Genomic DNA, 144,179 nt, shown 5'->3' on the forward strand with positions numbered 1-144,179 from the left:
CGTGATGCAAGGCGAAATCATCGTAAACTTGTCAAATCTTCATCAAGTTATGAGAATTTATATGATGGAGCAGACCTCAAAGCTGCAGAAAGTGAGGATGCTCCACCTACATTACAACTAGCCAATTCTCTTGGAGATCCCTTTACTACTAAGACACAACTCCCTCCTGACATGTGCTCCAGTTTTGAAAACCTGTACATGAAGGCCCAAAAGGCTGATGATAGAATTGTTCATGAGGCTGACCTCTTGTCAGCAGCAATCCTAGAAGAGGCAGTGCATGAAGCTGTGCAGGAGGGACAGTTGCAATCCACCACCCTCAATATAATGGCTTCTCCTGCCTCTTCAGGCACTGAGTCCCCTGTACAAGGTTTGTCCTCTGATTATGAGGGCATTTTGCATTCCAGCTCAGAAGAGTTTGGCACAGCAGGTATTTTGGTGATGTAGCTGCAGCCTTTGTATTGTGTTGAACAACTAACCATCAGCAATAATTAGATTGCTTGAGTTACGACACTAACAGTTTTCAGTGTGTCTTGATTTGTCATAGTAATTTAAAAAGTTCATGGCTTTGTTATGTTTTGCCACTTCAGGTTGTATGAAAATTAACATACATTGATTTCTTTCAGATAACAGTGACGGCATGTATTTTGTTGTGTAGTAGCTTGTGTTGGGTCCAGGGACGTCATTTGCTCACGTCACCGTTTGTGTGTCACAATATGTAATGAAATCATGAGATGGGGGCATTAATAAGTCCTCCTGCTGATTTTGTAAAAAAAAAAAAAATAATAAATTTCTTCTTGTCTTTTGGATTAACGTGGCATTTGTTAGTGACCTGGCATTGGTCAGACGGCCTGTTATTCAGTGATGAACTTTATCATCAGAGTATGCCAGGCAGAGTTTTGGGGTACAGTCAACACCATTTCCTCATCTATGAACATTTTTCATGTTCAGTGTAGGTCACAGTAGCCAGGCACAAACAAATGTAGGACAGTTGGTAAGTAGTAGGTATTTTGGTTGTGTAGACCTTGTATAATATGCACGCTGAGTGTACGGAGAGTGAGTGTGGTAAGACTGGTGGGTTCCCTTGAAGATCATAAGTTCCCATCACACTTGAAATGTGTGGAGTCAGGTTCACCTGACAGCATGTGGCATGAGTGAGACCTGTGCCATAACAAGTGTGTGTGTGACGTTTACTAATAGTGTGCTACTAACTCTTGTTCTAGATGTGGGAGTGGTGTTTACAGAACATAAAGAGTATGGGGGCAGGGTGAAGCCATCTGCAGAGACGACAGGCGGACATTCGCACATTTCACCCTCACCCAGTCCTCATCCTTCCCAGAGCATCCAGTCCTCATCCTCCACCTCTTCCCAGCAAAAAGTCCCGAGCACAGCACCAATGACATTAGAGAAAGGTCAGCGCTCCCTTGATGAAAGTCCTGCTCCAAGCAGACCGACTAGAAGACATGAACGCACTTTCTCACAAGCCAGTAATATATTTACCGGGGCTATTCCCACAGAACCTAAACCTGAACCAAGAAAAGAGGAAAAGCCACCAATAAGTGAGGAAAGTGCTGGCATAACTGAAAATATTAAACCCTATTCTGAAAGAAAACAGTTTTGGGAGAGTGTTACAGCTCATTCATCTGAATCTAAAACTAGTCAGTTAATTAAGAGTGAAGCTGAAAGTGACACAGACACAACAGGAACTGATGGTACTATTGTAGAGCAAAAAATTATACAGACAAAAAAGGTGAGTGCAACAGAGAGCTCTGACTCGGAGGCAGAATATATTCGTCAGAGAGATGACCCGGCTTTTTACGAAAATGCAGGATTTGCGGGGACAGAGAAAATTGACGTGCCCAAAGAGGTGGGTAAAGAAAGAGCCATCAGCCCATTTGAGGTTCTTCGCCCTGAGGACTCGGTGGAAGACCTGCCATCCCCAGAAGATATTGCACTTAAAGATGTGTCGTCCAAAAGGGCACTTTTTGAAAAAGAGATTAAAAGACAGTCAATGGAATTTGAAGAAAGTCAATCATGGAAACGATCATCAAAGGAATACGACGAAACGGTCGTGATAACTGAAGAATCTGCGTCCAGTGTGCTAAAGAAACGAGAAGAAAGTGAACATCAAGTGAAAGAGACTATGGAAAAAGATAAAGAAACAATAAAGGAAAAATTGGAAACTAAAAAAGATGACATGTCTCAAACTGACAGAAAGAAGACAGAAACCAAGTCTAAGACAGATAAAACTAGCAGCAGGGAAGATCATTCTGAAATTGTAGAGTCATCCAAACTGCATCACGAGAAAATGGAAACTAAAGAGAAAACAGTGATGTCAGAAGTAAGCGCTTCAGGTAAGAAATCTATTACACAAACAGATGCTTCTACAGAAAAAAAGGAAAAGGAAAGCACAGAGAAAGCAGAAAAGGTAATTCATGAAAGGAAAGACAGTCAAAGTGGAACTTTTTCAAAAACTATATCGAAGTCCGAGGAAAAGACGGAAAGCTCATCGGAGGCGAAGGAAATAGTTCAGACAATATCTACCGAGGACCAAGACATCTCCCGCGATGAAATAACAGAGGAGGACATGACCAGGACTGAAGAGACCTCGGAGGAAGAAGAGCCAGACGACATAATCACCCGCGATAAGACGACCATCAATATAACTGAGGAATCTCGACAGGTCGGGGACACTCACGAGACAGTCGTAAGAGAAACAACCACCACAAGAGATGGGGGCCAAGAGCAGCGAGTCATCAAGGAAACAAAGACCCAAGAAACTGCAATGTCTGATGGCTCTACCGTCAAGACCACTTCTATCACAACCTTTACCACACAACTGGACTCAAAGGAACATGATGACTTAGGTGATCTCTCTAAAACTAAAACCAAAATATTTGCAGAACAAGTAGCAGAAGAACCAACAGAAAGTTTGCCAGAGGAGAAGCATATTTATAGTACCAAAACTGCAAAAGAGAAATCAGAAGCTTTTTTTGAACAGCGTATGAAGTCTGACATTTTCTCTCAAGAGTTGTCTTCTTCTGCTGAAGACCAAAGTCCAGAGCGCAAAGTACTGACACCCAAGGATACTAAAGCTCCTGTTTCTTTGCAAGCACAGGTTGTTGCTCAACCTTTGACGAGCCCTATTTTGGTGCCAAAAGAAACTGTGGAAGATATTGTTTGGGAAGTTTCACAGGAAAGGTCAGAGACAATAATGTCGGAGACGGTGCAAGATATTCCCCTTCAACAGCCTGTTGAATCTCATCATGTAAAAGACATTTCGGTAGATGGTCATAAAAAAATGGAGAAGACTCCTGCCAAGCCATCCACTGCATCAACAAAAGCAAAATTAAGTGAAGAGGAAGCTAGAAAACTTGCTATTGAAATTGTAGAAGAAGTGAAAGCAGAAGCTGTGAAACGCTCACCTCTTGTCACTCCTTCACAGACTGTGAAAGATTTTTCAGCTGCGTTACAAGATGAAGGTGCACAAGCCCCATTGCCTAAGCCAGTACCTGAATCTGCATTTACAGAAGAAACTACCACAAAGATTGGAAAATACATTCAAGAGCAATTAGGAGATGACTTGGATGAAAAACAACTTAAGCTTATTGAGTCTGTAACTGCCAGAAAAACAGAGATATTACAAAAAAAAATGGTGGGTCGCGAGTACCAACAAAGCATGGAAATAACAGACGAAGATCTCCGCTCAAGTGGTGCAGAACTGTCACCAATTGAACACCAGATGGAACGCTTACGCCAGATGACTGAAGAAGAAGACATTCAGCGGTTTCCTCGAGAACCCTCAGAAGCAGATGAGAGCGAGAGTTCCATTATCATCCACGAGACCGTAGATGATATTATATCCAGTGAATATGATCAAGCAAATCAAATGATATCAAAAACATTAGACGCTCTCAAAACTGCAGATATCAATAAAACAGAAAGATCAATAGAAACCATCAGAGAGGTACCTGAGACAGTTGTTAGTACTGCAAAAGTAGAAGTTAAAAGAGACATTGATTTTTCTGATACAAAAGAGTTGATAAAGTTGAGTCAGAGTGAAGTTAAGGAGACTGCACGCCAACTGGTGAAAGAAGTAACTGAGAAGGCTAAGGAGTCTGAGGCAGTAAAGCAGGCATCATTAGCCACTGAGCTCAGGCAGGCAACTGGAATCCAGGAACAAAGCCGAACACCCAGTCCAAAATCGGGGTCTAAACCGGGCTCCAGAAAGGGTTCCTGGATGGACGACGAAGAACTGAGACGAGAATTTCGAAGAGATTACGAAGACAAGAAAAAAATGTTTAAGGAGGAAATGACTTCAGACCAGCAAGACGTATTTGATGTAGATACCAAAGATAGTGAACCTCAAGTCGCGAAAATGATGCATCAGAAGAGCAGCGAGTCCCATAAAGAAGTCCACATGGAGTCTAGTATGACAGAAAGTATGGAAGAATCGAGCACTGTTGAAAGCGTTCGGTCTTTTGTCGAGGCTAAGATGAGACCAGAAGCTGCTACCTCTGTTATAAGGGAGTCCAGAGAAGTGGAAAGAGAAAAGACAGAAGAGGAAAGGTCTGTTACTGTTCATGAAGTGGTCGTGATGAGGAAAAAAAGTCATGTTGAGGAGTTTAATCGTCGATCAGGAACAGATTTCGACGCTTACTCGAGTTCTGGGGAAAGTCACTATTTTACAGCTGCTGAAGGGACCTCAGACAGCCGAGCGGGAAGTCGACCATGTTCGTCAGATGTTGAAGCGCTGATGTCAGAACGCACAGGCACATCAGAGTATGACACTGCTCTTACTTCCCAGGATACATCTCAGTACTCGAGCTATTCAAATTCATCACGAGATTACCGCACAGCTGCAAGTTCCATGAGCTCGAGAGACTCTATGAAATCTATTGATTCGGAGAGCTCAGGAAACCTTGCTAGTGTGGAGCTTAGTGAAGCTTCAGAAACTCTTGTACCTTCTGCAGTGGAACTTGAAAAAGATATGGACCTCTTGGAACAGGAGTTGATGGAAGAAGACCTCTCACACACTGCCCAACAATCTCATCACACCATTATCCCACAGTTAACTATTCAGTCTGAAACACCAAAATCTGAGGATATGCCGTGTCCATTTGATTTGGAGTCAGACGATGGTGAGTTTGACCAGGAAGCTAAAGATGAAGAAAGAGAAACTCACGTTACATCCAGGATGAAGAGATCGATAGAAATGACCTTTCATCCTGAACCCAAGTCCCTCACCGACGATAAAAAACCCACCGTCGTTGAGAGCATAGCTTCTAGTTTAGAGGAAAGCACATTATCAGAGGTGTCCATGGCCACTGTAATAGAACAAGATAAAAGTATGCAAGGTTCCACTACCACTGATTCTATCATGACCACGTCTAGTGTTTCCGAACATATGGTTTCATCAATTGAAGGTCAGGAATCTGAACGTCAGATTTCTCGTACCGACAGTGGAGTCTTAACCACAGAGACAGGAGATGGTGATATGGCATTACATTCTGTTACAATCACAGCAACAGCTGTTCCTTCTTCTACTCCGGATCAAAGCACAGCCTCCATGTGTACACAAGTGACCTCTGAGACACGCTCACAGGTAGATTTAACCGAGAGCGAGCAGTTTTTTCACGCTAATGGACCCACTGAAGTAGATTATGTGCCTGAGTACGACGATGAGGAAGTACGAGGTGCGCGGCCAGGTATAGCCCCTACAATGCCTCCAGCGCAGGAGGTAGCAGGAGCTGTAGCTGGCCCTTCAGAGGGCCCACAGAAAGTTACTATTGTGGAAGAATGCTATGAAACAGAAGCTGACCAAGAGTATGGTCAGATGATGCGAGAAAGTGAATACTCAGAGATGGCTGAAGCAGAGCTTCAGTACTCTCTGGAAGAACAACCAGAGGCAGAAATGAGTAGCATGCTAGTCATTGATGAACCTTTAGAGAGACCCAGGACACCAGAGCCTGGGTATGTTCCCTCATCCCGTCCCACACAAATGATCATCCAGTCTCCAGATGAACCTGAGGAATTTACTGAAGTAGACAAGAGATTTAGTGCTGTATTTTCTACTACTTATGAAGAGAGAGAAGAAGGTGCTCGTTCATTAATCCCTGGTATGAGTGTAGATGTTCCAGATATAACCGTCACAGAACATACACTGCCCATGCCAAGTCAGTATTGCTACCCAGACTTGGAACGAGAGGAAGATTTTCCTGAGTGCCGAGCATTAGCAGAAGCAAGTGCTCAGGAAGTTCCTGCAACTCCTGGGTCTCAAGAGTCTGCGTCCACTGGTCCCTCACGAAAGTCTTCCTCAACTGATTCTGAACAAGGCAGAGAGTATTGTCTTGATGATGTGGCTCGAGGACTACCGTTCGAGTCTTTTGAAATGATAGAAGCCGGTGACATTGATGATTTTTCTGAATATGAAAGGACTCTTTGTATGCATGAAGAACGTATGTTAGAAATGTCACAAATTAGGGAAGAGGAGGAGGAAGAAGTTGAGGAGGACCAGAGAATTAATACTTCACCCATTGCCATTCCTAGTCAGTTAAAAGCTGTTAAAGTAGAAACTAAGAGGCAGGGTAGTATTGATTCTCAAACACACGATCCAGAAGAAGTTTCCACAGTAGGAGCTGACCCAACTATTGAGGAACAGAGACGATGGTTAGAGTTGCAGTTTGAAGAAAGTGATGCAGCGAATTTTGATTATCCCCAGGGTGGTTTCCTAGAGCATGTTTATTCAGGGCCACTTGAGGATATTGAAGAAGAACGGGAAGATGCAGAACGTAGAGATCTTTCGCACATTACTAAAACTTCCTCATTATCCTCAACCCCAGAGTACGATGTTTTAGCTGGTAGAAAATTTTTTACTCGTAGTGGAGAACACGATGATATATCTATGAGTTCTCTTCAGGAATTTGAAAATCTTGAAAGGGAAGTTGCCGTAGAAGCTGTGGCAAGAAGGTCTAGTTCCGGTTCACAGGAATCGCTTAATGGCAAAAAACCAGAAAGTAAGAGTGGACAGGGTGATGACATCTCAGTTGGGTCATTTGCTTCTCTTCAAGAGTTTGAGCGTTTAGAGAAGGAGTGTATAGTGGTCGAACAGATTGAGAAAAAGGCACAAGAGGAGGAGGCCATGTTATCTGAAATTGAGGAGGGACATGAAAGCCAAGTTTCAGAATCTGAGAGTTGTGAAACTTTGTCTGAAGCAGGAAGAGGGTCTGTTGAAGGAGAAGAATTTGATCAGAGAATGTTTGAGATTGACGAAATTATTCGTCTAGCACAGAGTAATGTAGAGAAATTTGACAAAAACAAGCCTGGATATGCTGGGGTACAACTACAAGATATTGTTAGCGTTGATGGTTCAGGAGATGATGGCACGGGCAGCAGTCAAGCTGACCGTACTCCAAGTGTAGGACGCGAAGATGGAGATGCCGATTCCCTAGAAGAGGCTCAGTTACCAGAACTTGATATGGATAATCCTGATGCAGCCATTGCTTTATCAGCCAAACTAGATGTTATGACAGCGAGTACCGATAGTATTGAAGCGTTAGCCAAAAAGAACAAGGTGCCTCGTGAAACGAGTCAAGATTCTTTAGAAAAGGTACAAACACGTTCTTCAGACCCAATGGCAACAAGTGTAGATAGCATTGATTTAACTAGCCGACAAGATCCCATGACTGCAAGTACTGATTCTCTAGAGGGCCGCCGGAAGCGCCAAGATCCCATGTCTGCTTCCACCGATTCAATTGATCCATGTCGACGCGACTTAATGACAACTAGCGTGGATAGTTTAGGCAGAGACGATTCTAGTGGTCGTGATGCCGACATCAGCTCAGGGAGCGAGCAAGTGAGACCACTCCCAAAAGATGGTTTAATGGAGTGCAGTACAGATTCCCTAGAACCATCATCATCCCAGGCTACACATGCCTTCTACCAGTATGACACTGACTCTATTATGTCGGGTTCATTTACCAGTGGTTGCTCTAACACACTACTTGCCTCAACAGATGAATTTCCAGATGTGATGACTTCTTCCATGTACCTTCCTGAAGGAGAATTACCCAGGGAAGGTGAAGAACACTATGTTAAGTACATGCATGCCAGTAGTGGCTCAGCAGCTGAAATGGTGGCAGGAACCAGTGAGCCGGGCTTCTCTCATTCTATTACACGTGTTGTTAGATTGCCACCAGAGGCTCACCATGTTACTTTTACAGGTCCTGATGCTCAAAGTAAGCTTGAAGATTACATACAGGATTTTAATGCAGGTCAACATTCCTCTCAAGATGAGGTTGTAGATGACCAAGGCAATGTCCACATACGCCGTGTGACTCAAACACGTGTTGTAGCAGATCCCAGCCGAACTGAAGAACATGGATTCTCTCTCTCTGAACCTAGCACTGAAGAAACAGAAACAGAAACACGTGATGAGCACGGTAATGTGACGAGAGTTATTCGGCGGACTGTTGTTACCAGTCAAACAATAGAAGTTGATCTTGACACAGGAGAGCCTATAGTACAGCCTGGCCCAGTCTCCTCTTCCTCCTCCTCCTCAAGCAGTCCCTTCTCCCGTATACCTAGACCTGTGACCAGTCCTCCTCTGGCCTCCCGGCCCCCCCCTCCTGGTCCGCCCCCTGGGTCGCGCGGCCCCCGTGAGCCCGTCCCCCCCTCCCTGGAGCCCAACACAGTATCAGGTACAGCGTCCCAAGCGTCACTGTGTTGCACCGCCCGCTGGGTGTGTCTCCGCACTCTGCACTCCTCCAGCCTTAGTTCTCTTTCAGCATGCTGTGTCCGCATGACGTCACGCCAACCATCAGTCCTTAGTACTCATTTTGTTACCATCTGTAATTATTAGTTTTATGTTTATCAACTGCAGTATTTTATCATCTAGAACCTTCATTTATTTGATTTCCTTTCATCTGCAAGCATATTGAAGATGTACGTATATGATCTTCTCTTGTAGATCAGTGGGGCTTAAGTATATCATAATTTATTTCCCTTGCATCATTGTGTATATATTGCTATTGAGAGTGTCCCTTACTGTATGAGAAGTCGGTAATTTGCTACACTGTTGAGTTGGCGATGCGGTCCAGCGCTTGACTAACGAGTCTCTCTCTCTGCCTCGCTCACCAGACGTTGTGCAGCCGGACAGTGGAGCGGGGGCGCAGCAGGCGCCAGGTTATAAATCTTTGTGTGCTTTTGCATTTCTGCTCGTGCCCTGGTTGTCTCCATTTCACATCTTTGGTGTTGTTTTGTATTACTACTACTACTCATTTGGAAGTTATGGAAATGGTGTTCTTACCCTTTGCATGAGTGGCACCAGGAGGGGAACTTTCCCTGTTGTGTAAAAAACCAGGGTGGGTGAGCCTGTCAGTCATGTGACAAGGCTGCTACTAGCTGTGACTCACAAGCTAGAGGGACCCACCTCTTGTATAACATGGTGGCGGTTAACTACTGTTCTCCTGGTGCCTTTGTTGTGATAAAACCAATGTAGTCATGGAGTTCCCTACCTGCAGAAAGTGGGCCACTAATATGGTGGTGGGTAACCCACTCACAGGGCAGCTCCAGAGGAGGAATGTTACCAATATAAAGTATTGATTTAACTTTTATTATGAAGAGACATGCATGAACCACATGCCTTAAAGAACATGTTAATGGTTACATTTCTCCTCCATTACTCCTTAACAGTACTGAACGCGGGCACAGAAACATTTGTGACATACAGTACCAAGATAATTCTGCACACACCAATTGATAATGTGTTGTGAATTTTAAGAACAGTCTCATAAAATTTCGGGTTCCATAAAAGTGCAGAATGTGAGAGACAACGTTAGATGGTGCCCGCGTTTTTTTGTTTTGTTTTTGGTTTTACTTTTACTAATCATGGTGTCGTATGGTTCCGTTTAGATTGCATAACTATATACAGTACTTTATGAATATTTTTACCTGTACTGTATTTTTTTTTAATAGTGCGAGATTCAACGATAGATAATGGCATGTTTCTTTTTTAATCACCTTTTTACTAGTTCCATTGACAGTAATTTTTTGTAAACAATAGTTGGACTTAAGTGCATGCTGGGAGTTAGGGCAATGAGATGTTGTTAATGTTATTATGTTTGTGTTACCTTTTATGTTTTAGTGACTTACTTTGTACTGATAATTTGGGTGCTGGTATTCAGATAAGTAAACAGGATACAAGTGTCTGTACACTTTGTATCCAGTACTTTTGGTTACATTTGTTTTAGTACACTTTGTACTATTCATAAGTTTATCACTCATGTGAAGTATTAATGTTACAGACAATGATACAAGTGTTCTTTGAAAGTAGTTTACAGTGAGAAAGTGAATGTCCCTCATTTGTGAAGTGCAGTCTGTAGCTCCTTAACCCCCATGAGCCTCGTTCACCTGTTTCCACGGGTAATGCCCTGTTAGGAGCTTTACCGGGAGACACCTGCCACTCCACAAGGATACTTTACCAACTTTATCTGTGTTCTCTCAGAATTTTATGTTTATAGTAATTTACGCCATAGCATTTTGTGTGGTCTGCACTCCATTTTGTCTCCACCTTCACATATTTCTACATATGCATCATGAACTCTTCAGCCACAAGTTTTTATTTATTTCTTTATTTATTTTTCACATTTTAGTGTTTGTATTTAAACATTTTAGTCACACGCTATTGTTATATCACTGCGCACCACTCAACACTTTAACTGCTGAGGAGCACAACACACCAGTAGCTATTGTACTGTACTGTATTGTCTTGTTACAGTAGAAATCTTGCAAAAAATAAAAATAAAAACATGAAATTATCAAGTTGACAGATGTACACAACTTAGTCTAATTTTTATAACATAATTTTTAGTTTGCAGGAAAATGTGTATTCCTAAGCCTCTCAGAGACATGATTACCAGATCAAGTATTTAAAATTGTCTTGTGCTTCACAGTTGTTGATATGGTAGCTGAAGCATCACCATCAGCAAACATAACTACCGTACCCCATTCATGGACATGGTTCTGTCTTAAAACTTCAAAAGTATATATACTGTACAGTATATCGGTTAATTTATTAAGTAACATAAGCATTAAAAACTTAATTTTTTCAAATATACACATGACATAAAATTGAATTCCCATATCTTTGAAATTTACATGATTTTGGGAAGGTTACATCTCCCATTGGCAAGGTTTGAGAATACTGTATTGTATTGTGGTCAGTACTGTATAGCTAATGCTGTACAGCTGATGAATTAATTGGTAAGAAAACATGGCATTTAATTTGAATTTTCAAGGAACCTGATCTAAGAGATTCTACTGTAAGAATTTGTCTTCCCACACTGCATGCATCTTGCCATTATATTAGTAGCAAATAATGAGGTTTTTAAATTACCCTCTTAACCTTTGCTGCAAGAAGACATGCCTTCAATGTTCATTGCCTTGCATTTAAAATATCCATATTTTTTTCCATTTTTGCTAGTCTGACAAAATGGCCTTTTTCAAATGTTAGCTCACATTTGATATCTGAACACGCAAGTATTATTTTAAAATACTTGAGCACTGTAAATAAACACTGTGCTACTCGCTAAATGCATACAGAATCCTTCCATCACCTACAGTACAGTCATAGGGTTTAAATGACATTACTCTTATCTTAACAAGTGAACCATCTCCAACATCAGGTCTTTTACATCTCAACACATGGAAGACTCACCAAACTGTTATTAACTTGGTCTTGCTAACCCTTGCCCCCCTTTACTTGACCAACCTGCATCTGTATTTTACGCTACAAAGTGAATGTCTCCCTCCATACCCCTGCACTGTCCTGTCTGAATACCTTACCCCTGTAGTCATCCTATGTAATCTCCCTTCTGTAGGTTTAGACGTCGAAGAGATGAGCAGTGTGATGGAAAGTTATACCAGTGATGGTAGTGACCCCATTATTGCTACTCATATCACCAGGTATGATCCTGACCCTCTAACTACCACCACCACAACCCATACCACCAGGTAAAGTCCCATCCACTGCTACCTGTATTATGCACTTATGCACTCGGGAAGATTAGGCTAGTACAGTACAGTACTAAGTTTATTGTTAAAGATTAAGAGTCTTTTTAGTATTTAGTTTCATTGAGTAAGATTAAAATATTTATCTTTGTTACTGAGGTAGTTTTTCTTCATGTACTAGGGATCACTATGGTATAAAGAGTATCTGTGGTGTCCACTATATGACAGGCCTCAGTATAATGTAGGTACAGTACTGATCAAATGTAAGATGTCATATGCTGTGACTTGGTTAGGTGGCTCTCACATACAGTATAAATGCTATATTCTAAGTTAACCGTTCTTGTGTGGGAAGATGTTCCTTATTCACACTCGCCATCTCCAAATTTAAAGGAGTCTGTAATGGACATCACCTTCAAGAGGAAAATATATGAACAACTAGGATTAGGATTCAGAAAGTATATGGATTCTTAGGATCAATTTTCATTTTTTAGGAGGAATTAAGAAAACAAATAATGGATAGATGGAGAGACACTGACAAGATGCTTCAAGACAATAACCTTTGTCATGATAACCATTAAGTAAAAACCAGGATTGGACATTTGACCTGTACTGTATTGGTGACTTTGACCCAAGAAGTATGGACCTGTTTCACGTACACCAATGTGTGAATTTCCATTAATTTATCTCAAACACTTCAAAGGTTATGGAACCGACTTGTAAAGAAATCATTTGACTTTTAACTTTTCATTTAAAGATGGTAACTGTAGATTATACAGTACTGTACAGTATATACTAAGTGAAGCTCCTGACTGATTTTACCTTCAAATGGTATGTACATTAATTGTCATGTGTATACAGAAAATATGTGATCAACTTAGGTTATATAACTTCACATGGGAGGAATCAAATGAATGCAAGGCAGATGTTGAAGAAATCACAAAATTTCTTTATGCAAATTGGGAGAACCATACTGATTATACCTTATAAAGGCTGGGCAGCGCATAGTTGTTGTTACTGTTACGTGAAAGGCATGCAAAAAAAATAATTATAATGAAATTATATTGATGAAATTTTAATTGAGACTTAAAGGACAAACATAAGATAGATTGATTACATTTCATAACCAGTTGTTACATATTTTATGAATATTCACATGAATATTTAATGCCATTTGGAATGACTTGTGTATAAAGCTCACCCAAGCCTGTAGCTCTGAACCCAGAGAACCCTAAACTAAGGTGGCTTAGACATACAGTACTCTAGAAATCAGCCAACTGTACGCTGCCACCAAGTCCGGGATCTAACGAGTCATAAGACATGACTTATTGTATTGTCTGTTCCTCACTTGACTGACCCAGTGATAATGTAGTTGGTTTACAGCACCAATTAACACTGAGTTAGGACTATACTCCTCTAATAACTACTTTTCTCTGTGTAAAGAAACTAAGCACCTGGTCTCATGTTAGCACTGAGTTTTGGACTCGATTACTGTACACAGTTCTTGGTGATGTACAGTATAGTGTAAGAGGAAATTTCCATCCAGCTTTACATCATTCTGCAGGTATTACTGTATATGCCATAATATCTTTAACTTGGTGGTACCTGATGGAGCTATGTAACTTGTGGCTCATTAGTTTCCATTTTTGATGATGTCAGGTTCGACCTCTCACACTTAAAGCTACCATAGTTTAGGCTCACTGGTTTTAAATACAAATCAGTCCTCATTTGCTCAGTGGTAATGTGGGTCTTCAGGATCAAACCATCATTTTTACAGTTTTCTATCTATACCAAGTTTTCTCCTGTTAATAGTGATTTTTTGTATTCCTTTTAGAAAGTTCTTGTCTCCATTTACTTTTGTCTCCTCTAATATTTCTTCTCTTTGTATTGTCTTGTTCCTTATTCACTTCCACCATTGAAAATTACTTCCCGTTAAAACTATTCATTCTGGCCTCATGCAGTCAACTAAGTTTTTTTTTTATTGTATTATTTGACTTGTCTCTCGATCTTTAAAAAATATTCACTTTTGTGTGGTATCTATACAACCAGAGTGTCGTGCCCATTTGTGGTATTTCATTAACCTGTGTATTTTAGCTGCATGAGCACCTTAGATACAAGCAAGTTTGTGACACATTTTGGCCCACTGCCACTGTAGGCTAAGTTTAGTTTTCATTTTTTTTAATATATTTTGCTTGAAGGTTGATTGTCATCCATTGAAAGTTATTGGAGTTCTCAATAAAAATATTCTTATGACAATGAACAAGTTCTGGACATACTGAAGGTTATCACCATTCTAGACATCAAATTAGATTCAGATTGCATGAATGGTGATGTCTAGAAATTGAGAATAGTATTGATATTTATTGTTAAGGGACATAAAACAAAAAGTACTGTACAGAGTGACAGCACTTTTCTCAGTAACCCTAGACTAAATTTTTCTGCTGTAAGCTGTCCTAATGTAAATCAATCCATCCATCATGTTTTTTTTTGTTTTTTTTTTAAGAAGTAATTGGCACTGACCTGACACAGAACAGTTGAACATATTTGATTATCTGAAGAAGCTTAACTTAGAATGTATGAATGGCAGAAGTTCCTCTAATAATTTCGTGTGAAAGAATTATTAGTGTGAAAAGTGGGTATCCTAGTGTTGACAGGGGCAGTGTGGGTACAGTACTTGTACACTAAAGATTAAACCTTCAGTATATAAGGAGACAGCATGGCCACTACTGTTTTACTGCCTTTCATGTCCCCAGCCATAAAGTTAGGTAACTATTCTGCAGCTAAGTCAACTGGGGGCAGCCCAAGTTGACAGCCACAGAACTCAAACTGGCGACCATTGGGTCAGGAGGCGAGTGCTATCCTTCAGGTTTTTAAAAAAAAATTAACCTTTTTGCAGCTCTCAAGGGACATACCTTGAGAGTTAAATTTCTCTCCACTAATAACTTTTGGCCAAATCTTTGTTACACCAAAATCAAATTCCTTTACTGTGAGTTACAAAAATTCCAAATACTTTTGTCTCCTGTGCTGAGGGGCAGTGAGGTGGAAAACCTAAAGGCTCTATGTGATGCATAAAGTATTGACCAAACATTCAAAGGTGTAACAAATATAAAACTTGAAGTTTTTTTTCTTTTTTATTGTCATAGACTAAGGGAGGTGCACAATACATTGAACCTCCTGTATGGACATCCAGAGATGTCCTTCCTTGTGATTGAACTATGATCTGAGTTTGAGTGATTGTAAGCTTAAAGGACAACTCCATAGGAAGAGAACTTTTCTAAGTACAGTACTTAACCCACCACAGGTTTCAGTTCTGATATAAAAACCACATATTAACGCCCCCAGAAATTTTAAACCAAAACAAACACGTGTAACTATGTGTTCAGAAAGTAATTGAAAAATATGGTATACAGTATTAGGAAAAAATGTGGCTGGCATTACAGTTAACCAATTTCACTTCCCCAACTGGAAATTTTGCTACTCACAACACCATATATATATATACAGTGTATATATAAAGTCGTTGAAAGAAAATTTTGACCTGCAACTTTACCCATCGTGTTAATTACTTTAAGCCTCAAGATGAATGACTGAGGTGTCTCTCTGCTGCCATTGCACTAACTTACAGAAAGATTTGAGGGACGTTTCTATTTTAAATAGGTGTCCATACCTGAATTATGCTGCACAGTGAAATTAAAAGTTGTTATTCATTTTATGGAAAGTTCCAACTTCAAAAAATTATAATGGAGTTGGCCTTTTACACATCATTTGTAGAAATCAGAATGTAACAGATGGATGGAAACTTAGAGTAATGAATGAAGAGTACAATACTTTTATACCAGAATTTAAATAGACTTACATATATTTATCTTCTGATATGGTCTGGCAGCAGGATAGTTTGAAGGAGTTACAACTCTTAAATTAAAACATTATGACCAGGTTAGCATGATTAGATGGGTGAATTAAAAAGGCAAATATTTTATCCCCAGCTCTGGCAGGAGACAAATTGAAAAGCATGATTTGAGAATTTCATTACCTATAATATAGAAATGTAACTGAATACCATAGTTAGATTAAAAGTAGACTCTTTCTCTCAGGCTTCATTGTACAATTTCAGACTTTTAGATTGTCTAGATTCTGCAGTAGAGTAAGTAAGCTCTCCCAAGATTATACAGAACACAATATTAGAGTTTAGAAGAGGAAGATTTCATACCACTTATTGTTTAAATTAATAAATAATGACCATGGTGAAATTTACTATTTTTGTATAAGAATATGTTTAAGGTATTGTCTTCAATGTGCCAATGTTATCATGAGATCCTGATTGTTATGGAGATAATTGTCACAAGCATGCACATTATATATTGTAAGTTTCGTTCTGTGTTCTTTGCAAGTCCAGGTTCAAATTTACTTAAATATAATGTCTTCACTCTCAGGATCATCAGAAGGACGCAAGTAGAGGATGGGGAAGTAAAGGAAGATGTGTATGAAGAATACTAAGGAGGACTTTGAGAAGGAATTCTTATGGGAAGAGGAGAAAACTTTTAAATCCTCTCAGTCCTCCTTATCTGTCCACCTGCCTTCCTGCCTACCATTAAAACTGCCATCACCAACACTACTCCACCCTCATCGGCAAGACCATTACCTTTTCCTCCAGCCCTCCGACATTTCCATCAAGGATTTTATTGAGAGGTCTCATATATTTTCATGTTCATCATTGATAAGTTCTTCAGTCACATTAATTGATGGCTTTTCCCTTACATATATATAGTCCACCTTACATTTTGTCTCAACTGGAGAACACTGTCTTAGAGAAAGATTAGAAAACTCATTGAAAGGACAGTGAAGTAGCAGCAGCAGCTAGTGACATATCGGTTGTCAAAGGATCTAGTCAGGACCGATACTGTGAGAGGAATAAAATCTTAATTTTTTTAATGTTATGAATGAGAAATTTTAATGTTTATGGCCTTTTATTGTAACAAAATGATAGTGTTGTCAAAGAAAAGTCAAATCCAGCTGTAATCAGATTATAATGTATAATTTCCATGAAAGTGATTTTTTGAAAGATGTCCACGAATGATCACACATTTGTAAAGGTGCACACACCCTATTTGAGCTGTCAAGGTGTTTTAGGTTAAGTGACGTTCCCCTTGTGATGTGGCGTGTTTCATCCTAGTATGACACTGATTATTATTATTATTAAGAATACTTACTGCTGAAGACATGTCATGTATTATAACTAAATCTGTAGCCACGGGATGAAATAGGAGACCAAGGTTTCAATAGAAGCTATATAATCATTTTAATATTCAGGCTCTTAGACTGGTAGAATGTTACTATTGTGGCTTATGAAACATCCAGTTATGGGCATGTTGAATGTAAGATAGCTATGATATTTCCACTAAAATTCATTTAACACACCCACAAAATTAGTGGCGAGATTGATGATTTCAAGTCTTGAATAGGGTCTCAATATGATTTAGGTAGACAAAGAGCATATAGTTACCCAACTTATAGCAGGAATCACCTCTCGCTCTGTTTGTTTCCCTCATGGTCATAAGTGGATGAAAAAAATATGATAATGCCTTAGCACCTATTCCTAGATTACTCTCTGGCCAACAGTTGTTATCTTTCATTCTTTTGATTTGGTCTTGACTTAGGCTGGCATGGGAAGTGGGAGAGAGAACTATCCTCAACCCTGTTTCCAGTCCTTGAGCTTAACTCAAGACAAAGTAGCTCCAAACATTGTGGTCACTTATCAAGTTTTCAAATAAATGCTTAATGTGATTTATGAATTTCCTTCAAATATCATGTCCTCTTATTGTATACTGTATTTTTGTGGTGTAATACATTGTGTGTATTTACTGTGTAAATGTTTTGGTTGATGTTTTCAAGTTTCCATTTATTTATTTTTTTCTTCTCAGGGGCCAGAATCTGTTAGTTCAGGTTATAAAACTTGGGGAAAGAGTGATTGAGAAATTGATGAGGGAGAGAGTGGGCATAAATGAAATGCAATTTGTTTTCATGCCTGGTAAGGGAACTGAAGAGTCAATATTTCTGGCCAGGCAACTACATGATAAACATCAAGGGAAGGACAGAAACTTGTCCTTTGTATTTGTAGACTTAGATGAGGTATTTGACAGGGTATAATGTGAAGTAGTAAAGTAGGCAATGACAAAGCTAGGGGTCGAGGAGTGTCTTGTTCGAGTGGTTATGGCATTACAGGAGGAATAAAAAACTGCCATGAGAGTAAATGGTGAGGAAGCGGAGGCTCATCTGTTTATCATGGTGCTGTTGATGACATAGTAGATAGTATTGTATTGAAGAGGTAGTGGTGAAGTTTAAGAAATGGAAGGAAAGCACAGACAGGGCCTGGGAGTGAATGTGGTAAAACCAAAAGTACTGTACAGTGCTGGTTAGTGCAAGGGTGAGGAAACTGTGGTTATATTAGTACAATAAAGACCAGGTGGGCTGCTTATTCATAGATTGCTACCATGTGCATTATGGCATTTTTTTTTAAAGTGGATTCCATAGTCCTTACAACCTGTTAGGAGCAGTGCACATACACCATACTATAGCCTAGAGCTTTTTTTCGGTACACAAGGAGGCAATGCACTCAGGCACCTTTATTTCCCCTGCTGTAAAGTTAGTTACCCATTCACAGCTGAGTGGACTGGGGATACCCCAGGCATATACCTGGGGGGAAAGTAGAGCGTTGTATCCACTCTGCCACTAAACCCCTGGCAATTTCTTAGGGGACATCTCTGATTGTGTCATTATTCTACTGATCATAAGACAGGAGACAACCAGGTAAGCTGACCAGAGCTGTGTGTTTGACTTTTTCATTTTGTGCTGCTGCACCAGAAATTGTCTTCATGTGAAATATGCTTCAATACAGTACAGTACTAAAAATACAAAAACTTTTTCAAGGTACTGTACAGTTGTTTTTTCCCCTATAGGAAAATAATGCATAGTGGACATTAGGCAAATATGACCAGACCAGAATACCACACTGCAGCAATAACCTTTTGAAGTCTACTAGACCTGAAAAATTACCCTAAATCTGCTAAATGAGGATACACAGGACCAGGGATCCAATTCAGAAAGGTTTGTACAATGAACATTCCATTGAATATATAGGAGCACCAGTTTGCCTTCAGTAACAGAGCACAACCAAAATATCAGAATTACACAGAGACTACCATAACTGGATACATTCACTTGTCAGTTTTCAAGAAATAAAAGGACATTTGGCTGATCACCACTGGAGGTCTGCAGCAGTTACAGGTACAAGTGAACCCCCCCCCACACACACACACCATCCCAGTGTTGGTCATGTTACATCACCACATAGACAAGTCAAGGTAAGTTAGACTGTAGTACTGTATAGGATAAATGGTGTCTGTAGGGTGGTGAGTGGATGGTTATGGTGGTAGTGTTTGTGGCGGTACTCTTATCTCAATAAAACAAACCACTATTGCTAACCAGAAAATAAGCTTCATAAATATACTAATACCTTACTGACAACATTTATAAGTCACACTAGCTTGATCACTAACTTGACTTCGTGAGGTAAAAAAGGTCAATTCCATGTTGACCTTCCAGACTGTCGCCACCTTGAGCACTGCACCTCTAAAAAGGAAATTTGAGAATTAATCTACAACTTAAGTGGGATGGGATAGAAGGTACAGGATATAACATACATAATAAATTGCAATGGGAAGGGATTTGACTGTATTTCTGTTCTTTCACAAATACAATATAAAATGTCCAAGATTAGATACATACTGTACATATTACTGTATTTTATTGAATAAGTTTTAAATATTAATACAGTATTGTATAATGTATATGATAAATAGAGTACAGTACAGTATAGGAAGGAGAGGTGAGGGAGGAACTTGACTAGGAGGAGGGATATGAGTAAGTGGAGGGAGAGGTAAGGGAAATGGGGGAGGGATAAGAGTAGGAGGTGGGGGAGGGATAAGAGTAGGAGGTGGGGGAGGGATAAGAGTAGGAGGTGGGGGAGGGACATGAGTAGGAGAATGGAGCTAAGAAAATATGAAGAAAAAATACAAGTATGCATAACTCGTACGTGCAACACCATTCCGAAATTGGTGGATCGCAGTTTTTTACTAAGATATCATACACAAAACAGATTAAGCTCATCTGTACATCAGTGTGTGTGAGAGAAATATGCACACACACATGATCACAATATTTATAACTACACACATTCATACATACATATTGTACATGCCCAATAAATAATATTTCACTATTAAATCATCCATAAAACTGAAATCTAAGGAAAAAAAGAAGTGTCTTGGGAGATTTCAACAAGAATTAAGTAGTGATCCGTTATGTATGTGTATGTATGTGTGTGTGTGTGTGTGTGTTTCATTTTAGGTGTTTTTTTTTCACGTACTAGATGGTGAGGTGAGTAGCCTTAAGTGAACCTGAGTCAAACCTGTTTTTTTGTATTGGTGGGTGGATATAATGACTGGGGACTAAGTAAGGTGGAGAGGTTGGGTGGGGGTGTTGGAGTAGGGTGGGGGTGATGATGGAGTGAGGTGGTGGTGATGGAGTGAGATGGGGTGATGAAGTGAGGTGGTGGTGATGGGTGAGGTGGTGGTGATGGGTGAGGTGGTGATGATGGAGTGAGGTGGGGTGATGAAGTGAGGTAGTGGTGATGGAGTGAGGTGGTGGTGATGGGTGAGGTGGTGGTGATGAGGTGGTGGTGAGGTGGTGGTGATGGAGTGAGGTGGGGTGATGAAGTGAGGTGGGGTGATGAAGTGGTGGGGTGATGAAGTGAGGTGGGGTGATGGAGTGAGGGTGGTGGTGATGAAGTGAGGTGGTGGTGATGGAGTGAGGTGGGGTGATGAGGTGGGGTGATGGAGGAGGTGGTGGTGATGGGTGAGGTGGTGGTGATGGAGTGAGGTGGTGGTGATGGAGTGAGGTGGGGGTAACGGAGTGGGTTTCGGCATGGTAGGATGGGGATGATGGAGTGGGCAGGTGATGGAGGAAAAGGAGTATTATGGTACAGTTGGAGTGAGTCAACACACACATGCTCCAGGAATGCGGATGTGAAAAGGGTATGGGAGGGTTGGGTGGGCTGGGAAGGGGACTGGGTGGGGTGGGAAAGGGTGGATGGGCTGAAAACAATGGGGGCTGGGAAGGGTCTGAGTGGGCTGAGAAGGGACTGGGTAGGGTGAGAATGGTTGGGTGGACTGAAAACGATGGGGGAGTGATGGGAAGGGGTCTGGGTGGGCTGGATAGGATGATAAGGCATGGGAGAACAGGGGAAGGGGGGTGAGAGAACTGGGAGGGAAGAGGGCTTGAAAGGGAGGGTGGTATTGTATTTGCATTCTCTCATACCATGTTTACATTTTAAAATAATCAACTATTTTTCGCCTGAATTTGTTGCTGACATAAAAATCAGTCGATATTCAGTATGTAATTTATTGATATAACAAGTAGCTTCTTAACTCTTCATCCCGTCTGTATATGTATTTATCTTTCAACTGTATCTGTCTTTTAAGTTGAGAGGTGAAGCCTATCAACCGCGCGCAAATTCAGGTTTCCGACGAACAAAGGACGCTTCTCTGTCACGCCCCCCCCCCCTCCTTTGTGTCTAGCGGGACTGTGTACTTCTAAGCCAGTTGGATTTCACAAGTTGCTGAAGTCATTGTTAGTGCGTTGAACAGTAACCCACATAGGTCATAACTGTGCATAGGGGGAGGGGGCTGGGATAGGTACTTTCATGCATAGATAGATGGATGATATGGATACATAGATTGATATTAGGTGGGTGAGTGGAGGGAAGGAGGAGGGGTCGTGAAGGTGGGTGAGTGGAGGGAAGGAGGAGGGGTGGCTGGAGGGAACCTGTCGTTTAGGGGGCGGGAGGAGGGGAGTAGAAGCTGTAGATCAGGAAGTGACACAACTCGACACGACACACACACAAAACGAGGAGTATGATCGCGCGCGCACACACACAAACACACACACGGTAGGGATGGAGAGAGTATGATCGTGCCGGGTACTAACGTGGTGTGTGTGTGTTACATCCCATTTGACCTGAAGGCTCTCTCTCTCTCTCTCTGCGTTGTGGTTGATAACCTTCGCTGGTTAGGTTAGGTACAGATAATGAAGTGAATTTTCATAATGAGGACTGCGTGTAACCGCCTTCAGGAGTATTTTAAGGTTTGTTGTAAAGTAGTTTCGTCTACACACACACACACCTCTAATACCTATCCATCTTCATTCTTCCACACACCCTACCACTATCACTACAAGGCACCATCACTACAAGACACCACCACCATCACTACCGCCATTAATACCATCACCACCACCATTACCACCGTCACCCCACATCACCACTACCATTCCCAATAATACAATTAAATCAGCCACAAATTATAGTAATCAACTCTCTCTCATCGCCCGCTTCCCTCCCGGCCACTGTCCTCCAACCGGATTCTTATACACATCACAAAAACCAGTGCTTGAGAGTTAGTTGTAGGCAGGCTAGGTCATCTTCCTCCCTTGGGGCGGGGCGGGGCGGGGGAGTGGGGAGGTGGGGGAATTAGGTCACATTGCTGTTCCTGGTACACAATGCCTCTCTCCCAGGAAGACGCGTCACCAGACGCTGGAGAGAGACGCTATCTGCGCATGGTAGTGGGAGGCGTCTTGGCTCGAGAGAAACCAAGTCACACACAAATGCGTCTCTTTAAGTCTTGAGTATAGTAAAACCTCCATCTTTTGCGTTAACTTGTAAGTAAAGGGAGCTAGAAGTTAGATGAGTACTCTCATCTCCAGTTTAGCGAGTACAAATGTTTTGAAAACTTGAGCTCATCTTAACATTCTCAGGTAACAAAAGCTGGGGTGTCTAATCTTCAGGTGATCCATTAGACCCGTTATCTTCTCTTGTAGCTGCTGAATGGGGATATTACATCCGAGACTCTGGACCAGGTGAAGGGAGCCCCAAACACCACCAGAGTCTCGGACACTGCCATACCTGCCGGTGAAGTGGTTCAACGACCCCTTGAGACAGGAAGCCATCAAAATCTTTCTTCTTTCATCAGTCTCTCAAAAGTACCCATATCCCACTGTATCTACGTGTCTACAGGCTATCACCACGTGTATAATTTTGTAATGGGTGTATAATAATGTATGACGTGATCGTAGATTTTACAGTGAAGAAGTAAGGAATTCGTTGAAAAAAAAAGATAGAACGAAAACATCAGAAAAAAACAGTCCTGGAGTGGGATCATGTCTACGATTATACCAGGATGAGTTGCCAGTTACTCCTATAGGAAAATATTTTTGTTATTTTCATTAACGTAACATTAATATGCGATTTTGTGATTACATTAGTTTCAATAATTTAATTGGTTTTGGTTACCAACTGAAAAGTTACTAATGGTCATCGTTTCCACCTTTACTTGGAGGTACAGTCAGGGCCGTCCCTAGGAGGAAGCCGTCAGGTCGCCCCCCCTAAAGGACGGGCCTGGGTACAGTATTTTGGTGGTGTATAGATATATCTTCAGCCATAGTGTTTCAACGAGAACTTAGATCAAATTTATAGTCCTGAAAAAAAAGCGAGGAACTTTAGCACAGTAAAAAATTAGTAAATAAATAAATATTCAGCACAGCCACAAATGTTAAATAAATAAATAAAATGGAACATATTTCCCGCAAGCGGTCCTCTGCTGGTAGTTGAATGAGGTCAATATATTTAGAAAGGTTTAATAGTGATAAAATATTTTGTCCTTTTTTACAATAATAATAATATTAATAATAATAATAATACAAATTAAACAAAATATATAATAATAATAATAATAATAAATAAACAATAAAAAACATTTAAAAAATAGATCAATAGTGAGAAACAATATATGTATGTTGTGTTGTCAATAGTAAGAGAAACAATTGAGACCCTGCAATTGTGTAAATGAGGCAGAAAGTCAGATCAGCAATCTGGGACTTGATCACAATTTTTGTGATGCCAAATGGCATTAGGGTCCATCATTAGACAATACATTATGCTTCCAATATCTTCCCAGACGGTAGTATACCTCTAACACACACTAGCGCTACACATATCGTTCACATGGTTCAAATAACACACAGTATGACGTGACCATATTGTTAAAAGAAACATTATCATCTTCCTGTGGTTCAAATCCAAGAAATTGCTCCTAATTTACGAAGATTACCATAAATCGCTGAGGCCTGAGAGCATTCACTTAAGAAACGAACAAAAACTGCGTTCATTGTTCCCTCGAAAATGGGGGTTCACTGTATACTCCCAGGAAGAAAATATTACATATCATTCATTGTGTTAATTCACGAATAATTACCAATAATTAGACGTTGTGGTGCCTTTTAGTTAATTACCACGAACTTGGGAATCCCTGAATACTTACAAGTGTTTAGTAGAACCATAAGCGTTATAAGGCCATGACAAATCCACTGTTGTTTACATCTGCCACGGCCATGTCAAACCTACCCTATATCGTACCCCGTCCCCATGTTATGTGTCAGCCCTTGAGAGTTGTGACTCGAAGTATCGTACTGCGACCTGAAAATTTTCGTTATTTTTCATATCATACATCTTTAACAAATAATAAAATATACACCAATTTTGTGCAGAGTTTTTCATTACTCGTCACAAATCGCTTTAGAAATTATACGGGAAATAAGGTTACGCGTTTTCAAACTAGAACAGATAGGGGATTTTATCACAAGGTTGATGAAACACAGGTATATTTGGATTACAACTTTACCTTGGAAAGAAATGTACAGAAAACTTGTCCAGAAACTGCGTTTGATGGTGTTTATAGGGAAAGGTTAACAATATTGAGAGTGTATCTTTGGAGAGTGTGTTATAGACAGTGAGCAGCTTTTAGTGGAGAAAAATGTTTTAAAAATAAGGGAAAGGTAGAAGTGAAACAAGTATATATATATATATATATATATATATATATATATATATATATATATATATATATATATATATATATATATATATATAAAGCTATTCACTGGAAAAGGTCACAGAATACCGCATTTCCATCGTCATTGTCACTCTTTGCTTAAGTCAAGTGAAGATGTCTCGGATACAAGACGATGATTGGGATTGGAGGGGATGACTGGGGTACACTTGAGGAGGAGTGCTAGTGGCCAATGGGGGGAGGTGGATGAGTAGGAGGGCCGATGGGGAGAAGGACTGTCTGGACGGGTCCGGTGTAGCAGTAAAAAGTGAAGTGTTAGGTAAAATTGAAGTGCCAGAAGTACGACTCAAACTGCTACTGCCAGTCGCCACGCACCAGCTCTGCTCGCCACGGAATCTCAGAGCGTTCTGCCAGGAGTGCCGTACGATATGTTGGGCAAACACTTCATTTTCCCCGAGACCACTTTTTTAACTGCTACGCCGGCTAATGGCCATGGCTCCACCTACATTATGGAGGCTCCACCTTCAACTTTAGTTGTTGTTGAGCTGCTGTTCAGGGTGTACGTGTTGGTGATACGTGCCCGCCTAGATCACTGACAAGTGCTGTTTTCACATATGATTTACTGCTTGGCGGGATAAGAGTGTTCCAGGGACCTGTGTGACTTGAAAAATCGAGTATTATATGTCAGTGATATCACAGTTCTGAATTAAACACACAGAGAAGAGTATGGCTGAAATTATGATGGGAAGTACTGTACACTATGTTATGCATGATCAGGTTGCAGCAGTAGATCAGTGCTAGCTTAAATGAGAGTGAAGGAAGGCAAGAGTGCTGGGGGATGGGGTGGATTGAGTGAGAGAGGAAGGAATATCATCATGTACTACGCCAACAGCAAGACCCTCCGTGTGCTGGCCTTCACCATCCTCGCCGGGGCATTTTTCGTGTACTACCACCACTATACAGTAGGATCTCTGCCACAAAACACGAGCACACAGATCCAGATCAATGATAGCGGGCGTATTACGAGTGTTGGTCTCTCGTTGAATGAGGTACAGACTTTCCTCCTGAAGCAGATTCCAAAGAGTGCCGAGGGAGAGAGACAAGAGCTGAAGGAGGCGCAAAAGAATGCTGGGGTGGAGACACAAGCAGGTGGTGAGAGTGAGATGAGCTCTGACTATATGTTTGAGGATAAATGTTGCAAGAAGGAGAAGGGAGTGACCTGGAGACACCCTGTGATGCAGCCTTCACACGGATCCTTCCTGAAGAACCTAAACTTCTCCAATTACACGCAGAAGGTTAGTAAGGCCCACCTGTATTAGCAGTGGTGGTAGTCTGCACAGGTGATTAGTTTCAGTCACAGACAGTAAGTACCGGTAAATGCTCGTGAGATAAAAAAAGAAGGAAAACTTTCAGTAACGTCTTGTTAAGGAACTCTGCTAAAACATACTGTACTGGTGGTAAATATATCAAAGGTTTATTAAAAATTTAAGGCAACGAAGTAAGAATTAACATTATAACGGATGGATAATGGAATGAAGCCACACATTTCAGCCTGCAAGGAAAATAATTGAGTAATAACACGCGTGCTGGTAAATTACAGTACAGTACTCTACATCAAAACCCACACAAGTTCTCTCAGGGAGATGGGCTGTACCTTGTCTGGCGAAAGACAGAGAAAACGCATTATGATACAAAGGTATTATAGCAAAGTTCGTAAATAATTATTGCAGTTGTATGACTTCAGCTCTATCTTCAAAACAGACTGTGGGTTGTATAGTATAAAACAGTATACTAGATATACTGTATATAGCAGGGGCATACATAGTAATTTTCACATGACATTATCATAAAGATGAAGATCACGTGAAGATTACACACCCCAGCTCATTTCTCTTGATTAATTACTAATGTTACCTGGGTGGGTCTGGTTAAATTAGTGTTAAGGTGTTAAATCATCAGGTACGTAATCTTCACTTGACCCAGAGATTGAACCTTATGCCACAATTGCATCCTACTTATTTTCTTACAGGACCGAGAGTTCCTCCAGGATCACACGAAGATAATGATCAAGAGGACAGACTTAATAACTAAGATGTGCAAGTCGCGCCCACAGCTGGCAACCTCCAGGCCCCTCCACCTCCTCTGGTACACCAACCACGATCCTAACATCATCTTATGTCCCATATATAGGGTGAGTGTCCTAGTACAAGTACAGTATCTTGGCTCGGAGATTTATTTGAAGATTTTCGTTTGATAAACAAAATTGCAGCTCTGTTTTCTTTGAGTGTTGCCTTCAGCTGATACAGTATATCATGGGTCCGACTAATTACCCAAATGTAGCCGCAATGAAGTCAAATAATGATCCTACATGAATAAATCGGACTGCCAATCACTTCTCAACTGGTATTTGGTGTCACGAAGTCACAAAAAATTGGTAAACTTAATTTAAACTGAGTTGTGTTAGGTTAGGTTAGGTTAGGTACATGCACTCGATCTATTAACTCAGATTAAGTTAAGTTTACCAATTTATTGTGACTTCATGACACCAAATACTAGTCGAGGTTAGGTTAGGTTAGGTACATGCACTCAATCTATTAACTCAGATTAAATTAAGTTTGCCAATTTTTTGTGATTTCGTGACACCAAATACCAGTCGAGAAGTGATTGGCAGTCCGATTTATTCTTGTAGGACCATCATTTGAGTTCATTGCGGCTACATTTGGGTACATTTGGGTAATTACTCGCTCCCTCGGTACAAGCACGCGATCTATTAACTCAGATTAAATTACGTTTTCCAATTTTTTGTGACTTCGTGACACCAAATACCAGTCAGAAGTGATTGGCAGTCCGATTTATTCATGGAGGACCATTATTTGCCTTCATTGCGGCTACATTTGGGTAATTAGTCGGACCCGTCTGTACATCTAAACCACTAGTTCAACATTTACTTGATATTGGATTTCTTTTAGTCTGTCATCTCACAGTTTATATATTATGTATTGAACTGATTATTGGAAGACTTGATATTATACACCACCTAGTATGAGTAAACAAATTATGAAACTCAAACATTAAGCACTACAGTACATTATATTAAATGGAGTTTAAATAATACGGATGAATAGTGAATCCTAAATCGATGCAGTTAAATATTTAAATTAGTACCCTTGACAAAGAAGCCAAGCATTTGATATGTATAACATCAGTGGTTTAGGTATTATTTTTTATATGTTTTTCACCTACAGGCATCACTAACACCACAGATGATGGAGTTGTTCAATAAGATTCACGTAACAGAGGTTGACCCATCTGAGAGGACCCGGGTGTTCACCAGCGGTCTTCGGGTCTTGGTAGTGAGAGACCCACTGATAAGGTACTACCTCATGCCTGGTGCCATTATGTGTAGCTGATGCTTTTAATGTGTGTGTGTGTCCCCTCTTGACCTTATTATTGTACTTGTACTTGTGAAATGTCACCAGTAACCCTCTTGAGAGACCAACATTGTTCTCAGAGACAAATGGTATTCAATGCTAAATCAAAAAGACCAGTTGTTTTTAAGCTCTTAAAGGCTCAGTGGTAGTGCTATTGATTCCTAGGTTGTCCAGGTGAAGTAATAGAGTTTATACAGTACTGTACAATATACTGTATGTATATACTGTATAGAATCTTAGTTACGCATAATATTCACTTACGCTTATCCTGAAATAGCGTTTCAGTAAGACAATTTTATCCTTGAAACATGAGACATTGAGACAGACAGCTTAGATTAGACAATATAATCCCCATAAATCACTGTCTTCCCTTCCTCCATCAAAGAGATAATTCAAGATAAAGGACTCTTTCAGGATTCTTTACATTTACCTGGACAAAATAGCCACAAGGAAGCCCTGTTCAGATTACTTTGAGAAACTACAGAAGATGATAGTGGCAAGATATAGAAAGAAGAAAAAGAAGCAGAAACTGCCCCGCTATCCAGCCTTTCATGAGTTTGTGCAGTATGTGTTGGACTCTACCAGGTCCCTGCACTCAGCTGAGGACTGGATGACAAAGGTGGGCGAAGTGTACAGTATGTGCTGGTCACCATCAAAATGTTATTAAGTTATATTGTAGGTAAAGTAGGGGATGTCCTCTGATTTTTATAAACAGTAAGGTGTGTCAGGTAGAATGATAAATGCCATCTGAATCTTGATTAACAATAATATGTGTTACAGGCAGAGTGCTGGACGCCGTACTGGGCTCAGTGTAATGTGTGTGCTGCTGACTACGACATAGTCCTGACCGCTGAGACTCTGGAGAAAGACGAGAAGTTCCTCGCTTCAGTAACTAACATGAAGACATACAAAGATGTGAGTCGCTCCTTTTGTATCCTTCCTTAAGTCTTAATGTGGAGGCCAGTGGTTTCCATATTTTCCTCTTTTGTATCTACACTAGTAAATTAAAAATAATCAACTTTAAAGCTAACACTTTTTTCAATTTATTACACTACCTTCCTTTGTCATTACTTAAGCCTTTCACACTTTACCTATGAAGCAGAATGTTCCTCTTAATCAGAAATGTTACTTCTCTTAACATTCACCAAATCATATCATGGTTTCTATTGCAAAAACTCAAATGCTTTGTCTTTTTTTCTTTCAGCAAGAGTTAAAGATTCTATACCGGTAACCATTATCTTTGAAATGATTAAAACATGAAACATTTTTCTTTCATTATGAATGAAAGTTTGGATAACAATTCTCTTTGTAAAACCCCTAAAGCTTATAAATATTTTTCTTTCACCAACAGCATACGGTAAGCTAATAGTCTAATATTTTTTTGTTTACCTCCAGCAGCATTCATCAAAGTCTCTTCAGTCAACGGATAATAATAAAATCTTGAGCCAAAGTGACATCAAAGACTACCTGAGGCAGCTGGATGTTCAGCAGATGAATTTACTGTACCAGCACTACATCCTGGACAATGAGATCTTTGCTTACAAATCGACAAAGAAAAAGCATCTCTACCTTGCACATGACTAAAAGAAGGATGAAAGTGTTGCTCTGTCACTTATTGTTGCTAACCAGGGACCTAATTCTCAATGATAATAATAATATTAATTCAGGGTAAAACTAATAATAATAATAATAATAATAATAATAATAATATTTATTCAGCATTTGTAAAGTCAATGCAGGTACAGGTGTGCAGTGTATGTAGACCATCCAGGTGTAAAATTTTCACTGTACCCATACCAAGACAGTGCAGGTAACCAACAATAATAAATAGCAAGACAATCTGACCAAAGTTAGCCAACAAAGCCATCTGATGCTTATATCCAGTAGGGTCCATTTGCTATCCATTCCTGTGACTAGATTTTCAGAATGCATCTAACTGACTATCCCATGACATCTCAATCTTGCACGTGACTAAAGGCAAGATCAAAGTGGAGGGATATTTTTACAGTAACTGTGTGTTTTAGAGTGTACAGTACTCCTATACTTAACAGGTTGACTTAGGATGGCATATAAAGACAACACCCAAAGTGACATTGAATTTACACTTAGACTTTTCTATAGCTTGATGTGTTTTATCATGTAAATTTGGAGAAGAAACATTTAGGTTGAAACAGAACCTTTGTCCAGAGCTGCAGTCGGTGGTAGTGGAGATATTCCTCAGTCTTAGAGATCATTTCTAGAGATGTCCGTACTTGATCAACTTTAGAGAAAGATTATTTCTCAAGGCAGATCATTTCCAGAGACAGTAGATCACTTCTCATGGTGATAGATCATTCCTTGAGATAATAATGAATTTCTTGAGACTGTAAATGAATTCTGGAGTTAATGAGAATTTCTCAAGAAAAAAATCTTGAGCTAAAAAAACACATTCTTGAAATAACTGATATTTCTCATTGTAGGAGAAAACTGTTCATACAACATAATATTTTGAGATAATGAACAACTTCTTCAGATACATTCACAGGAAATTTATAAAGATGGATTAATTTCTGGAGATAACATCAATCCTAGTAATGAGAGGTAATATTTGACTACCTTCAATTTACTGTTTTCTGTGCTTTACGAATTAATATCAGGAAAGTAGACCTTCCTTTATATGGTTGTGGTGATACATCAGTTTTATGATGTTTAGTCTGGTTTATTCCATGTGCAGAGCAGTGTATTGGCCACTGTGTGGTCTTGGGATTTTTTTGTGATTTTAATAATGACTTTCTAGTGAGGCATATGCATTTTTTCCTGAGTCTTTGTGTCTTAATACAAAAACAGGTACAGTACTACTATATTCTCTCTCTCTCTTTTCCCTCTATTCTGTCTCTTTTAACCTTAAGTTTCTATTTTCTCTGTCTTTCTATTCCGTATACTGTATCCTATTCTCTCTCTCTCTCTGTTCCCCTTACTGTATATCCTATTTTCTCTCTCTCTCATCTTGTAAGAGTATAACATCACTTGGGTTAACAGGCATTACCATGCCATGCAACTTATACGATAGAGGTCAAAGTTCTGTTGCGTACATCTTGGTTGATCGCCTCACCCTAGGATGACCTATAGAACTACACTGGTTTCCCTTTATTGGTTTATATGAGGCCATGGGAGTAAGAGGGAGCGAATCAACCAAAATTATGTTTCGAGATACGAGTGGTTTTGTTTCGTGCACATTATATTGTGTGTGTCTCTGTAGCACAGCACACAAGATAAGTGAAACTGGTCTTAAATAATAGGAACTTTAGTGTATTTTCAAACTATGTTAAATTTCTTCTACATTTGTTAGATTTTAGTTGGCTGATTTGTTCCTCTTGACCCGAGCGCCTCATTATCATGGCTGTTGGTGGTATTTTGTTCTTCTGAATGCAAATATTGGCATTACTGTAGTCTCAAATTTGATCCCTTGTATAAATCAGCTTGTCTATTAAAGAAAACTATGTTGAGAGTTGGTTATAGTATGTGTAACAATTAATATTGTCTGTGACTTTTGATATTTATGTTTTATTTATTTACCTGTAGTATATGCTAATTCAAATATTGTACTGTACTGTCTATTTACACAAACAGTTCTGCTTGTTAGCCAAAAGAATACTTATTTTCATTTCAACTTACAGTACTGATGGAGATGATTGTATTTCCTTAAAACATTTAAAAGAAAATAAGAATAAAAGGGTTCATTACAGCTTTGGTTAAATTATGTGTTTGTGTGTGTGTTAAAGGTCTTTCATTTAGTGTTAAATGTTTAGTGTAACCCCAACACTATGGTACAGTCTTAATAATATTGACAGACTCCCCAACAAAAAATCAGAGCAGTATTTAAGTTGAGGAAGCGCATCTTAACATGGTAAGTATTGTATCAGGATCTCCCATTGTGTACAAAAAGCTTGACAAAGTACAGTATCAACTATCACTTCCTAATTCATAAAATACAATCTGGTTCTCAAATCATTGATGTTATAATGTTATTCCTGCAGTTCAACAACTAAGATTTTTAAGTAGGTAGCAAAGGGATTTTTCTAACAGCCTGTATATTCTGTGCATTTAAGTAGTATCCTTGATATTGTTGTCTTATGCAAATCTATGATGAAGAAATACTTTTCCTTTCTTTTATCCTCTTCACTACTGATCTGCTCGTTAGCCGCTTGGGCGATCGGTCATGTCTCTGTTACGCAGTGTTGGTCAAGTCTGGTCTTGAAAGAGCTCACACTCGGTGCCCTCACAACAATTTCTGGCTGATTGTTCCAAGAGCTTACAACTCTCACTCTGAAAAAGTTTGCCCTCACAGTTTTCTGGACTTGCATCTTCTTCACCCTTGAGCTGTGACCCCTTGTGGGGCAAGTGTCCGCCAGCTCCAGGTAAGGACACTCAACTGAGTAGTGCCCCTTGAGATTCTTATACACCTCAATTAAGTCGCCCCTTGCCTGTCTGTTGTATAAGCTAGGCAAGTTCAGGCGCCTCAATCTCTCTGGGTATTTGAGGTCCTGAAATGCAGGCACCAGTTTGGTGGCTCTCCTTTGAACATTTTCAATCAACTGACAGCCCTTAGTATATCTCGGGGACCAGGCGGGGTGACAGTACTCCAGATGGGGAAGCACCTCATTCTTGAAGATCGTTACGAGGGACCTAGATATCTGAACGACCTTCTTTTAAGACCTAATAATTCATTTGCCTGATTTACCTTCTTCTCACAATGGCCTGAGAACTTCAGCTCATTGTCAACATACACACCTAGGTCCTTCTCACATTCAGTCTCAAATACTGTAGTGCAATTTCTTCATCCTGTTGGGTCATATGATACGCCTCCTGACCGTTGGTACGTCCCAGGTGCATCCTCTTACACTTCATGACATTGAATCTCAGCAGCCATTTCTTCGACCAATCTTGGAGCTCACAGAGATCCTTCTGCAGTTCTTCACAATCTGCTTGGTTCTTGATTTCCCGAAATAACTTGGCGTCATCCGCAAACATTTGTATGGAGGAGTGTACAGCGTCAGGCATGTCATTTATGAAACAAACAAACAACAGCAGGCCCAATATACTGCACTGTCTGTACCCTGCTTGTGACAGGTACAGATAATGATTTCGTGCCATTAACCACCACACACTGCTTGCAGTCATGTAGAATTTCTTCTATCCACACTAGGACTTTTCCCCGAATTCCGGACCCTTCCAGTTTGATTTTCAGCCTTACATGGGGTACACTGTCGAAAGCCTTGGCAAAATCTAGGTACAGGTACTCCTCGACTTACGACCACCGCAGTTGTATAAACTATTTTTCAAATTACGTATTTTCTAGTATCGAAACGTTTTCGTCCCATATGACAGTGTGGGCTGGGCCGCCTCGTGGTGTACAGCATCCATGCCGTAGCCCGCTCATTTGGTGTTTGGCCATCATTGGTGTTAGTTATCGTGCTGTGTACTGAAAAAATTTCACGCGACCTAGGCTTCTCTCACGATGATATCAACAATTAAAAAATTATTGAGGCCCCGTGCGCAATCAGCTGATTACATTAAAATAAGTGCACAGTAACACTTTATTCATTTTTCATTGTTGATTACTTTTACTGTACCGTATTTCATTTAAGAATTTCTATGCATTATTTTCACATTTTCAACTTACGACCTGGTCGTCGGTCCGGAACCCCGTCGTAAGTTGAGGACGGACTATATATATTGTCGATATTACCACCTCATTCCAGAATATGGGTCCAAATAGCCAATACCCTGAGCAATTGTGTTAAGCGGGAGCGCCCCGGCATAAAACTGTGTTGATAATCCCTTACAAGGTTGTTTCGTAGTAGATGTTCCATCGTGGCATCTCTGATAATGCTCTCAAGTACTGTACAGTACTTTACATAGTACCGGTCTATAGTTGTTTGTGGAATGACGATCGCCCTTCTTGGAGATAGGACTCACGTAAGCCATTTTCCAATCACCGGGGACCTTTTGTTCATCCAAGCATTTACAGAACAGGATCTTCAGGGGCTCGGCAAGCTTGTTGTACGACTCTCTTAGCACTGGGATGCACCATGTGATCGGTGATACTATAAGATAGCTTGGGTTAGGTCAGGTTAGACAAAAGATATCTTTGTAGACCGCACGCTATAGTCGCATAGTGATTTTAGATACCCACAATGCTCTATATCATAAAATCATATTTTTTATCAATTTACCCCCCCCCCCCACACACAGATAAATGCACTCATACACACATAAATAAATCTGATCATGACTGTAGTATTAGCAGAGAAGTATACAGTAAATAAGAGCAATGTTGGACACCAAGGGCAAAAAACAGTATTTTATCCTTGTTGGACACGACCTGCTAGTGTCACTGGAAAACAAAGGAATGTAAGGTTGATTAAATTTCCCCAAAACAAGTGAAATAGCTGAAACAAAAATATCTAGAAGAATAAAATATGGCTTTACATTAACTCAACAATGAGTAACTTTAAACAAAAATACAGAATATTTAGGAAAAGATTCTTCACATTAATTTTATCTATGCTAAAGAAATGTATCTAGTTAATATAAAATTACAATATATAATTTATATTTTTCTGATATAATTTTTGTGCTTTAGTTAATGTTAGGTGCGATTTTATTCTTCAGTTAACAAGTAGAGTTTGCTGTTTGTTTTACCCTCAGTCAGTCAATCATCACTTTCTCATTCAACTGTTGAGATCACTGACATTTTCTGAACTCTGTGTAAAATGAGTCCTTTATATATTATCTAAGAGTGTAGTGCTCCCTAAATGATCACCATGGCGAGTAGTGTGTTGAAAGTGGTGGAAATTAGACGTTACAGCAAGAATATAAGGTAATCTGTTGGCTGAAGAAAACCGTTCCAGTATGTACAGTATGGTTCAGCCAAGGGGACTACAAGAGCCATGAGGATATAAACAGGTTAGTTTTAGTATTTTTTTTATATTAGTTATGTGTATTTTTTTCATGCAGGAGGATATTGTATATGTTTCTTAAATTGGCCGTAGTGTATAGTTAAAATGGCGGTACTGTAGGTATACAACTACAATTAATATGGCGTTAATTCGTGACCCCGGGAAACTTATTATAAATTTATTAAAAAAGAAGTTCCAGAGTATTATATAATCAGGATATAAAACATGGTTAATACAGTAGTCAAAAGTTCTGCAGGATAGAATGGCGAGGACGAGACTGAACTTTGATGGGATATGAAGCCGTGTACTATACTTAGGCTGTAAATTATGCGTACAATACATTGGAATCTTCTGATAACCTTTATAATAAGATCATACATGAATGGGTAAATTTACGTAAGTGCACACAACATAAATATTTGTTCAAGTGTATTTATGTGTTTAGATAGGTTATGACCTTCATTTCCGTCGGATATTGGTCGGGTTTTTTTTTGTGGGGCGTTTTCCGACAAAAATTATGGCTAAGCGAATACAAAATACACAAAATAACACTAGAAAAACAAACTACTTAACCTAACTGACTTTCACCATATGATTGAATAACTTATTTCTTACCGTCGTTGGATTCTGAGATTAGTACAGGTTACTGGTGATGATTCTCGCTTAACAGTGGGTATAGGCTGGCAGCTTCTCCCAAGAACTGATGAAGTATAACACTGAGGTTGGGAGAACACTATGAGATCGAAAAAAAATGCTATAGTTTCTTCGTTTTTTTCCCCAAAACTCGCAGTCAACTCCATAAAATTGAAGTAACACCCATCGCAGACTTCCATGGTCGGAAATGAATTTGAATTTCGAAATATAAGAGACCCAAAATAAAAGTCGAATTTGATTAGGCCAAAAATACCGCGAATTAAATAATATCATTTTAATTGGTCCACTCCTCCCCCCTCCCCTCCAAAAAAACCAAACGCGTGATGATGTATGAAGGAGAGACACAGTGTGGGAGGTGAGGTAGGCGATAATGACTCAAGATTACTGGAAGGAAATAGAAAATTTTGGATAAGCTATCTCCATTATTATACATTTGCGACGGTAATGTAATAGATGATAGAAGAAAATGATCTTATAATTAGACGTCTTATTCGAATATGGTAATAGATTAGGGGTAGGAATGTTGTGTGCGGAAATGCAATAACACCCATAAATGAACAGACGTATATGACAGTAATTAGATAATAGAATAAATATTTAACAACTCCGGTATTGGAATAAATTCATAATCGATTACGGAAAAAAATATCGGTTGTTTTCTGAATCATATGAGGTGAAAAATGGTAGACATGGATGGAATACCATATTGATTTTTATACAGAGAGAGATAGAGCCAAATAAGACTACTTTTTAGTACGGTTAGGTTAATTTTTTTTACTAGTTTCCGTTTATGTATACGACCGAATCATTACCCATATAGATATATCAATACATAATTATAAAGCAATAATTCAATACCTTATCATAATATACCGTTATCCATCAATACTGAATGATTTATGATATACCGGTAATGTTTGGTTATAGAGAAAATTTGAACACTTTAGCTCCAGATATAAAGTGTTTTAAATTAGTGTAATCACAACCCATCTCAATTGTCCATTTTCACCTAAAGAACCCCGTAGCCTGTGATAGTAAGAAACAGAAGTACAGTACTGTATATCGAAAACCCACTTGACGCCTCGAACTGTGAATCTCTTAAGGATCGTATGGAAATTATTACTCGTAAATGGGGGTGTAAGATGCATTTTCTGTAAATGGTTGATATGAATTAGGACATTAAATAATAGAGAAAAATCTCCATTTGCCCGAGTTTAATTAGGCTCATTCTCTTAGTATTATGGGGCCAAAAGTAAGGCACAGATTTTTCCTTAAGTTTTCGTGTCTTTTAGTTTTATCTGTTGTTAAATGAACGTATCGACAAGTGCTTCCAGAGAGAGGAATAAACACAAAGATAGTGTAAAAAAAAATAATTATATAGGACTAACCCGCGAGCGAAATTGATTGAAAACAATTATAAAAACGCTGTTATAGTTATAGTTTGTGGAAATATGTTAAAAGATTTATATTTTTTTAAATAAATGGTACTTAACATTTGTGGGTATGAAGAATAGGCCAAACCAAATAAACCTACCTAACCTTACCTAACTTCTCCGGTATATTAAACAGAAAGAAACTTACTTTGATATGGTGAAATTTGAGGCATTTTCTGGATGTGACATGATACGACCGCATCGACGCTATGCAGCCCTGGCTGGTTAGTCCCATATACCCCCCCCCCAAAAAAAAATAAAAAATAATAATAATAATAAATAAATAAAAAAAATAAAATTCAATTATAGACCTTGAAGACCCAGGTTAAATTTTGTACACAATGATATAGCTCATTTATTATGTTTATTTAAACTAATCTACCCTAACTACCTACCTACTTTAATTATTGTACATACGAATGATGAAAATGTGTTTAATTTTTGTAGATTTGTACACAATATTGTATTGTATTGTGATACTATTGTATAATGCATTCTTAAATTTAAGTAGTGTATGATAAACCTGGGCATCACATTTTAACTTGAGACCGTATTGGTTAGGTGAATGATGGTTCTGAGTGTCTCATAATATTACAGTGATAGAAACAGAACATACAACTGATGTAGTTGAGAACGAGACCTGAAGGAAAGAGGGTGAGCGACTCTTCGGGTATAAGCTCTTAAGGGTGGGGGGCTGATCTTAACGTAATCCATAAAGCCTATAATTACGAAAGGTCTTGTTCGTGGTCCCTTTTTAACATAATTCACCGTAACATAATGTGGCCAATATAAGTAAAAAATATCTACCGTCTTAATAATGTATATAAATGATCATACAATATTATAGGCTCCATAATCATTAACAAAGAAATATATGTTGCAAAAATACTCTCTCTCTCTCTCTCTCACACAAACACAAGAATGTTACACGATTGTCCTAAATGCGTGTTAGTTGAATATATTGTGGTCGTTCACTTTGCCTGTGAGAACATCCGCGCCGCACATAAAGCCTGGCGTGTCTTTTCATCGTTTCTAAGGTAGGCGATGTCCTTGGCCGTGTACTTAAGCTTCTTCTCGAGTCTTTTGATGAGGGCCCAGCGAGCCTTGATGACCGTGACGTAGTAGGTGAGGAGTAGGATCGCCACCATCAGGATACTCATGGACACCACCATGTCGTCCAGTGCAAATAACACCCACCTGAGGCATAGACAGACAGACATTCATGAGAAGTGGTGGTGTGGCGGGGGATTGTTAAGTAAATGTGTGTGTGTGTGTAACTTTAGTTCTCAAGTTTTGCGATAATTGTATTCGTGAATGGCTGGGTGTTAGTGATGGTACTTTTGGTTTCATAAGAGAATGTTATAGAGATCCCTCCTGTGTGTTGTTTATACACTAATTGGCAACACAATCTTACAGTTCTAAAGTGTCGAGTATTTTTCGTGAAGGATACATGAAATATTCTCACCTGATCCAGGATGCGAAATTGTCCATGTTGCATATGTAATCTGTGAGGGCTTCCCAGCCGCACCCCAAGCCTCGGAATGGTGAACAAGCCTTGGAGGGCGTGAGGAGGAGGAGGGCCAGGCCGTTAGGTACAAGACACACCACAAAGGCGATTGAGAGAATGGTCATGAACATGGCGGAGGAGCGAGAGGTGCGGAACACCCTGGTAGGTGGCACACAGGTCCAGGTCACTGTGAAAAACTTGAGGCCAAACAATATGCAGAAGTAGAGGAAGCAGATGGCCGCCATGATGGGGGAGTACAGGATACTCAGCCAACAGAGTGCCTGCGTGTACACGATGTCCAACACATGACTAGGCACATAGAATTCCATATGTCCCACTGCTTTACAGAGGGGGTGCTCGAGGTGACCTACTGCGGTCCTTGCTACACCTACCACGAAAGTCATTCCAATCTGAATGATAAAATCTAGAACCAAGACAGAGTATATCTGTTGGCCGAGGTGCGTCTCCCAGCATATGAATCCATTCCTTGTGGGGTCGCAGTCATGAGAATCTTCGGAGATGACGTTCATTTTTGTTATGACGAGGATTGCCAGCGACGTCAGTCTGATGAGAACACAACGACTGAGGGTTATGAAGAGCTCAGTGCGCCCTCTGTAGTGCTCATATTTCACCACGAAGTCAAATATAATTGGGTAGACAAAGTTGAGGGCTGACACCGTCACTGTCGGTGCGTACTCCCACAGAAACTGTTTGTATTCTTCTTCACTTTCTGATTCATCCTCAGATTGTCTCACCAGGAAGTAAATGCCCGTCCACCCTCCGACAATCAGAGCCAAGACCATTACGTTGATAAAGAGGCGGGTGAGGTAGAGGACGGCCAAGTCACAATTGTTCCGATTTTGTTTCGTCTTGAAGAATTGTTCATCATCAAAAGCTGCCTTCACTTCACTCACAACAAGACTGTGTTGCGTTTGTGCCGCATCATGCTCGTTCACGGTGAAGTCCCACCCTGTGAAGACGATGTTGGTGTAAGTCATGTTGTATTTGTCTGAGTATCCCGTCGTCTTACGAAGGAATTTGGCAACGAAGTACACCACATAGAATAGTGATATGAAGTACACAAAGAGGACGGTGAGGACGTAGGCCAGACTGATGAGGTAGTGACCGTCGTTAACTTTAGGGGTATAGTAGCCGCTGAACAGTACCGACCACTCCAGGAAGCCAGTCCCTTGTAGGAAATCTTGAACTAAGGCCACCGAGTCACCGCTGTGATTCTTAACAACATCTTCTATGTATTCTCTGTAGTTTGTGTTGCACTGTAGCCACTGGAGGAAAGTATATGTATTATGTCTTAATACAGTGAGTGAGAGAACATGAATTATTAAAAGCATTATACTTGGATATGCTAACACAGGCTATGTATAGTCAAAGTGGATAGATTTTTATCATGTGAGCATTAACACAGCTATGTATACACGGGGAGACACACACACACACACACACACACACACACACACACACACACACACGGCGTCTCGTCTTCTTACCGAACTGTTGTATTCCAAATGCAAGTCACCACACAGGTTTCTTGAGGCCGTGGCGTTACCCGGAGCGATCCACCTGTACCCTTGATCCGAGTCTTTGACCAGCAGCGCCGAGGGAACCACCACAGCTCCCACCACCAGCAGCGACAGCAGGAGATTCAGCTGGATCATGTCTCGTAGGAAGTTAAACACTGCCACAACACTCGTGCCAAACTTGCCCTCAATCTTCTTCAGTACTCTCTGCCATGGCTGAGAGAAGACGCCCCAACAGAGAAGAGTTTGAGAGTGTGCAGTACTTATAAACAGTATGTAAATAAATAAGGAACTACATTACCAAAAGAAACAACCACATATACAAATATCATGAGTTAGATCAGGGGTTCTCAACCAGGGGGGAATTCAGGTTTTCAGGGGGGGGGGGACTGATTCGGGAGCAAGAGTTATGTTCGATGAGAAATCAATCACAGAATTTTGGCCCTTGATGTGCGATTCCTACCCAAAAGTGGCAGAAAGAGCTATCCGTGCATTGCTTCCGTTTGTGTCGACATATCTTTGTGAGTCAGGCTTTTCAACTCTGTTGTAAATTAAAACGAAGCAACGTAGTAGATTAGAGGTAGAAAATGACCTGCGTTGTGCCCTTTCAAGCATTCCTCCGCGTATCCCAGAATTGGCGAAGAAAAAACAATCACAGGTTTCTCATTGACTGTAATCTTCATCCGAATAAAATTAATTACAAATTTACAATATTCTGGTATTCTATTGAACTTTTTGTTTATTGCATTATGCTTCAGTTTGGTCTGTTGAGTAATTCATTATAAATATATAAAAAACTATTTTACTTTTATTCAAGTTTTATAAATCCATCAACATTTTCAATTGGCATTTAATTTGTAAAACTCCACTATAAAAATAATCCATGTAAAATTGTAAATGTATATGTACTAATATGGAAAAAATAAAGGATTTTCAGTATTATATGCATATTATTTGGAATGCACTTTTTGAGGCAGACATTCTTGGAAAGGAGGGGGGAATGACATTCTGACATATGGTGAAAGGGGTGCATGGGGCAAACAAGGTTGAGAACCACTGAGTTAGATAGATAGAGGGATAGATAGATAGGTGGGTGGGTAGATAGATGAAGGGATAGATGGATCATTCGTCTTATTATTATTTCCAAAGTCTTATTAAATATTATTCTAGTTTGGTTTCTTCAACAGAGGTATAATGAGAGGGGAGGGAGAAGGTAATAGTGAAGTGTAGATTAATATTATACTTACATCTATATCGTTGAAGAAGCGGTTGAGGGTGGTCCCGCCTCTCTTTATCGCTGGATGCATAGAATACCATCTCATCTCCTTCCTCACCTGCCGAGCACACACACACTTACTAATTAATCTGGGTCACACCTTGAAAACACGAGATATATATACTGTACTTGTTATGGATCATCCGTAATGCTGTCCTAACCTAACTTAACCTAACCTAACTTATTCTATTCTATCCCAACCTATCCTAACCCACCCAGGGAGCGTTAGGGTGTCTAATCTTCAGGTGAAATAAGCTAGGGTGTTTAATCAGGTTAAATAAGCTTGGGTGTCTAATCATCAGCTTAACCCAAGGCAGTGTTAATTAATTATTCTCTCTACCTTCGTCAGGTCTACAGGCTCTCTCCTTCCCTTCTCACCAGTTTCTCCTGTAGGTCATCTCGTGTGTGCCTTCGTCGGTTCATGGGCCAAGGTTGTTCCCTCACAGTGGCCAACGCCTCGGCGATTTCCCACTGGCTTAGGGCTGCAGGGTAAGAGTCGAAGCGTCCGTATAATAAGCATAGGTTTGGTCGTGTTAGTTCACAATTCCGGTAATTAATGGAGAAAAACAGAAAATAGTCAATAATGTTGTTTTTAAAAGGGATTTATTAGTAGTAGTAGTTTTATTTAGGTTAAGTGCGCTAAAGACTTCAGATGTAAATGTTGGGAAGCATTTATTGTTATTATTGAAGTATTTTACTGAAAGTGCTGTGACTTGTACAATAGATGCGAGACTCTATATTCCTGAGTATTGACTGATGACAAATGAGCATCAAAGAACACTTACGTGGCTCCTCCTGCTTCGGTGTGTCGTCCCAGTCTTGCGTGGTGGTGTTCTGAGAGAGCCTCAGTGTGCCGCGGAAACGTAGAGTCCCTGCAAATACAGCACTCATTTGGCGTTTAAAGGAGACAAGTGGCGTAAACCTGTGCACGGGACGATACTCTTGGACTCTTCTCTGGACCAAGGTGTGTGTGTGTGTGTGTGTGTGTTTGTACAGTATGTGTGTGTGTGTGTGTGTTTGTACAGTATGTGTGTGTGTGTGTGTGTGTGTGTGTGTTTGTACAGTATGTGTGTGTGTGTTGTGTATGTATGTATGTGTGTGTGTGTGTGCGTTGTGTATGTATGTGTGTGTGTTGTGTATGTATGTTTATGTGTGAGTGTGTGTGTGTTGTGTATGTATGTATGTATATATGTGTGAGTGTGTTTGTGTTGTGTATGTGTGTATGATTTATTTTATTCAACATACATTCTCAAGATTGGTACAAGCACACACATAAAAAACAATCATCCAACTCACCTTGACGTCTGTCGACCTCTGAAGGCATCATGTTTGCCAGCTCTGTCCATCCCTCTTCGTCAGGTTGGTCTTCGGGATAAACTCTTCTGGCGTCGACTTCATCACAGCCGGCGTCAGGATAACCTTGATCCGGGTAACGTGTTTGTGTGTAGGGCCCCTTCTCCACGTGTGTAGTCGGACCTCTGAAAGCATGGGGATACGGGTGACTGTGGAGCTCCTGAAGGTGGTGACGCTGATGGTGGTGTGCATCTCTGTAGTCATCATGCCCCATCGCAGGTTTTCCATCTACATCTCTGTTTGTATGTCCAGGGGAGGACGTATGGCCGCGTCTCTGGTCAATACTCGGTTGGTTATTGCTCATAGGTTGCAGCTCTACTTCGTCGTCAGTATCCGGCGAGGTCCTCTCTAAATCATGCCTCCTGGGTGACCTCTTGATGTCCCTGGCTTGTGGATAACGTCGGTAGTCATCGTTACCATTCGCCTCTCTTGTCTCATGACGTTTCGGATACTGACGATTCGAGGGTCTTTGGGAGTCATGTTGCAACTCCCTGGAATACATAGCGGGTCTCTGGTGCCTCACGTCAACGCCCTGGGAGCTCCTTGGTGGATACTCTTCTTGCCCTTGATCCTCGTTGGTCGTATTTCTGACAATTCTCTCTCCTCTCTCCAGTTCCCGGCCTCTTGTATGGGGTGATTGATAGTTTTTTCTCACACCTGGGTACCTGTTGTCTCTTGTCACACCTGGGTACCTGTTGTCTCTTGTCACACCTGGGTACCTGTTGTCTCTTGTCACACCTGGGTACCTGTTGTCTCTTGTCACACCTGGGTACCTGTTGTCTCTTGTCACACCTGGGTACCTGTTGTCTCTTGTCACACCTTGGTGCCTGTCTGTTGTCACACCTTGGTACCTGTCCCTTGTCACACCTTGGTACCTGGGATCTTGGTAGTACCTGTCTGTGTTGTCAGGTGTCTCGTTGTTGTCAGTTGCTCGTCGACCAGATCGAGGGTCATCCCATTCGAAGCCGCTATTGTAGTTTCCTGAAGGCATCCTGGGGAAAAAAGTGGTTATAATGGTTAGGTCAGGTCAGGTCAGGTCAGATCAGATCAGATGTACAGTGCAGTCGCAAACAATAATCCTGTCGCCTCTCTTACTGAACCACGAACCCCGGAGATTCAGACTCGTGAACCCGAAGCATTTTATGGACAATAAGGCATCAGTCTACTACTTCGGGTTCGTGAAGCAGCAGAAGAGACGATAGGACTTTTGTGGCTGACTGTACAAGACTTAAAGACTAAAGTAATACTAGTAGAGAGATTTAACCGCCACACCGAATTAAAAATAAACAAGAAAATAAGTCATAAATGCGTCCATCTTGAAAAAGGGAAAAATGATCCTTCCTACAGGGAGTCCAGGTCATATTAACTGTCTTCATGTTATCCACGTGACAGTTTACAGGTCGAAAATTTTTATTTGTTTGTATGTCTTATCACAGAACGTACCATACAGGTTTAATTCATTGTTAATTGAAGAGAGAGAGAGAGAGAGAGAGAGAGAGAGAGAGAACTTATACAGGCTCAGCACATCGTTAAGTAACTATTACTCAGGTTTACCGAGTACACATCACACTGCAGGTATTTCCTCCCCTTCGCCTACCACTGTGTGCCGGATCTTGAAAAAACTTGTCAAGCTCGGGGGCGCCTCGGTGGGGAATTTCCTCAAGGCTTTGTTTGTGCTGCATTTTAGGAGAAGTAAGTGTGTTGTTGCTGACCCCCTCTCCCTCCCTTACTACCCTACCGATCCTCCCTTACTTCCCCTTCCTTCGCTCTCCTTCCCTTTCTTCCCTCCCCCCCCCCTTCCTTCCTCCTCCTACCCTTCCTCCCCCCTACTTCTTAACCCCACCAATCCTCTACCTCCATGCGTCCCTCTTGACTCTTCACCTCGTCTTCTCTGCCTGGTGATTATACCTCAGGTCACTCGTCGTAAGCCTGTGTCACTGTCTTGTTTTTCTTTTGTTTTTGCTGAATTTCTTTGGTATTTTTATTATAATTTCCAGGGGGTGGGGGTGGAAATTTTAAACCACTTGTATACTGATGATAATTGATGTGAATATTGTCAATTTGTTGTCAAGAGTATGTGTTAAAACTGTCGGACGAAGAGGAGAGACAACAGTTTATAGACGCAGGGGGAGGGTGTTATGCCACTCACCTTGCCCCAGCAGCTTAAAAGTCTCCGTAGATCTTCATGTAAAGTGTAAACAAACACTAGTCACAGGCGGGCACACTAACCCACACTGCGCCACTGCTGGACAACTGAGGAGCCAGCAGCAGACTAACCCAGGCCACACATGGCTTATGACACGGCTACAACAGAATTAGCAGCTGATAAGATAACTCCGTCTAGGAGGGGCCCCGTCGTCAACAACACAGACGAAGTGAATGTCAGGTAACACTGGATTCAGTACCTAACCTAACGCTACCACCACATATTAACTAAGAGGAATGCAAATGAGTGATTCAGCTCACTAACATAATCCTTACATCAGACGACGCCTGACCATGACGTAACTAACAGGCTATCAGGGAAATCTCATCTAGACATACTAACACTATCTATAGACTAATTAGGTCTTCGATATCGCTTATCAGTGACATCAGTGATTACCGCTGTACGGATTGTGAACTTGGGGCTTCTTTACTGGAGAGTGAAATACAAACAATACATTTTTATAGCCGTTTGGAATTGTTAAAAAATGTAATACAAAGATAAAATATAACAAGGACAAAAACCAATAACAAATAAACAAAGAAAAATCAGAGAGGGCAAATGTCGTTTAATTTAATCAGCATTATGTAAGGGAGGAAGACAATCGGCCCGCATCACCAGAGAGATAAAGGTAGCAATAAAACATGAATTTCTTGGTAACTTTCGATAAACTCGTTATTGTATAGAGCTGCGCCGTCCAGAGTCACCAGGGAGAGACAGATTAATACTTCTGTCAGTAAAATCGCCATAGAATTTCACAAGGATTCAGTATTTAGATCCATAGATGGTGCAGGTATTCAAAAAAAATATACAGTCCCCTTCACTTGTGCGTTTACAGGAGTTCGTCGTAATTATAAACATTCCATAAATTTGATTCCATAGTCTGTTTACTACTGCGAGTTTCCATCTGTCGAATGGAAACAAACACAGGATTGCCACAATGGACTGAACTTGACGAGCCCCTGTAAACGCACTTGTGAAGGGGACTGTACTGTATATTAACACTGCAGGTATAGAAACAGTGGCAATATTTAAGCCTGTTCAAGCAAAGCCAGCCCAACAAACCCACCACACGTTTATTTCCACCAGGCTTTTAGATTACCATGAACAATCTTTTTTCTAGTTGGTATTTTTTGTTTTCCTTCCGGTTTCCATACATGCTGGCGGACAATCTCGGCCTAGGGGATTGGGGGATTGGGGGGGATTGTAACCTTGTGAGTATATATATATATGTCTGTCGTTCTTTATGTACCGGTATCTATCTATCTATCTATCTATCTATCTATCTATCAGCCAGCAACGTTATTTTCGTTATCTTATTCTTGGCAATGCGGTAGAAACAGGTGTTGTTGTTATGAGCAGTTATCTTTCAGTGTATCGATAACAGGTATTTATTGACGCACGAACACACACACACACACACACAATAATATATACAGCGCTTAATACGAATGAACCCTTTGAGTACGATAAGAACCCGCTTAATTTAACCCTTTAAGTACGATGCTTTAACCCTTTGAGTACGATAATTGAACACTTTGAGTACGATAATTTAACCCTTTGATTACGATGATTTAACCCTTTAAGTACGATGATTTAACCCTTTGAGTACGATAATTGAACCCTTTGAGTACGATAATTTAACCCTTTGATTACGATGATTTAACCCTTTGATTACGATGATTTAACCCTTTGAGTAAGATAACCCACTAAGATAATCGTAATCCCCATTCTGGTTAAGCTGTTCCCTGCCGCCTTCACAGTGCGCAGCTTGACGTTCTTTTGTCTTTCGGTAGTGACTGACGTTTCTGGTAGTGTCAGGGGTGAGTTGTACTGCCCTCTTGTCACAGGTTCTTTATGATAACATTGTACTTACTCTTGCTGTGGTTCTGCCTACTATGGTAATACATCTAGCGTGGTAGTACTTTCTGGGGTAATACTCTCTGGGGTAGTATTTTCTGGGGTAGTACTTCTGGGATAGTACTTTCTGGGATAGTACTTCTGGGATAGTACTCTCTGGGATAGTAATTTCTGTGGTAGTATTTTCTGGGATAGTAATTTCTGTGGTAGTACTTTCTGTGTTAGTACTTTCTGGGGGGGGCGGGGTGGCACAATACTACTCCGATGTGAACACAAGGCACCAACTATCCCGGCACATGGCACTCAGTACAGACAACTGAGAGCGAACCAACCAGATAACCGCTGCTGATTGTTGGTAAGACCTTGTTCGATATGTTATCTAGATCGTCTCACTTTTATGACCTAATCTAGATGAAATATTTGGTATATTCTAACATACGACCATTTTTGAAGACTTGCGACACACTGGCCCACCCTGACCCACCTTGACCCACCCTGACCCACTCTGGCCCACCCTGACCCACCTTGACTTCCCCTTGACCCCACACCCTGACCCACCTTGACCCACCCTGACCCACTCTGGCCCACCCTGACCCACCTTGACCCACCCTGACCCACTGTAGGTATGTGTTGACCTTGTATGAACCTCAGAACTCCTCCTGGACATTATCAATACAGGCAGTAATGTCAGGTTTGAGTCTATACAGTACTGTGATGTTCTTTGTGTTCTCTCGTGTAGGGGAAATGTGAAATGCTTTCCGAGTATCTTTACTCTCTTTCATCCCACCCGCCATCCATTTCATCCACTTCAGCCGTTTAGCTTGTGAAGTACAGTTCCTTCGTTAACTAACTTCACTTCCTTCACTAACTAACATCTTCCTTCACCTAACTAACTTCACTTCCTTCACTAACTAACTTTACTTCGTTCACTAACGTCACCACTTCCTTACTAACTAACATCACTTCGTAACCACTAACTAACATCACTTCATTCACTAACTAACATCACTTCCTTCACTAACTAACATCACTTCCTTCACTAACTAACATCACTTCCTTCACTAACTAACATCACTTCCTTCACTAACTAACATCCACTTCAGCCGTTTAGCTTGTGAAGTACAGTTCCTTCGTTAACTAACTTCACTTCCTTCACTAACTAACTTTACTTCATTCACTAACTAACTTTACTTCATTCACTAACGTCACCACTTCCTTCACTAACTAACATCACTTCCTTCACTAACTAACTTTACTTCATTCACTAACGTCACCACTTCCTTCACTAACTAACATCACTTCCTTCACTAACTAACTTTACTTCATTCACTAACGTCACCACTTCCTTCACTAACTAACATCACTTCCTTCACTAACTAACATCACTTCCTTCACTAACTAACTTCACTTCCTTCACTAACTAATATCACTTCCTTCACTAACTAACATCACTTCCTTCACTAACTAACTTCACTTCCTTCACTAACGTCACCACTTCCTTCAACTAAAATAACTTCTATACAATGAAAAAAGTTAGCATCATCTCAAAGCTTATTTTCTAAGTCTAAATTCATATATAATCTTAATAATAAACTCACCATTATGATGATCCTGGTGCCCGTAACATCACTTTTCCTCTGAGATCTTACGAGCTGTTCTTGTAATATTTGCTGTAAGTAGAAAAAGATAAATAGCTACATTCTAAATTATTGTAACACTAGAAATTTCCCCTTCACACTTCACCACAAGAATATTTCACCGCATACTGTTCTTCTCAACCACTCACTCAATGTACGACCATTTCTGTACTAACCTTTACCGTCAGAAGTAAAACAAAAAACAGTCTTATCGTAGGTGGAAGCTTTGCATAATCGTCAACAGGAAGTCTCAGTTTAAGTGCTCATGGTTATTTTGGGGATCTGATTTGAATTCTTTGTTTGTTTCTTTGTTCACTCCATATATACTGAGTCCCTGATCTTAATTCATTCCTTATTTATCTATATTTTTATATTTTTTTCACGTTTATTCAATATAATATTTATATCCTAATGGCTGATAAGTGATGTGATAAATATAGTTTATGCCCCGTGTCAATTTTTCTCAGTCTCCCACTAATTTTCTTAACTAATGACGTTTCTCTCTCTCTCTCTCTCTCTCTCTCTCTCTCTCTCTCTCTCTCTCTTTAGTAGCTTTGATGTTATTATATATATATATATATATATATATATATATATATATATATATATATATATATATATATATATATATATATATAATGAGGGGAACTCACAAGAAGAAGATTACACATATAGAAAGAATATTTATAGTAAGAGGAATGTAAAGAGAGGAAGAATTTGGTAGCGTGGCCGTGTTAGTTATTTACACTGTCAATACACTTAACTTATCTTATACGTCAACACACATCTATTACGTTCTTAAGGACGACTTCTCAAACACCGCTTTGTTACAACTGTTTATTAATTACGACAATGACATGGACACATTAATAACACCTTCTATTGAAGTTATTAGGACATTATATTTACGTTACTAGTACATCATATTACGTTATTAGACACTGATTCTCGGACACGAACATGAAATGAATACACTTCCCACGTAAGTAACTCATCCCATGGAAAGCTCTGACAAACACTCACGTGACCTGGGGGAGGCCTAGCAGGTGGTCCTGGGTTGTCTCTATGGGAGACTGCTTAGCTGGGCACCGGTGTCCGGAGGGAAGTCTCGCTCCACCAGAGGAGGCTTGCCTCCGGCTCTCTCTGTCTGACTGTCTCGACTCTGCTCCCTCGACTCTCTGTCTGACTCCCGTGAGGGAGGGCTACGACGTCCTATATATTGGGAGACGAGCCGTCAGGTTGAGCTGATCGTGGGGGCGGCGAAGGGTCTCCTTACATTTGACCTCGCTAATGTAGGGTCAGGTCTGGACTTTTTCTGAGACTAAAGTTGTTGTATATGTTGGAGGCAGGTGGCTTCTTCTGACTGGGTGTCTCTTACATATTTGTTGGGGCCGTGTGACAAGGGAGGGGTGCTGGTTGATTTATAACCCCCTTGAGCGGCCGCGAGGAGTACCCTTACACTTGACCCCCCTAATGTCGGGTCAGATCTGGACTGTTTCTGAGATGTAAGCTGTGGTCTGACAACCCATCACTATACCTCCCGCCAAGATTAAAGCTTCTATGACAGGAGAAAAAAAACATATACATAGTAAGTGAACATAGAGTGAACTAAAGATCCTTCATATCTAGCATAGTGTCCGAGGCAAACTTGCAAATCACATTCTACAAACAATAACAGGTGTTACATTGCCTAACCAGGCCGTGTCAAAATAATAATTCGTCCCACTCAGTATTATGTCTGCAACATTGCATTTGGTAATACAAAACATTGATCAAATGAACTCATAGAAAAAGTGACTAATCTTTCTTAATTAATACATTCTTTGTAGTACATGTTCACAAAAATCAGAGAATGAAATACTTCAAAATACACAAAAAATGCTCCTACTTCACATGTTAGGGTGTAATATCTTTTTATTGTACATCAACAACATCAGTACATTAGTGTGGTCCAGCTGGCTCACGTCCTCCGTCCAGCTGGTCTCGGAGATAAGGAATGCCGGCAGCACAACAGGGGTAGTCGGTTGGTCCTTCTGATGATCCACCTTTTCATCGTCGACTTTCTTCTGATGTTAGCACAGCACGTCTTCTGTCTTCAATAGAAATCTGCTAAATTTTCAGTCAGTTATCATAGTTATGCATTTCAATCCTCCTTTTCTATAAGGGAATGGTGGGGGCTATGGACTAATAGAGAAAATGAGAAATTGAGTACTCGGAGAAACTCCCTTGTTATTGTGAATGCTGCATATGTATATGTTAGAAGCATGTATACTCTATGATCCTCACGTCTTAATATGTATAAAGTATCGGAAAAGGGTAAACATTCGTTTAATGGCTGTACCTCCTTTTTGTTATGAGAATACAGCAAAAAAAATTATCATAACAATTTCAACTTCCAATTCACTGTTGAAACTAACCTAACCTAACACCCAGATAAGTGTGCATAGTCAGACGTTTTACCTTTTTTCATGTTCATTTCAGAAATTAAAGATCTTAATTTGGCCTTTGAAAGACCTGAAACCACAACAAGATGTCCAGAAATTCACGATGATTGACGAGCTGCCAAACGTCTGTATCGTTGACTAGTTAGCTACCAGGCCGTTTACACCTTGTGATTGCTTAAGGTGGCCATGTCATCTAGTTGCCCCAATCAAGGTGGCCATGTCATCTAGTTGCCCCAATCAAGGTGGCCATGTCATCTAGTTGCCCCAATCAAGGTGGCCATACAAGGTCAGCCGTACTAGGTGTACTGGAGGTGTCCCCCTGAAAGCAGTGAATACAATGCTCGTTTCCTGTCCGCTTGATGGTGCAAATTATACATAGTCAACCTTAATTTATAATATAAATTGACTCACTCCAGTATATTCCTTCTGTGGTAATATTTTCCAAAGCCTGGAGACATTTTCGTTCACGTATGTTAATTCTCTACTTCAGTTCACTCTGGAATTATTTCCCATACTTGTTAAAAATAATTCCCTGTGTAATTCTGACGATTTCTCTATTCCATACATGCTAAAAATAATGTAATTCTAGCAGCTTCTCTATAAACACACTGATTTGCCACATTTAGCTGCTCAAAAGGTGGCCACCACACCATCTAACTGCTCAAACATATGGCAACATCACCCAGTCGTTCGTGTATGACTGTATGATAACCTCAGCCACACCATTGCACAAAGATAACGTGATGTGGCTTCTTACATACAAACTAGCAGCGCTTGTGTCTGCGTAGTGTGTCTAAGACTCTAAGCAATTGGTTTCACACTGTTAGTCTCCCTGTAGTAGTGTAACCTAACATAACCCAATCTAATGTAATCTAACCTAACCTGACCTAACCGACTTATTCAAATTTAAACAAGCTGACGTGACCTGATATAGCCAAAGTAATCAAATTTAAACAAAGCAAATGTGACCTAACCTAACCTTACTTCACTCCTCTCATATTTCCTACTAACGATACCTTAATGTGCTGTACTTTTTAAGGATTTTTTTTTACATCACATGACGGAGAGCTAAGTGCACTCGGATCTAACAGAACTTAAAGACAGAAATTCCCCAAAGTTTGATATCATCTTTTCTGACTTAATAAACAATTTATTTTTGTTATTATTTTTTAAGCTTAAGGTTTTAATATTTACTATTAATAGAAATGATGCAAGTACAATTCTGAGATGTAGATTTATTTTATTTTATTTTTTGTCCTGTTTTAATTCAGTTTCGTGAGGTAGTTTCGTGAGGTAGTTAGGTTAACCATATGACTTTAATCTGGTTTCTGGGTTATAAATGCTTCCTGTGTTTGTATTTCTCAAGATACAGTATTACCTTGACCAGCCCTGATGATAATGATTACTAGTGTGTAAATATGACCTTGGGAGGTGGGGGGGGGGGTGACCTCTTAACTCATCAACCTCTCATTGTGGTCTGCATTATCACTTTATAATCTTATGTTTGAGTTACGAGGTTACAACACATTATTTATATGCTAGGATCAATTTATTATTAACGATATGGAAAATTAATATGAAAAAAGATAGGTGTTTACTTAGAGACGAGTTGAATATGAGTTTTTTTTTTATATAACCTTAAGTAACTCTTCACACCAAGCTTACTTACCTGGGTTAGGTTTAAGGGCTTAATTTTCCGATGAAATAAGATAACAGACTAATCTTCAAGTGATACAAGTCGGGAGTGTCAATTTACTAGTGAAATAAGCTAGGGGGCTAATTATCAGGTAAAATAGGTTTGGGAGAGGCGAATATTCAGGTAATCTGTGGAATGTCTGGTGAGCGCGGTTGTATCTTCTTCCCACGCCCAAGCTGTTTGTGGTATCAGACTGTCAGCCCGCTCACTGTCTCATTCAAGGAAGTGTTACACGTGATCTTGTCCCAGTCAGTCGGAAGTTGTATGACTGACCACACACTTCCCTGGCCTTGAGTGATTCATTTACACAGTCGTTTACAACAATATTGAGAGAGAATGTAAACAATGCAGGTATACAGTTCAGCATTGCATAGACAACGCTGGTATAGTGTACAATACATAGACATGTAGTTAAACAATTTTAATGTACTTGGGATGTATTGTTCGTTAAAACTAAAGACATATAATCAAACAATTGACAAAGTGGGAAATTATGGTGAAAATTTCATAAATTATGTTCATACAAACGCTGATCTGAACCAACTAAGACCTGAACGGAAATGATGAGTATACAAATTACACAGCACAAAAATTAAAATGATTATAGCTATTTTCTCTAACTAAATGATATTCAAGACAAGCGATAATATCGTGGGTAGCGTGGCCGAGTGGTCTAAGGCGCTGGATTTAGGCTCCAGTCTCTCAGGAGGCGTGGGTTCGAATCCCACCGCTGCCATGAATAATTTTCTCTGGGTGATAAGCGTGTGTAATGTACAGTACACGTGGCTTCGCAGGATGGTGGGTGGGGGACTTGGCCTTGTGACGCAACACCCACCATGATCTCTCTCCTTCATGCGATCACAAACTACTTCAGATACTTTATGACTTGTTTATTTTATATACTCTAAAAAGCATATTTATTTTGTTTCTATAAAAAATACGCATTGGAAGAGTGTGTGAGCTCTCTATATTCAAGAGCCGACGTGAAGTAAATTAATTTTTAGTTTTACTACTTCCGGTAAGAATGTGAGTCAATGCTGTGGGGAGGATGAACAGTTGAGCCACCCTGCACCATAAAACACACAAAACAGTACATAATATATTATATAAAATGGCTTCGCGTTCGTAAATATAATGTATTACTGCCCCCTTAAAAAATTGGGTCTTTAATCTTAAGGTGAATCTTACCGATAATTTAATTCGACTACATAGCCCGTTGGTCCATAACACAACATTATTATCTATGATTTAATCTTGCTTGCACGGCCGTTCAAATATGGCGCCATTGACGACCAAAACGTAAATAACATTGTTAGCAAGTAGCAAAATATTCGTATTCTTATTTTTCATTCATAAAATGAAGAAAACTAACATGAACAAATCCTATTTACTGTATTTTATATTTAATTTTTGTTTCTAGAATATAATAGGAATCCTTTGCTAAAAGAAATAAAGAACCATTGACTCTAACTTGGCGCCTCAGTCCTGAAGCTTGGTGAAGTGTGTTAGGACGTCTTCCGCTCATTTCTCTATTTCTTAAGGTACGAAAGCTTTTAGATTTTTATAGAGATGTTTCCCAGGTAGCTATTTGGGCAGGTAACTCGTTAAATATTAACTTTGGTGCTTAGTGAAATGTTCGACAAATTATATCAAGTTAACGTGTAAGTTAGACAGTGTAATTTCTTCTATCTCTTTGAATGTGTTTTAACATGTTATATTGATGTTAAGTTCCTTGGATGAATTCAAGATTAAAAGGAGAAAGAAGGTTTAGCGTACGAACATTTGAGATTCCGGGCAAGCTAACACACTAAGGTATTCAGAATTAACATAACTACCAGTAATAATATCCCGTAATTTCCCGAGAGACATGTTATTGTATCATGTTGGAGGAGCGTGAAGGGGGGGGGGTGGAAATGGTGCTGGATAAGGTTGAGAGTGGTCAATGTATAAATTTTGTCAGATAGTATTTACACGTCTCAAGCTTTTACTCTCGTGGGATAACCAACACGAGACGGGAATTCAATCATACTGGGCATTGAGTTCAAGTCATTACGTTTACTAGGCGTTGGCTTGAGGTAACTCCTTAGTACTATAATATTTTTTGATAAGTATAATAACACTAAGCAGTGGCGGCTCGTGAAAAATAAAATGGAGGGACTGCAAGCCTCACACCGAGTCCCCACCAAACAATAAGCATGGAATTTCAGAACAGTACAAGCAGGAACAAAGAATATACACGCCAGTTTAACATCAGTGTTTATCAGAAATGTGAATGGCTCTGTGGTTGTGACGAGGCAAATACTTTATTCTGCTTTCCATGCTTATTGTTTGGTGGGGACTCGGTGTGAGGCTTGCAGTCCCTCCATTTTATTTTTCACGAGCCGCCACTGATTCACTAAGTATTATTGGGAACACCTTGTTAAACTCGGCGGTGTGTTGTTGATGGCACAAAAAAAATCACCTCTCGTTTAAATTAGGGTTAAAAACTGATCCATTTTTAATACAGTTACTTTGGTTAGTTTCGGTGGAGATATTTCCCATGGGAGGTTGGGGCGGGGCGCAGCGGGTATCCAGGCCACCCACACGTTACGCTAGGCTGTGATCATAATTGAGTGGAAGTTGCATGATGGATAAATTGTAGGCAGTGTAGTGGATATGGTGTAGATGATTTCACTGTTTATTTACAGTATCTTAATGTTACTTTGCTTTGATAAACTATAATTAGTCCCTCATTATGGTTGTATTAATTAAATTAATTAATTTAAATGAAGTGCGGTGAATTTATGTGTGACTTTCTCCCTGATGGTGACAGTAAGTGTATGTGTAGTGTATGTATATATGCATGTATGTGTTCATGAATATGTATATGGCCATTTGTACTTGTGTGAGGTTAAATAATTCCATACAATTCCCAACTTCATCAACGGTAAATAATTTAGTTATGTAACACGCTATCACGTTAGCGAATTTTATTTTTAAATTCAGACAGTTTCCATTCATCATAATTATTTTTATTACTGTGTTTGATTTCGTGTTTTAATGGGAACTCGCGTTACACAAAATCACAAACACTTAAGTACATACACACAGACACGTTCAAACATGTACGCAAACACATAGCAAAAACACTCATTTATACAGACACTCATATAAGTACATACATTCAAACATAACATACAGAGGCACGTACTCATATACAACCTCACAAACACTGGCTATCAGAAACACTCGCACATTCACTCTCATCCACCTACTGACTTACATAATCATTCATGGGTAAAGCTGAATCACTCCTTATTCACACAAATCAGATGGTACATTAATTTAAGCTCTGATTCGTCTAATATGCTACAAGTCTTTTAGTACAGTACATTATATGCCAATGTCTGAGTGAACATCTTGTAAATAATGTACATATCATTTTCTTTATCGTTAAAACTCAGTGGAACTTTTAATGCAATAATTTATTAAGGAAATATTTCGCTAGAAGGATTTATTTCTGTATGTATATTATCTAGAAACTGGCTGTACAGGTAGGTACCCCATATTGGCCACAGCTGTACAATATCTATGTACAGGGGGGTGCTGGTGGTAGAATGGTACCGCTCTTGCCTTCGCAAGCGAGATGTCACGGGTTCGATTCCCGGGCTGGTGGAAGTTGTTTGGACACACTTCCTAGCCCCCATTAGTCCCTGTTCACCTAATAACTTGATGACATAAACCATTGACTCTCCAGGCTTCTATGCCCATGACTCTTCAGGCTTCTTCGCCATTAACTCATGAGACATAAAGGCAAGCATGAACTTAGCATGCTTCCCTGTTGGGCACTGTAAACGCTTCTGCGCTTCACCTTGCACAAGGCTGTGGGGGAGTGCTCAATAAATAAAAAAGAAAAACAAATGTAGGTACAGATATGGGTCAATGTGTTTCACCCAGAGCTTGTTTAATTGTATCTTGACGCGTTTGTCTAAATAATAGCTTAAAGAAGTCAAGTCGATATATACTGTATAGATCTATCCAAAGCCTAGTCTCTAATCCAGAATATAAGAGTTTGTTTTCATAATATTTTTAAATGTATAGTATTTATGGCTACTCATGTATATGTATTTATCTATATAGTTTTGTTACATTATTTTATAAAACGAAAATTATCTTTTGGTGACTACTCTTACAGTAGTTACATAATTGTCATTTGCTTCACTTCCAGTCATGTAGAGCAGGTTACATATGACAGTGATACACCTCCCTATATTAACCCCATCAGTCCAAAGGCATTAGGTTAGGTTAGCAAGAGAAAAATCCCTAATTGTCGTCGTCATACTGAAATGATTAGAGGAGAGGAAACTAAAGCGTTTACTGTTACTCTAAATCTAAACGGTAGAATTTCTAATAGGGGTGAAATTTTCAGCTGAGTTAGATAGTTCGCAGATCTGGTCATGGAAAATAAAAATCTGACATGTGGGAACCTTGAACCATGTTAACCTGATCCTTAGGTTAGCATTAGGGTGATTAATATTCAGGTAATGTAAGCTGGGGGGGGAGAGGGGGCAATCTTCAGGTGATCTTTTTGGGGATATAATTCCTCATTGTTTTTTTTAGGGTTAAGTCAAGTGCATTGTTACTTCTTTACATATGAGGAATAATCACTGAACTCGCCCTCAGTCTCATGTAAACACATCCAACCTCATTTCATCTTTAATACAAGAACCAAAACGTTACTTCCAGTCTACACGAAATATAAAAAAAAAAAAAAATAATTTTCTAATTAAAAAAAATGTAAAAACGTTTCTCTAAAGTTTTCGCATTTTTTTTTCTCTTCCTTTACATTAAGAAAAAGTCAGCAGCGTGAAGTATTTTTCTCATCCCTTGAACTTAATTTAAATACGGAGAGTAAAAAGCTGGGAGGTAGGACGGAGGAGGAACTCTTATTTAAGGATTTTAAACCCTGAATGACGAGAAGGTGTAATCGTAGGAGGGAACACGGTTAAGAAATTCTGAGGAGGCGGCCTTATTTCCACCCAACTTGGCTCACTGAGGATGGAGCCACTTGTGTCCGTAATATGTGAAGGATGTTCCTTTAATTATAAATAACTCCGCATTTGCTTCAAATTCTTCATAGTTTTACTTTCTGAAAAATATAATAAATGAAATAGATAACCTGAAAATTAGACGCCCTAGGTTATTTCATCTGATTAAACACCCTAATGTAAACTTAACTTGTCCTAACCTAACCTAACCTAACCCCCAGTGTAACATTAGGGTATTTAGTCATCAGGTGAAATGTCCTGGGGGTGTTAAATCTCCAGGTGTCCCCCCCCCAAAAAAAAATAATAATAATAAATAATAAAAATAAAATAAAAATCTAAAAAATATAAATAAATAAATAAATATATCATCTTTTCACACCATGAAAATCCTATGTCGAAGTAAACAATTATTTTTTTCCTAGTATTAATACCACATCCTTGAGTTGAATTACAATATCCTGGAGTTGGTATGTTCAACCCTTCGCCTGGATCATTTAGTCCCTCTCCCGCCCGTTCTTAGAATCCAGGTGACGTCACTGTGTTTTGGGGGACATGCCTGAGGTTTTGTCTCTGTTTTCATTACCACGTCATGGAATACTGGGGTTCAGTTTGGCTGCCAGGTGTGTTTAGATGTGTTCAATCTGGCCGACAGGTGTGTTTAGATGTGTTCAATCTGGCCGCCAGGTGTGTTCATTTTGTCCGCCAAGTGTGTTCAATCTGCCCGCAAGGTGTGTTCATTTTGTCCGCCAGGTGTGTTCAATCTGCCCTCCAGGTGTGTTCATTTTGGCCACCAGGTGTGTTCAATCTGCCCGCCAAGTATGTTCATTTTGGCCGCCAAGTGTGTTCATTCTGGCCGCCAGGTATGTTTAGGAAGCACCACCTCACCTGGAAGATCTCGAAACTTACACACAGCTTCCGCCTGACCGTGACTCACCTCCAGGCAATTACTGGGACGCCAGGTAGCTGAATCATGCCCCCCCCCCCCTCAATAACAACCTTTAAGGGAGCAATAGAGGAGGGGGGTGGGGAGGAGGAGGAGGAATTGGTGAGAGGATAAGGGGGCAGGTTTAGAAGGAGGAGTATAGGGATTAGGGAGAGAAAGAGAATAATGATGATGATGATGTAGATAGATAGATGGATGATAAGGGAGTAAGAAGAGAAAAGGGAAAAATGTAAACGATAAGAGTTGATGTATAGGAAGAGTAAGGAAGGAAGAAAGACACATTGAGAGGGATATGATAATGCTCTATGAATATTGGAAAGGAGAAAACGATGAATAAATTAGGATAAACTTAAAGAAAAAAAACAATAAATAATCTGTGTAATATATTTAGCTTGTCGTTAGAGTATTTATTCAAAATTAATTAACAAAGTAACAAACGCCTAAGTACACATAAACATATTTTGGTTGTGAAAGTATAGAAATAATAATATAAATTAGTCTGCTAACCTCTATTAAATCTGTTTACCATAGTTTATATACCTATACTGTCTATATACTGTACCTTTGTTCGTTATACCTACACTGTATATATACATTTATTTGTATACTTGCACTGTCCTTATACTGTACAGCGTTTGATCTGTCTATTAAGGTTTAAAGCAGTGTTGTAACTCGAGCGCTGCTTTCCATATACAGTGAAGCTGGGTGTGTGAACTGTATACCCGTGTACGGTCTTGTAACCCTCCCTGTATTTACTTGTATTGCAGTGTATAATTTCCGTCCGTCACGCCCTTAAACAAAGCAAGAAATCCAAGGTCTTGTCTATTGAAATCTCTCTTCGAACAATACGACCCAAATCTTTGTGCATTTGTATATTTTAAAAGTGTATGAAATGGAAATACACATGTGGGGTTCTTGGCTATAAAGTGGTAAGCTACAGTTTCGGGTTATGGGTCGTTTTGAGGAGGTAGCACGTGTGTGTATATTGGGACGAAGGATCTACCTGTGAATGGCCGGAGCTTCGCATTCTGGCCGACAGATGGCTCTCGACGTGTACACTGTTACCATCTCGCGGGGTACGACTTTACGCATATAATCAATCATAATATCGGCGTATGGTTGTTCTGTACTGGTTTAAAGACTGCCATTAACTGCTTAAACTTGGAAGTAAGCGTTAATGTCTGTCGTATTTGAAACAGGTTCTAAAGCATTTATTTTTCTTACATACTCCATACATGGGCTGCATGATAATCAAGATTTTATGTCAGTTTCTCGATATATGTTAGATTTTTGCATGGTTTAGTGGTCTGATCAGAAATATATAAACAAACTACCTGACCCGCAATTTTATAAAAGTGAGTGGAAGTATTTTATCTGCATCAACACAAAGAGTGAGCAATAACACATATTTCTGTTGTTCACTTGCGTTCTTCACTGTGAATTAAGAATCATATTGTTTGGTGTATTATTGTGCGAATTTGAAAATATTAGGACATCATGATCATCCCATGTGAAAAAATATCCAGAATTTAATCCGGCGTGGCAACTCGACGCGAACAGCCTCCCAAACATTGTCTTCAGTGGCAGTCGTGTATTTGATGTGAGAGGGAGAGGGTTGTGCCGCTGTCCTCCGAGTTTGACCAGTGTTGGCCCACGTTCTTTCCTTTATCTATAAAATTTATTTAATTGTGAAATGTTTACCGTGGAACGTCTTATTAACAGTGGATATTATATAACGGTGGTAAAGTGAACAGAAGCCATAGTAATATTTTTTGAACTAAAGTGAACTTGAATGCTCAAAAGTTTTATTCGAACTTGGTGTAAAACTATATATATATATATTATTTGTGTAGTCATCTCTATTAATTTAGTTGCATTTCCCGTGTGATCTTCAGCTTTACCATTGTGTTGTGATATTGTGTTATGTTGTGAAATCTCTGGAACTGTCGCGTTACAAAGACTGGACTGCCAGAGACAACCCCCACGACCCCTGGCCTGGTAATGTTTGTTACACTCATGTGATAATAGACTGGACAGAACGGCAGAATATTAAACACTTGGACATTATCACTGGACGTTGGTCAGTTCAAACTTACAGGTACTGGTATTAGTGGTGTACTTACTGGAGTATTAAGCTTATTATCGGTGTATTAAGCTTAAGAGGTGAATATATCTGGATTACTATTAGGGTTTCATATAACAAGGAAATATTATCTTTTATCTCTGTATTCAGATAACCCAGTGTTGAGTATGACGCCCGCACATGTGGTCATTATTATGCGGAGGGCTGGATAATGACAGCGTGATGCCCTGAGTGAGTAGTTGGTGGTTGTAGGCCGTACATTACCGTTTTCTGTGAGCATCTGGTAGTGTGTGTGTTGTGTGTGTGTGCGTTGAACAAAGACGCCTCACACACACACAGAATGGTTGTAATCTGTGCATGAAATTTTGTTTTAATCGGGGGTGAGTTGGGATGAGATGTAATATATATATTGTTTGATGTGGCAATTTATGGTAATGCAACAATACATACTGCACAGTACGTTCAGGATGTGAGATGTAATATGTAATTGTTTATATACAATGTAAATTTTCACTCCTTTGAGGTGGAAATGAAGTTATGTTTAGAAATAGAAGAATTGTGGCATGACATAGTAGCAGGTTGTAAATATAGCTCAGCAAACGTCATAACGTAAACTTAATGTCTGGCTTATGAAGTGAGGGGGGGGGGGGAATGTTTCCTCCACTCACCAGACTGGTTTGGGCTGAGGCAGGAGGGCGTGTTGTTGTGCAATGAGGAGGGGTAGAACAGTTGTTGGGGCGGTCACTCCCTACAGTACACTGTATCTCCTCCCACACTCACCACCACTCCCAACGGCCTACACTGTACCTCCCACACCCACCACCACCACTCCCTACACTGTACCTCCTCCCACACTCACCACCACTCCCAACACTGTACCTCCCACACTCACCACCACCACTCCCTACACTGTACCTCCCACACCTCACCACCACCACCTCACACTGTACCTCCTCCCACACTCACCACCACCACTCCTACACTGTACCTCCCCCACTCCACCACCACTCCCTACACTGTACCTCCTCCCACACTCACCACCACCACCCCTACCTGTACCTCCCCCCCACTCCCCACCACCACCACTCCCTACACTGTACCTCCCCCACACTCACCACCACCACTCTGTACCTCCTCCCACACTCCACCACCACCACCCCCTACACTACCTTCCCCCACACTCACCACCACCACTCCCCACACTGTACCTCCCACACTCACCACCACCACTCCCTACACTGTACCTCCTCCCACACTCACCACCACCACTCCCTACACTGTACCTCCTGTGAGGCCAGACATTGCCTCACACGCCTGTACTCACGCATTTGTGAATAAGTTACCCTTTATGTATAGAACTAAACAAATAATGTAAATGAAATACTGTGTAACATTCAGTGCCATAATATCCTGACAACGGGGGTTAATTATTATGACCCTTTGTAAACTCTACTCTGTAATCCTTTTGCGCACCGCTCACAGGATGAGTGTGGGGTGCACAATAAAGTAGCAGCTGTAAGCGGCAAAATCAAAATAAAAAATCAATACCTCCTCCCACACTCACCACCACCACCACCACTCCCTACACTGTACCTCCCACACTCACCACCACCACCACTCCCTACACTGTACCTCCTCACTCACCGCCACTCCCTACACTGTACCTCCCCCCCACACTCACGCCACCACCCCCAACACTGTACCTCCCACACTCACCACCACACCCAACACTGCACCTCCCACACTCACCACCACACCCAACACTGCACCTCCCACACTCATCACCACACCCTACACTGTACCTCCTCCCACGCCACCACAATGAGGAGGGATAGAGCAGTAGGGGCCCAGGGCAGTCACTCCCTATACCCACCACCACGACACCTGGTTGACGCTCCTAGCCTCAAGGTCCATTATGTTCTCAGTAATGAACACGCCCAGTCAGTCTTGTTTATATATGCGTGTCCTTGTGAGAGGAGTTTTGTGTGTTTGTTTTATAATATGGCATTAAGAGCAAACTTTTTAATTGACTTTAATAGTTTATTTTTTTTTACCGGGTGTTTGGTTGTTATTCACTTATTCTCTTTTATGCTTTTGTGTAATGAGCTGACTTCGAGGTGTTTACCCTTGGCTGACGACCCATCTTGTTATCCCCAGAGTATAAACCTTCTAACATTGGGTCGTCGTGTTGTTGCTGTGTGAGTTTTGTCATTAATTACTGTTGTTTGGTTGTTATAACGTTCCTAGAAACTATATTACTTTAATCATAGAGCCTCTTGTATGTGGGTATTAGAAGGCTAGACTAAATAGGATAAGTGTAGTTTAATGTGTTGATGACGACGAGGAGGAGAAGCTGTTTTAAATGACCAACTTCCGGGGGAGACGAGGGTTGGCTGGTGTGCATGAGAGACACTGATCTGTTTTGATTTAGTTTGTCCATCATGACTCGAAACTTGTCTGTGTGGTATGTCATTCTAGGCACTGTATCATTAAGAGCTGAAAACGAGTCAGCGGAAGCAGTGTGTGTGTGTGTGTGTGTGTGTGTGTGTGTGTGTGTGTGTGTGTGTGTAACTAGAGCTGGTGACGCTACACGGTCGATATCTGTACACCTGGTACCTGGAGGGGGAGGCCAGGCAGGCAGTGAGAGAGGACAGATGAGTCATTACGCATCACATGAGAGAGAGTAAACATTGAGGAGACTCCGAGAGGCTCCCTAAATATGTTCCTATAGTGAAATAGTGGAGAAATGTAGCTTTTTGACGTATTGGTAAATTGAGGTTGATATATTTACGTATTCGGTACTTGGATTATATTTTAGTCTTGTCTCTTGTAAATCCATCAGTGTCTCGTGAGTTTTGTCTCTTGTAAATCCATCAATGTCTCGTGAGTCTTGTCTCGTAGCCCATCAGTGTCTCGCCAATATGTCTGATAATCCAGGTACAATATGTATCGAGGAGGGCTCACCAAGCAGGCGTTAAGACCGTTTATTCAGTGAGTCACTAAGTTAATCTTATCTTCCCACTCGGCGTTAAGTGTATAAGGTTCCCAAGCATCCCACAGCCCTCATCTGGCAGGCTATAGTCTCGTGCACAATAGGAATTATCAAGTCTCGTGCACAATAGGAATTCTTACCAATAAATAATTCACATCAGGTAATATAATCTAATAAGAGTAAATTATTAAGGTATTTCTTGAACCTTAATTTGAGTGATTTAGTGATGGTTGAACTGTGATGGATGGAACAAGGTAGTTGGCTCGTTTGTGTCCCTGTTCACCTCTAAAGGAAACTTACGATCACCCTGAAGAATAACCACTCCAGCTTATTTCACCCAAAGATTAACTACCCTGACAATATTTGGGGGGGTTAGGTTAATGTTAAGGTGAGAGAAACTGAGGTGATATTCTTCTGTTGATCTAAGTTTAAAGGGAGGTAGGTTAGGTTAGGTTAGGCTTGCTTTGGGGGTAGGGGTGAGGTTAGGTTTGGTTTTGGGGGGTTAGGTTAGGTCTGCTTGGGGGAGGGGGTGAGGTTAGGTTTGCTTGGGGGGAGGGGTGGAGGTTAGGTTTGCTTGGGGGGTAGGGGGGTGAGGTGAGGTTAGGTTTGCTTGGGGGTAGGGGTGAGGTTAGGTTAGGTTTGCTTGGGGAAGGGGGGAGAGGCGGTAATTTTAAAGTGAAATAAACTAGGGGTGGAGATTCTTCAGGTTGTTTATTATTATTAACATATTATTATCGTACTGTTGTTGTTGGTACAGTGTTGATTGCATCGTACCGTATCTCCCTGGACGTACCGTATTTAAGATGAATTATGGCCGTTTCGCTCCATTTGCCAAGTTCATTCTTAATATTTATGGCGGTTATCCACGTCCAGTTGGGCTACCAATTACCAAGTTAATTACCTCCTAATGTTGCTTTTATACAACGTTTCATTTGCCGGAGTATAAAATTAATATTATAAATTTTTAAAGTCCACATGTTATTTAGTTTATACTTGGCGATTTTATTTTAGTAGACAGGGATTAGAATTCAACCTCCGGACAGTAACTCGTCATAAAAATACACATCTGTAACATTTATGTCGCCTTCATTTATGCCCGACTTGGTTTATCAGGTTTGAATATTGGGGGAAAAAGTTAACGAAAAACGGCGTATGAAGCACAAAAGGTCGGGTCGCTTACGTGTTTGACTCGAGACTCATGGTAGTGAACAGGACTAGGTTAGATTATTATGCCATCACTGTATATGGTCGCTTACTGTCCGGGTGAAGCAAAACATGTCCGGGGTGACGACACACACACTACATTGGATGGTGCATTAAAAGTTTAGAGATTCAGTTTCCTTCACCTTAATAATAACGAGACACTCTTTGTCATTGAAGATTAATTACTTCCTGGTAACACTTGTTTAAAAATATATATATATATATTACATTGATATAACAACCTTGGAATTCCTTAGTGTATGAAAAAACAAATTGCATTACTAGGTTGTGGTATAGTAAGCGAGTTGGGTAATGTTATAAAAGAAAATATGTCTTTGTAACAGTGGCGTTGTGTGTTTGTTCATTGTGTGTAATTTATCAACGATTATGTGTGTGTGTGTGTGTGTGTGTTTTAGACGAAGGCCTTGACTTCTCTGTTGACCGACCAAGGATCTCTAATTACGGTGTGATTACCAGCCAGGTGGAACGTAATTGCCACCAAGTGTCTTACACTCTCTTGTTTAGATTAGGGTGAAGCCGAGGGATGTATCTCGACCATATCCTGTAGTGTACCTGATGCACAGACGCTCAGGTACAAACAGATAACAATCTCAGTTCTCCCCGCAGACGCTGTTCTCGCTCCGCAACATTGACATAGCCCCCACTTCATAGCACTAACACAGCCCCCGTTCAGTAGTACAGACAGTCCCCACTGCAGCACAGGCAGCACCTTTTGCAGCACAGATCAGTCCGCCCTCTATAACAGGCAACTCTCAGTCCCCATCACGGACAAAACCTTGCCCGCTCCTTTCCTCCCTCACAAAACACCGCTTTTTCCCTCCCCCCACCCCCCTGTATAGACAAACTCCACCTCCCACACAGCACCCCCTCCCCCACATTCGGTCACAGCCCCCTTGCGCACGCACGCTTGTAAACACGCACACACACACATACATAAAACACGTTCACTCGTCATGTACCTTGTTCATATACGAATCACCAATGCATAGTTTTTGTTTTACTCCACGGTGAAGAAGTGTTTGTGTAGCGACATTGGTCCATGAGGCTGCTGCTGGCTGCTGTACCCTACTCTCCCGCTCTCCAGCCCACCTCACGAGCCTGGCCCATGATAGATTTCTTTGAACTGTGTCCAATTTACTCATGAAAAGGTCAATTGATATATGATGTTGGCCATATTTATTATTAATATTGGCCATGTGTTGAGGCCACCTGTTTACTCTTCCTTTGAATGTTACGTAAGTTATTTTTTTTATTCCCGTCTTTGTGTTAACTTTTATGGATCTCTGATTTATCAAAGTATTCCTGTTTGATGTTCTCAGTGTAACGTGATGCACGAGATTTGCTCGAGAGAAACTCCACAGGTAACGAGTAGCGTGAAAACAGCCAGTTATATATTGGATGTGAGGGAAAATACAGTGTTGGTCTGGGAGTCGTGAGCTGGTTTGAGAATACTGTTCTGTGTGATGGTATTTTAAGTGTTCGCGTTTCTTCTCTCTTTCTCCTCCTCCTCCTCCTCCTTTCTTCCCTCTCCCACCCCTCCTCTACGCTGTTGCCAACCAATAATTTCGGTCGCTCGCAATTTGTCATACGGTACCTTTTTTTTTTTTTTTACTGTTTGTTGGTGTTTTTGTGATTTGTGTATGTGGAATAGTTTGGACATAGTGATATATATATATATATATATATATATATATATATATATATATATATATATATATATATATATATATATATATATATTGCCTTATTATACTTGTTAGAAAGGTTATGAGAGTTTAATACTCTATAATGATGCTGGGATAGTTTCAAATTAGCCTTCAGATAATGCTCTATAATGCTCTACTCTCACATACAGAACTTAACCACCTCAACGCCCTTTGCAGTTCACCTAACCTAACCTCTTTAGTGTACATGTTATTTCAGATTTTGCTCTCTCTCTCGTAGTCTCAGTTGATATACTGTCATTTCTTCTTGGCCATTAATGTTATAGTGTCCTTGGGGTCCCCTCTGCCCGTACAACTCTCCGGCCTTGTTATTGAAGCTATTATACGGCGGGTAACCTTACTCTTGTGATTATGATGGTCGTTTACGCCCATTCTCCCCGTCGGCTCCTTCGTCGTCCCTCACTCAGCAGGGCTAGACCATTGGAGGGGGTGGCTGGGTTTGGACTGGACTGGACTGGGCTACTTGAGGACGCCCCCCCACCACTCACTCCTCTCACACAAAAGCCGCCGTGACGGACATCCTTGAATGGAATGGATGGCGGCCACCGTGTGCTGGTTTAAACTCTTTCAGATCTTCCCTCCCTCTCCTCTCTCCTTCCTTCCATCCCTTCCTCCTTCCTTCCTTCCTCCCTCCCTTCCATCCATCCTTCCATCCTTCCCACCTACCTTAGGAGATCACACTTACTCCCGGACACTGCTTAATACTTAGCTGGACCACTTGCTGATTCAGAGTTTGGCTTCAGGCTATTCATAGGTGATTGACTATTGTACATAAGCTTGGTGCTATTGATGGTTGCTACGTAAGACTTGAGGCTATTCGTAGGGTGATAGACTATTATAGACTACTGTACTTAAAAGACTCAGGCTAATAACGAACTGTACTTATCTATTTATGGACTGTACAAAAGACTCAAACTGGCTACTGTAGGCTCACACTATTTACACGAGGTGGCTGTAAGCTATGTGTAGACTCTTTACAGCTCTTAACTATTCGTGGCTCCTCCTTGAGAATGGAGAGTCTCCATGTGAGATTACCACTGGGTCCCATTTTTACTGCAGTAGAGAATGTGGGACGGCTGGAGGCGAGAGAGAGAGAGAGAGAGAGGTAGGGTGGGGTGGGAATGTGGAACAGACTAGAGAAGAGAGGGATGGGATGGGAATGTGGGACAGATTATAGAAGAGAGAGAGAAGTAGGGTGGGAATGTGCGACAGGCTGGAAAAGAGAAAGAAAATGGGGGATGGGTGGGGGTGGGGGTTAATGGTCAGAATTGTGGCTCATCAGACGTAGGTGGAGGGTAAGTTTGAAGGTAAAGTCTCTCTTCTTGGTTTGAGTCATTGTTCAGTATAATACTCTATATGATAATGGTGGATTTGTGATCAATTCGTAAGTAATGGATTGGTGTGTGTTGGAGATAACTGTACCCAGACCGTCGTGTGTTGGAGATAACTGTACCCAGATCCGTCGTGCTGAGATAACTGTACCCAGACCGTCGTGTGTTGAGATAACTGTACCCAGACCGTCGCGTTGAGATAACTGTACCCAGACCGTCGTGTTGGAGATAACTGTACCCAGACCGTCGTGTGTTGGAGATAACTGTACCCAGACCGTCGTGTGTTGGAGATAACTGTACCCAGACCGTCGTGTGTTGGAGATAACTGTACTCAGACCGTCGTGTGTTGGAGATAACTGTACCCAGACCGTCGTGTGTTGGAGATAACTGTACCCAGACCGTCGTGTGTTGGAGATAACTGTACCCAGACCGTCGTGTGTTGGAGATAACTGTACCCTGTATCGTGACCGTCGAAATATAGTGAAATTTAAGCCCTATTTTATCATACAAGTCAAGACTGTCCATCAATCACCATCACTACGTATTGTGACCATATACCTCAAGTGCTCGTGTTAAGGAAGGGAATTTGGTCACAGGTAGAGTAATAATTAGCTCCAGGTGTCAGCTATGGGTGGTGATATATTGTCAGTGAGCTTCAGGTGTCAGCTATGGGTGGTGATATATTGTCAGTGATGCTTCAGATGTCAGCTATGGGTGGTGATATATTGTCAGTGATGCTTCAGATGTCAGCTATGGGTGGTGATATATTGTCAGTGAGCTTCAGATGTCAGCTATGGGTGGTGATATATTGTCAGTGAGCTTCAGATGTCAGCTATGGGTGGTGATATATTGTCAGTGATGCTTCAGATGTCAGCTATGGGGGGTGATATATTGTCAGTGAGCTTCAGGTGTCAGCTATGGGGGGTGATATATTGTCAGTGAGCTTCAGATGTCAGCTATGGGTGGTGATATATTGTCAGTAAGCTTCAGATGTCAGCTATGGTGATATATTGTCAGTAAGCTTCAGATGTATCAGCTATGGGTGATGATATATTGTCCAGTGAGCTAGATGTATCAGCTATGAATTGGTGATATATTGTCAGTAGGCTTCGAATGTCAACTATGGGTGGTGATATATCGTCAGTGAGCTTCAGATGTCAGCTATGGGTGGTGATATATTGTCAGTGATTAAGCTGAATGTCAGCTATGGGTGGTGATATATTGTCAATGGCTTCAGATGTCAGCTATGGGTGAGTGATATATTGTCGTCTTCAGATGTCAAGCTATAAGGTGGTGATATATTGTCCAGTAAGCTTCAGATGTCAGCTATGGTGGTGATATATTGTCAGTGAGCTTCAGATGTCAGCTATGGGTGGTGATATATTATCAAGTGAGCTTCAAGATAACTCGTATGAATTGGTGATATATCGTGGTAAAGTGACCAGATGTCAGCTATGGGTGGTGATATATGTCGATGAGCTTCCAGATGTCAGCTATGGAGTGAGTAGTATATTGACTCAAGTGAGCTTCAGATGTCGTATGAATTGATGATATATTGTCAGTGAGCTCCAGGTGTCAGCTATGGGTGGTGATATATTGTCAGTGAGCTTCAGGTGTCAGCTATGGGTGGTGATATATTGTCAGTGATGCTTCAGATGTCAGCTATGGGTGGTGATATATTGTCAGTGATGCTTCAGATGTCAGCTATGGGTGGTGATATATTGTCAGTGAGCTTCAGATGTCAGCTATGGGTGGTGATATATTGTCAGTGAGCTTCAGATGTCAGCTATGGGTGGTGATATATTGTCAGTGATGCTTCAGATGTCAGCTATGGGGGGTGATATATTGTCAGTGAGCTTCAGGTGTCAGCTATGGGGGGTGATATATTGTCAGTGAGCTTCAGATGTCAGCTATGGGTGGTGATATATTGTCAGTAAGCTTCAGATGTCAGCTATGGGGGGTGTTATTAGTCTTTTAACATGCCGGTCGAGAGGATGTCTGGAGGTATGTAGACGTCTTCTGATTGTTGTGTCGCTCTGTGGTAATTAGGGTTGGGTTTATGTCTTGTGTAGGGATTCTTTTCTCCTTTTCTTTTCCTTTCCTTCCCCCTCTTCTCCCTTCATCCTGTTCTCCTTTTTTCCCTTCCTCTCTCTACACCCCCCTCTCTCTCTTTCTCCACCCCTCCTCTCTTTCAATCTCCTCTCTCTTCCTACCTCCTTTTCCCTTCTTCCTCCTCTCCTCCTCTCTCACACTCCCCAGCCCCTCCTCCCTACCCCCCTTCCCCCCCAGCACCAGTCCTCAGTAATCCCGGGTCCTCATCCATAACAGGTGTTGCCTGATTTCTCCCAAGCCCCTCCATTCCATCTCCTCTCCTGGCCCGTCCTTCTCATCCTCTTTCTCCTCTTTTGGTCTTCCTCCTCCTCTTTTCTCCCCCCTCTTGGTCTTCCTTCCCTCTTCCTCCTCTCCTTGGTCTTCCTTGCCCTCCTCTTCTCATCACCCTCCTCTCTCTTTGATCTTCCTTCCCCCTCCTCCTCCTCCCCTCCTCTCTCTTGGTCTTCCTCCCCCCCTCCTTCTTCTCTTCTTGGATGCTGGTGTACAGAGCCTGTGGCCAGGCTGTCCCAAGTACCACACAGGAGAAGCCCAGGCCATGATATCACCCCAAGCTGAAATGACCTGAAATGTATCCATCGACCCCAATTTATATCACCTAACGACTACTAACTACCCTAACACTATTTTGGGGGGAGGGGGGGGGGTGGTGGTGAGGTTAGTGTTGGGGGTGGTTAATCATTAGGTTAGGCCTAGGTTAGTTAATCATTAAGTGAAATAAACTGGGGTGGAGATTCTTCAGGTGTGTTTTTGTGTCTTAGAACTTTTACTATGACACCTGTAGTCAAAGTATCTTATATAAACATAATCATAACCCACATATATTTCAACCATGCCCTCCACCCCCCTCCCCCCACATACCTACAATACCTTTACCTGAGTTTACCTGTGTGACCGTCCTTACCAATGGTTCTCCTGGCTATTGGTTCCTCAAGGTGACAAGTGAAAGGTTAAGAATTTCACATGATGTGGGGGGGAAGTAACATGTTTCTACCACATACCTTCGTCCAGATGGTCTCTCGTTAAGGAAGTTTCTGCAGGTATGAATGTTTTTGTTTTTTTATTATCTTCCGTGTGGTCGTGAATGAACGTACTAGTTTAATATACCTTGTGTTTACGACCTTTGTTCCGGTGGTGGTGGTGGGAGGGGTGGTATATGGTGTTGTGGTAAGGCCGTTATGGTAATGGTGGTGTAAAACTCATGGGTAGCTGGCTCATGATTTGGGTGGGTTTTAAACTGTATGTGTGTGTATATGTCTGTCTGTGTGGCGTGGTGTGTGTGTGTGTGTTGTGTACGTATCAGGTAGGGTTTGTGTGTGGTTTGTGCGTGTGGTATGTGTGTGGTGTGTGTTTAAATTCATTGACTTAAAAGAAATCTTTCAGGTTAAAGATATATAAATATTCTCATCTGATACCCAAACTTATCTATAAAAAATATATATTCAGACTTAGATGGCTGAACAAATCCACCAATTTTATAATATATAGACATTTATTTAACGCAAGTAGCCATATGAATATTAACAAACTCACAATATGACCGTCACACAACAACTGCACTTGGAGTAGGGAGGTAGGTAGGGAAGAGCTCTCTGACGCAGGTGTTGTCTATGCCTCATCAAGCTTCACGCCTTCAGATGGTCACGATTGCCCTTGGTATGCCTGTTATGGGGAGGTGTTGAGTAGGGGGAGGTGTATAGGGTGGTGAGGGGGTCGTCTTGGTTGTGTGGAAGGGGTGGTGGTGATGCTGGGAGGTTGTGTAGGGGGTGGTGCTGCGGAGGTTGTGTAGGGGGTGCTGGGGAGGTTGTGTAGGGGTGGTGCTGGGGAGGTTGTGTGTGCGTGGTGGTGCTGGGGAGGTTGTGTACGTGGTGGTGCTGGGGTTTGTGTAGGTGGGTGGTGCTAGGGAGGTTGTGTAGGTGGTGGGGTGCTGGGAGGTTGTGTGGGTGGGTGGTGCTCAGGAGGTTGTGTGGGGGTGGTGCTGGGGAGGTTGTGTAGGTGGTGGCGCTGGGGAGTTTGTGGGGGGTGGTGCTAGGGGAGGTTGTTGTGGGTGGTGGCGCTGGGGAGGTTGTGTGGGTGGGTGGTGCTGGGGAGGTTGTGTGGGGGTGGTGCTGGGGGTTGTGTGGGGTGTGGTGCTGGGGAGGTTGTGTGGGGGTGGTGCTGGGGGTTTGTGTGTGGTGGTGGTGCTGGGGAGGTTGTGTAGGTGGTGGTGCTGGGGGAGGTTGTGTAGGTGGTGGTAGTGGTGCTGAGGACGCAGTGTAAGGGGGTGGTGGTGGGGAGTTTGTGTAGGGGGTGGTAAGGGGTTGGTAGTGGTGCTGGGGAGGTTGTTGTAATGGAGTGGTAGTGATGCTGGGGAGGTTATGTCATGGAGAACCGTTACACATAGGGCTTTCCTCCTCCACCACTTCCATTTTTCTGCTGTACTGATCAGGAACTGCTCTGTCAAGATGTGTTTTTTTTTACGTTTAATTTTATTCTTTTTCTTGTAAGATGACGCCACGCGATCGGAATTTCCCGCCAATGGAATCAGGGAAGGAACGTGATTTGGTCCTTGGATTGGTAGAGAGGGCACGTCATTGAAGGGCAACCGTACATGGTGTGTCGGGGAGGGAGGGGTAGGGGGGGTGAAGGGAGGGTGATGGGAGGGCTACGTTTATAACTCGTACGACCTTGGTATGATCGTTGCAGTGTCTGTGTGTCTCATTAAACACTGCCTTACATGGTGCCGTTATGAACACATCCAGCACGGTTAGGTTGGGTTGGGTTAGGTTAGGTTAGGTTAGGTTGGGTTGGGTTAGGTTGTTTTAGCATCGTGTAGGAGACAATGGCCTGAGGAATATTAGTATAAGTAATAATAAAGCCAGGGTGGTTTGGCCGGCGTCTTCAGGGCGAGTGCCGGTCTCCGTGTCTGGTTACTGACGTCTGTACACGGTGATTATAGTATAAATGCATGAAGTGTTGGTAGTGTCTAGTGTTCCATCTCATACAGGCTTTAATTGTTGATGGGTGAGTGTTGATTACCGATCTGGTTTATACGCGCTTAAGGTGTTTAAGAGCGTGGCAATAATACACACATACAGTCTCTCTCTCTCTCTCTCTCTCTCTCTCTCTCTCTCTTATCTCCTTTATCTTTCTTTATTTCTACTTCTCTACCCCTCTCTCTCTTATCTCTTTCTCTACTTCTCTTTTATCTCTATTGTCTCTCTTTCTCTCTCTCTCTGACCATGGTTCCGACACACACGAGTACTGATGATATACTATTTCTGGCACCACATTATCGTTTTACTTCCTCGAAGGAGTTCCCCCTCCCCCCCCCCTGACCACAACCTCTTGAAACGCTAGACTAATCCTCTCAAGTGATGGCTCAAGGAGGAGCTCATCCTCTAGCCCGCCCATGGAGTGTGTAAGGCGTATTAAAAGACTAAATAAAGACCACACGAAGACTTGGGACACCAGTCACGGTCGAGAGTGAGTAGAGAAAGGTTGTGGGGTGACTGACGGAGGGGAGCGATTGAAATGTTAAAGAAATGAAGGAAAATCTGCTGTATAATATGTTTAGAAGTAAAGTAATATTAATAACAATACAGTAATGATGGATAATAATACCAATAATAATACAATAATAATAATACAGTAATGATAAATAATAATAATAATAATACAGTAATAATAATAGAGTAATAATATTAATAGTACAGGAATAATAATAATAAAGTGTAATTATCATGGCTTACGGTATTAACTTAGGTTATAGAGTATTGGTATAACGACAAGGAATTTTAGAGTCGTAAAGAAAAATTATGAGATAAATATAAAAACCAGTTGATATTAATGACAAGACTTATTTGCTGACTAAAACAAAACAACAACAGAAGATAATTGTAAAAAAAACCCACGGATGTATATGTGAATGATTGAGCAGCTGGCGTGACGTGTTTCCACAAGGGTGATGAAGCCTGGGGGGTTTACCTGTATGGTCCAGCAGGTGAACACTAATGGATAGAGACCAGTCAGGTGTGTGGTGTAGGGGGAAGGGTTGATAGGAGGGCGTCAACTATCCAGCGTACTGTAAGAGGGTGGGGGGGTGGGTGGATAGTGAGGGAACAACACCAATCGTATGCTTTAGACAGAGGCGTGAGGAGAGAGAATGGGGGGCGAGGTAGGTGGGGATAGAGTAGTTATATATATATATACTGTACATGGGAGATATGGTATAGGGAATAGTCTAAACCATCCAAGTGTACAGGACATGGGAGGGAGGGAGAGAACGGTGAGACAAACCTAGCGTAGGTAACCCGTGAGTGAAGGGAGAAGGGGGGGAGAGGGGGTAGTGGTGCATGATAGACGAGGCTACACAACACTGGGAGGGGGTGTTTGGTTAGGTTAGGTGAGGGAGAGAGATGAGGAGGGGAGGGAGGGGGGGGGGTTGTGTGTGGTACTGTACTAACTCGCCTCTATTAGTTTTGACTATATCTGAAAATAAACAATGATGAATAAGGAACAGAAGATAAACAGTAAAAAGAGTAATTAGTAAAAAAGAATAATATAATCTTGTAGAATAAATATTGACATAGAAGTGTAAAGGATGTGTTGGGGGTTAGGTTAGGTTAGGTTTGTTTACATAATGCTCAAGTGATTAAGGTAAGGTTAGACGGAGTAGCTCTCGTTTACAAGTGTTTTTGGTAAGTGTTGAAGATAAATGATGGGAAGTGATGATTTATTGGTGCCTTGAAAGTTCTTGATTAGGTTATGCTTGCTGGAGAATGAGTGACGAGAGAGGGGGTTTGTTTATACATTCTAGAACGAGGCCTTTTTATAGACTTCTCGTTAATTAGTGAGACAGTGTTTTATACATTCTGAAACGAAGCTTTTTATAGACTTCTCGTTAATTAGTGAGACAGTGTTTTATACATTCTGAAACGAAGCTTTTTATAAACATCTCGTTAAGTAGCTATTTATATTTGTGAAGGCTTAGACAATTACTGAGAGGCTAACAGAAAACGGGAAAGAAAATAATCCTCGGAAAATGTAAAGAAATGTTGATGGAACTTATAAATAATGGTAACGGTAAAGGGAAACGGAGTGAGGAGGAGGTGGTGGTCTAGAGCCCCAGCGAGGTGAGGAAAAGTAAAAGGTGTTTGTACTGTGGTGGGGCTGAGGTGAAGAGGTGAGGTGATGTGGTGGTGAGGCGAGGGGTTATGGGGGTGGGTGGGGCGAGGGGTGTGGTGTTGTGGGTGGGGGGGAGGTGAGGTGGCGGAACCCAACTTAACCAACCTAAACTATCTTATCCTAACCAACTCCCAACCTAATCTTACCTAACCTAACCTCACCTCTCTTAAATAAGTATATATATATATAGTTGCGGTGGTGGGTGAGTTTGTCAGTGAAAATATGATGCGGTTTTAGTTCGCTGTCTCTATTACGGCGCGGATGAACCAGTTATGTGAGACTTCATTTCTCTTCCAGTCTGGGTAAGAAAAAAAATAAATAAACTTGCAAACCCTGAAGGATCCGGCTCTTGACTAGGATGTGGGGGGGTGGAGGGTTGTAATGGGTGGGTGGAGGTAGGAAAGAGGTGTATGGGGTGATGAGGGGAGGTTGTAATGGGTGGAGTGTGTGAGGAGGTAGGGAGAGGGGTTATGGGGGTGATGAGGGGGGTTGTAATGGTGGGTGTGTGAGGAGGTAGGAAAGAGGGGTTATGGGGGTGATGAGGGGAGGTTGTAAGGGTGGAATGTGGGAGGGGTTAGGGAGAAAGGATATGAAGGTAGGGAGGTTGGTGGGGGGTTGTAATGACTGGAGTGTGTTTTAGGAGGTAGGTAGGGAAGGGTTTATGGGGGGAAAGTGGGTGATAAAGGTAGAGGGAATGGGAGGGGGGTGGTTGTAATGACTGAAGTGTGTATTGTAGGAGTTTATTAGGAACGGGAAGGAGGGAGGGGTAGGGAGAAGGGTCATGGGGAGGGGGGAGGGGAAAGTGAAATGATGAAGGATTTTACGGATGGGATGGACTTGTGGAGTGGGTCGTAAAGAGGGGCGGGAGGGTGGGTGGAGGGGTGAGGGAAGGGAAGGAGGGTGCTAGAGTGAGGTGAGGCTCGTGTGATTTGGATTATGCGGTTCCGAAATGACTGGAAATCGTTGTGAATGATCTCTGAGGGAAGGGCAGCGTCGGTGGAAAGTGCCATGTTATGTGAATTTTTTCCCTGGGGGGGTGAACCTGGGGTGTTATCGTGTGAGGATTTACCTGTAGTTGGCTGTGTGTTAAATGTCGTTAGTTATACCTACAGAACTAATTATTACACTGTCGCTGTAGAGGACAGGTAGATTTTGATATTGTTGAGGGCATGTTGGGTTATATCCTACAGGTATATACAGTACAGGTATATATTTTAATCTTTTTATTGTTGCCGGAATTTTAAGGTATCGCTGTGTCTCTGCATTGACCGCCGTGTAACAGAATTAATTAATGATCATATATTTTAGAGAATTGACAGTAGAAAAAAAAAAAAAGTCATAATAAACTATCTTTTTTCCTCTTATGGAAATAGAGAGAGAGAGAGAGAGAGAGAGAGAGAGAGAGGCGGAACAAGATGAAAATTGTAAGGCATCTGTGAAGGTCGGAACAATAAAGAGCGTTGTTGAAGTCGATTAGGAAGGTTGCATAAACTCTTTCTATCCACTTGGAGGGGGGGTGGCTCATGAGCTCCACGAGGTTGGGCATGTGAGGCCAGGTAGGTAGGTTAGGTGGAGGAGAGGGGGAGTTAGGCCTGGTGGGTGTTGGGTGGAGGAGGGGGAGTAGGCCAGGTAGGTAGGTTGGGTGGAGGAGGGGGGAGTTAGGCCAGGTAGGTAGGTTGGGTGGAGGAGGGGGGGAGTAGGCCAGGTAGGTAGGTTGGTGGAGGAGGGGAGTTAGGCCAGGTAGGTAGGTTGGGTGGAGGAGGAGTTAGGCCTGTAGGTAGGTTGGGTGGAGGAGGGGGGTATCTGGGTGTAGTAATGGCTTATCTTTATGGGCATTGGTTATTGTTTGTGTCTGTGGGCTGTGTGGGAGGGGTAGAAGATCATATGTGTCTGGCCATGTGGAGGGGTGGTCAGGCTGTGTGGGAGGGGTAGACATATGTTCAGCGTGTGGGAGGGGTATAGAAGATCATATGTGCTCATATGTGTGGGAGGTGTATAGAAGATCATGTCTGTGGGCCATGTGAGTAGAAGATCATATGTCTGGCCATGTGTGGGAGGGGTATAGAAGATCATATGTCCGGTCATGTGTGGAGGAAGATCATATGTGTCTGTCCATGTGTGGGAGGGGTATAGAAGATCATATGTGTCTGGCCATGTGGGAGGTAGAAGACTATGTGTGTCTGTGGCCAGTGGAGGAAGATCATATGTGTCTGGCCATGTGTGGGAGGGGTATAGAAGATCATATGTCTGTGGCCATGTGGGAGGAAGATCATATGTGTTCTGGCTATGTGGGAGGGGTATAGAAGATCATATGTGTCTGGCCATGTGTGGGAGGGGTAGACTGTGTGTCTGTGGCCATGTGTGGGAGGGGTATAGAAGATCATGTGTCTGGCCATGTGGAGGGATGATCATGTGCGCCATGTGTGTGGGAGGTATAGAAGATCATGTCTGTGGCCATGTGTGGGAGGGAGAAGATCATAGGTCTGGGCCATGTGGGAGGAAGATCATGTGTGTCTGTGCCATGTGTGGGAGGTAGAAGATCACAGGTCTGCATGTGTGGGAGGTATAGAAGATCATGTGTGTCTGTGGCCATGTGTGGGAGGGGTATAAAAGATCATATGTGTCTGTGGGCTATGTGGGAGGGTATAGAAGATCATATGTGTCTTGGCCATGTGTGGGAGGGTAGAAGATCATATGTGTCTGTGGCCATGTGTGAGGGGTATAGAAGATCATATGTGTCGGCATGTGTGAGGGGTATAGAAGATCATATGTCTGGCCATGTGGGAGGGGGAAGATCGTGTGTCTGTGTGGGCCATGTGTGGGAGGTAGAAGATCATATGTGTCTGGCCATGTGGGAGGTATAGAAGATCATATGTGTCTGTGGGCCATGTGTGTGGGAGGGTATAGAAGATCATATGTGTCTGTCCATGTGTGGAGGGTAGAAAGATCATATGTGTCTGGCCATGTGTGTGGGAGGGTATAGAAGATCATGTGTGTCTGTGGCCATGTGTAGTATAGAAGATTGTGTGTGGGAGGGTATAGATCATATGTGTCTGGCCATGTGTGGGAGGGGTATAGAAGATCATGTGGGAGGGGGTAGAAGATCATATGTGTGTGGCCATGTGTGGGAAGGGTATAGAAGATCATGTGTCTGTGGCCATGTGGGAGGGGTAGAAGATCATATGTGTCTGTATGTGTGGGAGGGTATAGAAGATCATATGTGTCTGTGGTCATGTGTGGGAGGGGTATAGGATCATATGTGTCTGTGGCCATGTGTGGGAGGTATAGAAGATCATATGTGTCTGTATGTGTGGAGGGTATAGAAGACCATATGTTCTGTGGCCATGTGGAGGGGCAAGAAGATCATATGTCTGTGGCCATGTGGAGGTATAGAAGATCATATGTGTCTGTGGCCATGTGTGTGAGAGGGTATAGAAGATCATATGTGTCTGTGGCCATGTGGGAGGTATAAAGATCGTATGTATGTGGCCATGTGTGGGAGGGGTATAAAGATCGTATGTATGTGGCCATGTGAAGGAGGGGTTTAAAAGATCGTATATGTGTGTTTGGCCATCTTAAGGGGTTAAGTTAATTTAGGTTTAGGTTTAGGTTAGGTTAGGTTACGTTATAGTGTCATTAAGTGGTTGAGAGGAGGTGGTGAGGTAGTATAGGTGAACCCGTTATACCTGCAGCTGTTGGTAGTAGTGGTGAACGGACGGTCCCATCGGCTTCCCTTAACCCCGGCCAACGAGCATTCCATCTACACCTGTGACCTGTACTACAAATTACACATTAACCTGTATTTATCTCCCCAAATTAGTCCTTAACCTGTATCTATCTCCCCAAATTAGTCCTTAACCTGTATCTATCTCCCCAAATTAGTCCTTAACCTGTATCTATCTCCCAAATTAGTCCTTAACCTGTAGCTATCTCCCCAAATTAGTCCTTAACCTGTATCTATCTCCCCAAATTAGTCCTTAACTATCTCCCCAAATTATCCTTAACTATCTCCCCAAATTAGTCCTTAACCTGTATCTATCTCCCTAAATTAGTCCTTAACCTGTATCTATCTCCCCAAATTAGTCCTTAACCTGTATCTATCTCCCCACCCAAGAGAGAAATCACTGAGTCCTGACCCTTGAAATGTCTTGTTATGCGGTGTTTAACATTTTACAATTATTTACGTAATTTTCGTATCGGTAATTTTTAGAACGTAGGTCAGGTGGTATGAAAGGGTGGGTAGGTGGATGAGTACATGGGTGATGAATGGGTGGGTAGGTGGATGAGTACATGGGTGATGAATGGGTGGGTAGGTGGATGAGTACATGGGTGATGAATGGGTGGGTAGGTGGATGAGTACATGGGGTGATGAAAGGGTGGGTAGGTGGATGAGTACATGGGTGATGAATGGGTGGGTAGGTGGATGAGTACATGGGGTGATGGATGGGTGGGTAGGTGGATGAGTGCATGGGTGATGTGAATGGGTGGGTGGGTGGATGGTGCATGTGGGGTGATGAGAGAGGGTGGAGTGGGTGGATGGTGCAGCGTTGATGAATGGGTGGGTAGGTGGATGGTGCATGGGGTGGATGAATGGGTGGGTAGGTGGATGAGTACATGGGTGATGAATGGGTGGGTAGGTGGATGAGTACATGGGGTGATGAATGGGTGGGTAGGTGGATGAGTACATGGGTGATGAATGGGTGGGTAGGTGGATGAGTACATGGTGGGATGGATGAGTGAATAGGTGGATGAGAAGCAGTATAGCCTCAGCGAGTTACTGTGGTGAAGTTCTGGTATTCAAGGGTTCGCATTCCAGCCCGTTCGTCGTCTTCACACACACACACACACACACACACACGATTTTAATATGTCTGGCGTGATGCTTCATTGTACAAGACACGATGTTGGTTCATGTTTGGTTTTCTTGATGCTGTGGGTGGTGATGCGAGTGGTGGTGGTGGTGGTGGTGGTGATGTTAGTGATAGAAGTGTTGGTGTGAGGGTGTTAGTGGTGGTGGTGTTGGTGATGTTGAGGGGTGGTGATAGTGGTGGTGGAGTACCGCTAAATCTCACCACAATCACCATCCTCACATTTCTAAGTGGTGAGGATTTCATTAGGCTGTAATCGAGACGTAATTTTATGATCTATTTGGCGTGATGGTAAAAAAAATAATCCCTTTGTTTGGCCTCGACGGGCAAACTGAGGCAGCTATGAGGTACGATCATTAAAGGTGAGAGAGGTGTGTGACGTGAGGTGAGGTGTTGAGGAGTTGAATGAGGTGTTGCTGGTGGTGAGGAGAGGGGGGGGTGTTGCTGGTGTGGGTGAGGAGAGGTGGTGGTAATGGTGGTGGTGAGGAGAGGGGGGGGTGTTGCTGGTGTGGGTGAGGAGAGGTGGTGGTAATGGTGGTGGTGACATGAGCCAGTTCAGTCCACTTGTCTGTCCTCTGATATAACCTAACCAGACAGGATGTCATTCGTGTTGTTAGATGGGTCCCCGGGCTGACACGCTCTACTTGTGTATTCCTTGATTAAAATGAGTTTGAAACAATCTCGCTTTTATACATGAATATTCGAACACGTAGACCAAGAGGTTGTGGATTATAATACCTTGTTTTGTATACGTACTCTCCTTCCTTCCTTCCTTCTTTCTTTCTTTCTTTCTTTCTTTCTTTCTTTCTTTCCTTCCTACCTACCTACCTACCTACCTACCTACCTACCTACCTACCTACCTACCTACCTACCTACCTACCTACCTACCTACCTACCTACCTTCCTTCCTTCCTTCTGACATAATGCATATCCTCTTTGATTTGGGTACACATATAAACGCAACTAACCAACACAGACGTACTCAGTCATGCTCTAACTCCCGCCCCTCCTCCCTCCCCCACACACAGGAGTAGTCCCCAACAGTTGATGAATCATATAATCTTATCACTCAGGTGGTGGCGAAACTTAAATAGCCATTGTTGTATTGTTGGTCACTGGTGAAGTGTGTCGAGCTGGCCACACACACACACACACACCCCGCAACCACCGCTGCTGCTGCCCCGTTGTGACCGAGACTGAGTTGTTGAGATGTATTGACTGTCTGGTTGTCTATACACTACGTTGGTATTATGAAATTATTTATATATCTTAGCTATTGGGGACGTCTTGCTAGCTAGGGGGGTGGCAAGCAAGTATACCTGGATGGATTGGCAAAAAGGAATTGTATTACTAAGCTAAATCTATACTAGAAGTTGGCAAAAATAGATTAAATCACTTGATATAAGTAATTTTTCATCAGTACGAGTCGAGCAAATGGGATGTAGATTAATTTAGATATACTTGAGGTTAGTTATTGTGTTACGTTTAATTAGGTTAGGTTAGATTAGTTTGGCATTATGTACTGTATTTGTTTGGCCTAGTTAACAGAATGACACTTCTCCCCTACCCCCCCCCCTCCCCTCCTTACCCCTTTCCTCACCTCCTCCTTACCTCCCTCCTCCCTACCTCCTCCTCTCCTTCCCACCTCCTCCTCTCCTTCCCACCTCCTCCTCCTCCTTCCCCACCTCCTCCTCTCCTTCCCACCTCCTCCTCTCCCACCTCCTCCTCTCCTTCCCACCTCCTCCTCTCCTTCCCACCTCCTCCTCCCTCCACCTCCTCCTTACCTCCCTCCTCCCTACCCCGTTGTTCTTGCTAATAAGTTCTGTTTTTCTCGTTGTATTTAGGGTTATATATTTATTTGTTTGTTTATTTGTCGCGTTTACATATAATTACCTGGTGTCATGTTAGATAGTATGTCTCTATATAAATATCTAAAAATCCTGTGGGAAAATATTAAACCAATTGGATATATTGTTAGTCTTAAGTTTATTATGGTAACTAAAAGCTTCAAGAAAATATATGTGAAAGGAATACCAGAAAAGAGTAAGATACATAGAGCCTTGGAGTGCGTGAATGTGTTTAGTTATGAGAGTCATCCTGGTGAGTTTGGTAGCGGTGTGTGTGTGTGTGAACTGAACGGTATATACAGTATACTCGGTCTCTCGTTATGTCATCTCCATACAGCGGTGGTCAGGCCGAGTATATCAACATTGACGAAGAAATATTATACACGCGTCTCACTAGTAAAGTTAATAACCCAGTGTAATTGTATCCATTAGTTTAAATGCAGCCAATCGTAGCGAGAGTTGAGCGCTGGCTGACCGTTATTGCAGAGAGGCTGGTTCAGTTTTCATCGTGCATTTAGGTTAGTCACGAATCTGGCGGGGGGCGGGGTGTTGCTGCATCCGTACTGTCGACCATCGCCACCGCTGCCACCACTATATTGCTACCACTACCACCATCACTGACACCACTACCGCTGCCACTACCACCACCACTACTACCGCCACCACTGCCACTACCGCCACCACTGCCACTACCACCACTACCGCTACCACCACCACCACCGTGTTGCAATATTGCTTCTCTGGTGTGCTGATGGTGATAGTCTCTTTAATAGTGCCAGAGGCCGCGGAAGCTTACCAGATGACGAGCAGAACCCCTCTTGCCTCAGGGTGACGTTCGCATATATCAGGATTGGTAGTAAGACTGTCTGTGGCCGCGAGTTCCTCCTACCGCTGCTACTGCTGCTAGGGTAATCACCATCCTGTTCACACACACACACACAGTCTCCAGGTGTTCCGTACAAGGGCGATTATCCAGGGCCAGAAGCAAGAGCACCACGACCTTCACAACATCCCTGCAGTGTCCACCACGACCTACTTCACCTGCCTGCCACCATGTTGTAAATCTTTAACTTCCATATAACGGATTTTACTCTCCATTTAATTCGTATGGTGGAGGTTTCACATCTAACGGACCCTCGATATAACGGACTTTGATCTCTATGTAGTCTGTTAGATGGAAGTTTTACATCTAACTGACCCTCGATATAACGGACTTTGATCTCTATGTAGTCTGTTAGATGGAAGTTTTACATCTAACTGACCCTCGATATAACGGACTTTGATCTCTGTGTAGGTGTGTTTTGGTAGAGGCTTGAGGTCAACACATGTCTCACTGTCCCACGCAGCTGTTCTACAAGTATACAGCTGTAGAGATTATATTTTCGTGGGATTTATACACCGTGGAGTAAAGTGAAAGAGCCAAAATAACTTCCAATATATAAGTTGTTTCTACAGTAAGTCACTTGGGTTATAAACAGCAACATCTTGATGGGTGGAAACTCATACCGTGTAATTTTGTCTCGGAGGCCCAGACCATAAGGGTGGAGAATTGGTCTATAAAACTGGGCTCAAGTGTGCGGCAGGTGTGGTGGACGCAGGAACTTGTGGAGGAGTGTATGGTGGTAGAGTTCCCTCCTGCTGGTGGTCGTGATGAGAGATAAGGGTAGGTGAGGAGGGGGGGGGGGATAATAGCTTCTTGTGGTCGTTACTTGTATACTGTATAGAAGCAGTAGTGTGTCCAGTGTGTGTGTGTGTGTGTGTGACGGACTTCTCATGTAAAGCCAACCTTCTCCACCTACAGTATACCACACTTTCTCTTATGGTAGTAATAAACGGATAACTCGAAGTGAAAGAAGTATCCGTCGTGAAAGAAGTTTTCCCTCTCGCGCTGTTAATATCGGCTACAGGCTGTTGGGAAGTGCTGGCACCAAACGAGACTATACTGTAGGAGGCGCAGGATGGTTGTGGTGGTGTAGGAGGAACGATGGTTTGTCATTGGGGGTTGTGTGTGTGTGTGTACGGGCGGATGGCGTAACTTACAAGGTAAATTGTCTTGTGTACCAAACATGTCACACACACACACACACACACATACACTTTCATTGTCACTTCATCTTCCCTCCTGTCCTCTTCCTTTCCTATACCATCCCTTTACTCCCTCTCGTCCACTCCCTTTTCCTTTCTTTCATTGTGTGCCATTGTAGGGGAGGGAGGTAGGTAGGTAGAGGGAAAGGGGAGGGTAGATGAGAAGAGGGAATGGAAGAGAAAAGGGTAGGTGAAGGGGGGAGAAGGAAAGGGGAGTGTAGGTGAGAGGTAGGAGAAAAGATACGGTAAGTGAGGGAGAAAAGGGGGGAGGGGAAAGTTGGAGGAGGGGAGAGAGGATACGGTAGGTAAGGAGGAGGAGAGGGGTGGATCAGGAGAAAGGTAGGAGAGAGGGGGTCAGGGGAGAGGGAGGAAAGGGGTGGATCAGGAGGAAAGGTAGGAGAGGGTTGGGTCAGGAGAAAGGTAGGAGAGGGGTGGGTCAGGGGAGAGGGGTGGGTCAGGGAAGGCATGAAGGTTAAATTGGGTCTTTGTGTGGTAATGGATTGTGCCTGAGTGGTTATTTACAGAGTGTGAGTTGGACCCCGCGATGTGTATAGTGTTGTGAGGTTAAGTGGGCGGCCACCTCTTACGCCCACACGCCCACTGTCCTTGTTATCACCTTCACAGCCTCTAAGATTAGGTTAAGGTCTTATTAATGTACGTTGGCCCGTTATTTGATGGTATGGTGGTCCTTGTTAACTTTGGTACGTGATTACTGCCATAGTATTATACCTAACTGGCTATATTACTCAAGTACGCTACCTCGCTATATTTTTTCCCCAGTATTCACGTCTCGTCTCCCCACACAACACGAAGCTACTGATTTTTTTCCCTACCTATCCTCCTCCTCCTCCTCTTCCTCATCTTCCTCCTCTTCCTCCTCCTCCTCCTCCTCCTCCTCCACGCTGGACATGGAACACGAGCATCAAATTCAGTTTTTTATTAAATTTACACAATTTTATATTTTTTTGGCGGGTGGTATTTTTTCATATATTTTCTTTCTTCTTGGGTTTCATATGGGATTTATTTATATATATTTTTATTTTTTATTTCTCAGATATATATTTTGTGTGTGTCTATTCCCACCATTCTCTGTTTTTCTCTTGTTCTCTTTCTATCTTCTGTTGCTACACCACCTTATCACCTCCCCCTCTCTCTCTCTCCCTTCTCTCCTTCACTCCCTCCCTCACTCACGATTGACTGGCCCATTCTCATGTTCCATTCCTATCTTCTCTTCTCTACCTCTCCTCCCTACCCCAACATACCTCAGACCTCCTCCTCCTCCTCCCACCCCTTACCTCAAACCCTCTTCCACCCCACCCCCACCACCCACTTCAACCCTCTTCTCAACCATCGTCCCCCTTCAAGTTCTCTCCCCTTCCGTCCCACTGCAATCACAACACACTCTTCTCCTTCCCTCCCTCTGCCTTCCCTTCCTCTCACCTCCTCTCCCTCCCCTCCTCTATACGTTAAGCTTGCTCCTCCCCTCCTCTTCCTCCCTCCTCCTTCCTCCTCTTCCTCTCTCCTCCCTCTCCACTCCACCGATCACATGACTGTTGGTCCCTTGTGTGTACGGGTCAGTGAGTGGGTTATGTGGTGGAGGAGAGAGGGGTGAGAGTGTTGGGGGTGTGTTGGAGATGTAGGGGGGTGAGGGAATGGATGGTTGGGGGGTGTTGGTGCAGAAAGGGGAGAAATGGTGGAGATGGAGATTGTTGGTAGGGATGAAGGGTGTTGTTGGGGATGGAGGGTGTTGTTGGGGATGGAGGGTGTTGGTGGGGATAGAGGTGTTGTGGTGGGGATGGGAGGGGGTGTTAAGGTGGGGATGGAGGTGTTGGTGGGGATGGAGGAGGGTGTTGGTGGGGATGGAGGGCTGTTGGTGAGGATGGAGGGGTGTTGAGTGGGGATGGAGGGAGTGGTTGGGATGGAGGCTGTTGGTGGGGATGGAGATGTTGGGATGGGCTGTTGGTGGGGATGGAGGCTGTTGGTGGGGATGGAGGCTGTTGGTGGGGATGGAGGTGTTGTTGGGGATGGAGGGTGTTGGTGGGGATGGAGGGTGTTGGTGGGGATGGAGGGTGTTGGTGGGGATGGAAGCTGTTGGTGGGGATGGGGGCTGTTGGTGGGGATGGGGGTGTTGGTGGGGATGGAGGTGTTGTTGGGGATGGAGGTGTTGTTGGTGGGGATGGAGGCTGTTGGTGGGGATGGAGGGTGTTGTTGGGGATGGAGGCTGTTGGTGGGGATGGAGGGTAGTGGTGATGAGGGAGGTGCTGGTGATCCGGTGATTGGAGAAAATTAAGTTTCAGTAAGTTTAGGGGAACATAATAATGCAATTCTTACATCTCTCTCTCTCTCTCTCTCTCTCTCTCTCTGTCTCTCTCTCTCTCTCTCTAAGAAGCCTCGAGTTAGTATTTGTTTTGTTTGTTTGTTTATTATGGTTTAAAATTATATGGCATTTTGGTGAAGAGAATCTCAGTGTTATCATTTCGCGTGTGTTTGTTTGTGTGTGTGTGTTTGTTTTTAAGACGATATGACAGTAGGGTATTTTTTTGTTTTAGCCTAAGTTGTGTTTGTTAGTGGACTGATAATGTATTTATTTATCTGTACTTGTACCTGTGTTTCTTACCTGTACCTGAACTATTATATCTCAACATTAATGGCACCAAATAAAATTAGAATATAATACTATATAAGAAAAACTTACACTAATTAAAAGTTGCTTAAAATTTTTACTAGAGAGGAGAGAAAACGAGAAGAAATATACCCAAGAATTATTTTATCTCTGCAGCCAAACCAAACTTAAAATTACATTAGGGAAACAATACGAGTATAGTTTTCCCCGAGTTGGATTGTAAGTGATGGTAGTTTTTATTGTCGGGAGAAAATAAAGCCGCTTTTTCCCTTGGTCAGAGTCGACAATTTTTTGGGCGTTGGAATAATAAAAAACTGAAAAAAAAATATTAATAATAAAGAAAAAAAATAATCAAATCCCGTGAGTTTGATGTTATTTCATATACATGGGCTGGGGTTTTTGTTAGTCTCTCTCTCTCTCTCTCTCTCTAATTTACTCCTGCTCTGTCGTTCTATTGCTCCCTCTTCCATATCCTCCTTCACTTCCTCCTCTTTCAGTCCTTTCCACCATGTTTTCGCCCCCTTCCCTCCCTCCCCTGCCCCCCCCCCCTTTTTTTCTTTCTCTCATTTCCCTCCCTCTCTCCCCTTTCCCTCACCTCTCCTCAACCCTTCACCGTTCCTCAGGGTCTCCTTCTACCCCACGGTCTACTCTTCCCTCCCTCCACTCACTCCCCTTCCACTCATTCCCCCTCCACTTTAGCCACAATGCCCTCCACTTTTCTCTTAGTTCCCTCCACTCATAGTACCTACCGGCAGTCCCTCTTTGTACCCTCCAACAGCATCTTAACTTTCCTCCATCCTTCCATCAGTACCCTCTACCTATTCCCTCCCTCCTTCCCTCCGTTCTTCCCTCCCCTCTATCCTCTACTATGCCTTCCCTCCTCTCCACTCTGCTCCCCGACTATCAGTACCTCAACCCTCCCCCCCCCACCACACCACCACTCTCCCCTTCGTCAGGCGGTGATGAATGGCCGCATCGTCGTAGCCTACAGAGTCAGATATTTTTGATGAGGTTTGTGTTGCATATACTCTCTCTCTCTCTCTCTCTCTCTCTCTCTCTCTCTCTCTCTGCTCCCCCCTCTTGCTCCCCATCTGCCTCTTCATTCCCCCACCCTCTCCCTGATGAACCTGTAGCTCTCCCAGGCTCTCTCTTCACCCTCCCCCACCCTCCCCCATCCCTCCCTCCCTCCCCCCTGATGAACGGTGGCTCTCCCTCTTTCACCCCCTTTCACCCCTTTCACCCCTTTCACCCCTTTCTCTCGTCCTGATGAAATATGACGCGACTCTTACACTCTACCCTGTATGCACTGTTTATATCCCCAGGTCTCATAAAACATAACATTGGTGCAACTTGGGGGATTTATGATTTTGTTTTATCTCCTCTGTCTTCTTCCTTCCTTCCTTCATTTCCTTCATCCTTTCCTTCCTTCCTTCTTCTATCTCTTTTCCTCTTTTTTATACTCTCCCTCCCCCCCCCTCCCCTCACTCTCTCCCTTCCATACTCCAAAATATCATAAAATATTACAAAACTACACAATTTCTCCCTCCCTCCCTCTCTCCCTCCCTCCCTCTCTCCCTCCCTCTCTACCTACCTCCCTCCCTCGCCCTTCCTCGCAAAATACAGTACAAATTCTCCTGAAATATGAGTAATACAGCACCCAAAATACAGTTCACTTCTCCCCTACCATAACCTGAATATAGAGGAATACTTTTTGCTTGTTCATCAGTAAACCCAAAATATTGATGTAACCAAAATCAACCTTTAGAGAATCAGAGACATCACACAGTGCGTCTCTCTCTCTCTCTCTCTCCTCTTCGTCCTTTGACTCTTTTATCCTTCTCCTTCTCTTACTCCTTCTTCACCTCCTTCCTCACCTCCTCCTCTTACTCCTTCTTCCCCTCCCTCCTCACCTCCCCTGACCATAGTGTGGAAGAACCATAAGTAGTAGAGAAAGAACAAGTAGTGAAGATAACTAGAATCTACAGTAGGTGTGTGTGTGTGTGTGTGAACCGTTAGGGAAGTGATGGTGGCGGGGTAGACTGTGACGCCACACACACACACACACACACACGCACACACACACACACACGCGCGCGCGCGCGATATATTATTTTTATTAGTTGCCTCTTCAGCATTTTTGGTTAGGATGGCAGTTGGGGAGACGGCTTTATTATTATTCGTGTGTGTGTGTGTGTGGTGGTGGTAGTGGTTGAGGTTCAGTTATTGGGAAGGGTTGATTGTATTAGTGTATGTGATTGTAGTTTCTTGTGGCTGTTGTTATTTTGTTATCTTTATTCCATTACGTTTGGTTATCATGTACGTATATTGTTATCATATTGTTATCTTTAGTTGGTCTGTCAGAGCAGGAAGTGAAAGTTGTTTCTTGTGTGAGTGTGTGTGTATATAGTTTTAGAGGCGTGCACATGAGATAACGCGCTTGTTCACACATGTTCATGCACACACAAGCACGCAATCTAACCTCAACGCCACACACACACACTAAAAGGTACACTTCGTATATATATATATATATGTATATATATATATATATATATATATATATATATATATATATATATATATATATATATATATATATATATATATATATATATATATATATATATATGTATGTGTGTGTCTCTCTCTAGGCAGGAAATATTGTAATTCCTAAGGGTGGCTTCTGGGCGGTGTGGTGGGCCAAGGAAGGCAATTCCGTTTACAGGATATATGGGGGACATTAGTTCTTATAATACGTCGTGGTCACATAAATCTTGGGCGGTTCTGGCGGGAAAATTGGCGAAAGGTTCCGGGTCGTGTTTTCTCACTTAACGTAACCTGACCTTACCTGACCTAACCTAACCTCATCTAACCTCATCTAGCCTAATCGAATCTAACCTAGCCTAAGCGGGAGGGTAAGCCTGTTTATTTGTAGCCTAGGGTAAGAATGGGATGTGTGTGAAGGGAATCTGTTTTTATTATCTCTGTTTTTATGTCTTTCCTATTCTCTTTCTCTTCTCTGATAAAAACTTACTAATTTAATTGAAAATATATTCATTGGACCGGCTATATATTTCCACTGAAAGTTGTTTTGGTTCTCGTGAAGATTTGGTTAGGTTAGGTTCCTTGATCGTCCTGGGAGAAGTATCGAGGCGTCACTGTTGGGTTAGATTAGGTTAAGTTCCTTGATTGTCCTGGGAGAAGTATCGAGGCTTCACTGTTCGGTTAGGCTGTGTTGTTAGGTTCCTTGATCGTCCTGGGAGAAGTATCGAGGCGTCACTGTTGGGTTAGATTAGGTTAAGTTCCTTGATTGTCCTGGGAGAAGTATCGAGGCCTCACTGTTGGGTTAGGCTGTGTTGTTTGGTCCCTTGATCGTCCTGGGAGAAGTATCGAGGCTGTGTTTGGGTCCTGATGTGATATTGATGCATGAATAATATAATTTATGTGTTTCTTTTAGGCTCTGGGATTAATATTTTCTTTTTTTTCCAGGATGTGACAGTAATTCCATAGAAACATTGAATTGGAATTTTTTTCAGTACTGGGAAAAAAAAATACAACACGTTTGAAATATTAAACAAAAATATATTTGTCGAAGTGTTGGTGATTAGAAAAAAAAATATAAAATAAGAATAAATTTACGAGTGTTGTTGGAAAGTGAAGGAAAAAAAAATTAGTGCATTGGTGACGTGGTAAAGAAAAATAAGACCTATCTTCTTCTGGTGCTTCAGTGTTGATGAAGCACCTGTAAGACTCTTTTGACCCTGCCTCATACAGTGTTCCTGATTGGTCATATTGGGTTCATCTGTGTTACTGATTGGTCAAACCTAAGTTCCTCTTGGTGTTGTTATTGGTTAAATCCAAATCCAACGCTGCTGATTGGTCTAAGGCATTGACACAAAACATTCCGAACAATTAACGAAAAAAAGAAGAAGAAAATTGTGACTTAAAATCATTAAAACATTGAAACTACTATTTTGTGTTGACGAAAAAAACTACTGCACCGTTTGAACTTTCCTTACACCTTGAGGACTGAAGGGTGACCTCTCGCCCAGGAACAACACCACCTATATTAAAAATACCTGGTGTAGTAGGCGAGGTGTGAAGGCGTGGAGTGTCAGATCAACCGTGTCCTTCCCTCACTCACACCACGACACCAGCCACCCATAGTCAGCCAGTCTTGACCAGTGACTACGGCTTTCCTCTAGCTGCCCCCGTCCAACTCTTCGTCAGTTCATTATGGTGAGTACTCTCTTGGCTCTGTGTGTGTGTGTGTGTGTGTGTGTGTTCTCAAGTTTTTAGTGTATTAATGTAAATGTATAAGTATATATGATGCTTATTTATGTATTATGGATGTATATCGATGTCCTGATTCATTTTATTGTTCGTTAATTATAATTACTTTTTTGTTTTGTTTTCGAGCTGAGTCATAAACTTGCCTTCAAAACAAGTCATGGTTTACAGACGGAAGGAACGTCGAGTTTTTTTTTTTTTTTACTTTCGCGGACAAACCAGTTTTTGTTGTGGTTTTATTACGTGTGTGTGTAATTTAGTCGTATACTCATAATAATGTATAAATCTGTGGTCACCTGAAAACTATCTCACCTGACCAGTTCTACCCAAGTCCGCTTCCTCCACCTGCAAAAAACCTCCATTACAACTTACTCCACCTGATTACTCTCCACCCTAGCCTACTCCCTCCACTCCAGCCCACTCCCGTCACCCCACCCCCTTCACCCCACTCCCTTCACCCCACCTCACCCCACTCCCTTCACCCCACCCCACTCCCCTCGCCTGAACCCCGAACGCTACCTGGGGAGGAGATTCTTCAGGTAATCCTATAACCCCCTCCCCCCTATCTGCATGTCTCTAGTAGTTGCTATTGTTGGAACTAACCTTGCCTAGGGGGTGGGTTAGGTTAGGTTAGGGAAAGTAAGGTAAGTTAATGTTAGGTCAGGGTAGGTTAGATTAGATTAGGTCAGGTCAGCGTAGGTTAGGTTAGGTCAGGGTAGGGTAGGGTAGGTTTGGTTCGGTTAGCGTGGGTTATGCTAGGTCAACATAGGTTAGTTTAAGTCAGCATAGGTTAGGTTAGGTAGAGAACTCAGAAGCCAGTTCATGGTTTGTGTTGCTGGCTTGATTCACCACCACCACCACCACTGCTGACTCGCCTCGTCCACCCAGCCAACTAGATCCGCTTCCTGCAAAATGTTGAATGTCAGACAAATACAGCGAGGAAGACTAATTTATTTTCGATTTTACACAACTGAACTAACTTTCTACAGTAGTATAACATCGTCATCTAACCTAATGGTCGTTAGGTTAGGTCAGGTCAGGGTAGGTTAGGTTAGGTTCTTGAAAAAGGTTTTTAAAAATAAGAAGGGTAAGAAAATAAATTGATGAATATAGTTTAGCAGTTTAGTATTCAGTTTCATAGTGTTGTTTCAGCATTGGCCGTCCCATTCCATCCCGGCCCGTTCCGTCCCATTCCGTCCCATCCCGTCCCTCTTGTTCTCCACTCCCGACCATACTTTTTTTCCCGTGTTACACCACCTCGGGTTCCATATCTAGATCGGTCATCAAAATTCCTGGATGAGGTTCGAACCCGGCTGATAAACGGCATAAAAACACCGGGGGGAGTGAATTTGAAGCCGAATTGGAAACGAATTCTGCTTCGCGTTTGAATGAAATTGCGAGACTTGATGTGATTGGACGGTGTGAATGCCAGGGTGATGTGAATTCAGTTGGGTGTTGTGAATGCTACTAGACAGTGCAAGGGCCATTGAACAAGGCTTAAGGGTTCGGGTCCATACTCTCTTTATTGGTAGATGAAAAGTGATAGCAAGTTTGGAATCTTTTTTTTTTATTTGGTAATTGTAATAAATATTGTGTTTTATAGTGAGGGATGAAAGGGTGTGAATTATTATAGCTGTGAGTGGAGGAATTTTTAGTAGAGAGAGAGATGAGAGAGGGGTACGACTGACTGGCTAAGTGGGTGACTGTATGATTGGGGTCGGAGGCAGCGGTGGGGGTGACGTGGGTCGCTTCCAGCCCGAGGGAGTGACTGGGTGGTGTGGTGTGGTGGATAAAGGGCTCGGTGGATTAGGGAGGGAGGGAGGTGTCATGGGTTACAAGTGGCTCCAATTGCACTATGAGAAGAAAGCGGATAGGTGAGCGGGTATACGGATGTGACGGCTTAAGAAACATACAGTGGAGGGGGGAAAGGGAAGGGACACATACATACATACAGTACATACATACACTGGAGGGTGTGTGTGTGTGTGTGTGTGTGTGTTGGGTGGGGTCGCTGACAGCTTAAGGCGTCTATATACAACTCCTGAGGCTGTGACATATTAGTTGTTTACTCCTCCGCTCACCTGGTTCACCTCAGGAGAAGGTTACCTGTGTCGTCATACTCTATTAAACAACAACGCCAAACTTAATTACTTACGTCATTTAGATTTTCAGGTAAAAGTTTGATAAAAGGCTTGATTTAAAAGCTTAATTTATGGGTTTTATTAAAAGAAAATGATTTAAAAGCTCTATAAAGTTTATTCTAATGCTTGATTAAAATGGTGATTAAAAAGCTTGATAACAAATCTTAATATAAGTGTTGGTGAGGGTGAGGTTAGGGCGTGGGGTGGGGGTGAGGTGAGGGCGTGGGGTAAGGGTATGAAGGTAAGGGCGTGGGGTGAGGGCCAGGGGTAAGGGTGTGAGGGTAAGGGCGTGGAGTGAGAGGTAGAGAATAACCCCGGAAGATGTGAGGTAAGACCGCAGGTAAGGTCAGGTGATACCCTCAGGTGGTCACCATCTGGGTATAACGCCGCGAGGACTGGCGAAGGTTGAAATGGTGGTGTGGTGGTGGGTAGTGAGAGGGAGAAGGGTAGTGGTAGGGGAAGACTAGTGGTGGGAGGATAGTGGTGGGAGAGAGTTGAGGTGGTAGGGGAGGTTGTGGTTGGAGGGGGTTGAGGTGGTAGGGGGAGGGGGAGATATCATGGAATAATCACGGGGTACAGTAAGAAGGCTAGGAGGAAGAGGAGGAGGAACTATATAAGATGTGAATGAGTAGAGTGGTGAGGGAGATGGTGGGAAGGGGGTGGGGGTTAAGAGTACCGTGACATGGCTGCCTGTAGGATAAGAACATCAGAAAATATGGAGTCTACAATAGGCCTATTGGCCTGTGCCTGGCAGCTCCTGTCGAGAGTTACTACCACTCTCTATCATCCGTGATTCTATCTGGCTTCCTTTTAAAACTTTCCAGCGTTCCATCACTTACTACAAAGTTGCTAAGCTTGTTCCACTCGTCCACTACCATATTTGTGAACCAGTTTCTTCCTATCTCCCTTCTAATCCTAAACTCATCCAACTTGAATCCGTTGCTCCGAGTCCTATCCTGCTCGGATATTATAAGAACTTTATCTATATCCCCTTTATTGATTCCTTTCACCCACTTAAATACTTCTATCATATCACCCCGCACTCTTCGTCTTTCTAGGGAATGCAAGTTAAGTTTCTTTAACCTATCCTGATATGGAAGGTTTCTAAGTCCCGGAATCATTTTCGTCATTCTTCGCTGCACCGACTCTTGTGAATTGATATCCATTCTATAATAAGGGCACCAGAACTGAACAGCATAATCGAGGTGCGGCCTGACTAGCGCAAGATATAGTTGCAATAAGACCTCTGCATTCTTATTACTTACGCTTCTAGATATAAAACCTAATTCTCTGTTTGCCTTATTTCGAAGTACAAGTACCCCGAAGTCTCTTTCACAAGGACGCTAGGGGGTGCCCAATAAACAAGCTCTCTCGGGGCAAATTACAGAATAAACAAAATATAAAATATGGCTGCCTGACCTCCCTCATACTACTGTATATCTTCCCCGTGATATTTTTGACGTGTGTTTCGTGAAGACGTGTGAGGTGGAATATGGTGTGAGGTAGAATATGGTGTTGTGAGGTGGAATATGGTGAGGTAGAATATGGTGTTGTGAGGTGGAATATGGTGTTGTGAGGTGGAATATGGTGTGAGGTAGAATATGGTGTGAGGTAGAATATGGTGTGAGGTAGAATATGGTGAGGTAGAATATGGTGTGAGGTAGAATATGGTGTGAGGTAGAATATGGTGTGAGGTGGAATATGGTGTGAGGTAGAATATGGTGTGAGGTAGAATATAGTGTTGTGAGGTAGAATATAGTGTTGTGAGGTAGAATATAGTGTTGTGAGGTAGAATATAGTGTTTTGAGGTAGAATATAGTGTTTTGAGGTAGAATATAGTGTTGTGAGGTAGAATATAGTGTTGTGAGGAAGAATATAGTGTTGTGAGGTAGAATATAGTGTTGTGAGGAAGAATATAGTGTTGTGAGGAAGAATATAGTGTGAGGTATAATATAGTGTTGTGAGGAAGAACATAGTGTTGTGAGGAAGAATATAGTGTTGTGAGGAAGAATATGGTGTTGTGAGGTAGAATATGGTGTTGTGAGGTAGAATATGGTGTTGTGAGGTAGAATATGGTGTGAGGTAGAATATGATGTTGTGAGTTAGAATATGATGTGAGGTAGAATTTTATGAGTTATGAAGACGTGTGAAGCTGGTGATGGCTTTATGAGAACGTGTAGTGTAAAGCTGCTAATTTACTTGGTTAATGGAATCGGAGAAAGCTGGTGATTGGCTGATGGTGGGTGGGAATACGTGTAGCGTTTACTAGTCATCGGTACGTGATTGGTTGGCCGAAATACGAGTAGCTTTTACTGGTTAATGGCACGTGAGATCTGATTGGCTGGTGATGATGTGTTTATACTGGTGAGAGACCTGATTGGCTGATGGTGATGCGTGAACGTGAAATGATCCTTGACACCTGATTGGCTGATGGTGGGTGAACGCGATCCTTGATACCTGATTGGCTGGAGATAATGGGGTGTACGACCCAATTGGCTGGAAGGTTACGGGATGTAGCTACGTCTTAAAGAATCACGACCTCTTGACCTTGGTACACGTTGAGTGGGTGTGACTATTTCCGGGTGGCGTCGAGGGGAGGAAAGGGAGGTTGGGGGGAGCTACAGCAGGAGGTGGTGGTGGCGTCGGGGAGAGAGAGGGAAGGGGGAGCTACTGCAGGAGGAGGAGTAGGTGGTGGCGTCGGGGAGAAAAAAGGGAGGGAGGGGAGCTACTGCAGGGGAGGAGGAGTAGGTGGTGGCGTTGGGGGAGAAAGAGGGAAGGGGGGAGCTACACAGGAGAAGGGAAGGGGGAGCTACTGCAGGAGGAGAAGGGAAGGGGAGCTACTTCAGGAGGAGGAGTAGGTGGTGGCTTGGGAGAAAGAGGGAAGGGGGGGAGCTACTACAGGAGAAGGAACGGGGAGCTACAGGAGGAGGGAAGGGGAGCTACTGAGGAGGAGAAGGGAAGGGGGAGCATTGCAGGAGGAGTGAGTAGGTAGGCTTGGGAGAAAGAGGAAGGGGGGAGCTACTACAGGAGAGGGAATGGGGAGCTACAGGAGGAGGGAACGGGGAGCTACCAGGAGGAGGGAAGGGGAGCTACTGCAGAGTGAGGAGTAGGTGGTGGCAAGCCGTGGGAGAAAGAGGAGGGAAGGGGGGAGCTACTACAGAGAAGGGAACGGGGAGCTACTACAGGAGGAGAGGGAAGGGGGAGCTACTGCAGGAGAAGGGAAGGGGGAGCTACTGCAGGAGAGAAGGGAAGGGGGGAGCCATTGCAGGAGGAGGAGTAGGTGGTGGCTGGGGAGAAAGAGGGGGGAGCTACAGGAGGAGGGGGGGAAGGGGGAAGCTACTGCAGGAGGAGAAGGGAAGGAGGTGCTACTGCAGGAGGGAGAAGGAAGGGGAGCTACTGCAGGAGGAGGAGTAGTGGTGGCTTGGGAGAGAGAGGGGAAGGGGGGGAGCCACACAGGAGGAGGGAAGGGGGTGCTACTGCAGGAGGAGAGAAGGAAGGGGAAGGCTGCAGGAGGAGAAGGGAAGGGGGAGCTACTGCAGGAGGAGGGAGTAGGCTTCGGGGAGAGAGGAAGGGGGAGCTACTACAGGAGGAGGAGGTGATATCACGGTGGTGGTGGCGTCGGGGAGAGGCGTAGGCGAAGGGAGGGAGGGTCGGGGACGGGGGTCTATAGAAGGAGGCCCTCGGTGGTGATGGTGGTGCGTCCTCTCGACTTATGTGGCGCTACTGCCAAACTCCTAGCCCGGGGGAGAGGGAAGACCGCTAGGGGGAGGAAAAACTGCTGCTGCTGCTGCGGGGCGGGGAGAGTAAGTGGGGTGGGGGGAGAGAGAGTGAGAGTGACACATAAACAGTCAAGCAGAAGAGATTAGAATTTAAGGGAGAGAGAGAGAGGGAACCAAATAAGCTTTTGAATCTTGTTTATATACTCCCTCCTTCCTCCCCCTCTCTCTCTCTCTTTCTCTACCTTCCCTCACTGCCATCACCCCCCCCCCTCCCCCATTTCTCTCACTCGCTACCTATCTCCCGTACCTTAGGCCAGGCCAGCCAGCGTGGTGTGAGAGGTGGGCGGGGGAGCGGGGCAAGGTGGACTGACTCGTTAGCTTCACAGTACTGCCAGGGAATATTAAGAGAGTGGCCCTAAGGGTTTATTTGCACCTAGGAGGAGTCCAAGCCACCTACCCAACCCATCCCATCCCAACCTAACCTAATCTAACCCAACCCAACACTGTAATTCCACCCCAACCCAGCCCATTCCATCCCACCCAACCCAACCCTAATTTCACCCCAACCCTCACCCCCTAACCCCCATCCAACCCACCCAACCCACCCACTGGTGAATCTCTTGTCCCACCACTTTATTACAGGTTGGTTTAAGAAAATGAGGGAAGAGAAGGAGAAAGAAGAACAGGAGGAGGGAGGAAGGGAGAAAGGAAGGAAGAGGAGGGGGTATATGAGGACGAAGTGGGGAAGAAAGGAAGAAAAGCCCAGGAGGAAGAAGGGAAGGAGGAGGAGGAGGTGGGGAGAGGGAAGTGAAGGAGGAGGAGGTGGGGGAGAGAAGAAGGAGGAGGAGGTGGGGAAGAAGAGGAATAAGGAGGAGGATGGGAAGAAGAAGAGGGGGATGAAGTAGGAGAAGAAGAAAAAGGAGGAGGAGGAGGAGAAGAAGAAAAAGGAGAAGATGTGTGATATGTTTTCTTAAAAGCTCACAAAAAATACATTTGGGAATCCAGTTATGTTTGTGAACATTTTTAGTCGTGTCGAGAATCAAGTGTCGACATTTTTTTTAGCTTGTATATATATAATTTTTTTTAATGATTTTTTTTTGGGGGGTTATGAGGATGCGGTGGTGTGTATTGATGTGTGTGTGTGTCGCTGGTATTGTAGAGAGAAAGAGAGAGACAGTAAGGATGAGAGAGAGAGAGAGAGAGACAGTAAGGATGAGAGAGAAAGAGAGACAGTAAGGATGAGAGAGAGAGAGAGAGACAGTAAGGATGAGAGAGAGAGAGATAAAGGATGTGAGGAGAGAGAGGATGTGAGGTGAAAGGGAGACGTGGGATGAAGACAGTAAAGATGAGAGGGGAGAGAGAGAGAGAGAGAGATTTGTATACACTGTTATCCAATCTGTCACACTATCAATCAAACCGTATTTATATTTCCTTTATAACTCAATCAGAACAACACACACACACACACTAGGGAAGACAAACACTACTGCTATTACCACCACCTACAACAATAACAACAATAATAGCATTGATTTTAGCTGACTATATACATAACAACAATAACAACAACATTGATTTAGTTACCCATAAATAAACAACAACAACAACCGTAATATTGACTTACAGTTGACGTTACATCCACCACCACCACAACAACAACATTGATTTTACACAGACGATACAACACAGCACAGATAGCGTGATGGGGACGTCTCCTGCTTGTCATTTCCCTCCGTCTGTTGCTGATAGCGGCCAGGGTCTTATCACCGTCCAGATCACTTTGGTAGTTGACGGTGTCTTGTGTGTTATCGGGGAGCCTGTGTGATAGTGGAGGGTGTTTGAGTGGGTGGGTAGGGTGTGGTAGGGTGGGTGGGTGTGAGGGGTTGGGGTGGGGGTGATAGTGAGGTGAGTTGAGGGTGGGGTAAGGTGGGCGGCGTGTGGTTTAATAGGTGGGTTGGTGTGTGTGTGAATGTATGTACATCTACGGTATGTATGTGGATAAGTGTGTCTGTATGTAGTCGTGCTGTGAGTGTGTGTGTGTGTGTGTGTGTGTGTGTGTGTGAATGCGTGCGGGTGTATGTGTTTATATGTGCTCTTGCGTGTGTGTGAGAGAGAGAGAGCGTTGAGTGCGTGGGTGTGGGTGCTTCACAGGGCCAGGTGTTGCAGTACACACACTCGACACACTCACCCTGTCATCATTTTGTTCATGACCGTGTTTTAGTTTTCTCATGAATTCGATTATATCATAGTGGATGGTGTGTGTGTGTAATAATAATAATAATAATAATAATAATAATAATAATAATAATAATAATTAACGGTTTATTGAAAGAGCTTTGCAGCCAGAAGGCTGAAAATATATAGTTACATAATTGGGGAATGGGTTTCGAATTACAAATAATATACAAATAACATAAGTGATATAAATAAGATATATAATAACTAGATGGGGAAAAGCTCAAACTACAGGGCATTTCAACATAGTGACAGTGCAAGAGGTAGTATTTACTGGGAGTGAATACACTGGTTTATTACAAGTTATTGATAATTTTTACAATGGTTGGGACTGGGCTGTTCTTATAGCGATCAGTTCGTGCATGTATGGGCTGGATGCGGTTGTGGTGTCGAACAGCAATTCTCGGGCTAGGGATCTCAGGTGGTAGTAGGAGCCGGTGTCGAGGATGGTGCAGAAGCTTCTTACCAAATTTGCAGATGAGGTCGTGGTGATGGTCAGTGAGAGTCGAAAGGGTCAGTGTATTGAGCGCTTCTTGATATGTGGAGTAGGAACGGGAGAGAATAATCTTGCATGCCCTCTTTTGCACTTTTTCTAGGTGTGTGTGCGCGTGTGTGTGTGTACAGGTGGGTGAGTGTACATGTACGTTCATTGGGTGGGGTGAATGTATGTATGTGTATGCTGACTAGAGAGTCTACCTACGTGGCTTGCATGTATGTGAGGTGAGGGTGGGTGGGTGTAGGTACGTGTGCACCTGAAGGGTTGTGGGTGCAGATAACGGCTGGTGCATGACGGTGTTGTGGCCAGCGACTGAACACTTTGATTCTTTATCAGTATATCTGTCCTTGGAGGTTTATACGATATATGTGTAAAAATAATAATGATTAACAATAACTATAATATAATAATCGATGCAATAATGATAATAATAATAATAATGAAAGATGCAATAATGATGAAATATGTAACAATGATAATAATAATAATGAAAGATGCAATAATGATAATAATAGATGCAATAATGATAATAATAATAATAATGAAAGATGCAATAATGATAATAATAGATGCAATAATGATAATAATAATAATGAAAGATGCAATAATGATAATAATAGATGCAATAATGATGAAATATGCAACAATGATAATAATGAAAGATGCAACAATGATAATAATAATAATGAAAGCACCAATGACGTAACAACAGTAATAATAATAATAATGATAATAATAATAATAACAACGCGAATAAATCTGAACTAACTGTACATTAGCATATAGCCACCCATTAGAACACACTTTCTTGTTACTCAGCAGAGAAATAAGTCCATTGGGAGGCACTCAGGCTTGGAGAGACCTCATTAGTGCATAATTTTTTTTTAATTATCCGTGTGCAGGTGTGAGGGCGTTTAATGGTGCTAATTAGGTGAGGATTTTTTTTTTACCTGTTGAAGGCTTTTAAGCTTTCCTCCTCTATTGTGTCAAATGAGTGATTGTTTGCTGTTTGTTTGTTCGTGTTTCTTCTTGTTTGCTGTTTGTTTGTTCGTGTTTCTTCTTGTTTGCTGTTTGTTTGTTCGTGTTTCTTCTTGTTTGCTGCTATTTAAATCACTTAAGTCACTTGTTTGCTGTTCTTTCATTCACATATCGACCTGTTTGCATTTGTTTGCAGTTATTTAATTCACGTAGTTACTTGTTTGCTGTTTTTCCTGGGTTTAGTTAGGTTCTGAGTTAAGTCCTGGGTTAAGTTAGGTTCTGGGTTAAGTCCGAGGTTAGTTTAAGTTAGGTTCTGAGTTAAATTTCAGCTGTGGTCTTGGGTACGGTACACGGATCATTGGTCCGTAATGGAGTGTGTGTGTGTGTGTGGTGATCAAGCACTTCCTGCCTCTTGTACTTGTCAATGGCCGTATCATTTCCTGGAGACTGGGGGCAAGACAGTGCTATAGGTGAGTGTGTGTATGTGGGGGGCGTTAAGGTGAAGATCAGGTAGTGGTGTGTGAGATTATAGTGTGAGTGGTCATGACAGTGATGTTTTTTCCTGTGTGTGTGTGTGTGTGTGTGTGTGTGTGTGTGTGTGCTTCCTGGAACGTCAATTGTTACTGTTTTTGATACCTGTTATTTGCCAACCCTGTTTATCCATTTGGACTGAAAGAAAGTGGTTGTCTGTGAGACCTCCTCTGTTATTTATAAGCACTTTCAGTACACACACACACACGACACTACCACATTTTACCACACACACACACACACATTACCACACGACACACACACACACACACACGACACACACACACACACACACACACACACAACACACACACACAACACACGACACACACACACACACACACACAAAACACACACACACACGATCGGTATAGCTACAGGTAAACTACAAAGTGCAAGGAGATGGTGGATAGCTAGGTGGATGAAACGGTAAACAAGTGGATATGTGGATGAATAATCTGTAAACAAGTGGCTATATGGATGAATAAACTGTCAACAAGTGGATATGTGGATGAAAGAACTATCAACAAGTGGATATGTGGATGAAAGAACTGTCAACAAGTGGATATGTGAAGGGAGGGAAGTTGTATTGTTGTATATGCAAGAGGAAGCCTGGGAAAGTTGTTATTGTTATTGTTGTTGTTGTTGTTATTGTTTTGCACTGTAGGTGATGATTCATAGGATATTTAATAATGCTGCCATGGAAGGTGTAATAAGTTCTCTCTTTGTTAGGTTAGGTTAGTGTTGGATTGGGTTAGGTTAGGTTAGGTTTCGTCAGCTTTAGATTAGGTTAAGTCAGGTTAGCGTTAAATTCAGGTAGGTTAGGTTATGTTCGGATAGCGTTTGGTTAAGTTAGGTCAAATCAGATCAAGTTAGAATAGGTTACTTTACGGTTGGTTAGCGTTATGTTAGGTTAGGTTAGTTCAGGTTAGGTTAACTTTAGATTACGTTTGATTAGGTTAGGTATGCTGGGTTAGGTTAAACTTTACTTTGGAATTACGTTTGATTAGGTTGGGTATGCTAGGTTAGGTTAGGTTGGCATTTGGTGTTTAATCATCGGGTGAGATAATAAAGCTAGGCGGGGAGAGCTAACTTACCTTGGGGGTGAAGGTAAAGGGGAAGAGACGAGGAGGTTAGCTTTAGGATATTTAATCATTAGGTGATATAAATTGGGGTGTCTAAACTTCATGTAATTGGGTTAGGTCAGGTTAGGTTAGCTTTAGGATATTCAATCATTAGGTGATATAAATTGGGGTGTCTAAACTTCATGTAATTGGGTTAGGTCAGGTCAGGTTAGCTTTAGGATATTTAATCATCAGGTGATATAAACTGGGGTGTCTAAACTTCATGTAATTGGGTTAGGTTAGGTCAGGTCAAGTTAGTTTTAGGATATTTAACTGGGGTGTCTAAACTTCATGTAATTGTAATATGTCAGCATAATGTCAGCTATATGGAAGGATTGAGAAAGGTGTAGGATAATGTCAGGAGCCAGTGACCACAGCCAGCAGCTAGAACCAACACGAAGAACAATATGCAAATGAGGGAACATGATGAACTATTGAGAGACTATTTATTTATTCATGAGGGTCGATAAGACAATTCCCTTATGTGTCTTGTTGATCCAGACGTGAGGAACCTGGTGGTGGGTCGAGGGTGGGGTTGGGTGGGTGGGGTGAGTGGGTAGGTGGTGGGTTCGCTTGGTTCGGCCGATGACCTAACTATCCTAGCCCAGCTTGTCCAAGACCAGCCTATCCTACTTTACCCTTGCCTGCACTACCTCCTAAAACTTCTTCAATTTCTTTAACTATTATGCTAACTCTTCCTCTCTTTCCTTCCTTCCTTCCTTCCTTCCTTCCTCTCTCCTTTAATCTTCTTTCACCATCTTCCTCTCCACCCTTTTCTCTACTGCTTCTACATCCTCTAATACTACCATTAATACTACTACTACTGGTACTACTATTTCGATTACTGCCATACTTCTACTACCATCACTACTACTACTACCACTACTTTTTTTTTAACGTGGCCTCCAGCCTCCCCCAATAGCCACACCTTCGCCACCATTTAATTACCACTACTACTACTACAACCGCTACTACTACAACTACTTCTACCACAACTACTACCAAACCTAACTCGCTCTAACTTTCCCTGATGGCCAGCTGAAGGAGCAGTTGGGGAGAGATTCTGGGCCCCCCATGAGGACAGTGGTGGTGCGTGGGCTAGTGTCTCTCTCTCTCTCTCTCTCTCTCTCTCCACCCCCTTCACCCCTCCCTCCTTCTCCCTCATCCCTCTCGTCTTCTCTCTCCCTTATTTACTCATTTACCCCCCTGGCGGAGGAACAGGTTTCAGAACTACCGGAGGAGGCGAGGTAGAACTGAACCATCACACAAAGGTCTCTCCCCGTCTCCCCCCTCTCCTCTCACTCTTCCACCTTCCTCCTCCCTCCCCCCTTCCTCCTCCTCCTTCCATGCCACGTCATTTCCGCCGCCCACTCTTACACACAGACACGTTTGCTTCTTGTTTTTCTTCTTTTACGTCACTGTGTTTGAGAATGAGTCCTATCGTCTTGGATCACCTGAAGTATAGCCACCCCCCACCATCACCTCCAGCTTAAATCACCTGATAATTAACTACCTACTGCTACCTATTATTAACCTTACCTGACAGGGGTTAGATTAGCGATAGGTGGTTAATCTTCAGGTGAAATAAGCTTGGGTGTCTATTCTTCAGGTGATTTTTTTCCCAGGTTATGTAAATTATTCCAAACAGTCAAAAGAACAAGAGGATTTTATCAGTATTTATTTATTTATTTATTTATTTGTTATTGTTTTAGGGAGCCGAGTTGATCCTAGCGTATGTGTAGTAAGCAAAGAGAAGAGGTTCGTGTTTACATTTGAGACGAAGAGCTTATAGAATATGTCTAGTGCGGTGTTGTGAGAGAGTGTGTGTGTGTTAGTGAACCGGGTCGTCGACAGATACAGCCTCCAGCTCTTCTCCTTGTGTTCCCTCTCCTTCATCTCCTCCTTCACCACCTCTTGCTCCTCCCTCCTTCACCACCTCTTGCTCCTCCCTCCTTCACCTCCACCTGCTGATCGTATCCCTCAAACTGGACACAGCCGCCCACCTACCTTAGTAATCTCCACCTTGCCGCACCCACCTACCCAACCACCCATCTACTCTCCCACACCCACCTACCCTCCCTCCCACACCACCCTCCCTCTATCTCCATCTCTCCATCACTCTCCCTCCTCGTCTCTCCCTCCATCAAGATTTTTTTTTGGTGCAAGATGAACGATGTGATGCTTAATTTGATATCCGTTAATATTTTGGGTATAACCATTGACTACCTTCCTGAGTTATTGTGTGGGGGGCGGCTGTCAGACAGGTGGAATATCTGACTCGTAGACAGCGGCAGTGGTGATGTGTGTGTGTGTGTGTGGTGGCTGTCTGGCAGGTGGAAGGTCCCTCATAGACAGCGGGTGTGTGTGTGTGTGTGCGCGTGTGTGTGCGCGCGTGCGCGCGTGCGTGCAGAAGTCTTCATGGTCAAGCGAGGACAGCCACACAATGTCACCCTCACCCTAACAGAGGGAAAGTCACCCGTCCGTACAGCGCCATCGCTTATTCTGGTGTTTGCCGAGTGCTATGAATTGTTAATTGGGTCGTGCGTGTCCCTCCTGCAGAAGGTAGGCGTAGCGGGCACTCAGGGATGTGGTTATGACGCCGCCGAGGGACAAGGAGAGTGAGGGAAGCCCGTGAAACTGGTCCCTCAATGATGACTTGGTATATGGTGGGACAATGTATACAACCCCCCCCCCTGTCTCATGGGTCGTGGGTCGTTTTATGTGCCCACCCATGAGAGAAAAACACACACACACACACACACACACACACACACACATCGACTTTTTCTCAAGATATGCAGTAAAGGACGAGGCTCGTTTAGATTCCGCTACAACTTATTTAATATGAAACTGAATCATCTTGAACCTGAGATGGCCAAACGTTCATGCAGACAACGATACTGATTTATTCTTCCATGGCCAGATCTTTCGACGAAGACTTTAATGTCCAGTCCACGGAAACTACGTCCATCCTATTATCCATCGGTACTAATTACAGTGTATTTATGTGACACGCCATCTGACAAAATATTGGAGTCAGTGCCACCCAGAGTCGTGGTCCCAAGGCCGTCCCACCAATCAGGGCGCGACGAATGGAGATAGTGGGGACCAGATTGGTTAATTCTCGGAGTGACGTTGACGGGGGTTCAACAAATCAGCTGTGAAGATTTCTGTCAAGATTCGGTGTTTGGCGGGTTTGGGAACCAGGGAGAGAGAGAGAGAGAGAGAGAGAGAGAGAGAGAGAGAGAGAGAGAGAGAGAGAGACTTGTTTAGAAAATCTTGTTAATCTCGTGCATGTTATTTTACTTTCATATGGCTTATATATATATTTTTTTAGCTTTATTCATTAAACTTTTAATCAGTTGTCATTAAAGGGTTAAAACTTAGTAGCTGCTCAAAGGGTTAAATCATTGTCTTCAAAGGGTTAAACCATAATACTCAAAGGGCTAAATCAAAGTCCTCAAAAAAGGGTTAAAATATTCGTCCTCAAACGTTAAACCATCGTCCTTAAAGGGTTAAAACATCGTCTTTAAACGGTTTAAGCCTCAAAATCTAACTCAAGGACCCAGATTCAAAATAATTCGTAAATAACAATTCTCCATTGCGTTAAAACACTTCCAACTGACCCTCTAAGGCAAGTCTAATGGCGGCGGTAAGGAACAGAGCCTCTAGGTTGAAAGGTGGTGGCAGTCTAATGGCGCTGAAATTGCACTGAGCCTCTACCTACCCTTGTCTTGGTGTTATCTGGGAGTGAAAGATGACAAGTCCAATGGGGTAGTAATTCCTCTCAACGGAATAATATAAGGAGTTGTTGTAGCGATCTTTACATTAGGAGTGAATCTTTGGTGTCTAAGGTTCATATGTAGTGGTTCAGAGATGGCAGGTAAAAGGGTTCATTTAGTGGTTCAGAAGACAGGTTACGGGTTCTTAAGTGGTTCACAATACAGGTAAAGGGTTCATATTAAGTGGTTCAGAAGACAGGTAAAGGGTTCATATTAAGTGGTTCAGAAGACAGGTAAAGGGTTCATATTAAGTGGTTCAGAAGACAGGTAAAGGGTTCCTATTAAGTGGTTCAAAAGACAAAACAGGGTTCATATTAAGTGGTTCAGAAGACAGGTAAAGGGTTCATATTAAGTGGTTCAGAAGACAGGTAAAGTGTTCATATTAAGTGGTTCATAGTTGACAGGTAAAGGGTTCATCATTCAAAGGATTAAAGTTGCCACGATGCTGTTTTTAGAACGCGTGTGTGTGGTCCTAAGCTCTCGATTATCAGGCCAACATTGAACTCTTGAACTTTTACGTGTTCAGAAATTCAAATATGTTGGAAGGAGGGAAATTTATATCTTGGACACCTTTGAACTTATCATGGTGGGGGGAATTAGGAACCTTTGGAACTTGTGGCATGTTCATAAATCTCAGGTGTGCTCAGGTAACGGCATTTTAGAACCTTGGAACCTCAGGAGGGATATAGAATATGGTGGTGGTGGTGTTCATCTCACTGAAGGTAACAGTGTATAGGATTCTCTCTCTCTCTCTCTCTCTCTCTCTCTCTCATGGAGGTACGGATCAGGTAAACACAGGCGGGGTCACTACACCTTTGTGGAGGGTGAGAGGGTCATTAACTAGGTCAGGTCAAGTCAGGTCGGGTCAGGTCATCAGTGTGGGTGAGACTAGGACCCAGGTCACTATTTATTTATTTATTTGTTAATTAAATGTTATAGCTTTACCTTATCCTTCTTAATTGATATATTGTAATTTTTTATTGTGATATTTTATTTTTACTGTAATTATTTTATTTAACCTGAAGAATCTCCACCCCAGCTCATTTCACCTAAAGATTAACCTAACTTAACCTCAACTAACCCAACAGGCTAGTGAAGATGAGAGAGGGGCCGATGTGCTGTGGGTGGGTGAAGTTGCAGTAGAAAGGGTGAAGCTGTGGCAGTAGTGGTGAAGCTGTGGTGATAGTGGTGAAGCTGTGGTAGTGGCGAAGCATGAGAGAGAGAGAGAGAGAGATGTTCGGTCTCAGTATATGAACCTCTACACAAATAGGCCTATGGTATATAAATAATATTGCTTTATTCCCGTAGGTTTAGAGCAAAGATTATGGACTAAGATAGGCCTTTTCGGGTAGGCCTCTTGTTTATCACATTTATATTAGGCCTAGTATATTGTTCAGGGTTGTTAAGGCATCGTTTGTTTATTAAAGTTGTTGGGTGTTTACGTGGGAATTTTTTTCATTGTTTGTGTAGAGATTCTTTTGATTACCTGATTAGACCTGTAAATTATTTCACCTGATGATTAAACACTCTAATTTTACCTGTTGGGGGTAGGTTAGCATTAATTAGTATAAGTGTTTGGTTAGATTAGTCAAGTTAACGTTTGGTTAGGTTAGGTTAATGTTAGGTTAGCGTTAGGGCTGTTTAATCATCAGGTGAAGCAGGCTAAGGTGTCCTCCGCTGGACCAGGTGGACGGACACAGCTCAGGTAGAGGATCCTGGGATGTCCTCATTAGTCCGGGTAGGCTTAGCGTAGGATCTGAGGTCCTTACCATGTGTACCTAAATGTAAATACATTGTGAGGAGACTACTGACGCCCCATCAACGCAGGTAACCAGTGAGGCAGTCTGGGTAATGTCCTCATTAACACACAGGTAGAAAAGCACAGGTAAGGGAGGGAGGGAGGGGGCGACAGATGCGAACAGGTAGTGGGACAAGTAATTACCTGGAGGGCGGTGTCTAGGTGATGGTATCGTGACCTTATTACTGTAATGTTGGAGCTTCCTGCTGTGGGTGGAGGACCTGTGGTGGAGAAGGGGTGGAGGACCTGTGGTGGAGAAGGGGTGGAGGACCTGTGTTGCTGAAGGGGTGGAGGACCTGTGGTGGAGAAGGGGTGGAGGACCTGTGGTGGAAAAGGGGTGGAGGACCTGTGGCAGTGAAGGGGTGGAGGACCTGTGTTGACAGTGTCGTTGTCCCCTCCACTTGTCACGGGGTCAGGTCCGGCCCCCTGCTGACGAGGGAGACAGGGGTTCCTTCCTCCTGGTTAACCTGAAGGAGGAAGACCTGGGGAAAGAAAACAACATCTTGAGGTTGATTTTGGTTGATTCTTGCTCGGATTCCTTCCCTTCTACCCCCCTCTTTCACTCACTTTCTCTTCCTCCCTCCCTATACCTACCTACCTCCTTTCTTGACACCCACCCACCCACCCTCCCTCTTACCCTCCTACTTTCTCTCCCTCCCTCCCTATTCCTACTTACTTCCTTCCTTCACACCTACACCCTCCCTCCCTCCTGTACACCTAGGTGACCTGACGGGAGGGAGGCGAATATCCTCACACAAACACGCCTTGGGGAGAGAGAGAGAGAGAGATGAATGACTAAGTGATCGAGAGAGTGAGAGTGGCTAATCCAGAACCACTTTGACTTGAGCCTCTCCCTCCCTCCCTCCCTCCCTCCCTTCGTGTCTCTCTCTCTCTCTCTCTCTCTCTCTCTCTCAGGGGGTGATAGGTGTATGTACGGAGTTGGTTCCTGTAGGCCGGAGAAGCATAGTGTGCTCCAAGTAGGTCGGTAGCTTTGATTTACGCTATTAGGTACACCTGAAGAACCTCCATCTTAGCTTATTTCACCCCAAGATTAACCTAACCAAATCTAACCTAACCTAATCCCACCTTATTCACCCAAAGATTAACCTAACCTAACGCCAGCTTATTTCACCCCAAGATTAACCTGACCTAACTTAACCTAACCTAACGCCAGCTTATTTCACCCCAAGACAAACCTAACCTAACCCTAGCTTATTTTATTTAAAGATTAACTCCCCCTAATCTAACCTAACCTAACCTAATCTAAGGAAGGGGGATGTTTGACAGTGACGGGGGGGAGGTATTGGGAAGAATTAATAGGGAAAAAAGTTAGGGGATAATTGACTAGGAGGAGAGCTGGCAGGGAAGAAAGTCAAGGAGAAAGAATTAACTGGGGGAAAAAAGTCAAGATAAATGTGGCGAAATATCCCTCGAGAGACTTTCCTCGATAGTTATTTCTTCTCCTCTTCCCTTTCCTGTCTTATAACGCTTCCCCTCTCACTTCCACTCATTCTCCCTTTTCCCACCTTTACCCATTTCTTACCTCCTCCCCTACCTCTTTTTCTTTTAAAATTTCCCTTTCCAACCCTTTCCCACCCTCTCCCCTTCCCCTTTGCCACCCCCCTCACCATTCCTTTAACCTTTCCCTCCCACATCCACCCCCCCCTCTCTACCCCTTTCCCATTTCCTACTCTCCATTCCCTTTCCTTTATATTCGTCAGCTCGTCCACTGGCGAGGGCGAATATGGTCACTCAACTCGGCCGGGCGAACAGTTTCTGTAACCTCGCCAAATCCTTCGTCGCCAACGCGCTTTGCGGGCCTTAACAGCCTACGCGGCCACGTCCTCCCCCCCCCCTCTCTCTCTCTCTCTACACCTTTCCCTCTCCTTCCTCTTCCCTTCCCTCCCTTCCCTCTCCCTCATCCCCCCACCAATACATCCCTCCGCTCTATCACTCCCCACTTCACACCACTGCCAATTGGGGGTCACAGTTGAATTGGACCGGCCTACGTAACGACCTGGTTTCAATCGCGGCCCCGATGGTGATGGGGTAGTTGAGGTAACGCTGGCCAGTTAGTCGTTGGGGAATGGAAAGAGGGTGTGAAATAATGGGGTGTGGGGAGGGATTATTCATAGGTCGTTTATGTGTTTTCGTCTCGTGTGTGTGGGGGGTGGATGTGTGTATTGAAGCAGTAGCTAGGTGTAGTTTTAAAACTCGATTTTGCAACAATTAAATCAAAGATTAATGACGGATTGTCTTCAAACCACAACACAGATTCGTTCATAGACGCTCCTGCTATTGGTTGGTTCTCTTGTGAGTGCTGGCCGCTGATTGGCGAGTTGTTTTCAACCTGATGTCGCATGGTTCCGGGGATTAATGTTTTGCCAGAGTGTGTGTGTGTGTGTGTGTGTGTGTGTGTGTGTGTGTGTGTGTGTGTGTGTGTGTGTCAGGGGCGGGACATTTATATTCTGTACACGCACACATGTAGAAGCATATGTAGACTCACGCATAAACATGTGGTGTACATAAACTCATTACAGACGCAATTCGTTTATCACACACACACACACACACACACACACACACAGCGCACGCGCGCCTGCCATTCTTCATCTTCCTACTTGCTTCCATATTTGGCGGGTACACAGTTGACTGGCCTGAGCTGTGTGCGCGTGCGTGTGCATGGAGGTAGGGAATGATGCAGTGTTAACTTTCAGGGCGAACTCCTCCTTCACCTGTCACCTCCTCCCTCACCTGTCACCTCCTCCCCACCTGTCACCTCCTCCCCTCCCTTACCTCTCACCTCCGCCTCACCTGTCACCTCCTCCCCTCCTTACCTCTCACCTGTCCTCCTCCCTACCTGTCACCTCCTCCCTCCTGTCACCTCCCTCCTTTCCTGTCACCTCCTTCCTCACCTGTCACCTCCTCCCTCACTTGTTACCTCCTTCCTCACCTGTCACCTCCTCCTCACCTGTCACCTCCTCCCCCCTCCCTTACCTCTCACCTCCTCCCTCACCTGTTACCTCCTTCCTCACCTGTCACCTCCTTCCTCACCTGTCACCTCCTCCCCACCTGTCACCTCCTCCCCCTCCCTTACCTGTCACCTCCTCCCTCACCTGTCCTCCTCCCTTTCCTGTCACCTCCTTCCTTTCCCTGTCACCTCCTTCCTCACCTGTCACCTCCTCCCTCACCTGTACCTCCTTCCTCACCTGTCACCTCCTTCCTCACCTGCCTCCTCCCTCACCTGTTACCTCCTCCCTCACCTGTCACCTCCTCCCCCCTCCCTTACCTCTCACCTCCTTCCTCACCTGTCACCTCCTCCCCACCTGTCCTCTCCCCCTCCCTTACCCACCTCCTCCCTCACCTGCCCACCTCCTCCCTTTCCTGTCCTCCTTCCTCACCTGTCCCACCTCCCTCCCTCACCTGTTACCTCCTTCCTCCACCTGTCACCTCCTTCCTCACCTGCTCACCTCCTCCCCTCACCTGTTACCTCCTCCCTCACCTGTCACCTCCTCCTCCCTCCCCCTCCCTTACCTCCACCTCCCTCCCTCACCTGTCCCACCCCTCCCTTTCCTGTCACCTCCTCCGTCACTTGTCTCCTCCCCTCCCTTACCTCTCTCCTCCTCCTGTCACCTCCTCCGTTTCCCTGTCACCTCCTTCCTCACCTGTCACCTCCTCCCTCACCTGTTACCTCCCCTTCTCACCTGTCACCTCCTTCCTCACCTGTCACCTCCTCCCCTCACCTGTACCTCCTCCTCACCTGTCACCTCCTCCCCCTCCCTTACCTCTCCACCTCCTCCCTCACCTGTCACCTCCCTCCCTCACCTGTCACCTCCCTCCCTTTCCCTGTCACCTCCTCCGTCACTTGTCACCTCCTCCCCCTCCCTTTCCTGTCCACCTTCCTCACCTGTCACCTCCTCCCCTCACCTGTTACCTCCTTCCTCACCCTGTTACCTCCTCCCTCACCTGTCACCTCCTCCCCTCCCTACCTCTCACCTCCTCCCCTCACCTGTCACCTCCTCCCCTCACCTGTCACCTCCTCCCCTCACTTGTCACCTCCCCCCCTCCTCACCTGCTAACCCTCTCTGTTTATTCATCCTTACACCTTCCCTCTATTCTCCTCTCATCATTTCCCCCTTCTCTCCTCTTCCCTCCTCTCTCTTCTTCCCTCCCTCTCCTTCTCTCACTATTCATTACCCATTTTTCTCTCCGCCTATCACATTTTGGTCAACAAATGGCTTTAGTTAATTAAGTTGTGGACATTAACCTGATAGTTTGTGTGTTTGTAATTGTAAAAAAAAAAATAATTTAAAACAACTGTGACAAGAAAAATGGTCTAGAACGAAGTTATATACGTGTTGTGTTTTTAGGAGGTATGTGTTTGTTGTTTACCTGATTGGCCGTTTTTTTATTTTTGTTAGATTATTTGTTTGGTTTTTATTTTATTTTATGATGTCTGTATTTGTGTTCATTTGTTTAATATATTTTATATATTTGTAATTACTCCCGTATATCGATTAAATTTATATATGTCTGTTTGTCTGTCTGTCTGATTATCTATTTAATCTATATATCTCTATCTATCTATCAATTTGCCGTAAAAGTGTCTGTCTGTCTACCTTTCTACTTATCAATATTTAATCTCTCTCTCTCTCTCTCTCTCTCTCTCTCTCTCTCTCTCTCTCTCTCTCTCTCTCTCTCTCTCTAACTAGCTAATTTATCTATCTAACCTAACCTAACCTAACCTAACCTAGCATGAACTACAGTAAACCCATCTACTTACCTGTCGGTAACTTGTCATCATGTAAGGTGAGGTGGGTAAGGTGAGGCTAAGTGGTGGGAGCAGCCGTCGTGGCGTTGCCTTGGTGATGGATATCACCTCAAGGGGCGTGACCTACCCCAGCTCATCTCCTCTCTCTCTCTCTCTCTCTCTCTCTCTCTCTCTCTCTCTCTCTCTCTCTCTCTCTCTCTCTCCTGATTTTCACCTCTCCTTCACCTTTATTTCCCTTCCTCCTTTTTGCTCTTCCTCTTCCCGTTTTCTCATAGTCCTTCCTCCTCTTCCATCTTAAACTCTCGCCCTCTTCTTCCTCTTCTTTTTCTTCCTCTTCCTCTTCCTCCTCTTCTTCTTCCTCCCTCATCACTCTCACTTCTCTTCCTCCTCCTCGTCTTCCTCCTCCTCTTCCTCCTCCTTCCTCCTGCTCTTCCTCTTCCTCCTCCTCCTCCTATGCCTCTCACCTCCTAATGGACAACATACCTTTGACCTTTAATACAGGTGACAGTTTTTTTCCCAACAAGGTTTATCACCATCAATGTGTGTGTACCTGTGTGTGTGCTGTGTGCGTGTATGTGTACCTGTGTGTGTAGTTGTTTGTTTGTTTTGTGTGTGTGTGTGTGTGTACCTGTGTGTGTGTGCGTGTGTCTTGGTTTTGAGTGAATGAGAGAAGTGAATAAATTATTCGTGGGTTGTTGGTTTATCAGGGTTTAAATCCACATTAAGAAGGAGTTAATACCTTTGTCGTTCAGAACCTGTCGGGCAGAACCTGTTGGGTAGAACTTGTCGTCCAGAACCTGTTGGACGGAACCTATCAACTCTAGATCATGTGTGTCTCGTGTGTGGGTTTGTGTTATAGGATTCGCTGTGTAAGGACTCATACAACACCCTGCTCAGGTTTGTCCCCTTCAGGATTCTCTTAGTGTTGTGTCAGAAGTTTTCGTCAGGATAGTGTTGTGTCAGGAGGCTGTTCGTCAGGATAGTGTTGAGTCAGGAGGCAGTGCCGGATTTAGACCTGTGGAGGCCATGGGCAGCCTCTTTGTGGAGGCCCGCCTCATTATAACTACCCAAGAGGGTTGGGTGGCGATTGAAGCGAGCCTAAACATCTGGGGAGTTCGGGGCGCTGTAAGCCCCGGGAAAGATACGAAATTTGAACACTTCTTTGGAGAATTTTGAAGCCATATGCAGTTATATTGAAATTAGAACATTGAAATTTTAATTAACTGTATATTTATTGATAGTGTACAAATTCCCAACACACACACAAAGGTGAGACATGACTGGAGTTATTCATGTGGTTTCAAGTCGACCAGCCCTGATATAGCTACTTCCGCATATCAAAATTTTTCCAAGAGACTTCACAGAAAAAGAATATATTATTATTGCTGAACATAGTTTTACGTGATGGAATAGATAAACATAAAATTTTAAGAACGAAAAAAAAATAATCCAAATGAATAAACAAATAAATAAAATATTGCCTAATATGTGGAGGCCCTGGGCAGCTGCCCACTGCCCAATCCTGAATCCGGCCCTGTCAGGAAGGCTCTTCGTCAGGAGGAAACTCTTCGTCAGGATAGTATAATCCTCTTCCTAAAATATATGTAAGAGTAGAATGAAGAAGAAAATAATAAATTAAAATAAATATGGAAATAAACAAAGAAATAAGAAAAATGAATAAAGCAGACGAAGATGAATTGATAAAACGAGTAAATCCGGAAACAAATAAAAATGACAAAATGGATAAAACAAAGTAAATGCAAAAATAATTAACAAGAATAAATAGGATGAAAAAACGAAAAATAAGCGTAGACAAATGCGAAGGGTGGAGTGAGGGGGAGAATGGGAGAAAGGAGGAAATGAAAAGAAAGAAAAAATGGGAAGACATGGAGAAAATATGTGGTTATTGTGAAGGGAATAAACAAAGAGAGAGAGAGAGAGAGAGAAGGGTAAAAGGAAGGGGAGGAAGGAGAAAGAAAAAGAAAAAGAGGTGAGAGAGAAGAGAGGAGGAGGAGGAGGTTAAAGAGGGGGGATAGAAGAGAAAAAGAAGGTAGAGAAAAGAGAGCTTATAAATAGGAAAGGAGGGTGACGTAAATATGCAGGAGGAATAGAGGTAAAAATAATAATGGAAGGGTTCCGGATATGGAAGGGGAGGAACAGAGGAAGGAAGGGAGACGAAAGTGAAGGTCGCCCTAGGCCATGGTGGGAGGTCATGGTAGTGAGAGAGGATGATGGTGTGTTCGCATGATTACCAGGTATGATACAGTAATTATCATGTATATATGTTAGGTTTGATAATAATTCAAGAGGATGGAAGAGAACAGGTTATGGTCAGGGAAGAGGCTGGGTACGATTTAAGAGGAGGAAGATTAAGAATGATAAAGATTCAAGAGGGAAGGAAGAGGTTAGGTTATGGTCAAGAGGAAGACGAGGCTTAGCATGGGGTAGTAAGAGCAGGTGGTGTGGCTGGCCGGGTGAGGTGGGAGGAGGAGGAGGAGGAGGGGGGAGAGCGATGTCACCTGGGGAGACGCTCCGCCCATTAAGTACAGGTAAACAAAGGTAAATATTTGTGACAATCTGTCCTTCTTTGTCGCACCCTTCCTTCCTTCCTTCCTTCTTCCTTCCCACTTCCTTTCTCTCCTTCTCTTCCCTTCCTCCTCTTTCTTATCTCCCACTTTTCTTTCTCTTCTCCTTCTCTCCCACTTCCCTTCTCTTCTTCACTTCCCTCGATTATGCGGTTCAGTTCTGGTGGCCCCTATTATAGAATGGATATAAATTCACTAGAGTCGGTGCAGCGAAGAATGACGAAAATGATTCCGGGACTTAGAAACCTTCCATATCAGGATAGTTAAAAGAAACTTAACTTGCATTCCTAGAAAGACGAAGAGTGCGGGGAGATATGATAGAAGTATTTAAGTGGGTGAAAGGAATCAATAAAGGGGATATAGATAAAGTTCTTATAATATCCGAGCAGGATAGGACTCCGGAGCAACGGATTCAAGATTGGATAAGTTTAGGTTTAGGAGGGAGATAGGAAGAAACTGGTTCACAAATAGGGTGGTGGACGAGTGGAACAAGCTTAGCAACTTTGTAGTAAGTGCTGGAACGCTGGAAAAGTTCAAAAGGAGGCTAGATAGATTCATGGATGATAGAGGTGGTAGTAACTCTCGACAGGAGCTGCCAGGCACAGGCCAACCGGCCTATTGCAGACTCCTTATGTTCTTATGTTTTATATTTCTTCTTTCCTTTTCTTCCTCCTCCCCACTTTTACTTCTCTCCTTCCTTCCTTCTCCTCTCCTTTCTCTCCTTCCTCTCTGGAAATAGTGATGAGGTGAGGGCAGGTGAACAGGAAGTAGGTGAATCAGGGAGGCGAGGAAGGAGGGAGGTGGTGGCAGGGAGGGAGGGAGGAAGGGAGGCAGGATGTGAGGGAGAGAGAGCACCTCCAGGTCTCAGGTCTCTTATCATAACAAAAATATTCATCACCGCGAGCAGTGCCTGGCGATTGTGCTCTTCATAATGACCACCCTGGAAGGTATACGCCAGACAGACATCCTATGTAAATCCAATGCTTATACTGGCGCTGTTGTTACGTTACGTGTTGTTGAAGGGTGACGTCACTGTGGTTTATCTGTGTGTTACAGCTATTTACGTTATTGACTTGATTATATACTCGAGGTCTATGTGTCATTGTGATTGATTTAACGGAGAAGTTATTATTAATTAGTTAAACCGGTTGAATAATCCAAGAATATATCTGTGATTTTAACGGTGTGTGTGTGTGTGTGTGTGTGTGTGTGTGTGTGTGTGTGTGTGTGTGTGTGTGTGTGTGTGTGTGTGTGTGTGTGATGAGTGAATGAAGGGGAGGAGAGGTGAGGGGGGAGTGTTGGAGATGGGTGAGGAAGATGACTGGGCGGCAGGTGGTGTAATGCAGTATTGGGGGGGTCCAGGGAGGAGACCTTTGTTTAGCCTCGATAACACCAGTGGTTGGGGGGCAGCCAGATGAGACCACAAACCTGCCACCAAGTACCATCCTTGCATGCATGTATTACACTCGCCTCTGTGCTACTGCCCGCTCGCGTGCATCCACAACTCACCCCTCCCTCACTCCCTCTATACTCCTGTCTATCCCTCTCTCCTCTCCTCTTGTTCCTCTTCCTTCTATCCTCCCTGCTGTCCCGTCCCTCTCTCCTCTGCTCTTGTCTGCATCCTCCCCCTCTTGTCTTTCTGTTCCCTCTCTCCTCTCTTGTCTTGCCCTCTTCCTTCACTCCTCCTCTCTTCTTCTTCTTCCTCCTGCCTTATCCTTTTTCCCTCTTCTGTCCCTCTTCCCTCATCTTTCTCTCCTCTCCAATCTGTTCCTCTCGTCTACCTCATCTTCTTTCCTCCCGTCCCTCTTCCACTCCCCCCACCACACACACAGTAGTGGGACGGTCCTGCTGATGGAAGTGTATACACAACTCTCGCTGGCTGTGAACAGCATAGTGATGGTACAAATTGATCTAGTGGTCACAAGTTCACTGTCAGTCCAGACGATGTGCACTCAAGAGCTTAGTCGTCAAATAAGGCACTCATATGCTACTCAGAACGCGTATACACTCAAGTATAGTCGTCAGTAAAGGTACTCATGCTACTCAGAACGTATACACTCAAGTATAGTCGTCCAGTAAAGGTACTCATGCTACTCAGAACGTATACACTCAAGTATAGTCGTCCAGTAAGGCCTCCTTTTCTCAGAACGTATACACTCAAGTATAGTCGTCCAGTAAGGTACTCATGCTACTCAGAACGTATACACTCAGAGTATAGTCGTCAGTAAGGCACTCATGCTACTCAGAACGTATACACTCAGAGTATAGTCGTCCAGTAAAGGCACTCATGCTACTCCAGAACGTATACACTCAGAGTATAGTTGTCAGTAAAAACTCATGGTACCAAGAACGTATACGCACTCAGAGTATAGTCGTCAGTAAGGCACTCATGCTACTCAGAACGTATACACTCAGAGTACTAGTCGTCGGCAAGGCACTCATGCTATAGAACGTATACACTCTCAGAGTATAGTCGTCAGTAAGAGCACTCATGCTACTCAGAACATGCACTCAGAGTATAGTCGTCAGTAAGAGCACTCATGCTACTCAGAACGTATACACTCCAGAGTATAGTCGTCAGTAAGGCACTCATAATTTACTCAAGAACGTATACACTCAAGAGTATAATAGTCGTCCAGTAAGGTACTCATGCTACTCAAACGTATACTCAGAGTATAGTCTCGTCGAGCACTCATGCTACTCAAGAACGTATACACACTCAAGTATAGTCGTCCAGTAAGGCACACTCATGCTACTCAGAACGTATACACTCAGAGTATAGTCGTCAATAAGGCACTCATGCTACTCAGAACGTATACCTCAAGTATACAGTCGTCCAGTAAGGCACTCATGCTACCTCCAGAACGTATACCTCAGAGTATAGTCGTCCAATCAAGGCACTCATGCTACTCAGAACGTATACACTCAGAAGTATAGTCGTCAGTAAAATTACTCATGCTAGAACGTATACACTCAAATAGTCGTCAGTAAGATACTCATGCTACTCAGAACAATATACACTCAAGTATAGTCGTCCAGTAAAAGGCACTCACTACTCAAGAACGTATACCTCAAGTACTCAATCGTCAATAAAATACTCCATGCTACTCAAGAACGTATACCTCCAGAATGTAGTCGTCCAGTAAAGGCACTCATGCTACTCAAGAACGTATACACTCAGAGTATAGTCGTCAATGGGCACTCATGCTACTCAGAACATATACACTCAGAGTATAGTTGTCAGTAAAAGGTACTCATGCTACTCAGAACGTATACACTCCAGAGTATAGTCGTCCAGTAAGGCACTCATGCTACTCCAGAACGTATACCTCCGGAGTATAGTCGTCAGTAAAGGCACTCATATGCTACTCAGAACGTATACCGCTCAGAGTATAGTCGTCCAGTAAAGGCACTCATGCTACTCAGAACGTATACCTCAGAGTATAGTCGTCCAGTAAGGCACTCATGCTACTCAGAACGTATACACTGCAGAGTATAGTCGTCAGTAAGGCACTCATGCTTTCTGCACCAGAACGATGCACTCCAGAGTATAGTCGTCCAGTAAGGCACTCATGCTCTCAGAACGTATCACTCAGGGAATATAGTCGTCAGTAAAAGGTACTCATGCTACTCAGAACGTATATACACTCAGAGTATAGTCGTCCAGTAAGGTACTCATGCTACTCAGAACGTATACACTCAGAGTATAGTCGTCCAATAAGGCACTCATGGTACTCAGAACGTATACACTCAGGGTATAGTCGTCCAGTAAGGCACTCATGCTACTCAGAACGTATACACTCAGGTATAGTCGTCAGTAAGGCACTCATGGTACTCCAGAACGTATACACTCAGAGTATAGTTGTCAGTAAAGGCACTCATGCTACTCAGAACGTATGCCTCAGAGTATAGTCGTCCAGTAAGGCACTCATGCTACTCCAGAACGTATACACTCAGAGTATAGTCGTCCAGTAAGGCACTCATGCTACTCAGAACGTATACACTCAGGTATAGTCGTCAGTAAGGCACTCATGCTGCCAGAACCTATACACTCAGAGTATGGTCGTCCAGTAAGGCACTCATGCTACTCAGAACGTATACACTCCAGAGCGCAATCGTCAGTAAGGCACTCATGCTACTCAGAACGTATACACTCAAGTATAGTCGTCAGTAAGGCACTCATGCTACTCAGAACGTATACACTCAGGGTATAGTCGTCCAGTAAAGGCACTCATGCTACTCAGAACGTATACACTCAAATATAGTCGTCAGTAAGGCACTCATGCTACTCCAGAACGTATACACTCAAGTATAGTCGTCCAGTAAAGGCACTCATGCTACTCAGAACCTATACACTCCAGAGTATAGTCGTCCAGTAAAACTCATGCTACTCCAGAACATATACACTCAGAGTATAGTCGTCCAGTAAAGGCACTCATGCTACTCAGAACATATACACTCAGAGTATAGTCGTCAGTAAGGCACTCATGCTACTCAGAACGTATACACTCAGAGTATAGTTGTCAGTAAAGGCACTCATGCTACTCCAGAACGTATACACTCAGAGTATAGTCGTCAGTAAAAGGCACTCATGCTACTCAGAACGCGTATACACTCAGAGTATAGTTGTCAGTAAGGCACTCATGCTACTCAGAACGTATACACTCAGAGTATAGTTGTCCGAAGCCAGGCACTCATGCTACTCAGAACGTATACCTCTCAGAGTATAGTCGTCCAGTAAGGCACTCAGAAACTTCTCCATGGATACTCGGGAGTTTAGTTGTCTCGTAACGCGCTCGAACTGCTCTGCATGTTGTCTCACCAAAACACATGATGCTACTGCTGTGAGTGTAAGTGGGTGTTGTCTTGTTGTCTTGTTCTGTGTCTTGAAGAGTCGATCAAGGTCCATCAATAGAAATAAACATGTGGTGGTGTGTGTGTGTGTGTGTGTGTGTGTGTGTGTGTGTGTGTGTGTGTGTGTGTGTGTGTGTGTGTGTGTGTGTGTGTGTGTGTGTGTGTGTGTGTGTGTGTGTGTGTGTGTGTGTGTGTGTGCGCGTGCGTGCACGCGTGCGTGCGCGTGCTTTTCTGTTTTGTCTTTATTGACTTGATTATTTTTAAACCGTTGTATTGTTCTTGTGTTTTTTTAATTAAAGGTAAAACTATAGAGACGCACCTGTGTACCCCTCCTCCCTTCCCCCACCAGCCCTTCCTTTCCCTCACCCCGTTCTCCCTCCCCCTCAGCCTGTCCCCCTTCCCTCACCCCCCCCTCCAGGCCTGTTGCGAGCTAGTCTGTGTGTCAGAGAGTTACCAATACAGCACAGGTGATTAATTAATTTTTCCGCCACATGACACCTGCGTAAAATAATGGACAGATGTACGCACGTGGTCACACCTGTTTCCACTCGAGTGACGCCACCTGGACCGGAAGGAGGTAATTAACCCCTCTCGTCACACCTGCATAGAGCGTAATGGACACCTGTACACACACACACACACACACCTGGGTCATTGCACTGTGGTCAGTAGTTTGGGATTTTTATGCTGTTTGGGTTGTAAATAAGTTGTGGTTGTAATTGTAAAAGGTTGTGGGAAGGATTAGTTAATATATGTATACAGGTTATAGAAAACGTGGGGTGTGTGTTGTTGTTTGTGTGGGAGTTATGGTGTGTCTCTCTCTCTCTCTCTCTCTCTCTCTCTCTCTCTCTCTGGTATCAATTTACTATATCTTCACTATATGGAGGAGCCCTTACCTCCTCCTCCTCCTCCTCCTCTTCCTCTCTACTTCCTCCTCTCCACTTCCTTTTCTTCTCTACCTATTTCAGTCTCCTCCACCTCCTTCACTATCTCCTCCTCTTCCCCTCCCTACCTCCACCACCTCCATCTCTTTCCCTTCTCCACCTCTTCCCCTTCTCCACCTCTTCCCCTACCTACCTCCACCTCTTCCCCTACCTACCTCCACCTCTTCCCCTACCTACCTCCACCTCTTCCCCTCCCTCCCCTACCACCACCACCACCTCCATCTCTTGCCCTCCTCCACCTCTTCCTCTCCCTACCTTCACCTCCACCCCTCCCTACCTTCACCTGCACCCCTCCCCACCTTCACCTGCACCCCTCCCCACCTGGCTCCTCCTCCCCAGGTGTGTCAATACCTCCCAACATACCTGGCCCAGTGTTCACTTCCTTTCTTCGTGTCCATTGTTTCCTTGGTGTTGTCTCTCCCTCCTCACCTGCTGCTGTCTTGGCCCCTCCCACCTACTGTACCTGTTTTAATTACTGTGAGAGGGAGAGGAAGGTAGGGGAAAGGGAGGAAGGGGTGGTGAAAGAGGGTTGGGAAGGGGTGGTGAAAGAGGGAGGGAGGAATGGATGGAGGAAGGAAGGAATGAGAGAGAGGTAGAGGATGAGAAAGAGAATACAGCTATACATCGTCATCGTCATCGTCATCATCATCATCATCATCATCATCATCATCACTAATATCATTATCGTTATTGTCACTACCACCATCATTAATATCATCACTATTATTGTCACCATCACCACCTCCATCACTTATTGTCACCACCACCACCACCACTATCACCACCCCCCCCCCACCACCTCCCCTCCACAAGTAGTTGAGGCACAGGCGAGTCTTTTGTGTTTGTTTATGTTTGGTAACTGCTTGTGTGTGTGGATGTTTAATTATTTTTTATTTTGTTTTCAATTGTACCTTTAAGTGTGTGTGTGTGGCTCACCAGCTCCCAGTCAATCCCAATGTGTGTGTGTGTGTGTGGGGCTGTGTGTGTGTGTGTGGCTCCTGTGTGTGTGTGTGTGTGTGTGCAGAATACTGTGTGTGTGTGTGTGTGTGTGTGTGTGTGTGTGTGTTTACCCGACCCTTTGAGGCAACAGTGTCTTTGTCTATAGAAAAATGTTTACACGATACTCTTTTTTTTTTCTCCTCTGTTCTTTTAAGACAAGAGTGTTGACATTGCCGCCCGGGGTTCGAAGGTGTGTGTGTTGGAGGGAGGGTGGTGCTCTCTTCCTTCCTTCCTTTGCTTCCTCGCGTCAACTGTGTGTGAGTGTTTACAACCCCCGTGTCAGTATAGTACCCAATCGTGGCTCCTTGTCTCGTGCTTATCGTTAACCCCCCCTGCCCCTCACACTCCCCCTCACCCCCCCCCGCCCACATAAGCCACATACCCTATAGCATACTCAGGTTAATAGGACAAGTGCTGTTTTTGTTGTCGTTGTTGTTATTGTTGTTTGTTAATGAAGTATGATTACACCAATTGTCGTTATTAGTGTCATGCCATTAGCTGTCATTACGTGCATTATACCTGTTATTACTTGTTATGACCCGTTACATTGTTTGCATTAAGCCTTCCAGGTTGGTTTGGTTGTGGTTTGGTTGTAGTTTGGTTGTAGTTTAGTTGTGGTTGTGTGATCAGTGGGAAGGTAGGACTGAGAATTGGTGAAAGTAATGCTAGGAATCTCAAGAGACCCGACAGCGCTGTAACTACTTTAAATTCTGATGGTCAGGTCAGGTCAATGTACTGTATTGTGTACTGTCTGGACCACGTTTATCACCTATTTCTTATCCTTCTATTCCTTCTTCTCCTTATTCTTTCTTACCTTCCTCCCCTCCCCTTTCTCTTCCCTTTCCTTCCTTTCCTCCTTCTCTTTTTTGCTTTTTCTCTTCACTCTTCATCCCCTCTCCTCTTTTTCTGCCCTTTTCTCCTCTTCAATCTCTTCCTTCTCCTCTCCTTTCTCCACCACGCTCTTCTCTACTTCTTCCCCTTTTCTCTTTTCTTCCCCCCTTCTTCTTTTCCCGTTCTTCTTCTCCATCTCCTCCTCCTCCTGAGATAAAGGTGGGTAGGAGGGTGGTGGTGGGTGGGTTGTAGGTGTGTCATGACAGATATCACTGCCTGGTGGAGGGAGTGCGTTGGCCCGCCCAGGGATAACACAGACGGCGCCACTCTCATGATGTGTGTGTGTTTGTAGAGGTTTTAGTGGTGCTGTAGTGTAGTGGTGCCATGGTGCTGTAGTGTAGTGGTGCCATAGTGCTGTAGTGCCATAGTGCTGTGGTGCCATAGTGCTGTGGTGCCATAGTGCTGTAGTGCCATAGTGCTGTGGTGCCATAGTGCTGTGGTGCCATAGTGCTGTGGTGCCATAGTTTAGTGGTGCCATAGTGCTGTAGTGCCCATAGTTTAGTGGTGCCATAGTGCTGTAGTGCCATAGTGCTGTGGTGCCATAGTGCTGTGGTGCCATGGTGCTGTAGTGCCATATGCTGTGGTGCCATGGTGCTGTGGTGCCATGGTGCTGTGGTGCCATGGTGCTGTGGTGCCATAGTGCTGTGGTGCCATGGTGCTGTGGTGCCCATAGTGCTGTGGTGCCTAGTGCTGTGGTGCCATAGTTGCTGTAGTGCCATAGTGCTGTGGTGCCATGGTGCTGTGGTGCCATGGTGCTGTGGTGCCATAGTGCTGTGGTGCCATAGTGCTGTGGTGCCATAGTGCTGTGGTGCGCCAGTACTGCTGGTGCCATAGTGCTGTGGTGCCATAGTGCTGTGGTGCCATATGCTGTATTGCCGCCAAGTGCTGTGGTGCCATAGTGCTGTAGGCCATAGTGCTGTGGTGCCCACAGTGCTGTGGTGCCATAGTGCTGCTAGTGCCATGGTGCTGTGGTGCCATAATTGCTGTGGTGCCGCGCATTAAATGGTGCCATAGTGCTGTGGTGCCATAGTGCTGTGGTGCCATAGTGCTGCAGTGCCATAGTGCTGTGGTGCCATGGTGCTGTGGTGCCATGGTGCTGTGGTGCCATGGTGCTGTGGTGCCATAGTGCTGTGGTGCCATGGCTGTGGTGCCATAGTGCTGTGGTGCCATAGTGCTGTGGTGCCATGGTGCTGTAGTGCCATAGTGCTGGCATAGTGCTGTGGTGCGCGTGCTGTGGTGCCATAGTGCTGTGGTGCCGCCAGGTGCTATGGTGCCTAGTGCTGTGGTGCCATAGTGCTGTGGTGCCATGGTGCTGTGGTGCCATAGTGCTGTGGTGCCATAGTGCTGTGGTGCCATAGTGCTGTAGTGCCATAGTGCTGTGGTGCCATAGTGCTGTAATGCCATAGTGCTGTGGTGCCATGATGACGTGGTGCCATAATGACGAAGAGGGAGGGGAAGATGGCATTAGCGAATAAAAAGACGACGATTATTATAGGAGAAAAGGAGGAGGAGAGACGGGAATGGGAGAAGAAGGGTGGCGAGGAGGAAGGAGGAGACGATGAGGTTGACGAAAGGAGATGGGGGTGGGGGAGGACATGTCTGTGGTCTTAAAGCAGCTTAATGGAAGAAGAAGGAGACGAAATCCTTTTAGATTAATGGTTTGTTGAGGGAGGGAAGGGTGTTGGAGGAGGAAGGGAGGGTGGAGGAGGAAGGGAGGAGGGAGTACTATACAACATTTGCTGGGTAAGGGAGAGAGGGAGGAGAAAGGGAGTATATCACGACACTTGCTGAGGGAGGAGGGAGGGGGGGGGAGCGGGGGCTGAGTCTGTATATTGCATCTTGTCATGCATATGTAGCCAAGAGGTAAGAGGAGGAGATAGGGGTTGGTTGCGACAGGCATTGGGAGGAGTTACCGTGTTGTTGTGTTAAGGGGTGATTGGTTGTGGGGCTGGTTGTTACTCTGTGTGATCGGTTGGGGGGGGTGGGAGTGGTTGTAACTGGTGGGAGGTGAAAGGGTTGTGGGTATGCTTGTGACTGCTAGGTTATGGTGGTGTGGTGGTGGTGGTTGTGGTGATACCGTACGAGTGAGTTGTGTTTGTGGTACTAGGTGGAACTGGGTGGGTGTGGTGGTGGTGGTGGTAGTGGTGGTGGTGGATGATGGTACTAGCTAATGGTACTGGAATGGTAATGGGTGGTACCGGGAGGATAATACTGGTATAGTGGTACGCTTGTTACCTGGTGTACTGGGTTGTGTAAGCTATTAGTCTCCTACCTGGAAAAGCACATTAAAAAAAAAATACCGGTTTTATTCACGTTTCAGTAGTCATATTTAACAAGCGGGGGGTCATAATAATAATAATCCATTTATTTATTATTAACGCAAATATATATATATATAATAAAACTACAGAGTCATCCAAAAAGAATGGCCCACAGAGTTATAATACAACCTGGGAAATCTTTTTTTGGATCACCCTGTATGTTTATTTTAATTTATTTATATAATTTATTTTCAACGTATTAATGAAGGGATTTATTTAATAACATAGTAATTAATGATAAGGTAACTAATTAATTAATATGTCAAATTTAACGAGGATGTGATTATATTCAACGTGTTAATATAATAAAATAATATAAATAAAATGAATTTCCTTATAAAATATTTAATAATACGAATAAAATAATTTTTTTTATTAGATGGTGATAATTTTATTTACATTTCAGCTATGATAAGTGTAGAGATTAAAGAATCATTTCCCAGCGATATTAGTGACGTATTGCTAGACCTTTAACCCCTATAGGTCTGGCCAATATGTATCGCCAGGGGTCTGTAATATAACTCATCTCCGTGGGTCTGCCCTTTAAATATCGCCTGGGTTTTGTACAGAAAAATACACACACACACACACACACACGAAGCACACAAACGCACAGGTATACACAGACACGCATATATACATACAGAAACACACACACACACACACACACACACATAGCTCTGTCGTTTAGCATTATTCATCCCCATGAGTCTGCCCTTTGAATATCGCCTGATGTTGGTATTGGTAAAGATTGGATGGGGGTGGGGTGCATCCGTGAGTGATTTGTGTGTGTGTGTGTGTCTGTCTTTCTGTATGTATATATGCGTGTGTCTGTATACCTGTGCGTTTGTGTGCTTCGTGTGTGTGTGTGTGTGTGTGTGTATTCTACCCTCTAATTATGTATTCTATGTATTCTGTAAATGGTGAATGGATATTATACAGGCGGTGTGTTGGGGGGGGGCCTTATATATCAACAACAAGCATTCGTGTCCTGTTGTTTTGGGCTTTACTCCCCCCATCCTGCCCCTCCCACTACCATCACTACTGCTACTAACACCACCACCACTAGTACTACCCCACCCCCCACTAGTACTACCCCACCACTAGTACTGCCCCCACCACCACCACTAGTACTACCCCCACCACCACCACCACCACCACTAGTACTACCCCACCACCACACACCACCACTAGTACTACACACACAGTCCACCACCATTACTACCACCCTTTACCACAACAACAACAACTACTACCCCTACCACTAATCCTTAATTCACCACTGGTTTTATTATTCCACCCTAAAGGGATGTGGGACACACCTGTACCTGGGTGTAGGGGTGGAGGAGGATAGGCGTAGGGGTGGAGGGAATGAGTGTAGGGGTGGAAGGGATGGATGTAGGGGGGGGGGGAGGTGATGGATGTAGGGGTGTAGGGATGGATGTAGGGGTGTAGGGGTGTAGTATACGTGTGTAGGGGTGTAAGCAATGTATACAAGTAGTGCCGGTGTGTAAAGTATCAGAGAGGGGTGGCAAGTCTCCCCCTGACGGTGTTCAGCCCGAGTTGGCAGTATTCATCAGGAGTGTGGGACCCCTGTGTAGTTTTATTAGTATTGTTACTCTTTACTTTGTGTTTTTCTGGCTAAATAAAACTGTTTCGGTCAAGTCAGCCAGTTAGTCAAGCAATCATAGTTTCAGTTAGTTAGTCAGTTAGGCAATTGATGATCAGTCAGTCAGTCAATCAGTCAGTCAGTCAGTCAAGCAATCATATTTTCAGTTAGTTAGTCAGTCAGTTAGGCAATCAGTCAGTCAGTCAGTCAGTCAGTCAGTCATTCGATCAATCAGTCAATCAGTCAGCCAATCAATCAATCAAAACTTGTGGATGTGTTCAGAGGAAGAAGGGTGTACAGTATATGCTCCCTTGTTCTTGGCTACCCTGGGCTGGTGAACACGGATATATGCTCCCTTGGCTGGTGAACACGGATATATGCTCCCTTGGCTGGTGAACACGGATATATGCTCCCTTGGCTGGCGTCATTGGCTGTTGATGCTGACGTCTGTGTTGTTAGTGTTGACGTCATCGTTGTTTTGTGCTGACGTCAGTGTTCGGTGTTGGTGGTGGTGGTGTTGCGCTTGGTGGTGGCTTCTGAGGCTGACGTTGGATGTCAGGAGAACTGGCATGTAGTTTATAGGATGCTGATCTCTTCTGACGTTGGAGAGAGAGAGAGAGAGAGAGAGAGAGAGAGAGAGAGAGAGAGAGAGGTGGCTCTACTTAACACTCTGGAAATAATAAATAAAAACAAAATTAATTCCTACTGTAATGTTTATATATTCTGTAATTCATTTCTCTTGGATATGTATTATTTTTATGTATTAAGATTTGTGTTTCCTTCTTTCCAGGTATGTATTGCGGACATTTGATTGGCCGTGACGTCATAGTAGGCCTCTTCCTGATTGGCCGTGACGTCATAGTAGGTCTCTTCCTGATTGGCCGTGACGTCATAGTAGGCCTCTTACTGATTGGCCGTGACGTCATATTAGGCCTCTTCCTGATTGGCCGTGACGTCATAGTAGGCCTCTTCCTGATTGGCCGTGACGTCATAGTAGGCCTCCTCCTGATTGGCCGTGACGTCATAGTTAGTACCTGCCGCTTTGATGGTCGTGTGACGTCATCGTGAAGGTAAATAGTCATAGGTTAGGTTTGTGTGATGATCGAACTATAACTGGTGCCTTGGAAACCATCGCCAGCACAGGCAGTCAGCATCGCCTGGTAAAATAAAAGGGGGGGTAGGGAAGGGGGAAGGGGTGAGTTTATTTAAGGGGGGATTGATGAAGGGGAGGGGACGTTGGTGACGAGGGGACGTGTCGTCTGAACTTATGAAGGGATGTAACTCAGCTTAACTCTCTCTCTCTCTCTCTCTCTCTCTCTCTCTCTCTCTCTCTCTCTCTCTCTCTCTCTCTCTCATTCCTTGCATCTCCCTTCCCTATTTCGCCCAATCATTATGGATTTTCCTCTCTTCCTCCTCTTCCCACCCTTTCCTCCTCATACCTTTACTTACCTGCCTCTCTTCCCTTCACCCTTTCTTCCTCCCTCCTCTCCTTATACTTACTACATGTCTTATCTCTCTCCTGTTTGCCACCTCCCCCCTCCCTCCTCACCTAGTTAGCGCTACAAGAGAAGGAGGAAAGAATGGCGGGAATCCCAGTACGTGTGAATATTGAAGCGAGTCCCGGACACTGTAGGATATAATGAACCCGGCCACAACCAACACCTTCTCCTGAGCTAATTACTACACCGGATTTGCATGTAATTTGATTTGTGAAATGTGAAGTTAATGATTCTTTGTATTAAGTTTGGTGGTGAGGGAGGGGGGTTGGGTGAGAGGGGGGTTGTTGAGGAGGGTGTGAGGAGGGTTGGAGTGAGGAGGAGTTAAGGCTCGAGGAGGGTTGGTCAGTGGTGGTGGTGGTGATTTGTTGGTGGTGTTAATGGTGGAGGGGGTTAGTGGAGAAGGAGAATTGTGTGGTGGAGGAGGTGGAAGGAGGTGGGTGTGGCTGTGTGTGTGTGTGTGTGTGTGTGTGTGTGTGTGTGTGTGTGTGTGTGTGTGTGTGTGTGTGTGTGTGGTTGGTTTGTTTGTTTGCTTTAAGTTTGTTGTGGTTAGCTACTACTACTACTACTACTACTACTACTTTATTTTTTATTAAACGAGGGCTCAACCTCCTTATATAGCCACACCTTCCCTTGATAAAAGGTGATGAGAGGGGCCTGGTGGGGGAGTGATGGGAAGACTGAGTGGAGGAGTGATGAGGAGACTCTGGTGGGAGGTGATGAGAGGGCCCTGGTGGAGGAGTGATGAGAGGGCCCCTGGTGGAGGTGATGAGAGGGCCTGGTGGAGAGATAATGAGAGGGGCCCCTGGTGCTGGAGATAATATGAAGGGCGCTTCCCCCGGTGGGATAATGAGAGGGGCCCCTGGTCGGTAATGAGGGGGCCCCTGGTGGAGATGATGAGAGGGTGGAGATAATGAGAGGGCCCTGGTGGAGATAATGAGAGGGCCCCTGGTGGAGGTAATGAGAGGGCCCCTGGTGGAGATGATGAGAGGGCCCCTGGTGGAGATGATGAGAGGGCCCCTGGTGGAGATAATGAGAGGGCCCCTGGTGGAGATAATGAGAGGGCCCCTGGTGGAGGTAATGAGAGGGCCCCTGATGAAGGTAATATGAGGGCCTCTGATGGTAATATGAGGGCCCCTGAGACCACCTGGACTCTTCATACAACACCCGTACCTGCAGTAGCTTACCTGCAAGTATAGTGGTTACTGCACCTCACTTACCTGGTGTTTTTACCTGGCTTAGGTTTCGGGGGCATGGCTCTACCCACCTACCCACCCGCCATCATCGCCTCCACACCTCCGTTACCACCATCACTGTTACTACCATTGCCACTACTACCACCATCACCACAACTACCACCATTACCCCCCCCTACCACCACCACCACACAGCCCTTGGTCTGGTAGAAAGTGCCCCTGGTCGACCACGCTGTTGTTGTGTGCAGCAGCTAGTGACCATCACAGCCTCGTCCTAACGTGTAATTGAACGTGTCAGGCGCCATCGAAAGTTTGTTTTTATTAAGTATATGTTGGTTGATGCTGTGGTTGGCCGTCTGTCTGTCTACCCGTCTGTCTGTCCGTCCGTCCCTCCTTGGTCTCTCCGTCAGTATAAACTCTTCACTTTTTCGACTGGTGTTGAGTGTTGGTGAAAGCTTATTATAATCTTCCTGCTACTTGTCTCCGCTCACACACATACACACGCACACACACACACACACACACACGCACACACACACACACACACACACATAAGGGGCTGTTCATCTGTTCAAAATTTACATATGAATACTCATAGTGTTTTTTATGGGGTCACAACTCATGTCTTGCCGGCTGTGTGAGAGAGAGAGAGAGGAGGGGTAGGGAAGGAGGAGAGAGAGAGAGAGAGGTGGTGGTCCCATATGCTTCACCTGATGACGTAATTAGTACACCTTGATGACGTCATTAGTACACATCTATGACGTCATTAGTACACCTTTAGTTCACATCAGGTGGAATTAATGACTCGTCAATATATACACCTGACCCTAAATCATCACTTAGGTATATTCTTTATTTTTTTCTTCCTATTAAAGTGTGTGTGTGTGTGTGTGTGTGTGTGTGTGTGTGTGTGTGTGTGTGTGTGTGTGTAAATGTAAGGCTCTATCTGGTTATAAGAAATGCGTATCTCACATCTGATCCTATTATAAATGGGTTGATTTATGGGGACGCGGGTAACAAAAGACGATCGTTATTGACGGGAGATAAAAGGGTGTGATGGTGCTTATGTTTTTCGGGGGGGGAGGGGAGGGGGGGTGTCTTTTCTCCTCTCCTCTCTTCCTTTTCTCTCTTTTTTCGTTATCCCTTATCTCCTCTTTCTCATCTTCTTTTGCCTCTTTTTCCTTCCCTACTTCCCTTCTTCTTCCTCCTCCTCCTCCTCTTCCCTTATTTCCTCATCCTAGTCTTTCTTCTCCTCCTTGTTCTCTTCCTCCTCTCCCCAAGCTCTTCTTCCCCTCTTCCTCCTCCATTAATTCCTCCTTAACCTCCTACCTCCACACCTCCTTCCACCACCACCACCACCCTCCCCCCCTCACCTATACCACCTCCACCCCACCTCCCCCTAGCCACCTCCCCACCCCTCCCCACCCCCTCCCCCACCCCCCCACCCCCTCCACGCCTTTCCTATGCTAATGTAATGTCTTCATTTCCAGCACGCCACCAGTGAATAGAGTCCTCCTTATTGTGGAATTTATGCTGGTGGTTCGTCTGTGTCCTTTCCATTGTTTGGGTGTAGTGGGGGGTGTTAGGAAATGAGATTGAGGTGGATGGTTATAGGGGGTAGGGGTTGGTGGTAGTAGGGGGATGGGGGATGGTAGTAGGGTGGGGTCGTGTTGGAGAATGTCTTGGTCCTAGTATTGGTGGTGATTGTAGTGTTGGTGATGATGGTGTCGTTGGTGTTGGTGAGGTTGGAGGAAGAATAGAGTGTGTGTGTGTGAGGGAGGAAGGAAGGAAGGAGGGAAGGAAGGAAGGAAAGAGGGAGAGAGAGATAGTATCGATGCCAGGATGAGGCTAAAATTATAGGTCCTGAATCATTGTACTTATTAATGTTGACTGAAGGAAGGAAGGAAGGAAGGAAGGAAGGAAGGAAGGAAAAGCTTTACTCGATCATCATCCTGTTGCCTCCTTCACCCTCTTGGAAGGAAAGGGAGATGGGAAGGAGGGAAAGGGAGGGGATGGTAGAAGGGGTAGCAGGAAGATAGTGGAGAAAGAGGTATGGGGAAGGTGAGTTGAGGGCGAGGAGGGTGTGGGTAGGTGGAAGAGGAGGGTGGAGAGAGGGGAAGAAGAAGGGGAGGAGAGGGTGGTGGAGGTAGGTGGAACGAAAGGAATGGGCGGAGATAGGGAAGAAGAAGAAGAAGTAGGGGAAAAGATAATGGAAGTAAGGAAGAAGAAGAATGGAGAGAACGTATTGTGTGTGTTTGTGTGTTTCAAGAGCCAGTGTAATGGACGTAAACTTTACCCACTCCCTGACTCTCTTCCTGTTAATGAAGTGTTCGTACGGGTAGAATCCACAGGGGAAAGTTAGGTCAAAATCTCTTCTGTAAACAACGGGACGCATCTACTAATCTAGGTAGATTCTCGGTGCTATATCGACGTCATTCTGGCCGCCATCACTACTATACTCCTTAGATGAAGAGAGCCAGTTTGATGCCTTCCTACAATACGGTGAATTTGTTTATTTATAAGTACTAATGGCTCTTTGTTTACATTGAGTGGGGTAGCAAGATGGCGGACAAGATGGCTTCTGTGGTATGTATTGACTGTGGTTAACAAGATGGCTTCCATGTTACTAGTTGACTCTCGTTAAGAAGATGATGGTGCTCATTTAATCCCACGGTTAAAGGGGAAGCGAAGGAGAAGGAGGAGCGAAGGAGAAGGAGGAGGAAGGAAGAGAAGGAGGGAATTTAACGTAGGAAAATCTCTTGAGAATTACGGGTACTACTTGCCATCTTGAGTGAGAGCTCGAGGGCGAGTTAGTTAACGTCTTATTGAGGCCCCGTTCCTGAGGGAGAGGGTGAAGGAGGAGGTGGAGGGAGGGGGAAGATGGGAGGGAGTTGAGGAGATGGGAGGGAGGAGAAGTGGAAAGGATGGGGAGAAGATGGAAAGGAATTGGGAGATGGATGGAGGGAGAGAAGATTGAGAAGAGGAAGAGGGGGATAGAGACTTTTGGTAATATTTTAATTAATTTTTTATTCCATTATTTTATCCTATTTTACTCGTTCTATTTCAACTCTTATGTTAGTATTGTAGTTTGTCGTATATTATTGTATTGTATTGTACATCAATTTAAACCTGGAAAATAAACTTGTTATTGTTGAAATATGAATTTAATATTTCCTACAATATTTCATAACAGTATATAATGGTATATTGTAGCTGAACAATGCGTCTCTTCTATACAAAGCTATACTGTTTCTCACTATATTTTAAACTTATATTCTACTGCTATAAGAAAATATATGATATTAGTTTAATATTCAACCGTTTTGCTGCTTGTGTGGGTATATATATATATGTTGTTTTTAATTTATTTTATTTTATATTTTGTTGCTGGCAAATTATTATTGTACACCGAAGCGCGTTACCTCAGGATGTGTGTTGGGGGGTGATTGGTGCTTTGTTTTTATTGTTTATTCTGGTGATTTATGTATTTATTTATTTCTGTATACTCTTATTGTTTGGCCATTATTATTATTATTAATATTATTATTATTGTCGTCATTATTATTACTGTATTTTTATTATTATTATTGTCATTATCATCATCATTATTATTATTAAAATACACAGCTCACCACCACAATATATACAGCATAACAAAGACGAACTACCAAACGGACTATTGGATAAAAACAGATTAAAAAGTTGTAATATTTAACAGGTGATTTGTGGAGCCAATATAATTATGTAGTACTGAAAAAAAAAATAATATATTGGTGTACAAGTTAACTATAGTAAATAAACTAGATATAATTAATGGTTGTTGTCGTATGTGTTTTGTTTATTGGAATTATTGACGAAAGTAAATGACAAAAGGAAAGGGTTAGATGGTGTATTTGTGTTTGTGTGTTTTGATCTGTTTGTTTCTTGTTGTTTGTGATTGTTGATTTATTAATATGATTTTTTTTTTAGTTTATTTTCTGTTTATTGTTATTGTTTTATTCATTAATGTACTAATTTGTTTATTAATTTGTTTGTTTTTATTGTTGATTTTATTTATTCATTTGTTTATTTTACCACAAAAAGCAATATTACATGGGAGGGGGTGAAGTGTGAGTGGGCGGGGGGGTGTAAATACAGTGTACGCCGGGGAAATACACTAGCGTATGGCCACATTTGCGTCAGTCCCCTATAAATTGCGTACCTCCCTTCCTCTTTTCCCCCCCCCACCCCTCCCCCCTCCCTCCTTCCCTCACCCCCTCCTCCTTCCCTCCCCTTCCCTCCCCTCACCCTCCTCCCCTCACCCCTTCCCTCCTCCCCCTCACCTCCTACCTCCCCCTAACACCCCCCCCTAACCCCCTACCTACCAGCCTCCCCCTACCTATCTGCCTCCCCCTAACCACCCACTCCCACTACCCACCTCCCCACCCACCCACCTCCCCCTACCTACCCACCTCCCTACTCCACCCCACCTCCCCACCTTCCCCCACTCTACCCACCCCCTCCCCCCCTACCCCCTACCTACCTACCACCCCCCTGTACCCCCTCCCTCCCTCCCCTCCACCTATCCCCATAGTACAGTAATACGCCGCCTACTTTTGTAATTTGAATATAATTTTGTGCTGTTTCAGGAGTAAAAAATAAATAAAAATAAAATACCCCAAAAAATTCAATTATAGACACCCCAACAAACGGTATTAGAATTGAATTGTAAATTATTGAACAGTAGGAGTTGGGTTTATTTTTTAAGCGTATTTTTTTCCCCGTTACGCTTTTTTTTTAATTTGTATTACGAGTTTTTATTGTGTGTGTTAATTTGGTGGTGGTAAGAGTGATGTGCATTGAGGAGGGAGAAGGGGTTGGGGAGGGGAGGGTTGAGGAGGAGAAGGTTGGGGAGGGATGAGAGGGAGGTTGGGGAGGTAGATAGGAAAGGGAGGAGGAGGAGGAGGGAGTGGAGGGGAGACAGAGGGAAAGAGAGGAGGGGGGTGGGGGTGGGGAGAGAGGGAGAAGTGTAGGTAGGGGAAGGTAGGTGGTTAGAGGGAGAGGGAACCGGACGTAGCATTAATGAATTAGATTTACATAAATGTGTGAATTTGCCTCATTTTCTTCATTAGTCATTTTTATTTTCGCGTCCTGTTGATTTATGGGAGCTGCGTGATGGTTGTCGGCTGGTGTTTTATGTCTATGGGGAGGGAGGGTCTGGTTATAGGGGGGAGAGAGCGGTCTTGTTTTAGGGGGAGAGGGACTTGTTTTAGGGTAAAGGGAGGAAAGTTTGGGTTTACTGAGGAGGAAGAGGGTCTTGTTTTTAGGGGAGGAGATTTTTTTTTTGGGGGGGAATTGTTTTGAGGGAGAGGGGATAGTTTCGTTTTCTTCCAGGCTGGGAGAGAGAAGGTGAGGGAAGGGTGGTCTTTTTCTGATGGGAAGGAGAATGGGCTAATTGTTTTTGTATTTTTTAAGGGAAGTCGCCATAATTTTTTTTTGGGGGGAGGGGGTTGCTGGGTTTATGTGTAATAATAATAATGATAATAATAATAATAATAATTGACGGTTTATTGAAAAAATTCTGCAGCCCGAAGGCTGAAAATATACATTGGACATAAATGACTTATTACATACATTGGTGGTTTAACAAAAACCTTCATCAGAGAAAGGTAAAGGAACATACAGATTAATGTAGGTGTTGAACAGCAAACTCGTAGTGTAGTAACTCCCTCCCAGATGGTGTTAGGAGGAACTCACGTGGTGTAGTAGTTCCCTCAGATGGTGTTATGAGGGACGTGGCGTGGTGTAGTAATTCCCTCGCAGATGCTGTTATGAGGGGCCTCACTTGGTGTAGTAATTCCCTCACAGATGGTGTTATGAGGGACCTCACGTGGTGTAGTAATTACCTCACAGATGGTGTTATGAGGGGACGTGGTGTAGTATCACGATGGTGTTATGTCCGTGGTGTAGTAACTCCCTCACAGATGGTGTTATGAGGGGCCTCACGTGGTGTAGTAACTCCCTCACAGATGATGTTATGAGGGGCCTCACGTGGTGTAGTAATTCCCTCACATATGGTGTTATGAGGGACATGTGGTGTAGTAATTCCCTCACAGATGGTGTTATATGAGTGAGGTTTGGTCCCAGGCCTTCCTATCGTAGACGGATTAACACATCGCTGGTTGTTGTTGGGTCTCACGGGCCGTTATCACTGGGTACCTGGGACCTCACTGTGTGAAGGTTAACTTCGGTACGACTGTTACTGTTGAGTTGTTCTCACTGACTTAAGCACTGTTCACCACTGTTCACCTCTGTTTTACACTGGTTCCGTTCTTTTCCTAAATGAAATTGTAACTTCTGGCGAGAACTTGTTGATATTCCGGTGGGGAGGAGGGTTCAGGGGAGGGGGTTCGTATGGGCCAACTTAACAGTTGACCTGGCTGCTCCGAGAGGAGCGCCAGGTACGTCTTGACCCTTTGGTGGTCAAGGATGTGTGTGAGTGTACGTATGAGTATGGCGACTTGTGGTGTAATGGTCAGCATGCTCGCCTCGCAAGCGAGTGGACCCGGGCAGGGTGAAACTATGGGCAAGTTTCTTTACGCCATTTGCCTCTGTCTATCCAGCAGTAATTGGGAACCTGGATGTTAATCGATTTTCGGATCGTGTTCTGGGGTAATGGTTAGCCAGTGCAGTTGGCGAGTTATCCGGTCTTCTCGGACTATTTCTTGACACTGGGTCATGCAGCTCGTTAACTCAGGGTGTGGTTGTTGTGTTGGCGACAACTTCTACACCTTATACAAATTCACGCCTAGGTGGCCCTTGGGCCGGCCATCCTCGTTACACGAGGGGCAACCATTATTACGGATGAGTGTGTGACAGAAAGAGAGAGAGAGAGAGAGAGTGTGTGTGTGTGTGAGGAAAGAGAGAGGGGGGTGGAGGTTATTCGGTTTGTATGGTTGATATAATATTCTAAAGACTCCTTCCTCTTCCACCTCCTTTCCCATCCTCCTCCCTATCCTTCTCTTCCCAAAACAGCCTCCTTTTCCTTGCCTTTCTACCTCCTCTCTTCCAAAACAAGACTCCATCTCCCTCCCTTTCTTCCTCAACTCATCCTCGTAATAAAAGATACCCCCTCCTCTTCCATCCTTCCTCCCAGAACAGACCACTTTCCTTCACTTCTCTCCCCTAAAAGACCCCATTCTCCCTCCCTCTCAGTCGAAAAGAGAGTCCACAGAATGAGTGTATGAGTGAGTGAGTGGGCTGGCAAGTTGAGGAAATATGTCAAGGCCACAGTGGATGTGTGTGGTAAGGTTTCCATGGGCCGGACTCCCTCTCTCGTCCCCCTCCTCTCCCTCTCGCCCCCTTCCTCCTCTCCCTATCACCCTCCTTTCACTCTCCCCCTCCCATCGCCCTTCACTCCCACTTCTCCCCCCTCCCATCACCCCTCTCCTCCCCAACGCTCCCCTCCCCCCTCCTCAGGCCCCTCCCCGCCCCTCAGTGTGTCGCAAGACCACCAGGAGGTGACCAAAGTGGAGGACAAATTAAGCAACGTTACAGTTATGTGAAGAAAAAATGTGTGAAACCATTTATTTAACCTGAATAATACAGGTACAGAGTGAACAACAACAACAACAACAACAACAACAATGATATTAATAACGACAACAATAATAATAATAATAATAACAATAACAACAACAATAATAATAATAATATCAACGACAGATTCAACAATAATAATAATAATAACAACAGCAACAATAACAAAGACAACAACAACAATAATAATAATAATAATAATAACAACGCGAACAACAAAAATAATAACAACAACTATAATAATAATCTTTCAAGTATTACAGCTCACTTGAAGGTAATTGATAAATATAGTATCGTTTATCTCAAGAAAATTATTACAAACACAGACACACACTTATCATCTGGGTTATGTCGTTAAGCGTCATATTCCCTCAAAACACAACCACCTTAGGACTAATTGATATCCCTACAGTAGTTTTTCTCGCTAATTGTCGTTATTACGTAATTCGTTGTTATTCTTCGATTTGTGTTTATTTCCTTCAGTTTACTGTATGGTATTTATTCAGTAAGGTCTGGATGATCTCTCTCTCTCTCTCTCTCTCTCTCTCTCTCTCTCTCTCTCTCTCTCGCTATATATAACACAATCAAATGAGCATCACAACACCTAATTTTTATATATCATATTTATATCACTTATGTTACTTGTATATCATTTGTAAATCAAGAGACCCATTCCCCAATTATGTAATTATATATTTTCAGCCTTCCGGCTCCCGCGCTCTTTCAATAAACCGTTAATTATTATTATTATTATTATTATTATTATTATTATTATTATTATTATTACTATTACTATTATAATTATATTATTATTACAGACACACACACAGTTATTTACGTGAATCATACAACACCAGCGCCATCAAAACACTGACGGCGAATAAGTGAACTAATCTAATGTGACGTAATTTACACCTATCCCTCCATCCATTTATTTTTTATGCCATCTGATTCTCTCTTTATCGTCTCTTTTTATTCGTATTTACGACTGCTTTTATCATCTGAGCTTAATATTCTCTCTCTCTCTCTCTCAACCTCGCCATTTTATACAGAATGTTTCCGGAAGTTGTGGAAAGGTGAAAAACTCTTAATGGGCAGCGTGGTGTGTGGTGTGGTGTGGTGTGGTGTGGTGTGGCGTTGGTGTGGTGCGGTGTTGGTATAGTGTGGCGTTGGTGTGGTGCAGTGTTGGTGCGAGTCAGGTTGGTTTTAGTTCTTCGTTTCGCCGCCTTTATTTTGGTGGCGCTAGTGTAGATTAGGCGAGCGAGCAATAGATAGATAGATGGAGGTACAGATAATAGCAACAAACAGGACGTCGCTCTCTTATTAGATAGCTCGAGAAAGCCATCGAAGCCATTAAAGCCACTAGAGCCAGCCATCGAAGCCATTAAAGCCACTAGAGCCAGCCATCGAAGCCATTAATGCCACTAGAGCCAGCCATCGAAGCCATTAAAGCCACTAGAGCCAGCCATCGAAGCCATTAAAGCCACTAGAGCCAGCCATCGAAGCCATTAAAGCCACTAGAGCCAGCCATCGAAGCCATTAATGCCACTAGAGCCAGCCATCGAAGCCATTAATGCCACTAGAGCCAGCCATCGAAGCCATTAAAGCCACTAGAGCCAGCCATCGAAGCCATTAATGCCACTAGAGCCAGCCATCGAAGCCATTAAAGCCACTAGAGCCAGCCATCGAAGCCATTAAAGCCACTAGAGCCAGCCATCGAAGCCTTTAAAGCCACTAGAGCCAGTGGTTGTTACTTTTTAGTCACGGACCCTTTGAGAATCTAGTGAAAGCTATGGACCCTCCCTAGAAAAATGCATAAGCACATAAACACAACTTTGCATGTAATGAATATACTTTATTTTATTGAAACTTCATTGCCTCATACAGTGTATGACATAGACAAAGTATGAATAAAGTAAACATTCTAGAAGTCAAAACCTGACGACGATGACGACTGTATGTTACCTGACCGTGTACAGTAGCATCCCACGCCACCCTACAGATTTACTGGTTTTCTTCAGTAACCAAAAATACATACATAACATCTGGTATATATTGACAAAATAGAAGACTTAATATAAAAATATAGTGAATATAAATGTTAAATTTTTATCTGGCCTTCACGGACCCTGAGGCCCATCCATGGACCCCAGGTTAAGAACCCCTGCACTAATCTATCCTTCCTCTACTCTATCCTTCTTTACCTCTACTTCCTTCTTTACTCCTACTCTATCCTTTTTTTACCCTACTCTATCCTTTACCTCTACTCTATCCTTCTTACCTCTACTCTATCCTTCTTTACCTCTACTCTCCTTCTTATTACTCTTATCCTTCTTTACCTCTACTTATCCTTTACCTCTACTCTATCCTTCTTTACCTCTACTTTCCTTTACCTCTACTCTATCCTTCTTTCTTACCCTAATACTCTATCCTTTTCTTACCCTTACTCTATCCTTCTTTACCTCTACTCTATCCTTCTTACCTCTCCTCTATCCTTCTTACCCCTACTCTATCCTTCTTACCTCTACTCTATCCCTTCTTTACCTCTACTCTATCCTTCTTTTACTCTACTCTATCCTTCTTTACCTCATACTCTATCCTTCTACTCACCTATCCTTCTACGTACTCTGCCCATTTATCTTTTACTTATTCTGTCTCAAATAGATCTTATTGTCTTTGCTTATTAGTCCCACCCCATTTATTTTTTTATTTTTGGTTCATTTCGTTAATCTTAGTCATCATCTTCAAACCCCTTTGTAATTCCTTTCTACATCACCTTTCTTGTCCTGGCTGCATTCCCTTTGAATTTAGCTGTTATTAAACAGTATAAAGATAGTTTGCAAGGGAAGAATACTGTCTAATAATTCAATGTTCCTTATACATTTTAAAAGCTATTTATTTCCTTTTCTTACTATTGAGGTTCACATCCGTCTATTAATAAGAGTAACTCACCTTGGCGATGTGTTGTAGTGGGAGAAACTCGAGGTCGTTTAGTCGAGAGTACAGCTGCTGCTGCCGTCTGCTGAGATCACCAGGTGCATGGTCTTATATAACCCTCACGCCTTCCACATGATGGGGCTAAGACTAGAACTGAATCCTGACAAAATGGGGTAACAAATTTGTTTCTTCGGTTCAGTTGGGTTGAGTTAGGCTTACTTTTAGCCAGATTTTATATATATTTATGTAAATTTTATTTGTTAAATAATAGTTTAATAATGAATAATGCCAGGAAACCAGAAACATCTTGAGGTAGAGTTGTATGATACACAGCAGAGTCTAAGGGACAAAGTTCTACAATTATATGTTTATATATTCATAAAAATATAATATAGATTTAACACTGTTTATGAAACACGAATAATATATCAACAAATATAAACTCACGGTGAAAACGCAGCACTCTTTAAGGGGTGACCTCTTTTTATCCAGACATTGTTGATGAAGTTTTCCATCATAATTTATGTTAAGCGTTAAATATACTGCAGCTAGAGAGGTGGAACGCTCGTATCGCTCATATTAGATTCAATGCATTTATAGTGTGTAAATGATGTGAATTTCCTCTATACACACAAAGGAAACGTTGGCCTTCCATAAAAAAGGTATTAAACAAATTATCAAACTCAGATTTCTAATATTTCCAAACTACTCTCTCCTATCTCCTTGGTGAACTCTATATTGCCGTACAGTCAATCTATTTACTTTATCAAGACTGTAAATAATGTATTCATCGTCAGAAAATAACACTGGAATACTATTTGGTAGCCAAAGTACCCAGATGGTCATGGTTACAGGAATGGTTTTACCTTTACACAATATATTTTCCCTACTAATAAAAGTGGTGTTTGTTTTTCTACTTGTGAATAATACAGCCTTGAAACGATGTGGTTTTGTTAGGTCCAGATTGGTTAGATTTGGTTCGGTTACGTTAGGATTAGAGGTTTGGTTAAGTTGATTTGTTAGCTAGGTCAAATTCGGTTAGCTTTGGTTAGTTAGGTTTGTTTGTTTGTTAGGTTAAAATTAGGTTGGGTTTGGTTAGTTTGGTTTGGTTAGGTTATGTTTGGTTTGGTTAGTTTGGGTTTTGTTAGGTTAGGCTAGGTTTGATTAGATAGGTTTGTTAAGATAGGTTGGAAGGAGGTAGGTTTGATCAGGCTAGGTTGATGAGGTTGATTAGGTTTTGGCTATGACAAGGGGCAGGATTAGAGTTAGGTTGATTGGGCATGGGTTACGTTTGATAAGATTAGGTTTGGTTAAGTTTGGTTGGATTAGGTTAGATTGTGTTGGGTTAGATATAGTTAGGTTATGTCAAGATAGTTTTATTTAGACCATAAACCCAACCTAACCTAATCTAACTAACCCAAGTAACCGAACCCAGCCCAGCCTAAACTAACCCAGTTCAACCCAAACTAACCCATCTCTGTCCAACCAAACCCAACCCAACCCAACCCTGTCCAACCCAGACTAATCCAACCCATTCCAATCCAACCTAAACTATACCAAATTATTTTTTGGGTGGTAGGAAAGATATTCTTCCTGAACACACACACACACACACACACACACACACACACACACACACACACACACACACACACACACACACACAACACACAGGCTCTTTATGATAATATGTGTTCTTTATATCTTCTGTCTCTGCTGCTTATTGTATGCATTTCCATCTCCTATACACCAAGTGCACGGTATTTATTTTGTTTTGTTTTTATCCTATTTTACTTGTTTAATACAGCTGGAAGCTCTTAGCTTTATCAAACCAGAAGCCTACAAACTGAAAATTTTAAAAGCTTTAGAAAATTAATTTATAGCAAAACTTATTTATCCATGTAATTATCATAGACTAACCTAAATAGAATTACTTCCTATGAAAAATAGAACAATCCATGCTGAATACATTGACAAATAATATTTTTTTTTATCCAAATGAAAAAATAATATCGAGGTGTACACCACAAGGATCCCTCAGTAGGCAAACAATGCTGCAGGAATCTAGGTATCATAACCTGGAGCTACACTGCAAGATACGTAACATGGGAAGAACTTACAAAGCACTTAACCACATCTGTAGACAAGATTCGGTTACTGGTCTTAGCCCCATCATGTGGAAGACGTGAGGGGTACATAAGACCATGCACCCTGGTCAGTCTCCAGCAGACGGCAGCAGCAGCTGTACTCTGACTAAACGGCACTCGAGTTCTCCCCACTACAACACATCGCCAAGGTGAGTTACTCTTATTAATAGACGGATGTGAACCTCCAATAGTAAGAAAAGGAAATAAATAGCTTTTTAAAACGTATAAGGAACATTGAATTATTAAGACAGTATTCTTCCCTTGCAAACTATCTTCATGCTCTTTAGTAACTGAAATGTATCATTCTTTAATTTTATGAGGTTTCATTCTCATTTAAACTCTGTCTTAAGTAACCTTAAATTTAACATCATGTAAGTTATATTTATATTAAATTACGAAAGACTAATAATATACCCAAAGTCGTTAATCGCTCTTGAAGTTGATATATTATTAATAATAATAAATCATAATATTACGTCAAAATAACCCCAAATCAAAGACGAATAACTGAAATTAACACAGAATTGTATATTTTTGGGTTCACTTCATTTTACTAATGGTCACTGGCTATGCCCAGTTCACTCAGTTCTGAACGAGTATCCTATTATTTTACATATGAGTCACTGAAATTATTTTGTCCACCGATCAGTGTTTACCTTTCACATTTCAAGAGCATAAAATATAAACTTACCACATCATATCAAGCCCAGTTACCACAGACATCCAATAAGCTGTAGAACTCAATAATCATATTATTTCTTTGTTTATTGTGTGTAACGTTCACTAACTATATCTGGCAGCATTTTATGTATTAAAAAATTAATCACATACAGTATCTGGACGTATAATTTGGTCTTGTAATGTACTTGATATATTTAGCTTCTCTTAGTCATTTTACTTACTAGTTTCAAACATGTCCTACATTCTTATCATTGTTTTAATTTTTATTTATTTATTCATTTTATCGCCCAAACTTAAGTTACATAATGCAGAAATGGTTTTATGACAATAAAAGTTCTTTCACTATAGTTTTACCAACGCCTTCGAAAAAAAGAACAAGACGCTAGAATAACCTACAATAATATTCGGCCTTCTTATGCAATGGTTATAATTTTCTGGCTCTTGCTCATCAACAACGGTAAATTACAAGACATTACTTATTTAAATATCTTACTCTGCCAGTATTTTTTAATTTAGCATATATACCGCACACATACACACTATTATTATAATTATTTTATTATTTCTGTTTCATATACGTTAATCATTATTTTATTTTTTTGTAGATGAGTTATTGGGATAATCCATCCGACTGGCGAAGCGGCGGCCAGTCCACCAACCCTTATGGAAACTACACGGTCGTTGACTCGGCTGCCCCTGAAATCCTCCACAGGTGGATCCTCATTGGTACCAGTACCCTCCTGAACCCCTCTGGTATGGCCTGCTCGCACTATGGATGTTTGTTATGGGCACCCTGTCTGTCTGCGGCACAGTATCGTCATCTGGGCTCATGACCACTAAGGCCTCCGTACTCCAGCCAACCTACTGTCGTCAACTTGGCCATTTCCGATTTCTTCATGATGTTCTGTATGTGCCCACCCTTGCTCATTAATCTGGCTATCAGACATGGCTTGGGGTGCATTTGCAGCGAAGTTATAGTGCATTGGTTCCACTGTTGGCACCTGTTCTACTCTGCATGGTCTTCATCACATTGAACCGCTATAATGTCATCGTCAAGGGCGTCTCTGCCACTCCTCTCACAACTAATGGAGCCGCCGAGAAAACCCTTCAGTTGGG

At 43.0% G+C, this 144,179-nt stretch overlaps 3 protein-coding genes, 1 long non-coding RNA gene, 1 other non-coding gene and 1 pseudogene across 40 annotated transcripts in view; 5 read left to right on the forward strand and 1 right to left on the reverse strand.

Annotated features, from left to right (window-relative positions):
• LOC121880005 (ankyrin-2-like) overlaps window positions 1-17,787 on the forward strand; it is a 200,630-nt gene extending 182,843 nt beyond the window's left edge. For all 32 annotated transcript variants that reach the window (XM_042386902.1, XM_042386901.1, XM_042386908.1 and 29 more), the window contains 3 exons: window positions 1,221-8,696; window positions 11,877-12,009; window positions 16,437-17,787. In XM_042386902.1, coding sequence (XP_042242836.1) covers window positions 1,221-8,696; window positions 11,877-12,009; window positions 16,437-16,500 — 7,673 coding nt within the window. In that variant the 3' untranslated portion in view covers window positions 16,501-17,787. The remainder of the gene's footprint in view (window positions 1-1,220; window positions 8,697-11,876; window positions 12,010-16,436) is intronic.
• A 7,687-nt stretch (window positions 17,788-25,474) lies between these two features.
• Window positions 25,475-31,926, forward strand: LOC121880060. 2 transcript variants are annotated; one of them, XM_042387066.1, is made up of 6 exons: window positions 25,475-26,257; window positions 26,992-27,153; window positions 28,208-28,335; window positions 28,808-29,012; window positions 29,174-29,308; window positions 29,789-31,926. In XM_042387066.1, exons 1-6 carry the CDS (start codon window positions 25,769-25,771, stop codon window positions 29,975-29,977), a joined length of 1,308 nt encoding a protein of 435 aa, XP_042243000.1. In that variant the 5' UTR covers window positions 25,475-25,768; the 3' UTR covers window positions 29,978-31,926. The 2 variants fall into 2 exon arrangements, with proteins under 2 accessions (XP_042243000.1, XP_042243001.1); XM_042387067.1 differs by having other exon boundaries at window positions 29,792-31,926.
• Window positions 31,927-38,225: 6,299 nt separating this feature from the next.
• LOC121880128 (transmembrane channel-like protein 7) lies at window positions 38,226-48,856 on the reverse strand. Of its 4 annotated transcripts, XM_042387190.1 has the most exons (9): window positions 47,178-47,465; window positions 43,842-44,087; window positions 43,039-43,760; window positions 42,528-42,614; window positions 42,121-42,224; window positions 41,714-41,800; window positions 40,437-40,682; window positions 38,887-40,214; window positions 38,226-38,618 (listed from the first exon to the last, which is right to left on the reverse strand). In XM_042387190.1, exons 2-9 carry the CDS (start codon window positions 44,084-44,086, stop codon window positions 38,393-38,395), a joined length of 3,045 nt encoding a protein of 1,014 aa, XP_042243124.1. In that variant the 5' UTR covers window position 44,087; window positions 47,178-47,465; the 3' UTR covers window positions 38,226-38,392. The 4 variants fall into 4 exon arrangements, with proteins under 4 accessions (XP_042243124.1, XP_042243123.1, XP_042243121.1 ...); XM_042387189.1 differs by lacking the exon at window positions 47,178-47,465 and adding an exon at window positions 48,760-48,856 and having other exon boundaries at window positions 43,039-44,087; XM_042387187.1 differs by having other exon boundaries at window positions 43,039-44,087.
• A 4,736-nt stretch (window positions 48,857-53,592) lies between these two features.
• On the forward strand, window positions 53,593-53,674 carry Trnal-uag. The gene has a single exon. It is a non-coding gene; the product is annotated as a tRNA-Leu (tRNA).
• Window positions 53,675-60,501: 6,827 nt separating this feature from the next.
• On the forward strand, window positions 60,502-90,896 carry LOC121880168. The gene is made up of 2 exons (XR_006091499.1): window positions 60,502-60,553; window positions 90,450-90,896. It is a non-coding gene; the product is annotated as an uncharacterized LOC121880168 (long non-coding RNA).
• A 38,564-nt stretch (window positions 90,897-129,460) lies between these two features.
• The window catches only part of LOC121880084, a 15,051-nt pseudogene continuing 332 nt past the window's right edge, over window positions 129,461-144,179 (forward strand).

The sequence above is a fragment of the Homarus americanus genome, unplaced genomic scaffold (assembly GCF_018991925.1).
Source record: "Homarus americanus isolate GMGI-L3 unplaced genomic scaffold, GMGI_Hamer_2.0 scaffold30108, whole genome shotgun sequence".
Classification (NCBI taxonomy): Eukaryota; Metazoa; Arthropoda; class Malacostraca; order Decapoda; family Nephropidae; genus Homarus; species Homarus americanus.

Bases quoted from the DNA above. Each gene is read 5' to 3' on its own strand.
- LOC121880128 (XM_042387189.1), bottom strand. From the start codon at position 44,086: ATGCCTTCAGGAAACTACAATAGCGGCTTCGAATGGGATGACCCTCGA. The intron at 41,801-42,120 runs GTGAGAAGGGAA...TGTGCTCGGCAG, and splicing joins ATGACCTACAGGAGAAACTG to GTGAGGAAGGAGATGAGATG. The intron at 40,683-41,713 runs GTAAGTATAATA...GTCTTCTCTCAG, and splicing joins GCTTCTTCAACGATATAGAT to CCATGGCAGAGAGTACTGAA.
- LOC121880060 (XM_042387066.1), top strand. From the start codon at position 25,769: ATGAGAGTGAAGGAAGGCAAGAGTGCTGGGGGATGGGGTGGATTGAGT. The intron at 28,336-28,807 runs GTACTACCTCAT...GGACTCTTTCAG, and splicing joins GTGAGAGACCCACTGATAAG to GATTCTTTACATTTACCTGG. The intron at 29,013-29,173 runs GTGGGCGAAGTG...TATGTGTTACAG, and splicing joins CTGAGGACTGGATGACAAAG to GCAGAGTGCTGGACGCCGTA.